At 36.9% G+C, this 117,972-nt stretch overlaps 5 protein-coding genes across 6 annotated transcripts; 2 read left to right on the top strand and 3 right to left on the bottom strand.

Annotated features, from left to right (window-relative positions):
• The first annotated feature begins 1,885 nt into the window (after window positions 1-1,885).
• Window positions 1,886-48,746, top strand: LOC129243882 (cathepsin L). The gene is made up of 5 exons (XM_054881296.1): window positions 1,886-2,147; window positions 6,229-6,334; window positions 43,440-43,654; window positions 47,529-47,638; window positions 47,717-48,746. The coding sequence occupies exons 2-5, from the start codon at window positions 6,242-6,244 to the stop codon at window positions 48,313-48,315; spliced, it is 1,017 nt and encodes a 338-aa protein (XP_054737271.1). The 5' UTR covers window positions 1,886-2,147; window positions 6,229-6,241; the 3' UTR covers window positions 48,316-48,746.
• An 8,695-nt stretch (window positions 48,747-57,441) lies between these two features.
• LOC129245647 (GPI mannosyltransferase 2) lies at window positions 57,442-60,098 on the bottom strand. Of its 2 annotated transcripts, none has more exons than XM_054883950.1 (3): window positions 59,952-60,098; window positions 58,233-59,824; window positions 57,442-58,150 (listed from the first exon to the last, which is right to left on the bottom strand). In XM_054883950.1, exon 2 carries the CDS (start codon window positions 59,680-59,682, stop codon window positions 58,300-58,302), a length of 1,383 nt encoding a protein of 460 aa, XP_054739925.1. In that variant the 5' UTR covers window positions 59,683-59,824; window positions 59,952-60,098; the 3' UTR covers window positions 57,442-58,150; window positions 58,233-58,299. The 2 variants fall into 2 exon arrangements, with proteins under 2 accessions (XP_054739925.1, XP_054739926.1); XM_054883951.1 differs by having other exon boundaries at window positions 58,233-59,821.
• Window positions 60,099-61,784: 1,686 nt separating this feature from the next.
• LOC129245846 (probable phenylalanine--tRNA ligase, mitochondrial) lies at window positions 61,785-63,647 on the bottom strand. The gene is made up of 2 exons (XM_054884268.1): window positions 62,304-63,647; window positions 61,785-62,238 (listed from the first exon to the last, which is right to left on the bottom strand). The coding sequence occupies exons 1-2, from the start codon at window positions 63,564-63,566 to the stop codon at window positions 62,071-62,073; spliced, it is 1,431 nt and encodes a 476-aa protein (XP_054740243.1). The 5' UTR covers window positions 63,567-63,647; the 3' UTR covers window positions 61,785-62,070.
• A 12,485-nt stretch (window positions 63,648-76,132) lies between these two features.
• On the top strand, window positions 76,133-81,476 carry LOC129245318 (serine protease grass-like). Its single transcript, XM_054883402.1, has 6 exons — window positions 76,133-76,311; window positions 76,398-76,531; window positions 76,595-77,013; window positions 79,396-79,574; window positions 80,962-81,060; window positions 81,127-81,476. Exons 1-6 carry the CDS (start codon window positions 76,236-76,238, stop codon window positions 81,459-81,461), a joined length of 1,242 nt encoding a protein of 413 aa, XP_054739377.1. The 5' UTR covers window positions 76,133-76,235; the 3' UTR covers window positions 81,462-81,476.
• A 12,975-nt stretch (window positions 81,477-94,451) lies between these two features.
• Window positions 94,452-96,413, bottom strand: LOC129246067 (zinc finger protein 33A). The gene is made up of 2 exons (XM_054884595.1): window positions 95,803-96,413; window positions 94,452-95,724 (listed from the first exon to the last, which is right to left on the bottom strand). The coding sequence occupies exons 1-2, from the start codon at window positions 96,209-96,211 to the stop codon at window positions 94,829-94,831; spliced, it is 1,305 nt and encodes a 434-aa protein (XP_054740570.1). The 5' UTR covers window positions 96,212-96,413; the 3' UTR covers window positions 94,452-94,828.
• Window positions 96,414-117,972: the final 21,559 nt, after the last annotated feature.

Genomic DNA, 117,972 nt, shown 5'->3' with positions numbered 1-117,972 from the left:
CTATTTGTTTTTGAGTAAATATAAAATATAAATTGAAAATCAGGAATAAAGAAGATTGTTTTTAAATTTCAAATCAACGCATATGAATAACTAAGAAACAATCGTCTTTTTTCCTGATCATCCATGAATTTTTCGTTTCAATTTATATGTTTTATTAAGCATTGGAGCTTTTTTAACCATTATCCATTTTTATTTTTCAAAAAAAAAAAAACGAAAAAATTTTTTTTTTCCACGAACACATAATTTCATTCGGATTTCACATTAAATTCTCAAATTTCGTAAGAAATTATTCACTGTTCCAAAATCCACTCCAAAAAAATTCACAAACAATTTTTACATGTTGCACTTACGTTTTTCCCTTATGGCATCCAAATCAGAAAGAAATATTGACACATTGTAACTCACACTGTCAATTTGACAGTTCAGTTCCGCCCCAAGCGTTAAAAAAGTAAGCGACATTATGGCTGGTTCAAAAGAACGCTGTACCCGTTGCCAGTGCTCCGAATTACAACCAAACTTTACGAAACCCATTTTCAATACTTACTTAACAATGTGCATAAGTTTGGTTTAATTCGGTGCAAAGACACGGCGGGTCCACATTTTGGCATATATTTCCAGACCCTAGTCATCAATAGGTATGAAAATTACCCCGTATTAAAGCACTTATCAACAGCTTTCATTTGATACCCATATTGTACATACACAACCAAAGGTTACTCGGGTCCACGTTTCGATTTATATCTCGAGACCCCAGTCACGGAGCGGCATGAAAAATACTCTGTACTAAAGCATTCACCAACAGCTTCAATTTGATATCCATATTGTACAAACACATTCTAGGGTTCACGTTTTGGTCTCTATCTCGAGACCCTAGTCACGGAGTGGCATGAAAAATACTCTGGACTAAAGCATTCACCAACAGCTTCCATTTGATACCCATATTGTACATACACATCCGAAGGTTACCCGGGTCCACGTTTTAACCTATATCTCGAGCCTTATTTCCAAAATGAAATCTAATCCATGTTACTCGTGGATGATGTAGCTTTCGAATGGTGAAAGAATTTTTAAAATCGGTTCAGTAGTTTTTGTTCCTATTCATTACAACCAAACAAACAAAGTTTTCCTCTTTATAATATTAGTGTAGATAATGCCGCAAATAAACAATCAGCTGTTTATAAGTACGGCGAAAAAACAAATTCCAATTGATCTGAACGGTTACGGCTGTGACTACGACAATATGTGATGTCACGTCTAATTGATTACAGTGTTGCGCATAGGTTTGTTCGATCAGCTTAATTTATGTGGGTATGGTTCTGACCCTTCTACTTGAACCCAAGTAGTATTTATAGAAGGTGGTGTGATTAGAGTAGTTGATTTGCGCTTTTTCCATTCGCCTTTAATTTTGAAATGTCAGTAAAATGGAATAATGGAAATTTGTTGTTGTGATGTGAATGCGAGTCCCCATTTAGTAGACGGCCATAAAGTTGGTGTAGTGTCCACACAAATAATTTCATGCGATTCAAGAAATACCAATAAATTGTCGGCCGACAAAATGTGGAATATCCGGGGATTCTAAAGGCCCGTCTACCTCCAACTTTCGGCGTTCACTTCGCTTTGTTGCAGATTGCATTTCAGTGCAAAAAACATCACTAAATGGAGGGCTCGGCACTAATTAGTTTTTGGCGCTTTAACTAAAAAAAAGCACTAAATAAAGTGCTTAAAGCACGAAGTTGGCAACTATGCACAGAACAAAGAAATAAATATGAGCAAGACGATTCGCCTTCAAAACACCACAACACAACAACAAATCCACGAAAGTGTAATCAAAATGGATGCAGAAAACAGAAAAACGAACTAGCAACGAATATAACAAGCGCAAGTGGGCGAGAAAAATTATTTGCAAATTGCGAACGTAACTGTCTGGTTGTCTCTTAAAGAATATCTGTCAAGGGCTTACATATAATTGTTTAATTATTTCATTTAAAGAAAGTGTAAAGAAAAAGGATAAAATAGTGAATTTGTAAAGCCTACAATAACGGAGTCGCAACGACGAGACAATCGGAGGGCAGCAAATAAGTGCCATAATTCCATTAGTACAGTGCGTTTACAGGCAGCTTCAGGAAATACGCATAAACAAAAAAGAGGTAATTACAAAATATATGTATTAAATATTTATATGCAAATCGTTTAAGCAAGTGGGGCACAGAGAACGGTAAAATTTTCGATTTTAGTTAAACTCACTAAAATTTCGTCATGTGACTGCAGACCAATGAGTTACTTGTTTTTCTGATAGTTTTGGATGCATCGGTTGCGCAAAAAATCTGTTTTGCGCAGTAATCGATTGTTTACTAATCTCAAGCTGCAACTATGATAATAGTTTTGAAATTGTACAAGTCCATAAATATGTGCAAACCGAAATATGTGCCATGAAAACTCGAAACAGCTCACGATCCTGAAAGATTTACTTTTTTTTTTGGTAAACAGAACGACTTTGCTGGTGGAGCTACTTATATATTTATTTTAATTGTTTAACGACATGCGATACCTTTGTTCAATGAATTTCACAATAAGTATAGATGCCTAACTGCTTTAATTTACGTATACAGGGTGGTTAAGACAGCAGCATTCGCATTAAAACTGAAATGAAGTAAAGAAAACTCCATTTATTTCCGCATATTATAAGTTTATAGAGAGACAGACATAATCAAGATGAATTGACTCAATTCCATACTGCAGTTTTACAATGAACCTTCTACTGAACATCTCTGCATACGAACTTCGTTTTTATTTCAGGTGTATGGCAACACCAACTTTTCGCTAAATCAGACAACTTTAACATTAAATTACTTGAAAACTAAGCGAGATATCAACAAATTTTACTTATTCATTTCGTTTTCTTTTGTCGAGTTCTATAAGAATCCGCCATTAAATTGCGGCGCCACGGAAACAGCAGTATTGCCTGGCTTTGAAGTAGCTCAGTTTCCGACCTATTTAACTTATGGCTCGGCCAAAAACCTCAGTTTCCTTCCACAAAACGTCGAGTTATTGGAATCGGCTGTAAGCTAATTATCTTCGACGGAGTTGTGCTATCTCGATCAAACAGCCACTATCTAGTCGTGCACACCGTACGGCGAAAGGGATCGTGAGTACTGTTACTTAGCTAACCAAAAAGATACCTGCTTTTGGACAGCCCTGTATAAGTATGTGATTTTTTTTCTAATGGAGAAACGAGTTGACTTTACTGTGGAGGCATCCATAGAAAATGATCGTCTGAACAGCTACATATGTAATAAACTCAGGGCTAATTGATTTCTGTTTGCTCTCTCCGAACGTTTGTGTGATAGCGCAGAAGTAGTTTTAAATGCAAATTAACACCATGTTTTTTGTTTGTTTGTTGTTTATAAATATTTTAAAAACTAAGTTTTAGAAACTAACTAAAGTTATAATATAGGAAAGTTTCATGAGATTAATTTAATTTTACTTGTGTTTATGTATTTAAAAATATTCATAGAAAGGAATAGTTAAAATGCATTAATAAATATTTTCAACATATTCTCAGTCTCTCAGTGTCTATTTGTTCCCTCGTCTTTGCTGTGCCAAAATGGGGACACAACAAAATGTTTTTTTCTTCTTTTTTTTGCCTGATCTTTGTTTATTATTAGTGCTCGCATTTGGTGTTATCTAGAAATTCAACCTAAAGTTGTTTAAAATCCGACTCATTTGACCCCATTCGTAATTCAATACATTTTTACTTTCATAAACAGAAGAAAGATAACAAAGAATAATAAGAAGAAAAATGGCTAGGAAAGCTTCTCTAGTTTCGATGAGTAATGGCTTATCTGTGAGAACCCTGGTTTAGCCTATCCTCTTACGAGCCACTCACTGCTATAAAGCTTAAATGTATGAATGATAATTTTTCTTCGTGAATCCATTGGGGTTTGCTTTGTATAGACATTTTTTTTATTTATTTATTTATTGTTCTGAATTTACATTTTTTTATGTATTTTTTTTTAATTTTTTTTTATATTTTTAATTTTTTTTATTTTTTTAATTTTTTCTATTTTTTCTTTTATTTTTGAAAGCTTACATGATAATAAAATTATTAGTAAACTCAAGCAAACGCAGCGGTAACAGCAGAGACTTTCGGCTGTGTATAGAAATTATTTACATGGTTCATTGGTTTCGTTTTCGCGTGCTTTTTTTGTCTTTTTTTTTTTTTTGTATAAATAAATTCCATCTTTTCCTCAATACAATTTTTTTTGCATTTGTGTAAATATGTAGGTACATACTCACATATGGCTTTATTTTTCCACAATACAAGTCTTTATTTAAAATAAAACAAAAACAGTTGCTTCTCTCCTCTCTCTCTCTCTCTCTTTCTACTTGAATTTTTACTCTTCTATATTATTTTACTTTTTTTTGCGACACTGACGTGACAAAATTACCTGATAATCAGCTGTTGAGGCCACATATACGCTCGCAAAAGAGCTACACATGTGCATATACATAGTGTTATGTACCCAAATATTCTAATTAAATTGTTTGCATTGCCCTTAACGTTTTCGTGATCTGCATTAGTGTACTTATTTGCAAACATGTAGATTTAAATTTTAATTACGATTTTATCAGCGTTGCTTTTTTCTAGTTTGCCGTTACAGTTCATAATTTTTGTGCAGGACTTAATTGATCTTAATTGTGGCTATTTATTAACATGCAATGTTTTCATTAACATTTATGCAACTATTTTAGGGAGTTTTTCTTATCTAAAAGAAAAATACCAATCGCTTTACACAAATGCATTGTTTTTCCATAAATCTATATTAAATTTTTATTTCTTTTTTCTCTTAAAAAATTTGCTGTAATTTCCATTTAACACTTTATCGACCGGTTGTGGTTGAGGCTGCCACTCATTAAGTACCGGCTAAATTTTCACTATGCATTGTGTTGTGCTTATTCCTTTTTTTTTTAAGTAATGGAATTTTATTGATATTTATACTTCATTTTGTATTTGTTTTATACAATTTATTGCCTGTTTAACTTACATTCATGAAATAAATTCAAGGTAACAGTAATTAAATTTTTTAATATCTATTTAGAATGTGGTAACTCTTGTAACGGTCTCCCTTATGTAAGGGAATATTACAAAATTTACATACGAAACATATTCGACTTCTTATCTTTTTCGATGCACATACTTTACATTGTTTTTGGGGGTTTTTGCATTTACCACTTGTCTCTATTCTTATCCATTTGTGCTTCTTTATGGATGATAATCTTTCTGGGTGATCTGATTTTGGTGCTCTTCTTGTAGGCACTGAAGTATTTTGGTGGTTATTTGAGCATCTAAGCAAAACTCTTCATCTGCACATTCTTTATCCATTAGAAACGGCAAAAAACTATTATAATTGACAAAAAATTGGAGAGGTCGGTACAAAGCTGCAAATAATTAATGACGTTGGCGCTGCGAAGTTATAAAAAGAGCAACCCACTGACAAAAACCGTCGATAACCAAAAGCCGAGTAATAGGCTACCGGTCAATAAGCGCTGGCAATCGAAAAGCCTATAAATAGGCTACCGGTCGATAAAGTGTTAACACGTTCACGCCGGCGCGTACTGGCCTCTGGTGACGGTCCAGCATGCTTGACTGCGCTTTGTGTGTGTTAGTGCAGTCGGGTGTCGTCGTGTCACACATGTTTGTTGTCGGCTTTTGAATGATGAAAATCAAAAATTTTAGATATTAGCGTCAAGCACCCGACACGCACACATATAAGCCTGCTGGACAAGCATGTTGGAGCGTCACCAGAGGCCATACCACCGGTGGCTCGCACAAGATTGCTTCATGGGACGGCGTGTACCACCAATGGTACTTTATTAGACGGTACCTATGAGATGAGCAGCCATAAACGACTACCCTTATGAAAAAATTTCGTTTTATATAACCTGCAATCGCTTCCGATAGAGCGAAAAGATGTAAACGTTGCCGTCTGTGGGCGAAGACCATGAATAACAGCGCCGGCGGGAACGTGTTAAAGTGTTGAATTTAATATTTCAAAGTTAGTCCCGTTTATTCATTATTTCACTATTTTTTTTTGAAATTCTCTGCCCAAATTCGTGTAAAAATTAAATTGGGATATTTTAGGATGCAACTCTTTGTATTTCTTTATTGAGAAATATCTACTTGCACCATTAAATTTGTTAATAATTCATTGTTTGCATTTGTTCCAGATTTAACGCCAAAATGCGCGCAGTATTAATCTTTGTGGCGTTGTTCGCCTACGCCAGTGCGGTCTCGTTCAGCGACCTCGTGAAAGAAGAGTGGTTTGCCTTTAAGGTAAGTTCTTCAATTTCCAACTGTTTTTTTTAATAATTGAATTTAAGTTTCAATACAATTGAATAAGTCTTTTATCTGTGTCACAAGCAAGTTGTCAATTCTGGTCTAAATCCGGCATGTTGCAAGTGGATAAAATCGAAATGAAGCGTCCAGCTGCTTCCATTGTCCGTATTTGCTATATAAAAGATCCTAACAATGGAAAAGTAATAGCTGAATGAAATTATTAGCTTACAAGCCATCTCGCAGCGGAATATGTGAAATCATCTGCTTTGGCTGTGAATAAGGGCGAATGTCATGTCGATTCGAAGATTCGCCGCCGGTACATATTGTTGTAACAACATCAAACATTTTCCATGCATTTTTGCGTAATTTGCTGATGTGAGAGTTATTGGCCATATATAAAGGGTTTTTCAATTGGCGCGGGTCGATTTTGGCGCCCTGTGGCAGCCATTTTGTTTATTACTCAGTTGTTTATGCCAAATCATCATGGCAAGTTACACGATTGAACAGCACGTTCAAATGATAAAACTTTATTATCAAAATGAGTGTTCATTAACGCAAACGTTGCACGCATTGCCCCCATTTTTCGGTAGACGTGGTGGCCCTTCCGATTTCTTATGGCCCATATTGAACCATATGGACCTTGACGGCATGTGGTTACAGCAGGACGGCGCTACGCTCCACACAGCTATTTTATTCCATTTCAACATCTACCTGTCCTTATTGAAAAACCCTTTATTATATATTCGGTTGTTGTTGTAGTAGCAAAAACGTCCCCATACATGTGCGGCGAGTCCTTGGCCGGATATGTGGTAAATCCGGGTTATTCCAGTAATGTAGAACCGACTGTCGGGGAGTCGGTCTGTTAGCTTAGAACCAACTATCGGGAGGCGCCGGTCGTTCCCACGGCAATCGGTTCTTTGCTACCCGAACGACCCGGATTTATATCTGGCCAAGTACTGTCACTCCAGCAGCATTATTTGCCTTATATGTATGGGAAATGCTTATGCTGCTGCAACAACAACGTCAGAGCTGAATTCTAATTTCATTTTAGGCTTCGTTTTGACGAAGTATTAGTTAAATGTTTATTATTCACTCCAGCAGCTTTTTACAAATGTGGAAATATTTTCTGATTTTATCACAGCTAAGCAAAGAGAAGTAAATTGTGGTTTATCCCATTTTCATAATTTATTTGGCGAAGTTAATGTCTTCCTTGTTGAACTTGGGAAAAAGTTTACTTATTATTACCTGTTTCGTTTTCATACAATCAGGCTTCAGCAAAGAGCATAAAAACCTGAAATTTTTTTTTGTTGTTAGTTTAGGATTATTCCAAATTCCCATCACTTAATTTAGGAATGTTATAAAAAGCCATAAACTCTTGGTTTTGATTTATTCTCTGGGGAAAAACGCTCTGTATTCCGGATTATGCACAACTCGATTATTGATTGTTTCGTTTAATTTCTTCAAAGAAATGTCTTTAATTATTGTTAATTTTCACCAATTAGCTAAATAAGTATTATTATTGATATGTATGTGGATATTTTAATACTTAGTAATGATTTTTTTTTTTTATTATTGGCAATATGCACTGACCACTGCTTTTGTGCATTGTTGTTGGCCGGTACTCCGTGCTAAGAATTATTGCGAACTCAGACTGGTGTAACAATGACTGGCACGGCTTGTGTGGAATGACTAATTTGCGGCGTCAATAGAATTGTTGCTTCTGGATTGCACGATTCTTACACGGTTTTATAGCATGCGTTGCCATACAATGTTTCAAAACTATATATATGTATGTATATTATGTACGTGTGCAATATGCACGTGAGTGGACTGTTTACTACTGCGTGTTAATCGTAAATGCAGACGCCAAAAAATGTCGACACCTCAAATGTTGTAAATTGCTAAATTTTCTTTTTATTAGTTTTCATTGAATGCAAAAAAAAGTATGCTTTTGACGACTTTCTTTGTTGAATCATTCAATACAATAAATTAAATGGCGATTCGTTGACAAACAAGTTTACATAATAAATAATTAAATAATTCCTTCTTACACATTGTTGAGAATGTTGAGACGCATTTTTATCTGCGCCTTTCCTGGCGATTTGACAACACACCATCAAGGAAGTGCTCAGAGGAGAGGTTATAGAACTTAAGCTGGCACCACATCGTGAGCTCGCGCCAAAGCAAAGCCTTTATGTGGAGGGTGAAGAAGATTTAAATATTTCAAAAACCTCCATAAGAATAAACTGCGAACGCGGGCAGATATTCTTACAGACTGCAGATGCAGACTGCGAAGTTGTTGCTGTTGTAACATCATCAATCTTTCCCATTACATCAACAGCTCTGACTGGCTGACTGTAGATATCTGCTTGCTGGACGTCTCACAATGGTATCAAGACGGCGCTTTAGTGCTAATTGGGCAGTGCTCGAGTGGTACTTCAACCATTTCAACTACCTTCCTGCCTACCTAACATCGTATACATATATATTTTTTCCCCCGTCGCTCCTAGCTGAAACATAGAGCCTCAATAATCAATTTAAAATTAAATTTATTTAAAGTTAGGAACTTCACGTGCCGCCAAGAGCGGCCCATTTGTAACGCTTCTGCTTCGACTAGTCGCCTCCACGTGTTGGTTGGTCTGCCGCATTTGCGACTTTCTTGTATGTTCCAGTTGTTGTTGTTGTTGTTCTAGCAGCATAAACTTTCCCCGTGCATATACGAGGAATGCTGCTGAAGTGACAGTCCTTGGCCGGATATAAATCCGGGTCGTTCCAGTTACGTAGTACCGACTGTCATGGGCAACACAGACTGCGAAGTCATCTGTAAAGGTTCGGGATATAGACTAATTGTTCCTGTCGGTTCTGTGACTTGCCCCCAGAGGCAAGGATCCGGACGAGGTGTTGCGTATAGTAGAGACTATAATAGATTTTAAGCGTTGTTGTAGTAGAATAAACATTCCCCATACATGACAGTCCTTGACCGGATATAATAGGGCTGTCACAATGGGTATGTTCCGTCTATTGCGGCAACGCATTTGACTGGCGTGATGTGTTAAACGTACCTTGGTGCCACAATGAAAGTATTGCCGCATATAAAAAAATTAAAAACAAACGATGTTCTTGTTGTGAAAGCAAATATAGGGTGTTTTTTTTTAGAGGTTAGGTTTTGAAGATGAAATAAAACGTATATGTATAATTTAATGTTATGACCAAGAATTTAGCTTTATTATAAAGATAAGGGTTTGCCATTATGTTTTAAAAATGATTTCGGGCAAGTGGCCGCCGCGGCTGGCTCGAATAAATTCCAGCCGAGAGGCCCAATTTTCGACCACTTTTTGCAGCAATTGGGGCCGTATGTCAGCAATAACGCGCTGAATATTCTCTTCCAAGGCGTCAATCGTCTCGGGCTTATCTGCGTAGACAAGCGACTTCACATAGCCCCACAAGAAATAGTCCAACGGTGTTATATCGCACGATCTTGGAGGCCACGCCACAGGTCCACGGCGCGAGATAATGCGCTCACCAAAAGTTTCCTTCAATAAATCGATTGTTGCGTTGGCTGTATGGCATATAGCGCCGTCTTGTTGGAACCAAAGGTCGTCCACATCAACATCGTCCAATTCAGGCACGAAAAAGTCATTAATCATGGCTCTATAGCGCTCTCCATTGACTGTAACATTATGGCCGGCTTCATTTTTAAAGAAATATGGACCAATGATTCCCTCTGCCCATAGAGCACACCAAACAGTGACTTTTTGAGGATGTAACGTTATGCTTACTCCAAATGCGACAATTTTGCTTATTGACATACCCATTCAACCAAAAGTGAGCTTCATCGCTGAACAAAATTTTCTTCGATGCGTCGCGCGAACCGAACCATTATTTTCGTAATAAATTTGCACGATTTGCAAACGTTGTTCAGGTGTAAGTCTATTCATTATGAAATGGCAAACCAAACTGAGCATAAATCAAGTGACAGCTGTCAAAAAGACCATCTACGAAAAAAGTAGTGCCAACTTGAAAACCTAACCTCTAAAAAAACACCCTATATTATATTTCGGTTTTTGTTGGTTGTGAAATATACCTATTATAAAATGAATGCTTAGTGAAGCGAAAGAGGGTTTTAAAAGAATTTATGGTAGTGACTGTGTTTGCGACCATAACTTTGAGATCAGAACGCACATTCATCAGGACTACTTGGGTAATCCATTATGTTTCGACTTGACTTTAGCAAAATTAAAAAAAAAAATTTATAATTGTAAAAGTTATCGCTATTTGTGTGGAGCCCGTTTCGCCAGAAGTTCCTTGCGCTGATCATCACAAGTCCTTGGAGATTAATCTAAAATCAATCGGACAAAGAAAATTAGTTTTATTGATAAATAATTTTCTGCCTGATCGAAGTTTTTTCCTTCAAAATTAACAATATGACGGCCTCAGGAAATATTTTTCAGATTTTCGAGAAAAAAAACCGACAATTGTTTAAAAAAGTCGAAATTAAAAAAAAAATCTTCGACCTCACACGAGTTTTTTATGCTTCTCAAAAGCAGTATAAATTTTATTGAAATATACCAAGCGGTTTTTAAGTTACCAGTTCAAAAAACACAGTTTTGAGAAAAACGCATTTAAAAGTTTTGTTATCGATTTATGGAGCGCCCGAGCCCCCGAGCGCCCTTTCACACAATATTTTTAAGAAAATGCATACAAAAAAATCAAGTTTTTTGAAAATTCTGACTACCCCTAAATCCTTAATTTAAATTCAATTTTTTTGTTGCATTTAATTTAATATAATAAAGAACATCACCGATAAAAATTCGCGCGATACAAAATTGTTCTTCAAACAGTTGTCATATTCGCCGCGCTTGCCGTACGGCAAAAGTAGAAAGTTGCCAATTTTTGTGCATTCCGGCAATGGCGTACGGCACGTGTGTGGGGGCTTCAACCCAAACACACATCATTTATTTTGCTGTCAGTCAAATTCGTTGCCGCAACGGTTCAAATCTCCGAAATGAAAAAAGCAGTTATTTCTAATAGCGGTCGCCCCTCGGCAGGCAATGACAAACCTCCCAGTATAGTTCTGCCATAAAAAAGCTCCTTATAAAAAAAATGGAAAAAAATTTCTTTCTCGTATTAATTTATTGAATTCATTGCCCTCAAATGAGATAACAAATGTCTCTGTTTCTATATTCTGTTTCTACAATAAATAGTCATTCAAGCGATTATTTGCTATGTACAAATATAAGCAGATGCAGATATACATACATACATATGTATGTGAATTCTTTCGATAATAATTGTTTTCCAACACTTCTTTGGAACACTACTCACGTTTCTTCAAATTGTTGTTGGATTAAAGAAGCTATATGCCGCTTATTAGCTGCTGCGTAGTTGCAATGCGACAACACGCGCCAGAGAGATCACACGGTCCGGTCACACAGACTGATATGACAGCTGGGATAAGCCTAAATGCATGCATCCATGCAGCGGGTTTTAATCAGCCTTCTTATTTTGCTTGTTTTTACACTACAGTCTAGCATTTTCTTATCACAAAATGTTACGAATACGAAAAAAAAATGGTCGTACTAATCACCAATAATAGTGGAACCAGTTTGGAATAGATCTTTTCGTTAGCACTTGACAGCTTTCATTAAGAATTTTATTTATATTTACAAAGTTTTGCAACTGCGTTGTAGTTCTACTCATTCAAATGGGTCAGCCAATCAGCAGCAAAAACAAAACTAAACAAAAAAATGTCACTTCTGTAATCTATTATTTATTGGTGTCAATTTATATACAAATACGGTGCTTAAAAGTATTTATTTTATCATCTATAAAGTCTATACTCCTTTTTGTGTTGGTACTAAAATTAGCTTATCGGCCACAAGTGCATAGTGGCTCCGAGACTGTGCACAAATAAGAGCAATTGCAGTATTTTAAGGTCGAGTGGAACTGGGCCCAATATACGTTTATAAAAATACTTACGTACCGAGTATTTCATTTTTATCTGACCAGATTTAAAATATTTAAATTATTTAGAATCATCCCTTACGTGGTTTCTAAAACATTATGAAGCACTCGCGCATAAGTTAGGATATGTTTTTGTGGCAGTCGGCTTTGAATAGCCAACTCACTTAGACCATTCAGGTCCGTCAGTGTTTATTCATCATGAAAAAGAAAACATCTTACATTAATATGATCAAAAGAAGGGGGGAAAAGGCTCACAACCACCTAATTTCCTCTTACAAATTTAGCATGCGCATTTTAGGAAATATTTTGAGTATATATGTATGTATTGTTATTAATATCTATTCTATATATATAAAGTTGTATAGGGCGAAAAAATTTTCACGCCAACAACGTCACTGGGATTTAGATTCCATTGAACGTTTTTAGTAAGCCTGAAATGTTGATAATGAATGGTAGGTCCAGATCAAGGTCGCAACAAGCGAATATAATTTTATTTATAAATAAAACTCATTGGTTGATTGTACTTAGTCTTGCCATAAATTCTGTGACAAATTTCACAATGCATACCGCGAGAACAAATTCGCAGAAAAAGTTCCGTTATTTTTGCTTTTGTTCGTATGCATTGTCTACTCATAAATTATACTCAGTTTCGTGGCAAATTTGGAAAAAGCGGAAGTGGGATTTACAAATTGCTGAAAAACCTCAATATTTCAAGAATGTTTGTTTACCGCACCATCAATCGTTTTCCCAAGGCACATCCACTAACTCTTAGAACTCTCTTCTATGGAGAGCGTTGGATCTTCCAACAAAATTCCGCTCCACTCCATAGGGCAAAAATACCCAACAGTGGCTAAAAAACAATATTCCTGGATTCATAGCCGCAGAAGATTGGCCATTTGGTGGAGGTCCAGATCTGAATCCATTTGATTACACAGTTTGTGGTCAGAATTGGCGAACATGGCCTGTCTGTCACAGAAATTTGGAGAGTCTCAAACAATCTTTGGTTCGAGCAGCTGAATGGCCTAATCGTTTGAAGGCTTGAGTAAAAGCAAATGGTGACCATTTGGAATGAATATTTAAATATTTTTTCTTTTCTTTTCATTGAAAAAGTATTATAATTTCATATCTCTAACGGACTTAACTTGTAACAGAACTTATGGCAGGCCTAAGTACAAAGTCTAACTGAAGGCCAATCATTACTTCTTTTATCATTTTATCAAACACTAGCAAACCCGGTCCCCTTCGCTGGGCACACTAAAATAGAATAGATATGGTTTAGAACAGAAAATATATGATTTTCATATTATTTATTTCTTTTTTCTTTATTCAAGCGCTTTGGCATAAACGATATTTTTTGTTTTTCTATTTGTTTGTGAGTATATATAAAATATAAATTGAAAATCAGGAAAAAAGAAGATTGTTTTTAAATTTCAAATCAACGCATATGAATAAACAATCGTCTTTTTTCCTGATCATCCATGAATTTTTCGTTTCAATTTATATGTTTTATTAAGCATTGGAGCTTTTTTAACCATTATCCATTTATATTTAAAAAAAAAAAAAAACGAAAAAAATTGTTTTTTTCACGAACACATAATTTCATTCGGATTTCACATTAAATTCTCAAATTTCGTAAGAAATTATTCACTGTTCCAAAACCCACTCCAAAAAAATTCACAAACAATTTTTACATGTTGCACTTACGTTTTTTCCTTATGGCATCCAAATCAGAAAGAAATATTGACACATTGTAACTCACACTGTCAATTTGACAGTTCAGTTCCGCCCCAAGCGTTAAAAAAGTAAGCGACATTATGGCTGGCTCAAAAGAACGCTGTACCCGTTGGCACTGCTCCGAATTACAACCAAACTTTACGAAACCCATTTTCAATACTTACTTAACAATGTGCGTAAGTTTGGTTTAATTCGGTGCAAAGACACGGCGGGTCCACGTTTTGGCATATATTTCGAGACCCTAGTCATCAATAGGTATGAAAATTACCCCGTATTAAACCACTTATCAACAGTTCCATTTGATACCCATATTGTACAAACACATTCTAGGGTCCACGTTTTGGTCTCTATCTCGAGACCCTAGTCACGGACCGGCATGAAAAATACTCTGGACTAAAGCATTCACCAACAGCTTCCACTTGATACCCATATTGTACATACACATCCGAAGGTTACCCGGGTCCACGTTTTGACCTATATCTCGAACCCTATTTCCAAAATAAAATATAATCCATGTTACTCGTGGATGATGTAGCTTTCGAATGGTGAAAGAATTTTTAAAATCGGTCCAGTAGTTTTTGAGCCTATTCATTACAACCAAACAAACAAACAAACAAAGTTTTCCTCTTTATAATATTAGTATAGATATCTTAGACATTCAGTCATTTCCTTCGTAATTTTGAACATTTAAATTTTGGTGTATTTTTCAATATGCCTTAGCGCCACAGTGCCCTATCCCTTCAAAAATATGCATCGATTCGATTGAGCCGTTGTTTGTGCGAAAAATTAAATCGAGTAAAATCTTAAAATTTGAATTTTTACGTTTTGTTTTTACTACCAGAACAGCAATTTCGCATCAATTTTTAGGGTCCCTTAACCTCGGCCGAAATGGAAAACAAATTTAGTCCCTCAGGTCAATGGGTTAGGTTGGGTTAGTAAGAAGGCATAAGAAGAAGTCTGATAGGAAAGTAAAAAAAAACTCGTATTTTAGCAAATATTTGTTTCAGTTTATGTATATATATTTTTTTTTTTAATTTTTTATTTTTTTTTTAATTTTTAATTTTTTTTTTAGGCCACCTCAAATTTATCGATTCTTATTTTATATGGAATTTTCAGATATTTTGGCAAAAACCATATAAATGCTCCATATTTTTTTGTTTAAATAAATGTTTACAAATTCGTTATCGAAAGTCGAATAACCCTACTTTTCTAGGGTTATGTTTCCTTAAAAGCGCAATTTTTTTCTCATAATTTCATCCAAGTTATTTAGCAATTGAAATATTATATATGTTGGCATGATATATGTATGTAGTGCATCAACACAATTTGAAATCCTCCCAAACACATTTGCTAAAACGCAAGCAAAACAAACTTGTGGCATGGCATGTCAGCGCTAAGATCGACCTTCTGGCTCGCAAGTAAGTTTGGCAACAACTGACTGCTTATTGTCTTTCAACCTGCCAAGCTTATCATTTGGCAGTTTGATATTGTGGCAAACTTGCAAATCCCAAATACGAGTATTTACATACAACCATTTTTTTACATACCCATCGCATAGTCAATTACTTCGTTAATAATTTTCCGCTCATCCACCATCTTCCGCGTTTTGTAGAGCCAAATTCAACACAGCAGCTCTTTTTGTTGTTGTTAAACTACTGCTCTGTTAAACTTTACTACAGTTGAGCATGAAAATAATAAATGCATGTAGCTGCACAATTACTTAGCATACTTTTAGGCGCATGCGGAAATAGAATTGCTTGCAGTAAACAAACTTATCTGTGCGACCCGCATTCACATACATACACATGCACACATATAATGTGCTTTGTTGACGTTGAATCAAGGCGAATATTTTATCTATAACTGTTAAATCGTGAGCAAACGCATCACAGACAATATAAGAGTTAGCTTTTGGAAGTCAGAAATTGCAAATATTCATACTACTTGGGGCTACTATTATTCTTATTATTTTGGGACCATAGTGCACTGCAACTTTTAACCCTCCGTTGGACACCTTTTTTAAAATCTTCGGTTGGACACCTGGGTTTGCCCATTTTTTCGTTCCGTTCGTGGATCCTTTTTAAAAAGTTCTATCCAAAAATCGATAGAAAATTAAATTTTAAGAAGCTACGTGGAAGCTCAAGTCGTTAGCTATCATAGAAATATGTTAAACTCACGTCCAAAGTCGAAAAAGCCAGACCTGGTGCTCAACGGAGAGTTGCACGTTGTCTATTGTAAATGACCGCGCGCTCATTACTGGAGGTTACTAATGAATTTGAGCCCTTGCTTAAGCTTTTTGTTCCATGTCATCAATGGAATTTAGAATCAAACCATCCAGGTGTGCGAGTACGGAAGAGATGCTCTGACGCGTCATCTTCCAGCTTCCTCTTGTTTCCGCTTGTGAAATAACAACGAAGATTACAAAGAGCCGTATAGTAACCGGTGAGTGCTCGTAGGACTTATCTGCCTAGGCTTAGTAGGCTTGCTTTCCCTACCTCTGCCATGCGCTTTCCATCCAGTTTCATATGAATTCCTTGACTTCCGAGTCGTCTATAACGTCCTTTATGTGTTTAGGTGAGCTTTGATGGACCGGCAAAAGGGCTGTCATGACGTTCATGCCCTGGTAGCCAGCCTAGTAAAACGGTGTTCCTTGCTCCCAGGGTGTTGAGAACAATAAGGCATTCCTCAATAAGTTGATAGACTTCATTAGACGTCATCAATTTTGGCTGAAGTCCTGAAAAAGATTCACACTTTAATTCAACTAGTAATTATGCGAGGCCTAAAGCCAAGATGGAATCGGGAGTCGGAGCAGGAGTTTTTCTCTAAATTGGCCAATTTATCTATCTCCTTTAAATTGCCGAATACTGCTAGTGTTTTTCGAGCTGAAGTCTTTGCGATCCTGCAGGCATGCAAAATGCTTAAGGAACGCGGGAACGAGGGAGATATTAACGTTTTCTCCGATAGTCAAGCCGCGATCAATGCTCTGACGACGCCATGGTGCAGAACGAAATTAGTAAACTCCTGTAAAGAGGATCAGATTTCTTAAGTGTACAGGTAATATTTCTTTAATCTGGGTTTCAGGATATAGGAACATAGAGTGAAATGAAATTGCTTATGAGCTTGCTAGGAAGGGGACGAGACCTCCTACCCGGTCATCGGTATCCTGCACAAATTATTTCTCAGGAAAGCGCCGAAAAGGTGAAGCTCCATTTCTTCATGAGCTATTTCGAAAACCTTTGCCCCACTGCAAATACGAAGGACTCAGAAAGTCCTTTGGACTCCTCGCCATTCAATTTCCAAACTCGTAGCGGTCTTTACCGGCCACTGGACGATCGGCACTCACGCGGAAAAGCTAGGGTTACCATTTATCCCCCATTGCAGAACTTGTGAAGACCTTTCAGAGAGAGAGACTGTTGAGCACCTTCTCCGTACATGTACGGGTGTGGCAGCTAGACGATTAAGATCACTGGCTGCTCCTTTCTTCGACAGCCTGGTGCAGTGCGCCAACCTAAATCCCATCAATTTTTATTTATATCAACAGTTCTGGCTGGCTGTAGATATCTGCCTGTTGAAGGTCCCATAATGATATCAAAACCGCGCTTTAGTGATAGACTGGCACTTCAACCATTTCACCTACCTACGCAAAAACTGCATATCAGCTGATTTTTGTTACAATATTCATTGCTCGTGGTTTTATTCGGCTTGTTCTGCCATGTATATTTTCAGAATACTTTCAGTGAGAAAAAAATTGTACACATTCGTCGATTAAGTTCTGCTTAATCTGCTTGACTTCAAAACGATAAAAAGTACTCACTTCTTCCTCTTCTAAGCTAAAAGCCTGCTAATGTTTGTTAAAAGAAAAACGAAATGCACTAACACAACATAGAAAGTAGATTTGGTATCGAAAAATCGTACCTTTCGGTATTTACGGGATCGACATCAATTATCTGTCCCGCACTCATCTATAGACACAATTCTACACATATGAGCCCAACCGCCTGAATGTTCAATGGCAAGTACAATTACGCCTGCTGATGTTGAAGCCTTAACGATGTAACTGAGAAATAAACGAAGAAATAAATAAATACAAAACTCAATTCGTCGCCTATTCATAGACCGCAGCGCCCGAAAAGGCAAGAAAGTTAAATAAATGAGCACTTAAAGTAAATGCTATTAGATGAGTTATTCAAAGTGCTTTCGTACATTGAAGGGGGCATTCCATTGAAAACCGTAAACAAGAAATGGCTCTTCAGGCAATGTCATAGCCGCTGCGAACCGTTTCGAACTTGGACTGATGTGGAGTCACGCTCAACTTCGTTATCTTTAACTTCGCGATATAAGCGTACGTCGGCCTATATTTGCATCCGTATTTGTTCATGATTCGGGTTTCTTCGGTGACGTATTGTGCGAGCTGATAAAGCCATTTTCAGTGCGGAATTCTGGCTTATCGGCTAGTGCGTCTCAGAGAGAATTAACTTGCATGGAAAACGTGTTTTAAGAAGATAAATATTTTACTGATAATCATAGCTTTGGATTCGTTAACTTGCTTCTAGCAAGGCGTATCAGCTGAGTGGTGTCTGTGTCTGATTGTCAAAGTAAGAGTATTTGTTTTTGTTTTCTTTCATCTTCCTTTGGCTGGAATTTGACAATAGGCCACAAAATTGCTGTATTTGTAGAAACGATATCCCTGTCGCTGATTCTAACTCAAATTCATCGCGTGATTAAAAGTAAAGTATAGGGTGATCAATCATGAGGTGCTTTTTTCAATAGTTAAAAAAAAACAAAAATGTAAATTATGTTCAAAACCTTTATTTATCATTTGAAAGGACATTCTTTGACATTTACTTTTTGAATATGACTTCATTCAAATGTTGGCCGCAACTACGCTTAAGGTGGTCCATTCTGAAGGTCCAATTTTCAATCACTCGTTCGAGCATTTCGACTGGTATGTCGTGAATAACACGCGTAATGTTGGCTTCCAGAGCTTCAATCGTAGCTGGTTTATCAGCATAGACCTTGGACTTCACGAATCCCCAAAGAAAAAAGTCCAAATGTGTGATATCACAAGATCTTGGTGGCCAACTCACAGGTCCTAAACGTGAAATCAGCTGCTCTCCGAAATGACTTCTCAATAAAGTCATTGTTTCACGAGCTGTATGGCACAGAACGCTGATTTTCATAATACAGTTGAACAATTTGTAGACGTTGTTGCGGTGTGAGTCTTTCCATGATGAAATGCCAAACGCTGTTCAACAAATCCACGATGACAGTTTGCCACAACTCGCGCGCGATCTGTAAAAAAAACGCAAATGAAAAAAACTCCTCTTAATTGATCACCCTATATAATAATATCATCGGATTTATACCCGCCCAAGGACTGTAACTCCAGCAGCATTTCCCGCGCATGTATGGAGAATGTTCATGCTGCTACAACAACAACAACAACAACCATCAAATGTTCTAATATTATAATAGGACTATGAATAAGTTCGTGCGGTTTTTTTCGAAATTTGAAACTATTGACGTAAAATGGTTACAAATTTAATATTCAAAGTATTGTCCATCGCTTACTACTACTTTTTCCCATCTTTCTGGCAATTCACGGATTCCCTTTGTGAAAAATTCGGTCGGTTTTGCCGCAATCCACGAATCGATCCATTTTTTGACTTCATCGTAATTACGGAAGTGCTGGTCAGCCAGGCCATGTTGCATCGATCGGAAGAGATAGTAATCGGATGGCGCAAGGTCTGGACTATACGGCGGGTGGGGTAGGACATCCCATTTGAGCGTTTCTAAGTATGTTTTGACCACTTGTGCAACATGTGGCCGAGCATTGTCATGTTGCAAAATAACTTTGTCGTGTCTATCGGCGTATTGCGGCCGTTTTTCTCGCAGTGCTCGGCTCAAACGCATCAATTGTCGTCGGTAGACATCCCCCGTAATCGTTTCATTCGGTTTCAGTAGCTCATAATACACAACACCCAGCTGGTCCCACCAGATACACAGCATAACCTTCAGGCCATGAATATTCTGCGCCGACGTCGATGTTGAAGCATGGCCAGGGTATCCATACGTTGCCCGACGTTTTGGATTGTCGTAATGGACCCACTTTTCATCGCCAGTCACAATTTGATGCAAAAAACCCTTTCTTTTGTGCCGTTGAAGCAGTTGTTCGCATGCCATAAAACGGCGTTCAACGTCTCTTGGCTTCAATTCATACGGCACCCAATGGCCTACCTTTCGGATCATTCCCATGGCTTTTAAACGTTTGGAAATGGTTGATTGATCAACTCCCAAAGTTTTTGCAACCTCTTCTTGCGTTTGAGCCGGATCTTGATCGAGCAATTCCTCCAATTCGGTATCCATGAACTTTGGCGGCGCACCCTCGCGTTCTTCGTCTTCCAAGCCAAAATCATCACTTTTAAAGCGTGCAAACCACTTCTGGCACGTTCGCTCAGCTAGAGCATGCTCACCATAAACTTCCACCAAGATACGATGACTTTCGGCTGCTTTTTTCTTCATATTAAAAAATTCCCCGCAAAAACACATTATTTGGCACGAAATTCGACATTTTCAAGTGTGGTAAAAATATTGTTGTTTACGCTTCAAATAAAAAACTTATACTGACGTTTGTGCCTTACGACAGTAGCTCTCCAATGAATGTTTGGAAATGTGGATCGATGGAATAATAATCAAGTTACGCCATCTGTTGTAAAACCGCAAGGAACTTATTCATAGTCCTATTATTTGAAATGTGCATTACTTGTTGTAAGAACTATAGAAGCATCTAAACACTTTCCTCCAAGTCCAAAAAAGATGGGCAGTTTTAAAGTTAAACGTGTAGCAATTCAGGTTAGTGTAGACCTTTTCGTCCCTAGTTATACCAGATGGAGACCGACCTCTATGAATACTGAAAGCAGACATCAGTAGGATGTCAACGTTTTTGGCGAATTTAAGCAGAGCTGGGAGCTCCTATTTTGAGAGGTCTTCTAGACCGTCAAACAGTGGGGCTCCCAGGCATTTTAAACGCATTTTTAATAATGCCGGGCAACATCCTCAACATCCTCTCTGCACTTCCTGCATTTATCCGTGTTAGCAATCCCTATCTTGTACGCATGTGCCGCCAATAGATTATGACCTGTTAGCATACCTATGATAGTTCTGCAGTCTTTTTGGAGAGCGTAAGTACGAATTGAGTTATGTTTGCATGTGGTTAGGTTAGTCGACCTAGTTTCCACTCGCTGTTTCAGTCCATTTTGTTGTATATAGTATTTAGCGGTTTTAGTATATCGTTCTCTTGTTCAAATGGTAGTTTAACAGCACTTTTTGCTATCTCATCTACTTTATCGTTTCCCATAATACCTTTGTGACCAAGTACCCAATAGATATGCAGCTTACTCTTTGCGGCTAGCCTTTCTATGGCCTCCCTGCTCCGTTGAACATTTTTGGACCTAACAAAGGGTGTTTTTTTTTTAGAGGTTAGGTTTTCAAGTTGGCACTACTTTTTTCGTAGATGGTCTTTTTGACAGCTGTCACTTGATTTATGCTCAGTTTGGTTTGCCATTTCATAATGAATAGATTTACACCTGAACAACGTTTGCAAATCGTGCAAATTTATTACGAAAATAATGGTTCGGTTGTTTTTATTGCTGCTTGACTATCCATGTATATATTCATTTTTGAGTTGTTTCTTATTCTTGTGTGGGCTAGCTGCGCGGCTTTCCCCACAGCAAAAACTTCCGCTTGCAAAATACTGCTCTGGTCTGGCACCTTGTTTTGAGCAGTATATGCCCCCCGCTCCCACTCCGTTTAAAGTTTTAGAGCCGTCTGTGTGGGTGTGAAAAGTCCTATGACCAGGCTTCATGCCTTTGTGCCATGCCTCCTCTTCAATTGTAGTACGAAACCTTCTATCCCAATTAAAGTACGGAGTCATTTAGTCTGTCCAACCTGAACTCCTCTTTCCTATTGAGCTATCTCTGAAGGTTCTACAGGAGGGTTTCGCTGCCAGATTTTCCGCCATAAGCTCAATAGCTGGCATGCTGAGTATCATTTCCAGCGCCGCCGTTGGAGTGGTTTTCATCGCTCCTGTTATGCACAGAGCAGCGAGTCGCTGAATTCTCTCCAGTGGCATTAAGTCTGTGAGTTTTCTTGTCGCAGTCTTACATACTAGGGCCCCATACAGCAATATCGGTCTAACTACTGCCGTGTAGCACCAATGCATCAGTGAGGGTGATAGACCCCAAGTAACGCCCAGCAATATTTTACATGCGTACAGCACATTACTGGCCTTTTTCACCAATCCTGAACATTGTGATTCCACACCAATTTACTGTCCAGTATTACTCCGGGGTATCTTGCATGATCTTTGAGAAGTAGTTCGTTGTTGCCTAGCTTGTAACGAATTAAGTTGTTAACAAAATATAAGTAAACATTCTTAAAATAGCTTTTTTGTCTATTACCTCGAAAGTTTTGTAGTCACTATTTCTCAAAAAATGATGCCTATATTGATGACCGAAAATGAATCCCACCAATTCGGCTTCAGAAAAGCATCATAGACTCGTAAATAATATTCACAAAACTTATCTCAAGCCTTCGACCGTGTCTGGCATGACTGACGGTTTAGTTTGTAAAATAAAGGCTACCGTACCCACAAATTATTATATCTTTATCAAATCCTACCTAAAAATTCGGCACTTTTTTTGTAAAACAAAATGAAGAACAATCTCAGCTTCGCAAAAGTTCGGCTGGTGTACCCCAAGGCAGTGTTATGGGTCTCATCTTGTATTTGCTTTACAATCACGATCTAACAAATACTGAGGAAACTTTTGCAGATGACGTTGCTTTACTCGCAATTGACTGCCTCCTCCAAAAAGGGCTTGATGAAATAACTCAATGGCTCAAAGACCGAAAAATGAAATCAAATTAGGCAAAATCTTTACACTTAATGGATTAGGGGTAGTCAGAGGCCTGAAAAAATGATGATTTTCAATAATTTTTTTTTGCTAGTAATAGCATAGCATTAATACGTCATGTTTCGACTTGACTTTACCAAATTTCAAAACAAAAATTAATAATTGTAAAAATTATCGCTGTTTGTGTTGAGCCTGTTTCTTCAGAAGTCCCTTGCGGTGATCATCACAAGTCTTTGGAGATTCATAGATTCATCTATAGTCAATCGGGCAAGGGAAATTAGTTTTGCCAATAGATAATCTTGTGCCTGATCGAAGCTTTTGTTTCCGGCCTCAGGAAATATCTTTCAGATTTTCGAGGAAAAAAAAAACCGGCAATTAATTGTTAAAAAAAATCGATATTTTGAAAACAAAAAAATAAATTTTTGATAAAAAAATCGAAATTTTTTAGAAAAAAAATCCAAATTTTTGAGAAACAAAATCCACATTAAAAAAAAATCGAAATTTAAAAAAAAAAAAATTAAGTTTTGAAAAAAAAAATCCTTCGATCAGCCACGAGTGTTTTATGTTTTTCAAAAGCAGTATAAATTGTATTGAAATTCACCAAGCGGTTTTTAAGTTACAGTGATCACCAGTTCAAAAACATAGTTTTGAGAAAAACATATTTAAAGTTTTGCTATCGGCACTGGAGCGCCCAAGCACCCTTTGTTAATTGTTGAATAACTCGAAAAGTATTTGTCGGATTCACTTCACATTTTCACACAATATTTTTAAGATAGCATACTTTAAAAAAATGCAAAAAATACTATTTTTTGAAAATTTTGACAAGCCCTAACCCCTTAAACGAAACACTTGCCCACCCGTTTAACTCAATAACACAATCATACCCCAAAGTAATGTTACAAAATATCTCGAAATGCATGAATGACTGCAAGCTTAAATGGAGACCCCATTTTTTACTAAACGCAAGGCACTAGGAATCAAACTCCGAAGTTTTTATTTATTGGCTGTCAAATCACAATTCCCATGTATCCCTCGAGAATAAGCGCTCACTGTACTCAACTATCCTAAAACCAGTATGAACTCTGGGGCACCGCAACTAACTCAAACATCGAAATGCTCCAAAGATTCCAAATTAAAACTCTCAGAATGATCATAAATGCCCAAATTCACCGCGATCTCAAAGTTCCCACAATAGCTGAAGTAATCAAAAAGCAGGTCTCATCACACAATATAAGACTTCAATCGCACTAAATCGCATTATTTACAGAAATTATCACCAATCCTTATCCTTTAACAAATTTAAGAGGGCATCAACAATAGATCTCATGTGCTAAAAAGCAAAAATTGAGGAATGGTTGCATCACTGGAAACTTTTCCTAAAACTAACGAAAATATTAATTTAACTAATTTTTCGGCATGTGAAGGTATCCAGTATGACACTAACCACCTCTTGACATGCGCACTTAAGGGGTAACACCACTGTACACGCGTAAAATAAACACGATTTTTAAAGAATTTTTTTGTATAGAAGGAAAGGGGAAACAATCACTCTGATTTGGGAAGTTATTACTTATATACTAAAATACAAAACTACAAAGTTTGATCGAAAAATTTTACAAAATGGCGGCATTGGAGACATTTTTGTAATGTGGTTTCTCTTGAAGGAGCTCCGCGGCACGCAGCACAGAGGGTGCAAATTTTAATCTGGAACAAAGAAACATTTTTTTTCTTAATCTAGATAAGAATAGCTAGAGAAACACGTAGGGGATTTAAAAAATATTTATTTTTGTGGAATTAGGAAGCATTTGAAGGAAAAAACTCTATTTTGGACTAAAAAAACGGCACTTAAATAATTATAACAATCGTTTAAATTAATCTATCGAAAATCCCCTACGTTCTTCTCTTAAGAAGGTTATTATACGGACGTAGTGAAAAACCTGATTAAAAATATTTAAAATTGTTTGAGTTATGCTGCGTGCCCATTTCAGAAAACGTGTTTTGAGAAAAACGCGTTTAAAGTTTGGAAATTTGGAGAAGTCGTTAGGTAGCAGTCACTAACGCTTGGTTAAAAGCTTAAAATATTTATGAAATAGACTTCGGTAACGTATAAAACTTTTTGTTCTGTATTTTAAAAGGTTGAAAGAATTTTTTAAGCTTATAAAAAAAAATCAATTTTTTGAAATTTCTACAGTGGTGTTACCCCTTAAAACCACTCATTTAAAATCCCTTTTTCCATATCCGTCGAAACAGTCCCTTTCCTGGGCCTATCGTTAGTTGGGATAAAAACTGAAAAGAAAAGTTGAGACCCGCATAACTTTGGCTGGCATTCTTCTCTAATGCAGCATTTTTTATTTGAAGTAGAACACTTTTTGAAAGAGCGCAAGCGGCCTTTAACTTCAGCCGAGTAAACAAAGCGAATTGACTTTGTGCATTAACATATCACTGCGCTGGCAAATCAACTGGAAGGCAAATAAGTGGCAATTTCTGCTGTGGAGAGATAAATCCAATATTTGAAAGCCAACAGCAGCTGCCAAATCGCAGCATCGTTGGTCCAAAGTGCAAATTCAACAGCCTTTGCTCCGTTTAGTTGCCGATGTCTGTATGTATGCACCTATGTGGGCACTCCTTCCAACCTGTAGCATAAATTCGCAACCTGTCCAACAACCGAAAATGATTACTCGTATTTGCTGCGCTGGAAATTGCTTGAGTCTGTTCGGGCCAGTCCCCCAGTCCGTGGCGGTAGTGTTTGTGTGCAACTGTGCACTTAATTCGACGGAGCGCCAATTTGGTGCGGAATTTCAGCATAAAAGAAAATCACAACACAAATTCAGATTATTCTGAGAAATAAAGGAAAAAAGTGCCATTTTGTAATAAAAACAGAATAACAACAATAAAGTGTGGATAATTTGACTGTGTGGTATCGCCAGCATGAAGAGCAAAGGTCAAGGGTGGAAAACAACGATAAACACAATTTATTAATGACAAAAAAGCACAGTAAATGAACAAAACAAATATTTAGCATGCGCATTCATACATGCACACACACACACACACGCAAATCCACAAGAACCCCGCAGTAATAACAGGGTGGCGGCAGATCCAGTAGGCGGAAATGGAACAGACATGCCAGTGGGTATTCGTTGCAGAGGCGATTCAACGGCTAAAAGCAGCATGCGATTACTTGCATACATATGTATGTATGCGTACATATGCATGCACATAAATACATTACAAAAAATGTTTGTGCCGCCTGGTGTGATCAGTTTATCAGTTTGCTGTCGAACTACTTTAAAAATTAACCACATTTGATTAGCGTGCGCAGAGAGGCGTTCGTCGTCGCAGCTGCAGAGTGACTGCGAGAGCGGTACGACAACAACAGGGTAGCAGTGGTAGTGAGTAGAAAGGCGTCTGCGTCGTTGGAAGCAGCTCCGGCAGTTTGCTTATTCGTGCGGGTATTTCGACGGCCATAGCACACAACAGTTGCACGCGAATAGTGAGTGTGTAATGAGTGCGGTGATGAGGCCAACGACAGCGGATCTGTGAAATAAGCAAATTTTCTTTTCTGTGTTGACGAAAGCTAATGTGCGGAAAGTGACCACAGCACAAACGTAAAACAACGCAGCATCACATCACCACCGTAGGCAGTGTGGAGCGCACAAAAAGCACGTAGCTCAATTATATAAGGACAAAATAACAGACAGGCAGGATGTCGGATAGTGGAGTCGATGACAATCAGATGTTGCGGGACGTTGTCATACCCGGCATATTCCTGTTGGTCATGTTCGTCGCGAATGCTATTCTCTTCGCCTTTATCATGCACAAACGCAAGAAGGTTGTGTGGGAAGATCCGAGCATATACCAAGCGTGCCTAGATGCAGACACAGCAGCTGAGGCGACGGCCACGGCGACGACGCCGCAAGGTTTTGTCACGCTGGAAATGGAGCAGCTCAAGCAGTAGATGGCTCCAGAACTGAACTCAGAAAAACGTTCAAAGTTATTAAAATAAATAAATTTGTATTAGTTAATCAAATACGCCACTTGTGTTAAGACAAATAATGATTTTCGATTAGTGTGTAAGCGAAACTCCAGGTGCATTACGAGAGCTCAACAACAAACTGTTACAAATGAAATTATTGCGAATGCTGCATGCAATACAACAAATCTAAACTAAAGTGAAGTACACAAATAACTACAAAACAGTCCTAAAAGTAACTAACAAACAATAAAACGGCAAAGGCTGCAACTCAGATGGACACACCAAGCTGCATTTACACCCAACGTTTTCTATTTTTTCATATATTGTACATACTTGGAGATTAAACTAATAGCAAATAAATCAATTTATTTAGGTTATTAAAAAAGAAAATTATTCATAGTAATTTCATTGTGAACGCAAAGGATTGATTAGCATAGCAGTGTGATTGGGTTGGACGACCGGTTGTGATACTTTTGTTTGGCGGAAAATCGATAACGTGTGTACTATGGAATGAATATGTTCATATGTATGCTGTTTTTGTGCCACAAAGCACCGAGGGTTGCTTGCTGCTAGCACATGGGCGCGTGTATGTACATATATTTATACAATTGTTTAAATGTGTGTCAGTAGTGCATAACCGCTCATGTAAAACAACTGTAAGGTTTTTGTTTTTTGAACTTTTAATTCTTATATTTTCTTCGGTTTTTTCTACGGAGAAATATCAAATTGCACGTGTTTTTGGTTAGCCGGAACAAAATTATCGCATGCGCTTGAGTTGACAAGCATACAAAATGACGTTGTATTCTTTGTTTTTATTTATATTTATTTTCTGTTTATTTCAAAAAAGCTCTTTATGTCTCACTTCATAGCGTGAAATGCTTGGCAGCTATTTTGGGACATTCATGTCGCTTTAGCTGTGACGTGGAAGTAAATTTACTGCATAATCTGCGCTCAGTGGAAAGTCTCCATAAGTTGACTAATAGCTGGATAGGAAAATTTGTGTGTAAAAATATTGAGAAAACGTAACGCCAGCAGCGAATATTATATAATGGCAGCAACAAATTTGAATCCGAATTTTGTATAGCTAAAATTAATTGTAAACTCTGGAATTTCATATATTGTCCCCTTAGTATAACAATAGACTATGTGCTCATAGGATATTATTTTTTTATTGAATTTTTGGATTCTCCATCGTCGATATTATATGTGGTCAAAATTTTGTCAAATTCTAGTTCCACAAAGTGGGTCAAAACGTCAGTCAAAAAATAATAAATATTTACAGACATAACGAGATTTGAGTGAGAGCTACTTTCGACAAAAAGTTTGAAATTCATTTTCTCAAAACATCAAAAAATGTATAGGCTATTTTAATACTAAGGGGACGATATTGTTGTTTTGTAGTAGTTTTGGTTGTTATTCTTGCTAGTGTTGTTAGTGTAGATGTTGTTATTGTTAGTATAGATGTTGTTTTTGGTGTTGTTAGTGTAGTGGTTGTTGTTGTTGTTAATGTAGTAATGGTTGTTGTTAATGTAGTAGTTGTTGTTAGTGTAGTAGTAGTTGTTGTTTTCGTTGGTATAGTTGTTGTTTTTATTATTATAGTCGTTGTTGTTTTTGTTAGTACAGTTGTGGTTGTTGTAGGTGGTGATTGTTGTTAGTTGTTGTTGATGTAGGTGGTGCTGTTGTTGTTCTTAGTATAATTGTAGCTGTTAGTGTAGTTGTTGTTAGTGTAGTTATTATTTTTAATGTAATTGTTGCTGTTGTTGTTAGTGTTATTGTTGTTGTTAATGCAGGTGTTGCTGTTGTTATTGTTGTTGCTGTAGCAGTATAAACATTCCCTTACATGTACGGTGAATGCTGCTGGAGTGACCGTCCTTGGCCAGATATTGTGAATTTTCGACAACACACTTTTTTAAGTCCATCGGCACGCGTTACCAATCGAACACTAAAGTTGAAGGCTTCCAATGCAATATTTGAACTATTAGTCATTTGTTGTTGTAAGAACATAAAACATTACACTTCTATTTTTGGAGAATGTGGCCGTATATACATATCTCCAGACTGCCAATGACGTAGAACCGACTGTAGTAGAAAATTATTCTTAGATTTTGCTTAGACTGCGTCCATAGAGGACAGATTTACGAATTATTTGTTTGGCTTGTCCGTGACCTTCACACAGGGATACCTATACTACAGAGCAAGAATACTTAAGGGTATTGGGAAGCATGAGAAACAACTAAGATTTATAAACGAAGAACGAAAACAGAAGGTGCGGTGCGCGAGCACAAGCAATTCTGTAGTCTTCAACTTTCCTTATCGCCCCCGCTCCAATGAGGTTCAAGTTGAAGCAGCAAAGGTTGTCATGCATGAACTGGTTTTTAAGGAGCAATTTTAATAAAATTTAGAAAAACTTCCGACATTTGTTATACGGAAGAAATTCTGTAACACGCACAACAAAAAAAAAAAAATACAAACATGAATTTTGAGCCACTTGAAATTTAACTTGCACAATGTTGTAGCAGAATTTTTCTAAAAATTCTCACTAAAAAGTTTGAAATTTTGTTGTAAATATTTTTAATTTTTGACTTGTATGGTTTCGTTGTAGTATGTGTATGGTTTTTGTTGTAGTATGAACTATATTTTTTTATAAGAAAAACTAAATAAACAAAACTGGGCAATATATCGTGTTTCTATTATTTTGATCGCTACTGTATGTAATTAGAGTGCTTTAGGCTCCATAAAATTTGGTATATTTCTTCATGACTTGCATCAAAATATAATATTTTAACTCAACATTCTCATTAATCCTCAGTGCTGATAATGAGACTGTGCTGATAATCGATTTGTCATGACAACGCAACAACAAAATCTATATATCATATTAGCTAGCATTTTAGGTGTCATAATGCCAGAATATTTGCACTTAATAGTGAATTCTCCTAATATAAAAATATTTATATAATATATTTTTTATGGAAAGCTTGATTTTCGAATGCATTTTGAACGCGGCTCAGCTCTCGAATAATCCTGAGTTGAGAGAAAAAAAATTTTTTTTGATGGAAGTAATGAAATATTTTTTGCGATGCAGTAGGAAAAACGGTTGCTATTTTTGGTGATACGCCTAAATATGATATATATGTACATGTAAAGGGTCTTTCAAAAGATGCGCCTAGATATTTTTTTTTAATAAAACGTACAAATTTAAACTCTTTCAAGTTTCACTAGTTTTATTCAAAACACTGCTCTTAACAAATATATGTGAAAAGCGATATCATTTGAATGACCACCATGAGCACATCTACAGGTAAAATACGCCAAACAATCGATTCATGAATGCCTAATTGTTGATAACGTCGAGATATCGATGTTGAAGGTTGTTCAGCAACACTTTGTGCTACAGCAGCAACAGAAACCCAGTTTTTGGTCTCCCAGTTCTTTTTCTATACTCGACAGAAACAGTTTCTTGTAATCTGTTCACCAGCCTTCGAATTGTCGACTCACCAAAAAATTCCTAAATTTTGCAATATGATTTTCTTAAATATCGACCAATTCTATAATAAGTATCATTAATTTTAATGCGTTGTTAATCGCATGAATTTTTACTTGACAAATGTTAAAGATGGCATAAAAAAGGTATCGTCTAGGAATTATTCGCTACTGACATCTAGGCCTCGCTTTTGAAACACCCTTTTATAGAATATATGTATGTACATACACATATACATACAAAGGCATCACTTAAGATTCATACGAACTTAACTACATACATATGTAAGTTGAAACATCTGTAACATTCATCTCTAAACGAAAAAAAACCACTTGAGACATATTCCTTTTTCAGAGAAGTGTGTTTTTGGGTTTATGAAAAAAAAAATCTAAAATGTTTGGTTTAAGCGACTTAAGTTATGAAGCGTTTAAAAAAAAGGTTCAAAGAAATGGTTCCCCACATTGCAGAACCAATCGACCTTATCGTGAATTTCCATATACAAAAAAAAATTAAAACAGAAAAAGAGTGGGAAATTTTTTTCTTGTATTGTAGTGCAATTTATGGGAATATTTGCTCACATGGAAATTCACGGTAAGTTTGAATTTTTTTTTCGTTCTTTTGCTTAGAGAGTATTGCTCAGTAATATGGCTTCAATAATTTTTCTCTAATAAAAGTGTGAAACGGGTCGCGTATATGTTTCCAGCGTGTGATGCTCTGGAGCCCGTTTTACATTACTCTTTCACACCTATAGGCCGGAACGTTGATATTGTTCCTAAACCCCACTAATATTCATCTACAACCAATGAGTTATAATTCCATAAAAATAAATCCAACAGCTTTAAATCGCATAAATTTGTAGGATGCCATTAGGCCATACCAGACCAGATCCTTTTCTAAAAGATTATACTTTTGCCGAATGTCGATTTTCATAGATCACGCTCAGCTATGTGGAATGTAGTACCATCTTGCTGGTATATAAGGTTGTCAAAAAAGTCTTGCGGTATTTTTATTGAATTTTCAATTGTTCATAAAATTGGTTATAATAATGCGATTTAAGTCAAATATGCGCTGTTTTGTTCGATGGCGAGTTCCCAACGAGATGCCAACTTTATAATGCCCCTCTTATAGAAGCTCGCTTCCCTATTGTCAAAAAACTCGGAGAGCCAATTTTCACAGGACTCTCTTGAGAACAACTTCCAACTACCAAGCTCGTTCGCCATGGACAGAAATAGGTGGTAATCACTTGGTGCGAGATCCGGACTATACGGTGGATGCAAAAGAACCTCCCATCCGTGCTCCCGGATCTTCTGGCGCGTCACCAAAGATGTGTGTGGCCTGGCGTTGTCCTGATGGAAGACAATTCGGCCTCTGTTGATCAAAGATGTCCTCTTCTGCATGAGTGCTGCATTCAAGCGGTCCAGTTGTTGGCAGTACAGGTCCGAATTGAGCGTTTGGCCATAGGGGAGCAGCTCATAGTGGATGATTCCCTGCCAATCCCACCAAACACACAGAAAAAAATTATATATTATTATATATTAAAAAAAAGTAAATAATTGGCGCGTACACTTCTGTTGGATGTTTGGTCGAACTCCTCCTTCTATGGTGCGTCTTGATGTTATTTCACGAATGGAGGCACTTACAGTGTTTAAGCCAACTCCGAACGACAAATGGTTTTTTCATTGCACTCGGCGAGTAGCCGAGGGCGACCGCTATTGAAAAAAAACTTTTTCATGCACGGATATTCGGACCTACGTACTGCCGAATGGAAGTCACTCACCAAGCCATTCGGCTACGGCTGGTACTTATTAGTAATGCTAAATCTATGCATTTCTGGCCAAAAATACTATTAATCGTATCAAAAAATACGGCCCAATCACAGCTGCTAGAAAACATTTTTATCGGCCTCTTGAGACATTGACTGCTGTAACCTTTTATTCAGCTTAGGATCTATTAGTTAAATAAAGTGCTGAAGGCTACAACAGCTTGAGAGCTTAGTGACGAATTCCAGCTTAACCGTTTTAGCTTATTTTTGTTTCTCTTGCCGTTGATTCGTCTTAACTGGGCAGTAATTTTGAATAGTAAATAGGACTCTTCAAGTTTTAGGCAAATAAAATGATCGATGAAACTCATTCTTCTGTGCTGAGGCCAACATACAAAAATGTCGTTTTCAAATCGCAAATCTATGATAGTCAACCTTGCCTACTAATTTTCTATTTACATAATTTCTATTGTAGCTGCAATTCATTTCATCTCAATCATCGTACAAATTATGGGTGTGCCTAACGAATGACAAATGCAAAGCAACAACAAATGCATCATTCAGTCGCAGTTCAATTTCAGCCAAAACTAAAAAAAAATTGGTTTCAGAAAAATAACTGCATACACCTTTTGGAAATGGCTGACTGCTTCTTTAGATTGACGCGCTTGCTAAAATCATTTTCCTTGCAAAGTTTTTGGCTCAAAAAATAATCTTGGTTGTAAAGCTCTGATCTGCTACGACTGCATTAATAATATAGAGAAATTTTTTAAAACTTTTTTTTATCCTTTCATACTTCGAATCACAATCTTGGATTTTTATCTCAGGCATGAAAGCAAATCACCATTTTCGTTCTGAAAACGACAAGAAAACGCTTGAATTCGAGAAAGTTTCTCGCTCTCAAATCATTTTACTCATTTCATTGTTCGAAACCGGCTCTAATTGTGGGTATTTCCACCTGTAACCAATGAATTGATAACTTTATTGGAAAGCTCTAAGGTAAACGTAACGCAACGTAATATACTCGTACATACATATAATTGGCGTTTACACCACTTTTTGGGTGTTTGGCCGAACTCCTCGTCCTACCTGTGACGTGCGTCTTGATGTTGTTCCACAAATAGAGGGACCTACAGTTTTAAGCCGACTCCGAATGGCAGATATTTTTATGAGGAGCTTTTTCATAGCAAAAATCCCTTCGTGTCGTAATGCTGGCTATTATTTGTATTTAATATTTATTGATAAACGACTATTTGTGGAGTTTAAGTAGTAAATCTATGGTTCAGACAATCATGTGAGCCTTTCGTAAGTCGATTCACAGGTGTTGGCTCAAATATTTATTATTCTTTAATCGAATCATTATCAAAGTAGCACAACAGTAGTAGAAGCTGTTAATCTGTTATAAATCAATGTAAACAAACTCGTTAACACCGACTTCCTTATACAGGGTGGTCCATATAGCGTTTCAATTTGAATTATCGATATTTTCCCTTTAACAGCTAAAGTAACAGGAACAAAATTGACTGAATAAAGAATGCTCGGTAATTGTAATTTTTTGTTATTATTATTGTCGTATTATATTTACAATTAAAGCGTTAAGCATTGTTTGTACCAGCTCACTTCTGTATATTTGGTTTCAACGAACTTTATTCCGTAATCTTTTGCCGTTTTGTCTGTTTCAAGAACGTGAAAATGCTGAAAAAGGCTCGTAGATGGAGCGTTCCACATCCTACGCAGTGAACCTAAAAACGGCTGCATAGAATACCCGTATGAAAAAGTATCGAGCAGGCGAGGACCTAGATTTTAGTTGCTATTTTTTCACTCTCCCGCCAGTGATATATTATATAAGTATATACGAGAGTCATTCGAAGCGTATCGTACCTTGAAAGAATATGAAATTAAAAATTTAAAATGTCTTGGTATTCCATGTAAATGTACAGTGTACGACAAAACTAAAGCACAAAACTTCCCACACCACCACAACCAGAAAATAAACTTTCCAACAAATAGTAATGGCAAATCTTTTTATTGTATTTAGAAGAGGGCACATTGGTTGTTGTGTAAAAGAAAAATTATACAATAAACTTCATTCTAAACTTAAATATTAATTCAAACATAAAAGTAGTATTAAATATGCCGCGACAAAACTAAAGCACATTGGTATATACTTGTAAAGAAAAGATGATTCTTCTAATATTTCGTAGCGAAGCCCTTGTTTTTCAATACCGCTGCACATCTTCGTGGCATAGACTCAATCAAATTATTTAAAACATCTATGGAAATGCTTTCCCGAGCTCGTTCTACCTGAACAAACAGGGAGTCCTTGTTTTTGCAGTTTTCGCGTTCTATTTTCCGATCTACAATCTCCCATAGATTCTCTATGGGGTTTAGATCGGGTGATTCTGCAGGCCACTGCAATACCTCAATTTTATTGGCAACAAACCATTCTTTCACACAATTAGCGGTATGCTTCGGATCATTGTCCTGCTGGTATATCCAACTGAGTGGCATTTCCTCCTCAGCGTGGGGCAGCATAATGGTCTGGAGAATGTCTTTGTACACAAATCTGTCCATTATGCCATTAATTCTATGAATTGGACCCACTCAATTGCCGGAAAAACAGCCCCACACCATTACGCTGCCTCCACCATGCCTTACAGTATTTAGAGTAACGTGGGTTTAAACGTTGCCCTTTAGGTCTGCGTACAAGCTTCAGTCCATCAGAATTTTTGATGTTGAACTTGGATTCATCAGAGAAGAGGACGGTCGCCACTTGCTGATGGTCCAGTTAATATGCGCCTTCGCGAATTCGAGTCGTGCTCTCCGATTCTTTACTGAAATGAAAGGTTTTTTACCACTTCTATACGTTGGGAAGCCGCCTTCGACAGTTCTTCGTTGAATGGTTCTAAGGCTAACGGGCAATGATAATTCACTTCTCAGGGATCTCGCCGATATAAAGGGGTCTTTCTGGACCTTTCGGATAATTAATTTATCCTCACGAGTAGTTGTTTTTCGGGGCCTACCACCTGAATGTTTGTTTTCACAGGAGCCGGATGACCGAAAATGACTTATTGTGCGGGAAATTACGCTGTGATGAATCTTGAATTTTCGAGAAATATTGATAACCGATTCACAGCCATTAAATTCATTTATAATTTTTTCACGTAATACCGTATTATACTTGTTTCGGGCAATTTTTAACGTTTTTTTATTTCTTTAGCTCGAAAATGTAGTAAATGCCGCTAAAACCACGCAATAACACTGATAATGCTTTGTTTATGCTTGACCTGTAATATTTTATATCCTAACAGTTCTGATTAATAACTCACTGCCAGCTATGGATAGAAAGAGGGAGTTGTGCTTTAGTTTTGTCGTAGCAAGTTTTTGCACGTGCTTTGTTTTTGCACATGACAGTACTATTTTTCCGATAAGAAACTGGAATATTTTATTTTTTTATCATATATATTTCTTATTATCAGATTAAGAAAAAACAATTGAAGGATATAACCATTTGTTGTCTTTTTTTAACTTAACGAGTTCAAGAGGGACTTTGTGCTTTAGTTTTGTCGTACACTGTATATAACGAAAGTTTCACTAAAATAAATACTTTTTTCTATATTTTAAAAGAAAATTCAGTGTGAAAAATAGATTGGTGCTGATGGGAAGTAAACTGGAAATACTTCCGGGTCATTAAGGGCTCATACAAAACAGAATCATAGTATTTTGGGATAGAAGCTGATACATTAACATCCAGCTATTGCTTACTGTACATTTTAGACGGGTGGCATTGATAATTTATTTTTATATTTTTTTGATTTTTCAGTTGTGTTTATTTTTATTTGTTTCTTTTTCGTTTGTTTAATTTATTTATTTATTGTATTTTTTTTTATTTGTGTTTTTTCATTCGTTTTTTGTTTTTCATTTATTTTTTTTTGTCATTTGTGTTTTATCTTTTTCATATGTGTCTTTCTTCATTTGGTTTTCATTTGTGTTTTTTTATATTTTCATTTTTTTTTGTTTTTCACTTGTTTTTTCATGTGTTTTTGTTTTTATTTGTTTTTTTTTTTATTTATGTTTGTGTTTTTTGTTTTTATTTGTGTTCTTTTTTTATTTGGTTTTTGTTTTTTATTTGTTTTTTGATTTTTTTTATTTGTTTTTTTTTATTTGTTTTTTTATTTGTTTTTTTTTTTTTTTGTTTTTTTTTTTTTGCTTTTTTTGTTTTTTGTTTTTTTTTTTTGCTTTTTTTGTTTTTGTTTTTTGTTTTATTTTGTGTTCATTTGTGTTTCTGTTTTTTTTTGCGTATGGGTTTTGTTTTATTTTTTGCTTGTGTTTTTTGTTTCTTTTATTTGTTTTTTTTTTCATTTGTGTTTTTTGCTTTTATTTGTGTTTTTTTTTTTTTTTATTTGTTTTATTTTTCCATTTGTGTTTTTAATGTGTGTTATAATCTCATTTTGTAATTTTTTGTTTGTAAACTAGTGCGAAACCGTCATTACAGCCTACCGTCTATGGTCCCATACTAACGAACAAAAAAGTTCCCCATCAAACTGACAGTCGATTCTACGTTACCTGAACGCCCCAGATTTATATACAGCCCAGAACTGTTGTTCCAGCAGGATTCCCTTAATATTTATGGGGAATGTTTATGCTGTTACAAAAACAAAAAAAAAAAATTGGTTTCAACAGGTCTGGGCTACAGCCAACCTTACCTTTGATCTTTTGCGTATTGTCTTCGCAAATCGAATAATCAACCGACGTCAATTGGCCGTCTGGAAGTTGCGACTTCAATTTAGAATATTATATTTTGTGTGTGACGCCTTTGAGGATACGTGCTACGCCCACTATAGAAGACAATTTTGAAATCTTGCGAAAATGAATTGAAAAATCATTTAAAACCAGTCTTGGAAGTCATTTGAAATTGCGTTTCATGCTTGATGGCAGGTTTTACTCTTTCCAATAAAAAATAAAGGAAAATAAAAAATGGTCGGGAGGAAAATATGCATGCATCCTTTATATATAATATTACCGAATTAAACTCCAAACGCGCGATGGGCCACCCTGTATTAACCCGTAATCTTTCACTAGTTGTGTTAATCTAATCTCTTGACCATTCAAAAAATGAACAAGCACGATAGTGTCGCGCTTTGTTTTTTTGCCTTAGTAATTTAAAAGACTAGAATTTTTATTACAAAGCTAAGTACAAATAAAACCGTCGCCTACTCAATCTTGATAAGGCTCACTGATAATCATACAGAACAGGTATGCATGTGTGTCTGTATGCAGATTTCACGCGTTACGTACGACACTTTCCACACTTTTACTCGCCATAGCGATCTCGAAAATGCTAATCCTAAGCATATAACCACGTAACTTTGTAAAAAATACTTTGCACTGCACTTTAATCGACTGTCTGCACTCAGCGTTTCGAGTATCCATTGCTGTGAAGTGGAAAAATCACTTCAATCGATTGACTTGTTTGGTGTCACTACTTGCATTAGCAATATTAATCACTCAACTACTTGATAAACTTTGTGTTAAACGCATACACACATACATGCGCAATACACTTACACAAAGACGAACACGAACGCTTTTTTGTGTTCTCGGCACTGAAATAATCAAATTGTTTTAAATTGAATTAAGCGTGGCAGGCTAACAAGGCGAGTCTAGAGTTGGGCAGGAAAGGAATAGCGAAGGAGGAGCGAGGGAGTGATGGGTGTATGCGAGCATTCCGTACTTTACGCTTGCTAGTTTTTTTCGTGTCAAGCGCGCAATGGCGTTGTTGTTGGTCCTTCGTCACACACAAGTCGCTAAATTCATCAGTCGCCTACTAATTAAAGTGCATATCTGCAACAAATGCGCGTTTTATTAACGTAATAACATTTACACGATAAGTCATGCTAGATAATCAGATATAAGTACACAACCTGTAGGAAAAGCTTTTATATGTAGATGATTATTGATTACTTGTTTGTTCGTTTTTCCAAGAATTGGCTTATTTTTTAATTAGTCGTCAATAAATTGCACTACCTGGCATATAAATAACGGGTTTTAAATAAGCACATAACAACTTTGAATTTAGCTACAAACGTATACTTAATTTCTTCTATGCCCAGTCAATGCCAGAATGTAACTACATAGAATTCTAGAATTCCACGATGGAAGAGTATTGCCGAGGCTCTATGCTCCCGAGAGGAGTGAACAAGGAAAACAAAAAAAAAACTGGCGCATATCGAAAGTTTCTGTTTAGTTAGTAGCATCTCTTAGACGACGAACACACACGAAATCTCAACCAGATCGGTCTATCTCTTTGTGCTTGGCCTTCGTTTGCATCGAGGAAGTCGAGTGATTTTCCTTTTCCATCAAGACAACGTATCAGCTCACGCCTTAGTAGTTGTGGTCGCAAAATGAATGGAAATAGGATTCGAAGTTGTTTTACAGACTCGTCTCCCTCGGATACCTCGGACTACTATATATTTGATCCCCAATTTGTAGAAATCTCTGGTGGGGAAAAATTTTTATTTAAACGAGGAGGTGATTGCAGAAATGAGCGGCTATTTTTCAGACTTGAACAAATCCTATTCTTCGAATGGATCAGCAAACTAGAACAGCATTGCAGAAGTGAAAAAATCAGTTAAATGAAGCAATATGTAAATTCTGATAGGTATCAGTTGTAAACCGTGACTATAGGGGCACAATCAGTATGGTGATGCTCTTATGAATATTTATGAATTTTCGTGGAAATGAAAAAATTCAATTTGCATACTTATTTATTCAATGACACAATCACAAGTGTAATAATCCGCGCATTCTCTCTTTGCCTCTTTAACTCGCGTAAACATGAGTAAAAACTTGCAATCTTTTTCTTTTTCAGGAAATGAGAAGCGGGCCATCTGGCGAATTTTTCATAGATAAAGATTTTGTCTTGGGTCCCTACAATATTTAATGAACTGAATAAATAAAGCTTGTTGTAACAACATATAAGTTTCTCATAAGTGTTTTGGGAATGCCGCGGGAGTGCCAGTCTTTGGCCAGATATAAATCCGGGTTGTTCCGCTACAACTTCTCTGATTGGGATCTGCAGAAGTTATCTTAAGTTTATATTTTTTTTATTTATTTATTTTTTTATTATTATTATTTTTTAACGTACATTTCTTTATTGCGATCTGTTTTTTAAACATTATTTTTACTTAAAGCTATTTAATTAATTTAAGAGAAAAAAAGTTATATAAAAATATCTTTTGAAATCCCTTATATTTACACCGCATATCAAGTCGGCCGCCGTAAGCGCATGAGTTGGTGCGTGATTACCATTCGGCAATGCAGAGGTTCGAATCTCCATGCATGAAACAGTAAATTGATATAAAAATGTTAGTCTCTTGCCGTCGCCCCTCGGCAGGCAAATACTTTTTTTTGTTTTAATTCTCTAGACAACAACAAAGTAAAGGTAGACAAAGTTTTGATAATTTGGGGAAATATAAAATTGTTAAAAACAGTCGAATCAGCTGTTGCTGCGCCTTGCCTCGTACATAGCAGTTGAAACACTGGCAATAAGAAATGTTTCTATGTTAAGTTGTCATGAACCAATTTACAACAAGTTGCTTAAGTTCTGGTTATAAAAATCGCCTTTAGAGGAAATCGTCAGGCATCCATTTGCAACTATTTTAAATATTGGTTATAACAAGTGTTTCTAAGGTAGGTTGAAATAAACCAGTTTGCAACTAGTTGTTTTGAAAGTAGTGAGTAAAATTATAAGGCTAGTTTATTCTGATCGCTTCAGAGAACTAAAGATTTTTTCCATAATATTTGCAGAATTGAAAACTATATTTTTTTTTTTTTGCATAAAAAGTGTTTCTGAGGTAGGCTTAAATGGACCAGTTTGCAACTAGTTACTTTGAAAGTAGTTGCTTAGTTAGATTACTCTGTGTCAAATTCATGGTGCATTATGAGTAAAATTATAAAGCTGGATTATTTTGATCGGTTCAGAGGACTAAACATTCTTTCTATAATATTTACAGAATTGAAAACAATTTTTTGTTATATTATATAAAGTGCTTCTAAAGTAGGTTAAAAGAGACCAGTTTGCACTAGTTACTTTAAAAGTAGTCAATAAAATTACAAGATTAGTTTATTTTGATCGCTTCAGAGGACTAAACATTTTTTGCTATAATATTTTCAGAATTGAAAACGATTTTATTTTTTATAAAAAGTGCTTCTAAAGTAGGTTAAGATGGACCAGTTTGCAACTAGTTACTTTAAAAGTAGTGCTTCTAAAGTAGGTTAAAATGGACAAGTTAGCAACTAGTTACTTTAAAAGTAGTTGCTAAGCTAGATTTCTCTTCGTCAAATTCATGATGGATTGTGAGTAAAATCGTAGGGCTGGATTATTTCAATCGCTTCAGAGGACTACAAATTTTTTTCTTAATATTTGCAGAATTGAAAGCTATTTTTTTTCATAAAAAGTGTTTCTAAGCTAGGTTGAAATATACCAGTTTGCAACTAGGTACTTTAAAAGTAGTGCTTCTAAAGTAGGTTAAAATGGACCAGTTTGCAACTAGTTACTTTAGAAGTAGTTGCTAAGCTAGATTTCTCTTCGTCAAATTGATGTTAGATTATGAGTAAAATTATTTTAATCGCTTAAGGTGACTTAACATTTTTTCTTATAATATTTGCAGAATTGAAAACAATTTTGGTTTTTTTTTTTATTAAAAATGGAATTATATTGTACAGTTATGTACTACTTTTGTATATTTATATCTTATAAGTATGTACACTTGAAATTTTTTCCGCAAAACAAAAAATCAACTCAACGATTTGTGTACAGAAATTATAGATACCTTTCGAAAGCGTAGGTTTCACGCTATACGCCTTTGCGTTTGTCGTTGACGCATGCGCACTTTTTTTATTGCAGCTTTAGTCTCGTTATATTATACAATAACCGAGGTGTGTACGCATATAAAAGTGCTCTACTTTTCGACAACATGATTTTCGACTTGTGCAGTTATTGCTTTAATCACAGCACTTATGCGTTCGGTTCGGATTTTTTTATTGAAAATGGTGGCAATAAAGAATTAAAACAAGTCGGAAGTATATTTGCAAACTCAAAATGCTTTGTTGCATACATGAAAATGTGTATCTAAAGCTGTCGAAATATGCTACGAAACTCCAAGTTGGTGGTACCCCTGCCATATGTGCATTTATGGCTGCGAGCAGTTGCGAATTGCCCTACGTACACTCGTGTGCCGTTTAATCTGGATTGATGAAATTCCAACACGCTTTGTCTTCTTTACTGAATTGACGTATTTACGATGCCTATTGGCAGCGAGAGATTAGAATATATGGGTGTACAGAATTCTTGATTCGCTCGAACGTAAAGCTGCATGTGGTCTCTGCTTATCTGCGATGCAAATGAAAAATATAGCAGAAGTGCGGAGTCTATTTATTTTCAGCTAAAAGTAGCAACAACACTTGAAGGTGGTGCCAGTCGATAGCAAACGACTTCGAAATTCTGACCTCTTTTTTGTTTCTCCAAATATTTTATTGATCCTGTGGTAACTTTTACTACTTGTACTTACTTTTTGGATCGAGTGGTGTGTTTGTGTGCGCTTATCATACTGTAGATTAGATATTAGAAAAAACATTTTGTGGGCTCTACCCAATGGTAGCCACACACAAACCCATCCGGCTAAGGCGGTCGAATAATAGGCCAAAAAGATAACTTGTCCCTGTAAATGAAAAAAAAAGTGATTTTTTCCAGCTTCGTTGATTTTATTCAAGGATGGTAGATTACAAGGTTTGTTCCGCAGGGTGGTGCCCTTTCACCTTCCATCAGAGGGAGTCTCCTTGGTTTCCTACGCTGACGATTGTACGATAATGGCGTCGGGCAATGATGGCCTGTGCGCCAAAGTGAACGATTACCTCACCAATCTTTCTCGCTTTTTCACTGCGCGGAATCTATAACTTTCCCGCACAAAGTTCACGGCGTGCCTCTTTACCACCTGGACAAAAGAGGTCAAATTGCAACTCAAGGTCAGGACCAATTCCGACTGTTGACGGTCCCAAAATTTTGGATGTACCCTTTGACAGTTTGCTCTCGTTCTCTGCGCACACAACCGCAATCGCCACTACCGTCCAAAATCGCAACAAGGTCCTCAAATCGCTTGCCGGCAGCACAAAGAAATGTTGCTGGCGACATTTAAAGCAATTGACCGACCGGTTCTAAACTATGCTGCGTCTGTCTGGTCGCCTGGAACTAGTGACACGCAGTGGATGAAGCTACAGACTTGTCAAAACACTGCTATTCGGACAGCGACGGGATGCCTCCAGATATCCCCTCTACAACACCTACACAACGTGGCACAGCTGCTTCCTGTAAAATAGCACAACAAACTCATTAGCAAACAGTTTCTGCTAGGGTGCTACCCTAGGTTTCACCCATGCAGATACCTGCTTAAGTCGGAGGCGCCACCCAAGCACGTCAGGAGGCACCTCTTCAACTACGGGCAAAACGAATCCACAACTACTGGACAGGACAGTGTTTAGACAGACAATAAACGGCATTCATTGGGAGACTCATACCATCTTTTTAAGTTGCCGACGCTCGCTATACGAAGACGACCGGTGATTTACAGTACAATGACAAGAACAGCAATAAAACACGTTTCCGAGATTCGCTATTAGACGATGTCGAAGGCATCACTTAATAAAGACAAACATGAATGGCACTTTATAGAAATAACAATAAGAAGAACAATAGTATGGTGCGTGGCCTACCGTTAGATGAGTTAGACGGTAACGATCGGTGACTACACCGCAGCACCTAGTTAACTGCTACAACAACAACAATAATAATAATAAGGTGCGTTCGCGCGGTAGTAAGCCTAACGCCACAGGAACAACCCGGATTTATTTATAACCGCCAAAGACTGCCACTTCTGGGCCCGTCACCGAAATTTTATAAAAAAGGTCTTATGTTGTTGTAGTCTTAAGAAAAAGAGCAATCACAATAAGGTGCGGAAGCGTCTACTCGAAGTTAATAGCCAAATTATAGGTATGCACAATTTTATTGATTCTCTGCGCGAGAACGTACGAAAAGTGCGTTTATTAAATTTTTGAAGCACATATCCCTATTTATTTTGTTTAATCAACTGGAGTGTTAATTTAATGCATATCTTTTTTAAATTTTACCGAAAAATGTCTAAACAAAAAAAGTCGTATATTCATTTTTGAACTTTATTTTTTAATTGAAGCATTTTTTGTTTTCTTTTGTTCACTTTTAGATGGAGCACAGTAAGCGTTATTCCAATGAAGTGGAGGAGCGTTTCCGTCTTAAAATTTTCAATGAGAACAAATTGAAGATCGCCAAACATAATCAATTGTATGCTGCCGGTAAAGTTCCATTCAAAATGGCAATAAACAAATATTGCGACATGTTGCACACTGAGTTCCGTGAGACCATGAACGGCTTCAACAACACGTTGAGAAAGCAGATGCTGTAAGTACAAAGCAGAAGTGTTAAAATCAAAAGACGATTATGTGCTTAGTAAAATTTTATACAAAAAAAAAAATTGTGTTTAATAAAAATGCTTGAATTAAGTGCAAATGTCCTGGCATCGTGACATTTCCAAATTATGTAGATATACCTTCTACTCAAATATGAACGAGACGGTATCAATAAAACGGTCCGCGGATGACATATGGCAAAAATAAATTTTTTATTTTTTGGTAGGACTGTTATAAGCTTACATGGCAAATTTCAGCGTGATATGTCACATAGTTTGTTTTCTGTGCTACTGTAAACAAGTCAAGCTCGAGTGTGTTCTTCGAATTCTCTTTTATGACTTCAATTGTCTCAAAATGTTTTCCACGGAGCGGCAACTTGAGCTTGGGAAACAGGAAAAAGTCACATGGAGCCATGTCAGGCGAATACGGTGCTTGCGGAACGATATTAACATTATTTTTGTTCAAATAATCGCGAACAAGACGTGATGTGTGAGCTGGTGCATTATCGTGATGCAAGAACCATGACTTGTTGTCCCACAATTCCTTCCTTTTAAGACGAATGTTCTCGCGCAAATGCTTTAAAACTCTAAATAATATTCAGCGTTAACCGATTTCGCGATTTGTGCGATTTTCAAGCACAATTTCCTTTACTTTTCCGATGTTTTCGTCGTTTACTGATGTTGCTGGACGACGTTCATGAGGCAAGTTTTCAACCGATGTACGGCCCTCTTTGAACGATTTGTACCACTGGAAAACACGTGCACGCGATAGAGCAGAGTCCCCTTAGGTTGTCTGCAACATTTTTAAGGCGTCTGAAGCCGCAATTTTGTTGGAATAACAAAATTTCAAACAAATTCTTTGTTCAACTTGAATTTCCATCGTTAAATTCGAAGAACACACTCGAGCTTGACTTGTTTACAGTAGCACAGAAAACAAACTATGTGACATATCACGCTGAAATTTGCCATGTAAGCTTATAACAGTCCTACCAAAAAATAAAAAATTTATTTTTGCCATATGTCATCCGCGGACCGTTTTATTGATACCGTCTCGTTCATATTTGAGTAGAAGGTATGTACGATAATAATGTTTTTTCTTTTTTTATAATTTTCTTTTTTTGTAATTTTTTTCTTCTTTTTTTATACCTTTTTTCTCTTTTTTATAATTTTTGTTTTTTCTATTTTTTATAATTTTTGTTTTTTTTCTTTTTTTATAATTTTTTTTTCTTTTTTTATAATTTTGTTTTTCTTTTTGTTATACATTTTTTTTCATTGCTTATTTTTTCCTGTTTTTTATAATCTTTGTTTTTTTTTCTTTTTTTTCATTTTTTTATAATTTTTATTTATTTTTATTTCTGTTTTTCGTTTTGTTATACATTTTTTCTCTTTTTTTATAATTTTGGTTTCTCTTTTTTTTTTTAATTTTTGTTTTTTTTTTCTTTTTTTATAATTTTGTTTTTCTTTTTATTATACATTTTTTTCTCTTCTTTAAATTTTTTTTTCTTTTTTTTATAATTTTTAGTTTTTTTTGTTTCTTTTTTTTAATTTTTTTTTTCTTTTTTTATAATTTTGTTTTTCTGTTTGTTATACATTTTTTTCTGTTTTCTATAATCTTGGTTTTTTTTCTACTTTTATAATTTTTGTTTCATTTTTTTATAATTTATATTTTTTTTATTTTTGTTTTTCTTTTTGTTATACATTTTTTTCTCTTTTCTTATAATTTTTGTTTTTCTTTTTTTTTAATTTTTTTTCTTTTTTTATAATTTTGCACATTTTTTTCTCTTTTTTAAATTTTTTTCCTTTATTTATAATTTTTAGTTTTTTTTTGTTTCTTTTTTTTTAATTTTGTTTTTCTTTTTGTTGCAAATTTTTTTTCTCTTTTTTATAATTGTTTTCTTTCTTTTTTATAATTTTTTTTTCTTTTTTTATAATTTGTTTTTTCTATTTTTTTCATTTTTTTATATATTTTTTTCTTTTTGTTATACATTTTTTTTAATAGTTTTTGTTTTCTTTTTTTTAATTTTTTTTTTTTAATGTTTTTTTTTTTATATATATTTTTTTTTAACTATAACCATATAGATAAATTAAACTTTCAAGCTGTATACAACATTAGAAAAGTCCAGCAAATTTTCTTCTACGCTGAAAAATTTCGGGTATGCAGTAACAGTAAGGTTAAGGTTAAGTAGTAATATATACTATATCTTTACGCTCCTCCACTTCATTGGAATAACACTTTTAGTAAATATCATTACGCTATGAGTTGCCGTTCCTAACTATTTTCTAAACGCAAATTTTTTGCTATTCTGAAAGTAGCAGAATGGATTATTGAGAGGAGATGGAGCCTTAAACAGATTGGAGTCTTTAGTGGCAGTCAGGCAGGAAACCTCAAAGATTGTTCGAGAATGTAAGAAGAAGCTCAATTCTGTTGCAAGACATAAAGAGCGATGGTCAGGTCCAGAACGCTGCAGAACTGCAAAGTGTTTTGTGACAAGCTCGAAGAGAAAACTGTCGGACTTTCTTCTAAAACTTGGAAGAAAAGACGTTCGGTTGATGGTCGGTATTATTACAGGAAACAATCCATGGAGTCAGCATATGATCACCATTGGAATCATTGAGGAGCCGATTTGCTGCCTATCTTGCTTAGAGGAGGCGGATATGGCGCTGATCATTTTCTCTGTGGATGTCCCGCATTTGCCAGAGCAACTCTTGAATTTTGGATTTCGATGTCATGAGAACGAGTAAATCGTTCTCTCAAACTGGAGGATATTTTTAGATTTACCAAAGCATCTGGAAAATTATCACGGGTGTAACTACCTCTATTTCTCTATTCTATCCTATCTTTTTCCATCTCTCTTTTCCCCTTTGACTATCTACTCTTTTACTTTCCAAATTTATAAATGTTAAGGGCCTGAGTGTTTTAAGAGTTACCAAATTTCTCAGTGCTTCTTGGCTCGACTTTTCAAATTTAAATTTCAAGGTTACTGGGTTTGTATTTGGATGAGGTCCTGGTACGAGTTGAGGGCTCCATGAAGACCATGAGGTCGAAACAGCACGTTTAGAGGGCCTACCGTTAGATGAGTTAGATGATGACGACCGGGGACTACACCGCACTGCCAGGTCCCAGTTAGCTGCTTCAACAACAACATTGCGGCCGAAGAGCAAATCCTATTCTCAGACATTCATTCATTCAACATGGGTCATGAAGTGCATGTTTTAAACCGCTTGTATTTTTGTTGATATTTTTTTCTGACGGATTTGCGCACTTCATTCCATATAAAAATTTATTTCTTGTGGAAGATGAATGCGCAAGCCGTTTGCAAAAAAAATCATTAAGAAGATTCAACTATGAAAAAAAAAACCGCAAGAGCTGTTACCAAAAAAAAAACTTGTTTCAAAATCAACGCAATTCTTTAGCCGCTTAAACTTGCTCTTTTTTATAAAACTGCATACTCGAAATTAAAAAAAAAAATCCGATTAAAAAGTTCAAAATTTAGATAAAATTTTTTTGAATCATTGTAAATTTTTTATAAACTTTGAAAATTTGATTTATATAGGTAATAAATAAAAAAAAAATTATTTATTAAAAAAAATATTTAAAAAAAAATTATTTCGAAAAAAAAAAATTAAATATAAAAAAACATCATCGTGCACTCAGTTTTGCTCGTCACTGTACATACGTATGTGTGTGTTTGTTGTTCTAGTGCTGTGGTAATTCACTGCCATGCCATGATGCCAGGCTGTTTGCGCTTAATTATGAACTGCTCTTATATGTATTTTTTGTTTTTTTATTTCTTTCAAACGTATTTTTTTATAGTTTTTAACTTGACTTGCCTAATATTATTATTTTTTTAAATTTTTTTTTAACAGCGGCATTAGTAAACTCAGCGGCGCCTTTTTCATTTCACCTGCCCACGTCACTGTACCTAAATCTGTAGACTGGCGTGATAACGGGGCTGTTACCGATGTTAAGGATCAAGGTATTGAAAACTATTTGGCTAAACAAATATTTTTGGTTTTTTCGTTAATGCTAACATACGGATTTTTCAATCCATTAGGTCACTGCGGTTCCTGCTGGGCTTTCTCCACCACTGGCGCACTCGAGGGTCAACACTTCCGCAAAACAAATACGCTGATCTCGCTCTCCGAGCAAAATTTGGTCGACTGCTCTAGCAAATATGGTAACAATGGCTGCAATGGTGGTCTGATGGACAACGCTTTCCGCTACATTAAGGACAATGGCGGTATTGATACCGAGAAGTCCTATCCCTATGAGGGCATTGATGACTCCTGCCATTACAATCCATCGACCGTGGGCGCTACCGATCGCGGTTTCGTCGACATACCTGCCGGTGATGAGGAGAAAATGAAGCAAGCTGTTGCCACCATTGGTCCAATTTCGGTAGCCATCGATGCGTCGCATGAGTCATTCCAATTCTATTCGGAAGGTGTTTACGTGGAGCCTCTTTGCGATGCACAGCAGTTGGATCATGGTGTGTTGGTGGTTGGCTATGGCACCGATCCCAGCGGTCTGGACTACTGGCTGGTGAAGAATTCTTGGGGCACCACCTGGGGCGATAAGGGTTACATTAAGATGGCGCGCAACAAGAAAAATCAATGCGGTATTGCTTCCGCTTCTAGCTACCCACTGGTTTAGGTCGTAGGCCCTCTCCCTCTAACATCACAGGAACCAAATTCAAATTAAATTCGAAAATATATACATATACATATATAAGATTTATAGTATGCTAATTACTTTTTTGTATTCAAAAATGAACTTGTCACCTTTTAAGAGTTTTTATTTTTTGTTGCTGTCTTAAATATGTGGAGTATTTTTTTATATTATTTTTTCTTTTATTTGTATCTATAATTGATGCGTGAATTTGAGATTTTTTCGCGTGAACGATTTTCAACTAGAAATATCAAAAAGTTCCGAATGGCATGTAACTTTTATATAACAAAACATCACCACCTTCACCGCCATCAATATAGTATATACGAGTATATATATATACGAGTATATGAATGTATGAATCGTATAATAGTTGTGTAAAAATTTATAAATAAAAAATCCAAAAAAAAAAAATATTCTTGATTCAGTTTGACTCTTCATATTAAATTTTTAAGTTACGTTATTTATGGGTTCAATTCAAAATTAACGCATTCGATACTAACGTTGGCTGAGTGCAATATCGCACGTTTGTAGGCTGACTAGCAGCGGTTGATGAACGGAATAACGTTAGTCATAATGAGGATGGTTACGTCGAAGATTGGACATTGGAAGTGCTTGACGAAGAAGAATTTAATAAACCAGCTGGAGGCCGGCAATCTAAAATGCCACCTAATTCTACTATTGACAACCTTACTATAAATATATTAGCACACGAGCCTGAGGATGACGTCTCCGATCAACAAATAAAATACATAAATTTCCATGAGCTGCACAACATACCGCTGGATAAAGTGGGGGAAATAGGGAAACCTTGCCAACCAAATAAAAAATTCGTCAACTAATCGAACGGCTTTACCGCTCGAATGGACGTCAAATTGAAAGCTCTGCAGAGAATTCGCTCTCAAAAAGAAAAATATCAAAGAAGGTACATGAAAGAAAATCCAGTAACAATGTGCAAATTTTAAGAACAGCTGATTAAATTGTTGGCAGTAAAATCACAAAAATTAAAATTTTTTTCAGTTGAGCTACCTCGTGTTAAGTGAAAAAATTAAGCCAATAAGCAGTCTTTTTTTTTGTAGCTCCATTTTACTATAACGAGTATTGCACACATTTCTCTTATGCTTTCATTCCTCTTTAGGTCTCGTAGAGTATGAACCGTTATAGCTCTAAGAGACAAGACGTTCTGTAGCGTGCCTCAATGACATACGTCATTAGTGGTCGAACGCAAGTTTTATAAACCCTAGGTTAGGTTAGGTTATGGTAGTAGTCGGTCTGCACGACCAACTCACTTCGACCTTAGAGGTCCGTTGTGATACCACTGTGCCTTACAGGAATCCCATTCCAGGACAAAACTGACAGAAATCTACTGGACCAGACAGTGCTTAGACAGTCAAAAAACGACACCATCTTCTTAAGCTCCCGTCCTGTGAATGTCGTAAACGGAGTCCAACCACCACCTATAGCAGATGAAGAGCTCCAACTTCCCCCTGAGACACGTGTAACACTAGCACAATTACGTTCTGGATATTGTAGCAGGTTAAACTCCTACTTATCCAGAATTGTCACCGACATACCAAACATATGTCCGGCATGTGAAGGTAGGTACCCCGCACGACACTAACCACCTTTTCACATGCCCTTTAAAACCGACTCATCTAACACCCCTCTAGACCTAACCCGTCGAAACAGCATGCTCTTCCTTCGTGGAACCATTTTGTGACTCTTATGAAACGTAGAATTGATCCCAGCCCCACGCCAGACAGCTCTGTAAGAGAATTAAAAAAGTACAATATTTACCGAAACAACCTGCTCTGATTTTAGCTAGGGCTGGACAATTGCAAAGGAAGTGCTCAACTGTTTCTTCCTATTCCTCATCTCTGCAACGTGGGTAACGTTAATTCATGGAAAAAAGGCACATTTTTATGATTTTTTTTTTTTGATGACACAGTTAAAATTTATTCGTCAAATCTTTTACTACATGAAACTATAGCATTTGAAGTATATTTTGTGAAATTTTCATCCAAAAATATTTAAAAATACGGCATGGCAGAAATTATTCGGACGCATCTCAAAAAAAGTAGTTTTGCGGTGCCCCTCATAACTCGGTGTTAAATCATCTGAAATCAAAAAACCAAAGTTATTTCGTTAGATAATCGTTTTCTCCGGGTAACGCCGAGAGGGTTTTTTGAAATTAGAAATTTTTCGATTTTTGGGAACACGTTAAAGTCAAAAACACGATTTTCCCGTAAAAAATCGGTGAATTAGTTACCGTAAAAACAAAAGTATCAACAAATTCGAAAAAAAAATCCTCGGCGTTATCTTGTAAAACATCTACAGAAAAAGTGTTCAAAATTTCAAAAGGATATGAGGGGCACCGACTTTGAAAACGTAAGTTGTGGGAAAAACGCTTTAACGCTAACGCTAAACGCGGTTGAGCCAGGTAGGTAGCAACACTTACATAGCTGTATCTTTGTAAGTTTTGCTCCGATTCATCTAAAATTTTCACAGAATATTCTTGAAAGGTTCTTCATTTAAAAAATCAAATAAAAAAAATTTAAAAACGTTAGATATGTAGCCACCTATTTTACAGCAAGAGCTTCTACCTGATAGACGCTGTAGTAGTCTGGTAGTCGAAGGGATAGTTCCAGTCCTAATTCCTTCGAGGAAACTCCATAACCAACCTTATCGTCTAGCTTGGAACCATCTGTATAGAAATGTAATTCCCCCCTTCTCCATACTACACTGTGGTTTAGTATAGGTAGGGCTCCGAACAAGAATGCTAAATCTCTTAATTATGAAAAAAATGAATTTAATTTTGTCATTGATCACTCAACGGTTTTTTTTTTTTGCATTTTTATTCAATTCAGGATTTTGTGAGGGTTTGCGTAAAGGCGAATCTATTGAAGGTGGTAGCAGGAGGGCCGTGGGGGATTTATTAAGGGGTTACATGCAGTAAGAATTTTCAAAAACTCGATTTTTTTTCTTAATGTACATATATTTAAGAATACACACAGAAAATTTAATATCGTTCCGGTGAGTATTATCGAAGTTACACGCAAATTTGAAAAGGCGTTTCAAAGTGCTTGAAAGTACAAGGCAAACTTTAAAAGCTTTTTGTCAAAATGGTGTTTTCAAAGTCGGTGACCAACATTACTCGAAAACGGTTAAACCGATTAGTCTCAAATTTTAACACGAGCTTCTTAAATGTATTTTTTAGTAATTAATCGAAGATTTTTTCTCATCGTTAAAAATATATTTTTTATAAACAATTTAAGGCCGAAATTTTGGTCAAAAATCGATTTTTTTTGTGAGAAACCGCCATTTTGTCAACAAAATTTATTTTGCTTATTCCATCGATTAATTACTAGATTTAACATTACTTTAACGAAATCTGTTTGGTTTTTTAATTTTAGAGAATCCAGTTCAGAGACATAGTGGTCACCGCAAAACGTCTTTTTTGAGAGGAGCTGCCGGAATTCAGCTGTAGTTCCTTTCCAAATAAATATTTTTACTTATACTGAGTCTTAACACTAAACCTACCATGACGGGTCAAATGACCCATTTTAAACTTTTTTTCAGAAAATTTTGGAAATAACATTATTAAGTCGCCGTTTTCTTTCACGACTTTTATTAAAAAATACATCGAATGTATTTTTCAAAATTTACTCCTCTCTTGCTAATTATTTTACCGAGAAATATATGTGATCTGCTCTAACTACCGTAACGGGTCATTTGACCCATGCACAGATTGTGTCTCTTGATTGAGCCGTTTTTCCTATTACGTGATATATGTATTTCGCTCCATTGAGTTATATTTATTGCAGACTGACGGATGAATAGCCAATTTAGTTCTACTACAAGCGAGCGTTACAGTAAAAATTTCAAGTTATAGCGCTATTTTGTGAATCAAAAATTCTTATTTGATAATTTTACATATAATTCTTATCCCAAAAATGTCAAAACATTCAAGATATTTGAAATCATTGGAAGTTATAAATAACATATTGTAGATGAAGAGTGTTCGGAATTCAGTGAGGAGCAACTGTCTGAAAGTAAAGTAGATAACATAGTACAATATAATAATTCATTTGACAGTACAGATGAATGTGAGTCCTCAAGTAAAGAAAGCGAAGACGAGAAAAATACCGTTATCGAGTTCAGAAAGTGAAAAATATGTGGAAGACCGATGTACTGAAATTGCGCCTGATGGTACAATTTGGCAAGAAATAGAACAAAGCTCAAAACCTGGACGTTCTCCAATTTATAACATTTTTAGGGAGGTTGTAGGCCCGACAGCGTATGCCAAACGAAATATAATGATATTATAATATATATAAATATAAAGAAGCCTCTCGAGTATTGGGAGCTCAATGGAATTTTACTCCTGCAAAAGTAAATGTATTTATTGGTCTTCTATGTATATACACGTGGCTTATATTAGGCAAATCTGATGTCAGCACTAAATACATCATAAATGGATTTTCATATTTGGAAAAGGAAGAAAAAAGAGGTGCTTCAACTCCGCTTGCGAAACTCGTTGTTCTCAAACTAATGGAACTGTTCACAGGAGGCGAAAGAAGCGTCACTACAGATAATTTCTTTACAAGCGCTTCACTCGCTACGACACTATTAGAAAAGAGAACCACTCTTTTGGAAACGATTCGCGGAAGCATAAGAGAACTGCCCAAATTAGCCAAGTAGAAGAAAGATGGTGCGCCACGCTTCTCAACAAAACTATATAAATCGAGTCATTATTCACTTACCATTTATTAAAAAAAGACAAACAAAAAAGTGCTTTTACTAAGCGCAAAACATAAATCTGTAAGCATTGAAACATATGGCAAGCGTATACCAGAAACGATAAGATTTTACAATAATACTAAGTACGGTGTAGAGATGACGAATCAGATGGACAGAAAATACTCAGTGAAATCAAAATCGCAAAGATGGCCTGCGCAGATTTTCTTCAATATTCTTGACCTGGCTGGAATCAACTCAAGAGTTTTATATAGAGAAACAATCGGCAAAAACACCTCTAGATAACAATTTTTATTTTAATTAGCTGAAGAGCTTGCCGAAAGAAGATTTTCAACAGGAGCAAAAACAAAGCAAAGAATAAACTATTTTTATGTTTCTTAAATTTAATATATAAACTATTTTGAATCATTAATTGAAAACAATTGTTTCATTCATGTACCAAATTGGCCTAATTGATATATTTTTCGCTAGACTTAGTAATATATATAACATTTTAAAGGCGGGTCATTTGACCCACTTTGGTAGGAATAGGAATACATAGAGTATCGGTAGGTTTAGTGTTAAATACAGTCAAAAGATAACATAATATTTGCACAAATTTTTAGATCAATAAATTTAAAAGTTTTGTCAGAAAAATTTTTGGAAAATTAGTTTTTTTCCGTCCTTCTAACTGTATATAAACCCTTAATAAATAATAATAAATTCGCCTTGAGCAGGGCAGCTGATTTGTTTTTTTTTTTTCTTGCGCCGTCTATATTCGGCTGTCAGCACAAAATTCAAATACGAAACCGATTATTTACATTCAAAGGTGTCATTTGAAAATTGAAATTTTGCAATGAATTTGAATTTAAAGGGCTTTTTATAAATAAATAAAATAATGCAAGAGTGCGCATTTTGTCTTAAAAAAGACGCGGGCTGGAAAGAATAATTTTTTAAGGTTTTAATGGAGGAATCAGAACGGTTGAAGTGGTCCAAATCATGCTGAACACAACGTGCCCACGTCAGTCGGTTCTACGTAATCGGAACGACCCGGATTTATATTCGGCCAATGATTGTTACCTCGGCAGCATTCCGCGTATATGTATGGAGAATGTTTGTGCTGCTACAACAACAACAACATACCGAACACAACTTGAAGGCAATGATTTCATTTACTGTGCCCACTTTTCACGTGCAGATGTGGTATGTTCAGGTACAAAGCCCAAATTACTGACAAAAGCCGTTCCATCGTCGTCTGGTTCCAACTCTAAGTGCATGCCGGCTGTTGAATAGAGTTCGTCCTCTTGTCAAATATTCCCGATGACAAAGGTTTCTATTTTGCCAATACCCGATCCATATAGCACGGTGAAGTTAATTATTATCTCACACACTTTTTGTTCGGACATGGGTCCTTTCGCAAGCATTTGTGGCGAATGGGAAAAGTAAGCCTTCTTTAAATGCGAGAGGTGAAACATAAAGAGAACAGCTCTGCAACGAGCTATTGGTGTATTTGCACCTGAAGAAATAATCGAAAAAATGACGATTGACGAAGATAAATGGAATGCCGTGGCAAATTTCGTGGAGGATATTATCCGAAAAAAGAAGCGCGAAATGGAAACTTATGCTGAAGAGTATTGGGCATAGGTTTCTCACAACAGGCAATCCTGGACACAGGGTTAATAAGTAACTGTCCTTCTTAGGACGCCGTCTTGGCCCTGTACCTCGAAGCTATGCGGAAGCAGTCCCGGGGTGGAGGGAAAAATACAAGAGAAGAGGAGGGACATTTTTAGTGGAGTCACCATACACGACGCACAGTGTGACTTTTTTCACTTTTAGGATGCCAAAATTAATAACAGCCAAACCAATGGAGCAATTCATTTCAAATTTTGCAGTGTGGTTGCAGATACCTAAATCTGATTTGAGAATAAAAATGGGCGTGATACGCCCCATTTTTCTCCTTGCCCACATATAAGGTAAAATTTCGCATAATCATATTTTCTACTTTAAAAGCATTTTCCAGTGCCAATTTAAATACAAATTGTTTAGATTTCTTAACTTTAGCTCAGAGGCTTATGACTAATATTTAAAAGATTTCATTCAGCCCCTGGATACCTTTTTATACTATTGTACATTATACTGCTCAATGAAGGAGATAATCACAATTGTTTCAATGATAAATATGTCACTAATCTTTATTTTATTAATAGTAAGCCAATAAACAGTTTCTAAAGATTAAACATAACAAAACATAAACACTTATTCGAAAGCAATTATTCATAATACTTCTTCCTGGGCCAGCAATGCAATTACATCTGTAGGCAAAGTCCCGCGCTTGGTTTTCGATGGCTTACGTAAGCTGCAAACGTAGGGATCGGATGATATTAGAAGCCTATGCAATAAATCCTCATTGGTTTGAGTTCATGAATTTTTCATTGTATACCATTCGCGATAATTTCTGACATCTTTGTTTCTCGATTCTTGCGCTTCTTCGGAAAGCTGACCAATAGGAACCATGCATAACGATATTATATGTCTTGAATGGAACAGTATTTTATGCAGACTGACTGGCATATTGTACCACTCATATTCCCTCAAATAAAGATCGCGTGTGTCTCTCACGTATACCTCAAAGGCCTCAGCATTTATCTGAAATTCACACCCTAAGCAAGACAATATGGTGAAAAGCCTTTTTAAGAGACATAAGTTAATGCCTGTAATGTCTGCAGTAACTTCTGCATTACTAAAAAAACGTCGTGCTGTGTTTCCGTCATTTGTATTGCCAGATTTCTCTTTTGGCATATTAATTAAAAGCCCAGTTTCGTTTCTTGGTCTGGCGATAAACTTTTGTTGCGCTCTTTCGAAAGTCGAGATTTTTTCAACACAGTACCTCTTGACGCTGAAGATAAACACAGCTCTTTAAATAATATTGCGGAATTTCTCTTACCGTTTGATCTAAGTCCCATTTCTGCCGCCATTAACACTTGTTCGCTATTTCATACTGCTAAAAGACTCTTTGCTTTTCTTTTCTTTGTGCGAAGAGAAGAATCGGAAAACGCCACATGTGGTCTACCTACATTGGATCTAATAGAGGATGAAGTTGATGGCCCAACATCAAGACGGTATTTTCCAAAGTCTTCACTCTTGGAAAACCAACTATAATTACGGGCTAGAACACGGGCCTTAACTCGGCAAGACCCCTCCCACTTTGAAGAAAATTGGTAACACAGTTTTTTTATACGCTCTCCTAGCTTTTTAGTATCCACGTCTCATCCGATCACCGCAAAAATTTTCTCTAACACCGCATCACGACGCGTTTCTTTTGAGTTCGTCAACCAAATTTCAAAAAGTTCTATCCGAGGAATCGCCATGAAAACTTCTTTTAAAGCTGTGGTAGCAAATTGTAGCAAAATTTTATTCCAGTATCTGAAACACAGAATCCTAAAGGTCATTTCGCTGTTAAAGAATGGACGGAACTCGATGGACCAATATAAGTTTTTCTCAGTAAATTATCAAAAATAATATTAAGCTATGGCTGTTTTAGTGATATTTTACTGAGCGGATTTGTATCGATAGTAAAAACTTTATAATCCTCTTACTTACCCCTGAAGTACAAAATTGTTGAAATTTAATCAGCAAATACTCAATTTTATGAAATTGATGATTCGTATTATATCTTTTGACAAACTTCACAGCGATGTTCGGATAATAAATAAAAAATATTCAATTGACGCACTGGCTTGTGTTTGTTAACGGTTATCTTTCTTAAAACTATTGTTTTGATAAATTCTGAGTACACTGTCGTAAAATTTGGTCAATTTTACACAACATACCGAAAGAAAATCATTTTCGCAGAACTTTTTTTTTTAATTTTGGCATCGTAAAACGATAAAAAGTCACAGTGTGCGACGGTTACCATATAGTGCAAAATGTGGATATTTGTAAATTTATTATGAACATTTTAAAATAAATTCAGCACGAGAAATAAATTGGCTCCGGGTTTCTATTTTCCCTTCACAAATAAATCCCTCCTTTTTTCTTCTTTGGCATGGCCTTCTAATCAACAAAGAGTTGTTGTTGACATAGTGTCACCACCTTTAATAAACTCACTTTGGGGGCGTTAAAAATTAAAAGCAGTCGTAATATTGGTGAGACGTATTAGAGTATGCGCCTAGCTTCATTAATTTGTTGCCTGTCGGAAATGATAACCGGGTTGCGCCGAGCGTACGCGCATTTCTTCTAGCCATACCAGGCCGAGATCAATAGCATGGATGGTCTAACTGCAGCAACAAGGTAAATGTGGTAGATATATTTACCACTCATCTACTATGAACAAGTTTATTCCATGTTTTATTTTGTATATTAACAAATGCGTCATTTATACAAATAGATTTCATAAAACTTTCAATTTTATTTTTATTTTTTTAAGAATTTAAATATTCATACATGTACATATACATATTCCAGTAAACTTTTATTAAAAACTACGCGACTAAAACCTCATTTAAATCTAATACAATAGTTTAAGCCAATGGGAATGGGACGATATGTTCTCTGAAACACCATAATAAATGAAAACTTTTCAGACAATTCAATCAAAACCAATTCTATTCGTAAAAAAAGTGACAAAAAAAAATATTACTTGGCCATTTCATATGTGTAGAAAATTCACTATACACTTCAAGGAATCTCAAAAATTTATCTTGCACATCCTCAATTCTAAACTTATTTGCGCTGAAAAGCTCCTTTTTGGCGTTTCATGTACCTTTGTACGCAGTCTTGCTAGTCAAATTTCGTTGGAAACGAATTATTTTTAGATACATACATACATTCACATTATTGTAAGGCCACGCACGTACAATGCAGCTTAAAATATAATAAATTAATTAAGATAAACGTAGAAATAATCGCTAATTTGATTAGTCAATTTGATTGATAGGTAATTTTAGTATCAATTGCATTTTGGTTTAACGCCGCAGCTATGTGTCAAGCGATGTATATATATGTGATTTGTGCCAATGATGAAATGAAGATGTCGAGCGCCGAGGATATCCGCCACTTAAGCCTTCCAACTACAAGGTTCAATCTGCAATATACAAATACAATTATTACAATTATCCCTCATATTGTACATACATACATATTTATGCATGCATTTTCTTACTTACACCCTGTTCACTGGCATCTCATTATTTCCTAGCAGCACGCTTCACTTTTATTTATACACCTGTTATCTTACGTCCACGGCAGGTTATTGCAAAAAAGCGCCGTGCCAATTAAATAGTAACTGGTGAACCAAACTAGTATGGAGCCGGCTTTCGATCGCAGCTTGATCTGATCAAATGTCTTTGGGAACTGATCGGCTGCAAACCAATAGAGACATGGTGTGGCTGAGCATAATAAGCGCGTTGATACTTGTATATGCACGAAAAAAGTGCAAAACAATGTGAGCAGCAGTGCATGCAGGACGAATGGTAGAGATTTATACTCCTTCAGTAGCTGCACAATAGGGTAATGTGGCAGTAGCAAGCGTAGAAAATGTTTCAAGTATTTGAAGCAGTGGTAGAGCAGGAACGCTAGCACCGGCAACGCCAACAAAAAGTTTGGCAATTGCTTAAGTTCGTAGTATCGTAGAAAACCCACATTCCAGTAGTGTGATTGTATGTACGAGTAGGGGAGTGGAAATGTTTTGTCACACCACGGCGAATTCTCCGCCAATCGATGACCAGCCAATACATAATTTTTCTTGCGCGCATAATCCAGCACCGCAGGCATATGAGCCACTGTGCGATCTGGCGTACAGAATTGCTCGAATGCATAGAAGTAGAAGAAGGTGAGTGGCAACAGTGCACCGATTAGACATAACGATAGCTTCAATGTGGCAAAACAGCGATGATATGACCTAAGTATGCTGTGGCGGAGCATGAAGTAAATGGGATAGCCTGCGTTCAACAGACCATTCGAACGGCTAACTATTGAAAGTGCGAGAGCAATAGTTGTGCGCACAAAACGAAACTCGGAAACACATTCCAACATCACATGCAACGATAGCCAACAAAAAAGTGCCTCCGAATAGGCGGCCGTAAAGAATATCGAAGCCGGGTTGAAGCAAAATAGCAATGCCGCATTCCAACTCTTATTCGGATCCTTAAATATACGCTGTGTGAGTGCGTAAAGTGCATTGGCCGCCTTACAGAAACAGAAAACATTGACCAGCACCGCTATCACCAAGCACCAGCTGCGCAACGATACACCCATATTGAGGGCGTAAAGTGCATTTGCACCAGCACGCACTACTAACGGAAAAAGTGGATAAAAGGCGAGCGTATTTTCGTACGAATATGAGTATTCAGCAATGTGTAGGAAATATTCTCCATCCCAGTGACGCATACCACCAAGGCAGAATTGAAACGTGCGATCAAGCCATGAAGTGTTGGTGGCATTAGCTGTGCTAAATTCGTTTGTATCTAGATTTGTTGTATGTTGTAGATTTTGTTGTGCAATCGGTGCACGAAATACATCTGGCTTGTGATCGGGCAGCAGGTGGTTGGCAAGCAGCTGTAGTACTAAAATAATCACACGGCTTGCTAGAGCTAACTTTGTTATTTTCTCAGTCATACTAGCAATGTGGCCTATTGCTATGATAAAGCGATTACTGTGCGATACTGCTGATGACGTTATTACTTTTTCAGTTCTTCGTTACGGTTCATTTAAGGTTATGGTCGTTGCGTTGCACTGAGGCCCAAATATATTGAAGCTGCTGCAAATGCACATAATTCGTAAAAATTTAGTATTACAATGAAAGCCGGTCAGCTGGTCATGCGGTTTTTTTTTGTGGCGATAAGCCGAGAGTACCAGCTTTTGCTAGTGCCGTGTAAAGTACATACCTGGTCACTGGACAATTGCCGTTGAAGAGGGGATCCTTATTTGGATCTAACAAGTCTCCGTCGTATATTTAATTAATAATTTACAAATATCCTTTTTATGGATGGTGCCACAACAAATGTCTCAGCCGGTTTTCAGCAAGTGACGTTTGCGCCTCACCTCATCCACGAAGAGTTTGGCTTTGCCACCTTATTATTTGAAATATTTCAATATTTTTAATATTCCACGGTAATTCCTCTTCTTTTTTGTAAAAATTTTAAATGAAAATGGTTTAAACTATTTAGATATTTAAGGGGGTCTTCTGGTCTCCAGCGAAAAAAAAATCGATTTTTTTTTTTGCATAATTTTGTTGTATGTGTATGCGAGAATACGCCACAGAAAGGATTTTTTGAAAATCGCATTTTTTCACATTTTTCTGGGCACCGAAGTGTACCCTCCTCCGGCCGTTTTATCATAAACTTTATCTTTAAACGCGTTTCCCCGAAAATCGTGTTTTTTAAGCATTTTGGTCACACTTTTCATAGTAGTTATACTCCGATTTCAATGGTTTTGGTCTTAAAAGGTTCGGAAAACTTACCGCTAAGTTTCCCCGTGTACGATTTTTGAAATTTTTTTTCATTCCATTTTTATAACCTTTTAAAGTTCAAAAAATGAGCAAAAAAAATTGCAAATTGTTGCATAACTTTTGAAAAAAATTAAAAAAAAAAAATCTGTCACGGGAAAACTTAACCAGGGCAACTCTGAAGACAACGCATATCTAATTTTTGCTTTCTGATTACCCAGGTGGAAAAACCGTGACCAAAATGGAGACCTGTTTCGTTTGGAGGTGGACGTCTTCAGCGCCATTTCAAGGTCGCGGGTGTTAATTTTTTTCAAAGTCAAAACCATTTTTTAAAAGCCAAGACATGTACCTTTAAAATAAAAAAATTTTTTTTAAAATATTCACAGGATTTGTCACAATCAATCCCCAAAAAAACCCTTCATTTCAGGGCCTCGAGACCAGAAGACCCCCTTAAACAAATATTTAGTTAAGATATTTTTATTTTCTAGGCTCAATTCCGTCCGTATTAACAACAAAGGTGGTCGCCGTAGCCGAATAGGCCAGTGCGTGACTACCATTCGGAATTCACAAAGAGAGCGTCGGTTTAAATCTCGGTGAAACACCAAAATTAAGAAAAACATTTTTCTAATAGCGGTCGCCCCTTGGCAGGCAATGGCAAACCTCCGAGTGCATTTCTGCCATGAAAAAGCTCCTCATAAAAATATCTGCCGTTCGGAGTCGGCTTGAAACTGTAGGTCCCTCCATTTGTGGAACAACATCAAGACGCACACCACAAATAGGAAGAGGAGCTCGGCCAAACACCCAAAATGGGTGTGCGCGCCAATTATATATATATATATATATAAATTATTGCTTTTATGCATATGCCAAGAGTTCCTGAAGACGTTTCCAAATGATGATGAAAAGATGAGAGTCAAATTTCCAGGACCATCATGATGGCACACGATTAAACAGACGACACATGTATTTTTCCTTGGGCATACCCGCGGTCTTGTTACTGCTTCGAAGGTTTAATAATCAGCTAAATACAAGCGTTTCAAGTGAATGAAAACTGTGTGGGGATTCAGACAAAAAAAGTGCCTTCATTAGCTTCTTAAGGCTGAAATGACTTTTAATTCTCTAACTTACAGTTGCTCAGGATTTCATTGACTTTGTCAGTGATTGGTTGGCCAAATACAAACAACTTTTTTTCAAAAATGTTTGGTTTATTGCAGTTCTATGCGTTATTCAATTCTCCAGCCATTTGTTAGGCAACCAATATTAAAAAAAAATATTGCTTTGTAAATTGCTGGAACACCCTTTAACGTGTACCTTTATTAATTTCAGATTTGAAACTAATTCAGTAACTGCAACATGAAAAAAGTAAAAGCTGTATATAGCTTTTTTTTAACAATGTTTAAAAACCGCTTTAACAACGACTATGGGCCATGATAAATCATCAATCATAGCGCCAGCCCCCTTGGTCGCATATCTACAACCAAAACATATTTTCTTAGACCCAATATATTTTTTGCCAACTATTAAGAACATCGTTTTGCAGCATTTTCCATCCATCCATTTTAACGAATCTCCACATGAAACGCCTGCACACAAGCGTCTGCTATCTGTTTATGTATCTTGTTGACCTCTGCTTGCGTCAGAGTGCGCTCCATGTGCCTGTAGACAATGCGGAAGCAAACGCTTGATTTACCTGTTTTATTGTTCTTAAAACGGTCGACTAGGCTGATCTATATAAAATATTTGAATAAATCAATAAAATAAAATAAACTTCAAACTAAATTCCGGCACTCACTTGTTCAACCACATCGCCTGCTACTGAACGCACAAGATCGTAGAAATCGTTGCAAGCGAAACCAGCGTCCACTTCCGTACCCAGTGGCAACCAAAAAGACAGATCATTCGTGCATTGTGGGTACACAGAAATAGGCTTGTACTTAGGCAACTTGCATAGATTTTTTTCGTTGAATTGATTTAAAAAACCACTGTCATTTGACCAAAACAACCTTATATCGGGTATGTCGAAAAGCACCATTGCCAACCGTTCCAATCCCAATCCGAAGGCATAGCCTATATTATTATGTGCGCCTGATCTCTGCAGAATTTCGTGACGCATAATGCCGCAACCAAGCACTTCAAGCCATTTACCATTGTGCAGAACTTCCAACTCCCAAGACGGTTGTGTAAAAGGAAAGTAGGTGTCCACCCAACGATATTCTAATTGTGTGCCGAATAAATCGCGCGCAAGTCCCACCAGTACATCTTTCATTTCGTGCTCCATTAATTTGACCGCTTCAAGAGTATGACACGTTTGTTTCGTTTCATCCAAACACTTTGAGGATGTTAATGGTGCCGCAGAGTTTTTATCTTTCAATTGCCAATCCTTTTCGAAAATATCCAAATCTTGATTAGGCCCGAAAAGCGTGCTTTTCGTTACCAGTCGCACAGCATCCAACTGATGGAATACCGGATAGTGTGTCGAATCAATTTCATCACGACGATACACTTCACCTGCTATCAGAAAGTTATCCAATCCACATGCTATCAACTCCGCTTGATGTGCAGTGGTGTGGGCACGTAGTAGTTGGGTTTGATTGATGTAATAACAATCTGTCTTCGCTCTACTTACGTGATCAGCAGGAAACAGTAGGTTATCAAAATTTTGTTCCACTGTCACAATAGGACTCAGTCGATCGTATACGGAAAATAGCGGATTGCCGTGAGAGTTTCTATAGGTGCTATAGAAATAATTAACAATTCTTTGTCGGATAATAGAAAGCGGATGGTTAGTTTGTAAATGTTTGTTAGCACCCAGGTACGAAAGTATTTTTGGCGTCACATTTGTCCACTTGTCAGTGGGATAAGTTTTGCCGTTAATTTCTATGCCATCTTTAATGTCTGCCGCGCCAATACTGGTGGCTATATGTCGGATGTGATTATGGCGAGGCCGGCATATGTCAACTTTACAGCTGTGTTGAGCTGCCGGCACACAAGAGCGTATGCTGGAAACGGCTGAGACTCCTCCATTCACTTGGCGCCATTGGCGTAAAATTAACATAGCGAAAATTACGTACAACGAATTATTATAAAATAATGAACGCCACCATTCACAAATTCTCTTTTTTGTTTTGCTCTGTGTGTCATCTGTTTGACAAGTCTAATCAGCTGTTGCCTGCGATGTACTCAGATGTGAGGGCATATTGAGGAATTTTTGAGTGCAAATGAGTGGATTTTAGTAGATGCGTAAATGCTTTTGATAATTCATAGGTACACCAACTTTTAATTCATATTCCGTTATTTTTAATTAAAGAATTTGCAATTTGCCAAAATTAAGTGTAATTTAAATAAAAGTAATTATACTTATGTATGCCTTCCTTATTTTATGTTGCGGACTAGAATATCGACATTTATCAGGAAACAATTAAAATTTTCATGAGCTCATAGCGGATATGTTGTCACCGGATAAAGCGCTTAGTAAGAACTTAAAGGATAAAGCGCTTAAGGGGGGGTAGGGTTTAGCGCTAAAAAACACTTTTTTTTTAATTTTTTACAGAAATATGGCTTAAGATACTTTAGTAAAATCAGTTGCATGTTATTGTACATCTTTTCAATAAGTTTTTAAAAAATATTAATAATAAAATATTGACAAATAAGCCCATGACAGAGTTTTTTTGGAGATATGTTTTTCGAGAGGTGCTCTGCGGTGCCAATCGGCATTCGTCGTAGAATCATCTGAAACTAAAAAAGTCGAATTTTTCAGTTAAAGTATGACGTAATGTTCTCCCCTACATTAATAAAATTTTTTTTTTCATTTTTGTAGTAAACAAAAAAAACGAGCATTTTTGGCGAAAAATTTCGCCATATTTGTAAGTGAAAAACAACCTTAAAAAAAAAAATAAAAAAAAAAACAGTGTAGGGGGGAGGTATTTTTGATTTAGAAAACGTGTGCCAAATTTGAAAAGAATCGGTTGAATAGTTTCGGAGTTGTGATTGGCACCGACTTTTAAGAAGTCGTTTCGGGAAAAACGCGTTTGAAAAAATGACTCTGAGAAATTATCGATCGATCCGCATTCGAGGTAGAGTGCCTACAAAGGCTATAACTTTGAGAGTTCTGCTCCGATCCACTTAAAATTTTGACACAACATTCTTGAAATGATTTAAAATGATGAGTGAAGAAAAAAAATATCGATTTTGTCAGTTCAGTTCCGCCCCAAGCGTTAAAAAAGTAAGCGACATTATGGCTGGCTCAAAAGAACGCTGTACCCGTTGCCAGTGCTCCAGGTGCGTAAGTTTGGTTTAATTCGGTGCAAAGACACGGCGGGTCCACGTTTTGGCATATATTTCGAGACCCTAGTCATCAATAGGTATGAAAATTACCCCGTATTAAAGCACTTATCAACAGCTTTCATTTGATACCCATATTGTACATACACAACCAAAGGTTATCCGGGTCCACGTTTTGACCTATATCTCGAGACCCCAGTCACGGAGTGGCATGAAAAATACTCTGTACTAAAGCATTCACCAACAGCTTCAATTTGATATCCATATTGTACATACACATCCGAAGGTTACCCGGGTCCACGTTTTGACCTATATCTCGAGCCCTATTTCCAAAATAAAATATAATCCATGTTACTCGTGGATGATGTAGCTTTCGAATGGTGAAAGAATTTTTAAAATCGGTCCAGTAGTTTTTGAGCCTATTCATTACAACCAAACAAACAAACAAACAAACAAACAAAGTTTTCCTCTTTATAATATTAGTATAGATTGCTTCAAGTGATCGACCTGAGATTAATACGCACACGACGTCTGCGTAGGCTTGGATGTGTCCAATTTCCTGCAGATCATTAAGAAGAGACTCCACAACAAAGCGCCAAAGTAAGGGAGAGAGTGCACCGCCTTGTGGACAACCCTTCTTAACCTCAACCCTGACTATTTCAACGCTTTCTCTATCCATGGTAAGCAGTCTTTTGGATAACATAGAGTGGATCCATCTGACAAGGATTTCTTCTACTCCATAACTTCTGATAGAAGAGTACATAGAGTGAAAGGTAGTATTGTCGAGAGCTCCCTCAATGTCCACAAACATACCAGGAGTGTACCCTCTTGTTTTCAGCCCTTTTTTGATTATGCTAACGCACTCGTGCAGAGCCGATTCACAAGATTACCCACTTTGGTAAGCATGCTGTCTGACGTTGAGAGGGTTTCGACTTAGAACCCTCCTCCTAATGTGCTTCTCCACCATACGTTCCAGATCCTTAAGCATAAACGACGTCAGACTTATAGGTGTGAAACTTTTTGGTAAAGCGTAGCTGTCCTTGCCTGGCCTTGGGACGAATACAACTTTCACCAAACGCCACAATTGTGGAAAATAAGCATGCGCAAGACATGCCGTAAAGATTCTTTTCAAAGCCTTCATTAGTTTTCTTCGCCTCGCTTGAGCATGATTGGGTAAATGCGTTCCGATGGCCTAGGGACTTAAAGTTTTCGAATGACAAAAAGGCGAACCTTATCGTTAACTATCCTGGATGCAATACACCAATTACGTCTGCTGGTAATTATATTGACATGATTAGATTGATCGATAGAGCTTTGACCAACAACATTCTTGGAGCCAGGGAAATGTGTTGAAAAGAGAACATCGTACACTTCCGATTTTGAGTCCGTATAGTACCATCTGGTTTGAGCAGTGAGTCTAGCCTAGCGGTCCGGTCTCTTTGGAGGGCTTTGCATAGTCTCGCTGAACTTTTCCGTTCCTCCAGTTTACTGCAGAAGGTTCTATAAGATTCCAATTTGGATGATCTAACTTTCTTTTTATATTCCTTCCTCAGATTTCGGTAGGCAGTCCAATCTCCTTCTAACTGAGTTTTAAGAGTTCTGTTGAGAAGTTTCCTGGAAGTTTTCCGGAGTTTCGAGAGTTCGGCGTTCCACCAAGGGACTGTCTTACCCTCTCTTCCCCTACGTTCTGGGCACACCTTATTATAACACTCGATCAAAGTTCGTCCCAATGAGTTTATGGCTTCTTCAATCGCAGTAACTGTTCGGAGTTTTCGGAACAAGATTTCCTCTTTAGTGAATCCCCATATCGTATCCAATCCGCTTTTCGCGGATTCCGGCCTGCTGGGGTCGACATTGTCTTGGCCGCAAGCCTGAACTCTATATAACGATGGTCCGACAGGGAATCTTTATCGAGTACTTTCCAACCAGTGATATGATCTGATATTTTATCGTTGGATAATGTCATATCAATCACTTCCTGCCTTCTGCTGGTTACAAAAGTCGGGCTGGTGCCAACGTTCTGTATACCCAAGCGAGATGAGAGAATGAAGTCCATGAGTTTATGCCACCTGAAGTAACATTTTGTGCTACCGCAGAGTGTATTCTGTGAATTTGCGTCACATCCCACAATTAGACCTAATCCCATGGATTCAGCATATCTTACAACTTCCATAAACTCCCTCGTAAGGGGAGGGAGAATGGAGTCGCAAGGAATATAGGCCGGGACGACAATTGTCTCTACTTCTTTCCCCTCTAATCGATGCTTTATTTTGACTGCAACTAAGTGTTGACTTAACAAAGTGCAATCAACTGCTTTCGGCATAATAATACACGTACGCGGACGGACTTCTCCCTCTTTATAAAGGAAAGCCCCCCACTTTATATCTCCCAAGCCCTGTATTTGTCCTTTAGACAACCACGGTTCTTGAATTAATATTATGTGAGGATTTGCGTGCACGTATGCGCCTTCCAAATTGCCTCCCGAACCAGACGCTTTTTTATAGCCGTTAGTGCAATGGTACTTATTGGATTTGCTTCCAAATTAACCACATTACTTCCGTCCGTAGAGAAAAGCGTCAGAGCACTGAGACGTAAATGAGCTAGTGCAGCCTCCCCAGGATCAGCTAAAGGGTTTGCAGGGGTCGCCTGCATCTTTATGGCCCTCGCTGGTTCCACTGAGCCAAGCTCATTTTCACCCAGCAACAGGCTCTCTATAGAGCTACGTATAGAGCCTGATGAGGATGCACCATCCAATAGGTGTACATCCTCAACCAGTAGCTTGCTTCCTCCTGGACCCTGATTTTCAGCACTGGTTGTCTTGGTGGTGAATGAGTTTTGGGCCTGCACATCCGATGCCCAAGCCGCTCGAGAACCAGTGGGAGGATTACCACAAGTGTGGGTACCCCGTGCAGAGAAGTCCTGGTTTGTACTCATTCTCCATTTGTGGAGTGGCCTTAATAATACTCTTCAAGGGAGCCACTGTAGTTCATGTCATCAGTGCCGGCGCGTCAGACTGCCGCCACCAACCATACCTTAACGGTAAGGAGGCGCAACACAACTCCCCCATTGACCCACAACCTTCCTGCTCCAACTTGACAACAGCGCACCACTCGTGAGTGGACACGCGACTACGTTCCCCCCTGTTGCAGAGCTCTGCACCCGCAATCGCTCCCTGTGGCGCGGCCACCCGTCAACATCAGGCCACAACAACTTTTGCGGAACGTACAGCAGACCCAACGCAGACAACACCACACGTCCCTCACGCCCCTCATACCCGCTGGAAGGATCCGGGACATACGTCCGAATTTCCCAGCTGAAGCAACGCCAGGCCGATTCCGGGGATCCTCGGATAAAGGATCTCAATTTGGAGTCGAACCCGACGAAGCACAACGCCAAGGTGGATATAACCTTCAACGGTTGTAATTCGTCGAATCCGAAGAGATGCGCGAGCTACTTTAGCCAGCACTTTATTCTGCATCCTCCGGCGACAGATCCAAACGTAGTGCTACCAGATGGCTGCACAAACTGACATACAACAGTGCGCCACTTGTTTTCTCCAGCGATGAAATTCAAGGGGTCATCAACCATATGAAACCATCTAAAGCCATTGGCCTTGACGGACTAAACATGCTGATGTTGAAAAGGCTGGGTCCATCGGGAGTGAGGCATTCTACCAAGGTATTCCATTTGCCTATGGCCACTCTCACCATTCCTGATAAGTGGAAATTAGGGAGAGTGGTCCCACTACTGAAGCCTGGAAAACCCGCCAACCAAGGGGAATCCTATCGTCCGATAACTCTCCTTTCCCCAGTAGTGAAGACCCTTGAAGCCCTTCTACTCCCACTCTTTACGAAAAACCTGACCCCAGCCTTCCACCAGCATAGCTTTCGAAGAGTGCATAGCACCACCACGGCACTCACCGTCATTAACACCCAGGCAAACCGCAGACTTAACCAAACCCGCCCCTGCGAGAGGACTGTCCTAGTAGCGGTGGATCTAAAAAAGGCTTTCGATGCAATTATTCGAAATTATTTCGACAAAATCTGTTACAATTTGCCTTCGGCAAGAAACCTGGAAAAAATGGAACCTATGAAACGTGAACTTGAACTTGTTGACATATTTCACAAAGTTTTTTTATAAAGGACTGCTACTTAAAATCAAACGTTTTCTCAAATATCTACCAGCAATGAAGTATATGAGATTGCATGCAACCAAAGTGAACTACTATACAACAACAACAACAACAACAACAATGAAGCTTCTCTGATGAATTTATGAATTTAAAGAGACTTTTTGCATTAGTTTCAACAAATTTAGGTTTTATTATTAAGTGCGCAACTAAGTTCTCGCTGTTTTTTTATGAAAATACAACTTTATTCTGAAAAAGCGGTTACAAGTGAATCATTGAAAGTATTGCCCATCGCTGACTACTACTTTTTCCCATCTTTCTGGTGGATCTCGTATACCGTCGCGGTAAAACTGTTCATCTTTTGAGGCTATCCGCGGATCAAGCCATTTTTTGATGTCTTCATATGAATGGAACTGCTGGTCAGGTAGACCATGTGCCATCGATCGGAACTGGTGATAATCGGACGGCGTAATATCTGGAGAATATGGCGGGTGGGGTAGGATTTCCCATTTCTGTGTTTCCAGGTAGGTTTTAACGGATTTGGCAACGTGAGGCCGATGCGGATTGCGGCCGCTTCAATTGAAGTCGATAGCGATTCTCAGTGATGGTTTCGCTTGGTTTTAACAGTTTATAATAAATAACTCCAACTTGGTCCCACCAAATACATAGCATAACCTTCGCAGCGTGAATATTCGGCCGATGCGACGACGTAGAAGCATGACGTACGACTTTCTTTTCTTTGGATTGTTGTAATGAATCCATTTTTCATCACCCGTCACGATGCGATGAAGAAAACCCTTCCTTTTCTGCCGCGGGAGCAATTGTTCACAGGCGAAAAAACTACGTTCAACATCCCTTGGTTTTAACTCATAAGGAACCCAAGTCCCCTGTTTCTGAAACATTCCCAAAGCATGCAATCACTTGGAAATGGATTGGCGGGTTGGTGGGTAACTCCTTATACTGAGACAAGACCTTCTTTCCTTTGACACGGATCCTCAGTGAGCAATGCCTCCAATTCAGTGTCTTCGAAGGTTTTTGGTCTTTCTTCCCGCGGACGGTTGTCAACATTAAAATCACCGTCTTTGAAGCGACGGAACAAATCTCGGCACGTTGTTTCACTTAAAGCAGCATCTCCATAAACTTTTTGTAGCTCTCGATGCGTTTCAACCCCCGTTTTTTTCGAATGAAAGAGGAAAATCAACACTTCCCGCAAATGACGATTATTTGGCACAAAATCAGACATTTTCACATAAGCAAAAGTTTATGATACTAAAACAAAATCACTAATGTGTCGAAGCAGTTTGTTTACCATATGTCTAAGCTTGGTTTCTGGTGTTAAGGTTTTGTTAGAATCGACTAGCACAAACTGCTGGCGGCATCTATTGACAAACAGCGAGAACTTAGTTGCGCACCTAATAAAATAATGGCTTTACTTACAGAGTCTTTTATGGACGTCAAGTGAGTTTACTGATCAAAATTGGATAGAAAATGTAAAGTTATGATCACTTAAGTGGTTATATACAGTTAGAATTCTAAGAATCGATTGTTTTAATTTTTTTTTTCTTAATGTACATATATTTAAGAATACACACAGAAAATTGAATATCATTCCGGTGAATATTTTCGAAGTTACACGCAAATTTGAAAAGGTGTTTCAGAGTTTTTTAAGGCCGAAATTTTGGTCAAAAATCGATTTTTTTTTTTTAAGAAACCGCCATTTTGTCAAAAAAAGTTATTTTGCTTATTCTTTCGATTAATTACTAGATTTAAAATTACTTTAACGAAATCGGTTTGTTTTTTTAATTTCAGAGGATCCAGTTCAGAGACATAGTGGTCACCGCAAAACGTCTTTTTTGAGAGGAGCTGCCGGAGATCAGCTGTAGCTTCTTTCCAAATAAATATTTTTACTAATACTAAGTCTTAAAATACAGTTAAGAGATAACATAATATGTGTAGAAATTTTTAGATCAATTGCTTGGTGAAATAAATAAACTAAAATCAAAAAAAGCGCCTGGGTATGATCTTATTACTGCTGAAATTTTAAAACAACTTCCTCAATGCACGATATCTAGGTTTACTGAAATAATGAACGCCACATTCAAATTGCACCATATCTCAATATATTGGAAAACTGTAATTATGTTTAATAAACCAGGGAAGCCAGCGCATGATGTCACATCTTATCGGCCTATCTCGCTCCTACCAATTATATCAAAACTGATGGAAAAGCTTTTAGCCAAACATCTCAACATAATTATTAAGCAAAGAAATATAATACCAGTGCATCAATTTGGTTTTCGCACAAAACATTCTACCATCGATCAAGTGCACAGAATTACTCGCATCAATGAAAACGCCTTTGAGGAAAAAAAGGTGTGCTCTGCTGTCTTTCTCGACGTGTCTAAAGCCTTTGACAAAGTTTGCCACATTGGGCTCCTCAACAAAATAAATGCGCTTCTACCAACACAATATTTTAATGTTCTAAAATCGTACTTATCCGATCGTTTTTTCCGAATAAAATACGAAGACACATATTCCGAACTTAAGGAAATTAAAGCTGGCGTCCCACAGGGCAGCGTGCTGGGGCCCATTCTTTATATTCTTTTTACGTGTGATCTACCTATTGACATAAATTGCTCCACAGCAACTTTTGCTGACGACACAGCCATCTTATCGGTAGGAGAAACTCAGATTGACTCAATCAAAAACCTTCAAATTTATTTAAATAAAATCTCCGAGTGGACCATTAAATGGCACATAAAACTAAACGAAACAAAATCGGTTCATTTAGACTTCACACAGAAGAAAATCAAATATCTGCCACTACATATAAACGGCGTACAAATCCCGCATCACAACACCGCCAAATACTTAGGTATGACACTAGATACCAAGCTTAGATGGAATGCTCACGTTAAAAAGAAAAGAGAAGAGTTAGAAATATGTATTGGCTTATGGGCAACCAATCAGCCTTATCCCTATACAATAAAATTCTTTTATATAAGCATGTGCTTAAACCAATTTGGACTTATGGGATCCAGCTATGGGGCTGCTCAAGCTCAACCAACATAAAATCCATACAAAGATTCCAAAATAAGGTACTACGATGCGCTGTTAATGCACCTTGGTACGTCCGTAACACCGATATCGAAAGCGACCTTGGCATCGAATCAGTTGCCACTGCGATCAACATCAACGCTAAGTCTCATATGGAAAGACTACGCCACCATGTAAATAGCGAAGCCTCAGCCCTAATTGACCCCGTTAAATGGAAAGAAAGGCTGAAACGAAAAAAACCGCACCAACTCACGCAGTAGCCCATTTACCTGCAAGCCTGATGCAGAGTATTTTTAAATTTAGTTGTATTGTACAAAATTAAATCCAAATTGTTCGTTACTTTATAATTTATTAACTAGTTACAATGTAAATAATAAAAAAAAAAAAAAAAAAAAAAAGATCAATAAATTTAAAAGTTTTCTCAAAACAAATTCTGGAAAGTTCGCTTTTTCGGCCTTCTAACTGTATATATATATATTTCGTTATGATTTATTTATAAAAACAGACAACCAAATGTGTTTTTCACATAGCTATTACAAAAACAAAAATAAAGAAATTTGTCCAAAACACAAGTTCTAACGAATTTAGTCAAATGTCATTGTACAGATCCATTAGTACAAATATTTTAAAGATTTATTAGTCGCAAAAAGTGCCTACAGCTGAGATCACCAATTTTGATTCTAGTAAACTATATTTGCCATGATAACTGTTTGGCCATCCATATTTGTTTTTCTTTGAGCTTTTGCTTAACCCAAACATTTATGCCGAAACATTTTCACTAGGGTTAGCATCAGGCAACTTTCCGGTAAAGTTTATTTCTCAAAACTGCATTCGAATTTTCGGTAAACACAAATAAATGGTCAAATCCCTTTTCGGAGAAGCAGCCAAAAAACATGAACCTTAACTGGATGCTTAACAGTTCATTGTAGTTTTCGATTGTCAGTAGTACACCAGGAAGATTCATCCTTGAATCTTACGTTTCTTCAATTCTGTTCTGAATTTGCCTTAGCTTATGCAAGTCTTTTTTTAATGTGCTTCGAAATTTGCGGTCTTTTGCAAGTAAACGTCCTCGATTCGTGTTTTTGGATGCATTAACGTAACGATAAGTCGGCTTTGTCACAAATGAATCACTGACCTTCTTATCTTACTTTGAAGAGGAAGTTTTTGATGGCCTATTAAAGAATTAATTTATTTACTTTTATATAATATTTTTATATATTTTTTTGTTTTTATTTAATTTTTTTTTTCAGATGTAACCAGAAGTAAATTATTTGTAAACGTAATTAAATTCTTACGCTCGAAATCAAATGCATGACGCCTATCTATTTCGGCGTATTGGGGCTGATAAGCTTTCCCAAAACTGTTCGTATTTTATTTATGAGCGCTACTCCGATTATGCGCGAGATACGCGGTGGGGCAATTAAATTCCGAGAATTTGTTTTTTTTGGGAAAAAATTTAGGTATTGTAAGAAGACCAGGTGTACGGAGGTAAAAATTGTATCTGGAGAAAATCGCTTTCTGGATGCTGCTCATTAGTTTGCAAAATTGATTCAGAGCTACCGAAGGGATTAGGAGAAGTATTTTAATGCTTCAGAGGTTAAATAAATGAGGTTCTGGAATTGATCGATGAGTTTTATAATTTTTCATGGACTAAGCTGTTTTAATTGCAGGCGAAATGATGCACATACAATCCTAAAATGGAAGCAAACTGATGCAAGTGTGGCTTTCCCAGTTCAAATCTGCTTATCTCTATCATTCCATGAGGAGTGCAAGTTATATTTATAGTTATATTTCAACGTAAATTAATACACATTTCCACAACATGAGGTATGCATGCCCATGACGGGTTGAGAAAATGCTTTATCTCTTCTGAGAAAATTCATTTTTATACCGAAACGATTTCATACCTACAAAATTGTTCACATAAACTTTTTAATCGACATAACTGTGTGTAGGCATATACAGGGTGTTAAAACATTTAAGAAAGTAATAGTATAGGAACCGACTGGAGACACACATCTTTCGCTGAGGTAGATGTTATAAAGGCATTGCGCCGTTATCACTCATTACGTCAGAATTACATGTACGAGGAGGGTTCAATAAGTACCCGCGTTAGAAATGAAGACACCATTTTTTTTAAAAAGTTTATTTTTACTTTTTTAACATAGCCCTCTTTTAGAAAGATACACTTCTCCCAAGGCTCCGGCCATTTTTTGAAAGCCTCCAAAAAATAGGATTTGTCAAACTTTTCAAAATATTAATTAAATTTTTTCCCCGTGAGCCATTTCTTCAAGTTGGGGAACAAGAAAAAGTCCCAGAGACCCAGATCGGGTGAATACGGATGGTGCGGCAGCAATTTATAAGGTAATCCCGGGAGTTTGGCGGCGACAACTCCAGATGAATGTGCTGGTGCGTTATCGCCAAATGCGGCCGTGTCTCGTTCAATTTTTTGTGAAAGCGTTCCAATAACTCACTGTAGTATTGTCCAGTGATCGTTCTTCCTTTTTCTAAAAAATCCATGAGGATGACGCCGTTCGCATCCCAAAAAAACCTCGCCATGACCTTTCCGGCCGATGGTGATGTCTTCGTCTTCTGTGGAGCAGATTCACCGGTGACAACTGACGCAAAAATTACTTCGGATCTCGCTTAAATTACTTCAAACACCGCTTCGAAATTAACAGCCGCATCCGCTTGTTGTTGCTTATGAGCAATAGCGGCACCCATCGGGCCAACAATTTTGTTCATCGCCAACTTATCATGCAAAATGCCGCAATCAAGGAGGCAACCGATTGGCTGCTCACATGCGTACTAACAGTTAAGGAAGTAAATATTTACACCTGCAGCCAAGCGACAATAAGGGCCCTCGGGTAAATGACGGTGCATTCGAAACTGGTCAGGGAATGCCTTGCCCTCACTTGCGACTGCGTCCGAATTCTTTGACATAAGCCTCATCTGGGTTTCTGTCACAGCGACATTGCGGCAAACTGTGAGGCGGATGAGCTGGCCAGACAAGGGACATGTGAGGTGATTTCCCGCGAAGGGAGATAATTGGGATCCCCCTGACTGCCAGCGGTCTGCTCCTGGAAATATGGGCTTCGCGCTAACTCGGCAAAACTTTTAAGGTCGCGAAATCCTTCTGGCCACGTGTGGATTGGGGGCACTCGGGTCGTTTTTGCGTCGGATGTATGGAGGATGAGGTGGAATCATCTCAGCACCTTCTCTGTAGCTGCCTTGCTCTGGCGGGGTTAAGATCTAGGCCTCTTGGCTCTTACATCTTTGCTAAGCCTGCTGATATAGCTGGCTTTGACATTAAAAATCTGATGAAGCAACACTAAGCGGTTGACGCAAACGCTGCACAGTCATTGTTCAAAATCTAAGCTCCCTAAACCCATCCTCCTAACCATCTCACCACCACCCCTCCCCGCCTTCTCCTTGCATCGCATCGGTTTTCTCTTTCACCTTACCTCTTTCAAATGGTATCACAAAGGACGAATCCGTTTATCTTCGTCCAAGTCTGCTCATTCCTTGGGAAACCATTCCAACCTAACCTATCATGTAATATGGTATACATATTAATTGCGTTCCGATCGACACGCCTATGCCCTTTGTTATTTCGTGCACTTTCGTTCGTCGATCATGTCGTAGATTTTTTGAATGATCTCCTGGGCGCTCCTCATCAAAAACAGATATTCGCCCATGTTTAAATTCGTTGAACCAATATCTAGCTGTGGTCATAGATGGCGAAACGTCTCCATAGACAGCATCCAACTTTGCTTATATCTCGTCGCATTTATTCCCATCCAAAAACAAAAAGCGAATTACGGAACGATTCTGCTCTTTTTCCATCTTAGCGAAAATCACAAAACATGTTCAGCTCGAGTAGCTGCCAAATCCAAACTACTGGATCTTTTGTCTGAAATTTGTTTTGTCGTCGTGTGATAGATCGCAACACACGATTCTAACTCCAACTTTCCTCAAACACGGGTGCTTATTGAACCGTCCTCGTACTTAAACTAAGTGAGTAACGCCTTAGTTGTGGTATCAGCTTCGTCAATCTTAATCAGTTCCCTGAATGGCATTTCTCTAAAACTTGCGCTGGGTATATAAAGTGCATTCCAGCCGTTTTATGCTCGTTATTTGTATTTTACGCGAATTGTGGATTTTGGCGATCTGCCTTTCAGTGGATTACGTTAGGTGGCTGCTTAAATAGCAAATCAACGCAGTTGCAATTGAGTACTTGAATTAAGCGGCAGTGCAATGGCGGGACTTAATATTTCTTTGTATATATTTTTCGTAGTAATTTGTTGTTGTAATTGGAACAATATAATTGTTGGTAAGTTGTGCGCGGCATAGTAGTGATGCTAGCACACATTTTGAAATTAATAAAACGCGTTAACTGATATAAGAAATACTCTCAAGCTAGCAGGATTCGTTGCAGAACTCCAGCAAGAAAGATCGGCTACTGTGTCTGGCCTGAAAACTGTCCCGCGCTACGAGATACTATGATATATGAGGATTTGCTGAATAACCAGGACTGTGCAAATTCGGGACTTGTAAGAAATTTCCTATTTAAAGTTTAAAAGGACTTAATGACTAACTGATAATTTGTTGCATAGATTGGTGAAGTTGTCTGTTGTCCGCGCAGCAAATTTACTGGAAGTAGACGCCGTACAACTACCGGTAGCACTACAACTACAACTACCACTACAACTACAACTACACCTGCCACAACAACTACAACAACAGCAAAACCAAAAGTAGCTGCGTTACCTTCACGCTTTGGCCAACTCATAGCTGCACCCAATACCCCGAGTTCAGATTTGCTTAATTTGCATCCTGACGGCTTGGCATTGCTGAATAAGCAAAACTGTGGAAGAGTCCTGACCGATCGCGTAGCATTTGGTACAAGTACTTTTCTAGATGAATTTCCATGGGTCGCAATGTTACTCTATGCCAACAAGCAACCTCAATGTGGTGGTTCAGTAATAACGGAACGTTTTGTTTTAACAGCGGCGCATTGCATTAATGATGATCTGTGAGTATTGGCATTAAAGTTATACAACTCAGTACGAAATAGTAGTCCATAAACATTTTGGCTAATTTTGACTATCTTATTTTGTGATTTTTGTGAATATTTATTTTTATATTAAGAGTATGACAAGTTGTCTAAAAAATCCCATATACATTCTGTGAAAAAAATATCGGGAATTATTCATTTAAAAAGTGCGCGTTACACATAAGTCTACATTTTTTGTTTTTTTGCTGGATGTTGGTACAACTGTCCTCTATAGTGTCGCAGAGTTTGAGCCTGATCTGTCAACTAGCTTGTTTTTGGCATTTAATTATATCAGTCAACCGCAGGAGTGCTCTGCGATTTTCACTATGGATATAAATATCGAACAAAGAATTTGTCTTAAATTTTGTGCTTTGAACGGGATTTCGTATGCCGAATCGTTGAAAATGTTGCAGAAAGCCTATGACGAGTGTGCTTTATCAAAAACAAGGGTCTATGAGTGGTATAAGGCTATTACTGAGGGCCGAGAAGTCGTGGAAGATTTGCCCCAATCAGGTCGCCCATCAACGTTTTCAACGGATGAAAACATGGACAAAGTCAAGGAAATGGTGTTGGAAAACCATCACTTAAGTTTGAATGTCTTACGAATCAACTCACAACACGTTACACCACCAATTGCTCATGAGACGCGTGGCTGCTCGACTCGTTCCAAAAGAGGTGAATTTCTTTCAAAAATTCATCAGAAGCAGGTGGCTGAAGACATGCTTGAGCAAGTAAATTCGGACCGAACGTTTATTCAGCGCATCATAACAGGTAATGAGATATGGGTATATGAGTTTGACATGCAAACCAGTCAAGAGGCGGCTGAATGGCGTTATCCACATGAGCCAGCCGCAACACAAAAAACCACGTCAAAGTCGGTTAAAAGTGAAAGTCATCCTACTCGGTTTATTTGATTGTCATGGTATTGTGCCCTCGGAATTCATTCCAAATGGTTCTGCAGTAAATAAAGAATATTACTTGGAAATTACGCGACGTTTGAGAGAGAATATGCGTAGAAAATGGCCCAATTTGTGGAAAGAAAGCTCATGGATCTTGCCCCATGATAACGCACCGTCTCACAAGGCTCATAGTGTGAACACTTTTTTAACCAAAAACTCAACAAAAGTCATCGAACAACCACCGTGTTCACCGGATTTAGCCACCAGTGACTCTTTTCTTTTCCCAAAACTGAAATTGCCACTCCGCGGACGCCGCTTTGCGTCGATAGAGGCCATTAAGGAGAATTCTCTGAAAGAGCTGAAGAAGATCTCTTCAAACGCGTTTAAAAGGTGCTTTGATGACTGAACAATTCCCGGTACTTTTTTGACAGAATGTAGATATGAAATTGTAATACTTTTTTTAATGAAGATAGTTTTATTTAGTTATGTAAATATTAAAAACAAAATTTTAAATTTTCATTCGAAATGGTCGCTATCTGATTTTACACAGGCCTTCAAACGATTAGGCCATTCAGCTGCTCGAACCAAAGACTGTTTGAGACTCTGCAAATTTCTGTGACGTCTTCGACAGACTTTCTCCTCTAATTCTCAAGCTTTCTAAGAGATTATCCTGGAACACATTTTGCCTCGGTCTTAACCTCTTTTTCGCAGCAATGAAGAGATGTAAAGCCTTTATAAGACACTGCCCACCAGACCATTACGCAGACTGGATGGTGGCCACCCTGAACCCTTGGAACAACATTAGTAGCGGCTTTAGAAGTTCTAGCATAGATTTAGTCGTTTTGCTCATTAAAAACTTCTTCAAAAGTGAAAATTTTCTCATCTGTGAAAATCATTCCATGAAAAATATTTTCACAGCCGTTGACCGCGAGTTTAATTTTCTTCACGCGCGTTTTCAAAAGATAATCAGTTGAGCGACGGAAGGTTTTCATATGGAGATCATCTCTAATTAGTCTTGGCATGGATCTGGTCGATACATTCATTTCCCTGGACTAGATTTTCTATTTTCTAATTCTTTCTCGATCGGCGTTTGTGGCTGCAAAGACTAAGTAACTATGAGAACAATCGCTTCCATTCCGTTCGTGTTTGAGTTGGACTTTTTTCACAGATGACTTTTTTCAATTTGTGAACTAATGAAACTGCCCTATTAAAACTGAGAGGTGCTCTATTAAAAATTGAGAATGCCATCAACGGTAAATTTAGATACGTTTGAGAACTAACATTTGAGATTTAAGAAAATGGTTAGTTATCAAATCCTTCTCAACTTGCGATCGGACCAAAATGTTTATAGGGAAATTACTTTCTTACCAACACAAAATATTGTTAGTTACTCAAAAACGCGTTTATTAACGAGATTTCATTTAATTTTATTTATTTATTTTTTATTTATTAAAATATGTAGACAAATCGTGCGCTTGGGAGAACACACAGTGTCCACTGAAAGTGATTGCAAAGCTGGAGTGTGTCTCACATACAAGGAATTTGGCATCGAAAAAGTCTTCAAGCATCCAAACTACAATTTTATGGAAAAGATCAAAGATATCGCTTTGATCAAACTTAATGGAACTGTTACATTTACAAGTAAGTAAATTATAAATATCGTAAAGTATAGAAGACTTGAAAATACTTTTGCACAAATTTTATTTTTGACTATACTAGGTTAGGTCAGGTTGAAGCGGTTGTCCTGTGGCACACACTCAGGCTCATAGCCCGTTGTTATGCCGCGTGGGGAGCTTGTCCCTAACTCTGTTAAAACCAGTGTGTGCTTTTCAAAAAGTTTAGAATATCTCTGATATCTATAGAACGTAGATCTTCCAACTCACTAAAAAATTATTTACCCAGAATAGTAAACCTGCGTCTGGATAGAGCAGGACAGTGGCACAGTCGGTGCGAGATTCTCGCTTCCTCGTCCTCATCTAGACAACTTCTGCAGAAGACATATGTTTGCACAACCATCTTTTGACGTGTATATCTATTAGGCAGCGCCCCGTTATGACTGAGATCAGCAGAGATTCAGAGATGGCTTAGTAGAGATTCTGTGGCATTTGGTGGCTGCCTTGGAGGTTGTCGGCCGCTCTGTGAGGGATTTTGTCGCCACCTGGCTATCAGTGAAAATGTAGATATCATTTACGGATATCGCATCACACTGTATCAGTGTCACAGCTTTCATTATTGCCATCAGTTCAGCCTCACACTACAGTAGACGTGGAGCTGAAAACTGAGGGAGATCCCCAGACCTGCGTGACTACCATTCGGAGTTCACAGAGAGAACGTAGGTTCGAATCTCGGTGAAACACCAACTCCTGCGGTTGCTCCTCGGTAGGCAATGGCAAACCTCCGAGTGTATTTCTGCCATGAAAAAGCTCCTCATAAAAATATCTGGCGTTCGGAGTCGGCTTGAAACTGTAGGTCCTTCCATTTGTGGAACAACATCAAGACGCACACCCAAAATAGGAGGAAGAGCTCAGTCAAACACCCAAAAAGGGTGTACGCGTCAATTATATATATATATATATATATATATACATATAATTCTGATGTATATATATATAATTCTGATATATATATAATTCTGATGAAATTTTAAGTTTGTGCATGTTTTTGATTTCTATTTACAAATTCTTTTTTTTTGTCGGGACAACTAGCAAGTGCAGCACTCAGACATAAATTAAGTCGATTGTACTACACTTAGATTCTCTTTTAATTTTCTTTATATCTACCCGAACTCCGAAGAAATCTGAATAGATCTTGTGGTGCCAGGGAGCCACGATGGTCGCTTCTTAACACATCAGTGCCAAAGACCTCACACCTGATTCGTAGAAGGGACCAACGTAGTGGACCAAAGAAGTTGGCCTCAGAGCCCATCTTAGCTAAGGAGTCAGAGGTCTCGTTAACCACGATACCTACGTGTCTTACTTAGTATCTCTAAACTGTTTTTATATTTTTTGTTTTATTTCCAAAACTACAGTCAACATCAAACCTATTTGCTTGCCAACGCAACCAGGGGCATTTGAAATACCGCCGAATAGTAATTTAACCGTTGCTGGCTGGGGGCTAACAGAAAACAGTAAGTGTTGCTTACAGTAAGTGTTGAATATTTTATTTACAATGCACTTCCATTCCATACATACAGATGAACCAGCTGATATTCTACAGAAGGGTCTACTGAAACTTGAGGAACTGGATGTTTGTAAGGAGATATATATCAGGTACTTGATTGATGATTCAAAAATTTGCACCCGTGCCGGTGTAAACAACTCCGTTTCCTGTCCGGGCGATTCTGGTGGTCCACTGTTTTGGAAAGACCCACAACGCATGATTTGGGGCATGTATATGGAACGTTACACGCAAATTGGTTTAGTTTCCTTTGGTTATAAGAACGGGTGCGGTGCTCTCACTACTGTGCCGTTTATGTATGAAAGTGTTGCAAACTCCATGGCATGGATAACACACACAATTTTGAACTGAAAGGGGGTTTCGAAAAAGTTACCAAAAATGAAAATGTTGAAATTTAAAAGTATTTTAGAAAAATAATTTTATAATTTAATAGTATTTTAATAAAATAATTTTCATCATAGCTGCTTCATATTTCTAAAGAAGATGTAAAGAGAATACAAAAATGTATGAAACGAAAGACTTGGGGTCATATTTACATCGAAAATATTGTTTTCTAAACATATAGACTTTATGATTGCCAATTCTAGATTTATGCTCGGCTTTGTAGTACGGAATTCAGAGGAACTCCTGGATCTTACTACTCTGAAGAATTTGTATTTTTCTCTTGATAGATCAAACCTCGACTATTGCAGCATTATCTCGGATCCATTCTGTAAGTTTCGGGAATTAGCATTTTTACCGAAGTCTTTTATTTAAACAATAAACAATAATTATGTCATAACTTTATCAATTATATATGCGCTGTTGCTGTTAACAACCTCTTCCTACCTCTCGACCAATTTGCTGATGCCGTTCTGGCAGAAATCGCCTGGTCTGGTGTCAAAGAAGTTTTTGATCCAGTTTTTAGTAACTTCATTGTAATCGAAGGTAACGCCCTTCATATGGCTGGACAGGGAGCGGAAAAGATGGTAATCGTCGGTCTAAGGTCCAGAGAATACGGCGGATGCTGAAGGACCTCCCATTTGAGCTCTTAGAGTACAGTTTTGACGTCTTGTGCAATATGGGGCCTGGCGTTGTCGTGAAGGAGTATGGCGAGCAGGTCTTTTCAGTCGAATAGCCTCATTGACGTGGTGTAGCTGAACAGAGCTGTTTGTTGACCGTGACATTCTTTCCGATCATTTCTCAGTGCACCATACCCTCCCAGTCCCATCAAACACATCATGATCTTCGGGTGAAGATCCGGCCAACCACTCCTTTCTTTGCTTCATATTGATGTATTGGCAACTTCTCTCATCTCCCCTGACGATTCGGTACAAAAAACATTGTTTATGACTGCGTGTTGCTCGATGGCGGGCGAGATACTGAGACTTAATTTGAAGGCGACTTTCTTTGTTTTTTCGTTGAGCTCGTGAGGCACCCGGGCCCCCAATTTTTCTGTGAATCCCATTTAATGAAGCTGATTGAAAAATGTTTTATGATAACAGTTCATTTTTTCATTTGGTGACCGTTCACCTTCGAAAGTGATTAGAGACGTTCTTCATCGAATTCAGAAAGCCTTCCGCTGAGGGACGTGTCATCGACGTCAAAGTCGCCATTTTTGAACTTTGCAAACCATTTTCATGCCTTGGACTCGCCTATGACACCTTCTTCCTGCACGTTGAAAATTTCCCGGCCTGCTTTGGCAGCTTTTTGACCTCGATGAAAAGCAAAGAAGTGCAGGTGTCGAAAATGTTAATTTTTGCCTCCTGGGTATTGCATTTCTAAGCCTCAAAACTAATACAAAATTAAATAACTCAAAAATACAATAACATAGATTTGTGGAGCAGAAAGAGTTCTATGGAATGAATACTTACACTTTGCCCAACAGCAAAGAAATCGTTGTAAAATAAAAGAAAATATAAGAACGCTATGAACTTATTTCCCAACCGAATTTATGGATTTATCATTAAGATTTGGGAAGGTTCAGAAACTTTCCATTACATTTGCCATTCATTTCCTTTGTTGGCTTTGTAGTTCGCCTGTATATAAAAGTAGATGTCTTTTATTAGCATTGCCAGAAATGGAAAGAATAATTTTATCGGTAAGAGTCATGCTAGGAATAATATCAAGTGCCACCTCTTACTTGAGCTAATACTTTTTAATTCTCCTAATCGTAACCCTGAACACAACAATACCAATCTTCTTTTCCTTATTTTTTTAATATTTTATTATAATTTTAGTCGTCAAAATTTAGACTTATTCTCTAACTCACGACAGAATTTAAGTCAAAACTTAAGGGGGTAGTATGGTATTTTTTTTTTTTTTATTTTTTTTTTTTAATTATTCTATAACATCTTAAGATTATTGTGTGAAAGTTTGAAGTGCATTAGACTAAAATTGACAAAGACACAAATGATTAAGTATCTACCTCTCCAACCGGATTTCACGCTTCACAAATCTTTAAACGCGTTTTTCTCACACTTGCCTTTTTTACGGTCGGTGTCCACTGTAGATTCATATCTACTGCACCGATTCTTTTCAAATTTGGTTTTTTTGTTTCTTTACTTTATTCACGAGGTAATGACGTCGAGTTTTTTTTTTTTAAATTTTGTCATATTTTAAAACAACAAAGTTTTCAAGTTTTTTTTTATGAAAAATCGGTGTTTTGACTTCAAAGCGCTTTAAAAAATTAAAAAAAAAAAAAAAAAAAAAAATCGACGTTGTTACCTGCGAAACTTTATTAGCTGATGAAATCAATTTGGTTTTTTGATTTTAGTTGATCCAGTAATGAGTTCTGAGGGACACCGCAATAAAACTTTTTTATGAGACGTCCGCGAAGATTCGCTGCCACCAACTCATTTCTTCATAAAAATCAATGAAAATTTCACACAATATTCTTTAAATATGACTTTATAATGAAGTAATTTTAAAATTTTGAATAAATCAACTGTGTCGACAAAAAAAATTTCGAAAAATATGCTTGTTTTACACCGAATTAACCATACTACCCCCTTAATCTAAAGATACACTTTTTGAATTGTGGGCTCACCTTATTGTACCTCACCTTATTGTTTACCATATCTTATATTTAAGGTTTAACATTAGTAATCTATTTGAGTTGTATTTTAATGGATGAATGAATGAAATAAAGATAAATATACTTGTATAAAGTAACTGTGGGCAGGCGCGCAACCAGGATTTCATTTTGCAGTGGTCTTTGTATAAAATTTTTTCAATGTTCTAAAAAAAGTAGAATAAGACAAAAGAAAAACCTTTTTTTTAATGAAACCAAATTAAATCTAGATCGTAATGGAAGAAATAAAGTTATTTATTCGGATGAAAACATGATGGAAAGAATAATGAGATGGCGCATATGGTGGTACCGTTACTTTGCTCTCAGCGAATTTGACGTTTGAGTTACGTGGTTTAGCACCAGTATGGTCAGATTACCATTTTCGCAACTTGATTTAGCTTTTTTTTGTTATTTAGTTTCGCAGCTTTAGTTCTTTCTTCATGACATTTTTCTAGCCTGTTCTAATTAAAAGTAATGTTTATAATTTTGTAAACTATATATTTTTTGAAGTAAAAACTTCTTTAGAATCGTTGGGAGTGATTTGAGAAAAAGTGAAACGAAAAAAGCGACACTCTTGGCTACGAATATTACATATACACGTAGCGACGAACTAAATAACTTTTAGGCCAGCGCCGACAGCATGGCGCGATAGCCGAGCGGCTAGCAATGTGAGCTTCCGATCCAAAATCCTTGGTTCGAATCACAAGAAAAAAAATTTTTTTATACAGTTATTTTATTTTATTTTATGATATGTTTATGAGGAGCTTTTTTCATGGCAGAAATTCACTCGGTGTTTTGCCATTGCCTGCTGAGGGGTGAGCGCTATTAGAAAAATAGTTTTCCTAAATTTGTGTGTTTTCACCGAGATTCGAACTGACGTTCTCTCTGTGAATTCTGAATAGTAGTCACGCACCAACCCATTCGGCTACGGCGTTTGTTTAATTTTACTGATGCAAAAATGAGGAAAAATATATGAATAAAGTTTGCTTACTGTTTACACATTTTCCAAAGGTGACGGAGAACCAAAAAAAAAGTCGATTTTCAAACAAATACGAGTGCATATGTGTAATTGTGTTAGAGTTTCGGTCACGCCCCAGCCAAACCTGCGTGCATATGTGTTTGTAACATTCAAAAAAATGTAATTGTGTTAGAGTTTCGGTCACGCAGGTTTTGCTGGGGACGCTCATAATAGCAACCGCGTGTGTATTTTTATATTCGTAAATATTTTCATTTTTAAATATTAACCGCAATTATGCCGAAAAATAATGCAGAAAAGTGTCGTGAATATCGACAAAAAAAAAAAAATCAATAAATAGCATCACGGAATTCATTCACGAAAATTTAATAAAGTATACACCAGAAGTATCGCGGATACTTAGAAAAGATTACGATAAAGTTCCAATGATTTTAAGTGGCGATTTTAACGTAAATTTTGCATTGGACACAGCGGTTCCTTCAATTGACTTTCTCAATACAACATTCAATTTAAAAATGTGTAACAATCGCACTGAATCGACAACACGATCAAAAACAACCATTGACGCGGTATTTCAAAGACATGTTGACAACATCGAAACCAAAGCATTTGTATCATATTTTAGCTATCATAAGCCTCTCGTATCATTTGTTGAAATTGAGGATGAATAATAATAAAATGAAGAAAATAAAATATGAACTTTATAGCAATATTATAATGAACCTATAATTATACATCTTGCTCCTAATGCTGCTTTCGTCTTATTCTCTCTCAGTTTGTTTTACGGAAGGTTTCACTTCTATCGCGTCTAACCGTTAGACTGGTGTTTTTTAAATTAGTTCAATAATTCACTCAGTTTTATTTAGCTTTACTTTTTTAACATCAGGTCGCATTGCCCGCGATTGCAGTTGTTGTTGGTGTTCTTCTGCTCTCAGCAGTCAAATCTCTCTCTCGCTACTGCAGTGTTGCCCAGCTTTGGAAATAAAAACGCACTAAACTGCCCATTTAAATAAAATAAAACACCAAATTTTTATTGAATTACTTAAACAACTTTGTATGCGTGTCGAATTGTCTTTAAAATGTGCCTTCACTACATATTATAAAACAAAGTCGCTTTTTCTGTCCCTATGCCCCCTTGAATGCTTATATCTTTAAAACTACGCAACGGATTTTGATGCGATTTTTTTTTTAAAGATAGATTGATTGAAGAGGAAGGTTTATATCAATATACTGTGAAGAAATATATACAGGGGGCGTGGCAATCGGTCAAAATGTGGCAAAAAACATAATTTTTTTGTTTTTAACGGCCATAAATCATAAACGAATGAACCAATTAAAATGAAACTTTCTTGAAGTTTAACTTTGAAATATTTACTTTCGTTCTGCATCAAAAAAAATAATTGATTTATTTGTTATTTAACCAAAATTGTTTAAACAAAAGCAGCTCTTTTTCCAAAAAAAGCTGTTTGTGTTTTGTTCGCTGTCAACCGAATGAAGCAACAGGCGTTAAGCGATAATCTCACCACACCTCATTAATGTTGAATTACATCGTATTTACGAATCGCTCGCATTATTTCATTTCGGACGTATGTACATATGTATGTATGTATGTACTGAATTCCATGTAATTATTGTATATGTACATACAATTTTACAGCGAAATAAACCGATATTTTCACGTTCTATATTAGTAAATCGCACATAATTAAAATACAGTTTTTGAATAGTTTTTATTGATTCGGAGCGCGTTAAGTTTGCTATCGATTCCATACAATAACATTTTTTGTCATTTACTTTTTACGACAACTAATAGCTTATTTTCGAAGCGATTTCAACAAATCTATGTACATATATGGCTCTTTACAGCATATAATTGAAAATAATATTTTTCAAGATTTTACATCAGTAATTAGTAATTGAGATCTACCGGAAAAATTGCGTTAGCTGTTGCGTCATCCGGCATTGCCGCTACTCTTTTGGAAGGAGGCCGAGCCGCACACTCTACAATCAAGCTCCCGCTGAAATTCGCCACCGATGATGATAACAGCGTCTGTAGTTTTTCTAAACAGAGCAATACAGGAAAATTGATGCGTGACTGCTCATGAATAGCCTGGGACGAAGCTACCATGTCAAACAAGACGTCTGTGGAAGCACTGGATAGGACAATGCGCGATTTGCGCAACAAAAATTCACCTATGGGTGGATGTACAATTCTGTTCTCAGGAGATTTCCGTCAAATCCTACCAGTTGTGACTCGAGGAATACGTGCTGACGAAATAAATGCTTCGCTAAAAAGATTCCACCTTTGGTCGCATGTCAATAAATTAGAGCTTAAAACTAATATGAGGGTTTCGTCATCTTCACGTGAGAACAGGCTATTTCCAGAGATGCTGCTAAAAGTTGGCAATGGAGAATTAACACAAAGTGAGGGAAGGATTAACCTAGAAAACCTTTGTGTTTTGATAGACAACATCCAAGAGTTAGTCAACAATGCTTGGTTTAAAGAGAGAGCTATTCTGTCACCAACTAACGAACAAGTAGATAAAGTAAATAACTTGATTATTTCAAAGATTGATGCGCCGACAAAAATATACTACTCGGTCGATAATGTGCTCGATTTGGAAGAAGCCGCTCATTTTCCTATAGAATTTATAAATTCTTTGAAACCGTCTGGACTCCCTCCTCACAAAATGGAGCTGAAAATAGGTTGTCCTGTTATTTTATTAAGAAACCTAAATCCACCTAAACTTTGCAATGGCACGCGTTTGCTGGTAAAATCACTGAAAACTTTCATAATAGAGTGCACTATACTCACAGGATGTGGTACCGGAGAAGATGTATTGATTCCCCGAATCCCTCTGATACCATCGGATCTACCATTCCAATTTAAACGCTTACAATTTCCGGTAAAGACATCTTTTGCAATGACCATTGATTAATCTCAGGGTCAAACATTCAACTTTGCAGGCTTAGATTTGAGCGTTGACTGTTTTTCACATGGCCAACTGTATGTCGCTCTTTCAAGAGTAACCTCTAGAGAAAACATGTTTGTATTGTCTAATGACAAGAAAGCTATGAACGTTGTATATAAAGACATTCAGTAATATATTAATTGTTGTAAAAATAAATAAATACATACATATGTAAAAATGCAAAAAGTAAATATGTAAAAGTGTAGGGTATGAATTTAGATATTCCAAAGATAGCAGGAAATCTTCATGCTATAAATAAAGGGGAATTGTTTTACTCCAAATTGAACGCGTGCAGGCCACGGGCAGTAATGAATAAGCCAAAACTACTGGATCGATTTTAATCATTTTTTCTGTGAAAGACATAGGGTATATATTTTATACCCGTGCAAAGCCGGGCGGGTTGCTAGTTTTTTAATAAATGTCTTATGGTTATGTACAATTTAATTGATGAGTTTTTTTGTTAAAAGAAACTCTTTTGTTAAGGGAACGACTTTTTTGCTATATTTGAGGTTATGTAACTAGATAAGGTAACCTTTTTGTAAAATGCCATTATGGTTTCTTTAGTATTTTCTGGTATTTTTTGCTTATTTTTTCTATGAGAGGAGTACTTAATGCCCGATGTCCCACTAAGGATTGATGACCGGAAGAAACGATTACACCTCTATGGTTTTAATTCGCCTTCACTAAATTCAAACGCTTTTTAAAATGTATAAAAAGGTTTTCAATGTTAAGAAGAGTTGAGAGAAAAAGATTTAATACTCTTGCATAACCTTAAATGGAGCCAAAAATTAAATTTGCACTTTCAAAATATCAAATTTTATAAGAATCAACAAATTTTCATTAGCACTAAAATCTTCTCAGAGTGGCCTTTTTTAACCTTCTTTTGTTTAATAATACGGTTTTTTTGACGTGATAACGTCTTATAATTCGATTTAGCCGGCTGCACGCACGAAAAAATTTGTCGTTACCTTGCTCATTTGTCGTTACCTTGCTCATTGCCGTTACCTTGAATGAACTGCAAGCGAAAGCGCGGAACGAACGACAAAGCAAACAAAGCAAACGAACGGCAACGTTCGACATCTTGCTCTCTCCTACTTAAGTGAGCGTATATATGTATGTATATGCGCATATGTACATATATAAATTCACATATTTGTATTTGCATATGCCTTCTTACTGATTATTATTAATTTGATTTACTTGAATAATTTAAAATAAAACCAAGTTTGTTAATAATACCTGTTGTTTTAATGTTATTATTATTAATTTTTTTATTATATATGAAAGAAAAACTGTATGGTATATTATAATAATATTTACCATATACCTTATAAGACATGTTGCATACTAATACATGTATATAAACATGCATACACATATACAATTTCGCGCAATTTTCAAAAAGAACAAATCTATATGTAAAGATGCATACAAGTCATATGGACATATCAAATATACGAATCTATTCCGTACGCAAGCAAATGGAAGCTAATGTGCTTGAACTGCAAGCGAGAGCGCGGAACGAACGACAAAGAGCACAATCGGCCTCCGCGTTCGGCAACGTTCGACATCTGGCTCTGTCCTACTTGAGTGAGCATATATATGTATGTATATGCGCATATGTAGGTATATAAATTCACATACTTGTATTTGCATATGCCTTCTTCCTGTGTGCATGGTAATGAACCATTTCTCTGTTGAGAATAGGACGATGATAGAAAAAGTAGGAAATGAAAGGGACGTTGTCACGTTAAGCTATCGTCAGTAAACCGACTTTACAGACAACCTCTTTTTTTAGTACTCATGGCGTTAAAGCGCTTTGCTGGAATCTCGTCAAAACAACAGGACTTGTTGTTTTTTCGGGCTTTGATAGCCGCCATGAACTCCTGGAAAGTAAGTTCTTCCACCATTTCTGAAGACTTTAACTGTGGTTGTTCGGGTTCAATACCTGTAATGTTTCTGTTAAGAAGTTTATCAAAATATGATGCCCATCTTTCGAGGAATTGGGTTTTTATTTTCGTTAAGAGTGAACCATCTTCATTTTCATTGGGATATTAGTAATGCTCTACTTAAATTGGAATTGTCCTCTGAAACTGATGCTGATGGACTTTCAGCAGTTTTGCTAAAAAATTGTCCGGTCTTGGTCTATCCCCTGAAAATCATGTTCAAAAAATCTTTATCGTCGGGGTGTTTCATTGACGCATGGAAGCTCTCTTCCAATACGCCCTTCTTTAAGAGTGGCAATAAAAATGCCATAAGAAATTATAGGCCTATTTCAAAGCTATCGACTATTTCCAGTAAATTTTTGTGCACGCAGTCAATGCGAAACTGAGTTTTGCGGTTAAATCTTTAATTAGTCCAAATCAGCATGGGTTTGTAGCCAACAGATCTACAGTATCTAATCTGGCTTTGAATAGTGTAGTGATTGGTGAGTACTGCATTGATTCTTTCTCGGCTGGTTTCCAGATCGACTGTATTTACACTGACTTTTTGAAAGCCTTCGACAAAGTTTCTCATAGAATCTTAATTAAAAAATATAGCTTGTTTTGGCTTTTATTCTGCATTTCTGCAATGGATAAACTCTTATTTGAGCAATAGACGTTGTGTTGTAACAATTAATGGTATTTCATCTACTCTCTTTACTGCCATCGCTGGTGTTCCGCAAGGAGGTATCTTGAGACCGCTCTTACTTGTGTTATTTATACAATACTAGCTGTTAGCCGCGGCTTCGCTCGCGTTGAAGCCTTTAAATAAATATCAAAGATCATTACATTTCAATAGGACTGAATCAATGTGATTTAGTATTTAAAAATTACTATTACATTCAATGACTTTCAAAAACTATTTTAAGTTTAATTACAACAACAAATGTTAAAATATATTTCACTGTAAAAAAATAAATAATTTTAAATTCTTATAATTCAAAAAGATATAATGGAGAGTATTAATCTAGGATATTTTTGTAGACTATATTATAAACTTTTCCGTCTTTTGCAAATATGTAATTCCGGGCATTAGACACTCGCGAACATGCTACATATAGTTGACCGTGAGAGAAGCATGGCTTTTCTAAATGCACTCCCGCTACCTGCAATGTCTGCCCTTGTGCTTTGTTTATGGTAACAGCAAAGCTAAGCTTGACGGGAAACTGAACCCTTTTGAATGGAATGGAAGGTCAGTGGGAGTAAAAGTTGGTGAAAATCCGGGCATTCTTATCACTTTTTCAACTCCAAAGGAGTTATACTTTCTTATTTTGCTTAAGAATTGCTTTGACTCATTTGTAACATTTAACAATAATAACAATTCACCAAGTACTGGAAGTGAAACTTTACCACTGGAACAACACATTCCAGCAGTTTCATCTTTCCACTTAAAAGCATCGCAATACTGACATTTTTTATCCATTGTGCCAATAACAATTAATGATTATGATATTCAATTGAAGGATCATATTGAGATCCAGTACCATTAAATACAGACCACTCCTTACTTATAAAATTTCTACGGCGCGTGCTCTGCATTTCTGCATTATGAATTCTTCTCACCTGCGATTGCTCTGGGGTTTCTATTGCTAGCTGCCTGCATCTCAGCTTGTCTTTCTGAGCGAACTTGTGCTTGAAAAGGCGTTTCAGTTGCTCTCAAAATCCTTTGTCGCTGTGATGTTGTTGTTTTCTCAGCTCTACGTGAATCGAAGACTCTTGATTTCGTGCAACTTTTGCCGCACGGAGCCGCGACGAATTTTTGGATACATCAGATTTCCGTTTCCGAGGCATTTTTAAAGAAGAACAGAGTAAGAATTAAAATCAGTGGTAAAATTTAAAATAATCAAGTGACATCTAACCACACAAATGACACCAAACCTCAAAAATGAAAATTTTATATATATATACAATATATATTTTATATAAAAATATAAAAATGACAGAAGAATACCAAATATCAGATCATATCAATCTGTCATCAAGAAAAGGGTAAAATTCCAATTACTAAATTTGACCCAAACAAACAAATAAATAAACTGGGCAAGCTAAATACTCGTAAAATTGTTTAATAAAAAAACAATAAATATAGAAAAATTTCAAACAGCTGAAATTTTGAGATTTTTTGACAAACAATTTTTTTATCATTCAAAAAAAAAAAAATTTAATAAGAAGTATCCTATGTTACTTCTAAGACCTCCAAAAACATGTGTACAAAGTTTCATAATAATCGGTTAAGTAGTTTTGGCGTGAAAGCGTAACAAACAAACTTACATTCACATTTATAATATTAGTAGGGATAGGGATAATGCCATCAAAATTTGTTTTTCATTTGCTAAATTTTTGCCTTATGCTGACGAGCCTAAGATCTTCGCAGCGATCAAGACTCAAGAGCATGCCATTAAGCTTCAAGCCGATATGGATAGGTTTCACTTGTGGTGCCAGAATTCAAGTCTTTCGCTGAAGTTTTCAAATATCTTACTCGAAAAAATCTAACTTATTGTGTACTAAGCACAGTTTCTCGACTTACTATATGTCTTGCAGGGTGTTAGCGAGTTTAAGGATAACAAATTTATCTTTGATAACAAATTTTCTTTTAATAACCATATACAGTTTGTCAAGAATATCTTTGCATAGTGAAGAAAAATTTTAAATTTTAGCTTTGATCGAGAATTTCAACAACAAATAAAAAAGCAAACAAAAAATGTATATATACCTACATTCCATTACTGTACTTGTCTACGACTATTAGGCGCGACAGTTATTAAATAAACACACGCATTACAAAAACAACAACAAAAAAAGATGTTTACTCTATTTAAAAAGTGTCAAAAAAATCTTTGCATAACTGATGAAAACAACAAAAAATGCAGTTATTTTCCGCGAATTTCATTCATTTGGGTTTTTTTGCAAATGGTATGGAATGTGAAAGGGGTAAGAAATTATTTAGTTATAAAGTGATTGTCTTCAGTGCTAAAATTGATCTCATTTTCATCATTTGAATAAAAAAAATGCCGGGAAAACGCGTTTCAAAAAATGATATTACTTCAAAATCTTTCTCGATGTTGGGCTTCGCCAAACGGAACGCCAGTAATTTCTCTGATTCCTATACCATCAAGTTACTTTATACATCATGTGTTAGGTCTCAGTTGGAATATGCTGTTTTTATTTGCATATGGTCCGCAAATAAGTCATGTAGACCACCAATAGAACAGAGCGTGTGCAAAAATTTCTGAAATATGCCCTTCGGTCTCTGAATTTTATTGATCCCTTGCCATCATATTCTGCTCGTCTCATGTTTATAAGTCTCAAGTCGTTAGAAATTCGCAGGTCTATACTGGGTCTGTCTTTTACTCATAATATTATTACTGGAGTCATTGATTGCCCGTATTTGTTGGAAATAATTCGATTTAATGTTTCCCAGCTATCGTGAAGGAATCTCTACCCTTTATATGGGGAAAACTTTAAAACTTAGTATGCCAGTAATGCTCCTATTATGGGGTTACATACGTCCAGAATTTTCAAGAAATCGATTTTTTTCGATATTTCGAAAGTATAGCATCTTAAGAATATACTGTGACATTTTCATGGCCAAATTTCCTAATATTATAGCTTCTACAGCCCATTAACTAGGTAGAGATGGGTCCGCGCGCTCCTTCAAACTTTTTCCGGCACTCTCTGCATGATAACTCATACAGTTTTTAATATTTTTTCATGCGTTTTTTTAATATTCGAAAGTGTTTTCTCTATACTCTGTTGAGCCAGATTTTTTATATATTTATTAAAAAAATTTATAAACATAATTAAAATGTTCCAATTATGACGTAAAACGCACACTTTTTCTTAAAATGCCGTAAATTGCAAAATTTTTCGAAATTCAAAAATCCGGCTCGACCGACTACAACTACAACTATATTTTACAAGAAGTTTTTTACCTTTTTACAGATCCATCAATATTTCAAGGAGAAATGATGCAGACCGTAGAGCAACTTTTTTTCATTGTACTTTGGGTCACGTGATTTTTTATGTACTAATTTTTGTGAAGAAAAATTTAAATAAATTTTTTTATAAAGTTTAAGTACTAATAAACAATGTATAAAATTGTTGTGTATTTATTTCTATTGCTATCCCTTTTAAAAACAGTTTTTCTTTTAGCGCATTTTTGGCGCTGCTGGATGTATGTAACCTCTTAATAATAATGTTAAATAAAGAACTATTATATGTTAAATGTATTTGTAGGGCAAAGTGTTCAAAGTGTTCAAAACTATCAAAACACATCGCTAAATTTTTAATACGTGTTTTTTTAGTACAACTTTTTTGTGGCACTTTCATGAATTTAATTCTGATTTATAGCATTTGCACAGATTTATAAATTCTCAAAAAAATGGAAAATAAATCAAATAAATATGGTTTATGAAACACCAATTTTCCAATTCCTTCAAGTTTTCTGCGTTTAGCAGAAAAAAGAAAAAATTGCATAATACGGAGAGCCTAAAACCTTCAGAGTTTCGAATTCAAACACGTCGTAATGTTGCTCGGTGCAATTAACCAGCCTCGACAAGTACATATACGATTTACCCAAGGAAATACATGCACATCTTCTATAATTAAAAGCATTTCATTTAATACTTCAAAGAAATGACTATTAAGCTATACAAAAAATATAGTAAGTACAATAACCGATTAATTAAAAAAAACATGAATATATTATATGAAATGCGGATAGGATAGAGATATTCCTATAGCTCAGAGTTCTCCGAAGTCGCGCTGCGTCCACGTACCGCGCTCCGTTCAAAATCATGCTGCCGTGCCATATGATTATTCAGATTGCCCACGCATTGGTACGACTTACCACAAGTGGGGCACGCAAATGGCTTCTCGCCGCTATGCACCAGTAGATGAGAATTGAGATGGCCTCGTGTGAAGAACGCCTTTGTGCACTCACCACACTTGAAGGGGCGCTCCTGTACCGTTACATGTGTGCGCATATGAGTGCGTAATACCGATTTGGTGGGCCAACGCTTGCCACACTCAAGACACTCGAAGTTACGCGGTTTCGCTTCACCAGTGTGGATGCGCAGATGTGAAGAGAGTTGCGTACGTAAAACGAAACGACGATCACAATGCGAACACGCAAATGGACGTTCATCCGAGTGCACGGAACGCTGATGATAGCTTAGGCTGTGACGTGACGCGAAAGTCTTGTAACATACGTCGCATTCATACTGCAGACCATCGCCGAGCTTATGCACCGAGATCATGTGCAGTTTGAGTTGGAATTTCCGTGTGAATTTCTTTTCACATTCGGGGCAGGGATGCCGCGATCTGGGTGTATTATCGTGAGCATTCACCACCGACGAGCAATCAGTGTTAGAGGCTGAGCTATCGGTGTGAGTGTGTTGGGGACTAGCTGGTTGGCCTTCTTGGTGTGCGCGATTCTCCACAGTGTTTGTGGATGTCTGCAATCTGTCACCTACAGTTTCTGTATCGTTCAGTAGACGCAGATCCTTAACGGTGCGATGTATGAGTGCTTTACTGCCTTGTTTCTTTGTAGAAATTTCACTATGCGGCACATGTTCAAGACTGTACTCTTCCAATTGCAAGATGTCATCCAACATAGCAAGCTCATTTGGACCTGTGATGGTAGTAGTGAAAATTCACTTTTTATCAGGCTTGCGTATTTTCTATTAAAACAATTCCAGCTTTAGCTTACCCAATTCGCCTGTCAGCTGCAGACCAACCGCACACCCCAAATCATCCGCTACTTGCTGTCCCTTAGTATCGAGCAAATTGACAAGATGTAGTGCTTCTTCGATGGCACGTTCCGTATCTGCATAACGACGTTTCAGCTCTCGTTCACTCTCCTCGCAACGCCGCCTGAATGCTAAGGAGTCACGCACACGCAAAAAACAATGGTCACAAATCACTTCCGGCAGTCCATCACCGGGCGCAAGGTGCAGGTTGGGCGCGCAGGTAAGCAAAGCAGCACACAAACTTTCACCAAATTCGAAGATGTCACAGTCATTGTTATCAACACCCAAAACCGTTATTGTATCGAAAATGGCATAGGTGCTAGCGGGATTCTCCCTCAAACAACATCGACAAACTTGAAAATTCGTCATTACGATCGGATTGTTGATTAAATAATTCACCAAAAGAAAAAGAAAAAACAACTTTAGACGTTCGGCAGCCGCCTTTACAAATTCGCTCTTCCACACTTTTGTTGTAAATTTTTTTGGTTTCACCCAACTACTAGTCCGTCAAGACATTCTATCCGATACTCTCATCTTCGCTGTCACCGCTGCAATGGCGAATGAAAGCGACTAGCCACAGCCGGTACCCGCTGATCGAAAGCGCTAGCATAATCTAAGGTCCCGGAGCAGTGATAACACAGAAGAAGCTGATGAGCTTACATGTACACAAATATAAACATTGTTGTTGCTGCTGGTGTTAAGGTTCGCTTGCATCACGGGCAAAATACTCACAATGTTTAGCAAATGTTTGCGAGCGATAGCCCTTGACCCCTTTGCCCGTTGCTGATGCTACGAAGAATCGATAATACCGGGAGAATCGCAAACTAGTAAAGGCGCATGGGACAGATAAGCCAGTAGGAGAATATTTGATAGTGTTTGGCTTGAAAATGTGTTAATTGATAAAAACAAGTCACTTTTTTTACAATACTTTCTTTACTATATTTTTAATCCTAATTGTTGCACACATTCAGAAATTTTTCAATGTATTTTTGTGTTATATTTTCAGTAATTCATGAATCGAAAAAAGTTCATTCCACTACTACCTTCTGAAATTTTCCTCTCGTTTCATTTTACGACACTAATTAGTTGACTCTTAGTTGATAACTCAAGTCCATCTAGAATATTACTTGTTTACAGTGGTTATTTACACTAATTGATTAGTTGTTGATGATTAATCACTAAGCGCTGAATAAGCGACGCCTGGAAACAACATCGATGATATTTATTTGGTGGATTGCCCTCAGATAAGCTAAACCCAATGCGAAATTAAGCCTTGTAGCGCCAAGTAGTTGTCAGCATGGAATATTTTTCGCAGAAAAAGGAGCACTGGGTGGAATTCGTGATTGCATAACTGGTTGCCTAGGCGCATTTACACCTCGAATTTGTTTATGAGAAGAAACGCTCAGACCCTAGATATCCCACGCTTACTATGCTCAGCTCTTAGATCAACTAGATTTTGGTTCCAAGTGTATAATTCCACTAACCGTTATGAATTCTAGCCCCCACCCAGCGCAGAAAGGATACTTACACGCAAAAATTTCTGAAAAATTTATGCCCTTGTGAGTTGGACTTGACGAAGCTCGACCAGGAGCCAATTACGTTTAAGCTTTTTCAAATTTGGAACGAATTATGTTTGGGTTTCTCAAATAAGCGAAACTGAAAACTGATGAAACAGTTTTTTGGAGTTTCAGCATTCTTTGCAATACTGAGGTGCATAGACCTTAATTAGTTTTTACAAGGATTGTGGCAATACAATTGACTGCTTATAAAGGGCTTTCCAATAACAGGTCTTAGGTGTTAAACAGGAGATATGATTAACGATATATCTCAATTGATCTGGACAACGTTTATTTCCAACAAGACAGCGCTACGTGCCACACAAGCAACGAAACCATTGATCTTTCACGGGGAAAGTTTCCCGACCGTGTTATCTCTCGAAGAGGTGATCACAATTGACTATTTTCATTGGTTGACATGCAGAGATTTATTTCGAATTACTTCCTTCAGGGCGAAGAGTAAGTAAGGACTACGAGAATGGTTTAAAAAGTCTGTGCAAAGTCAAAGAGACGGCACTACTGGCTTATGTTTAGTTCCAGTTTAGATTCTTTATGAGGTTTGCACTTCGACCTCATGGCCTTTTGTGCCCTTATGTTTAGTTAGTAGCATCTTTTGGAGGAACACACACCAAGATTCAGCCAGATCGGTATATCTTTTTGTGTTTTGCATTCGTTTGAATCGTGGAAGTCGAGTAATTTCAAAAAAAACTCCTTTTGCAACACAACAACGCGCCAGCTCACGCTTCAGCAGTTGTGATCACAAAACTAATGGAAATAGAGTCCGAATACGTTTAACATCCGATCCATTGGATTACCATGTGATCCCAATTTGAAGAATCGGCTGGCGGGAAGTAGATTTTATTCTAACGAGTAGGTGATTGCAGATACGAATGGCTATTTTTCAGGCTTGGACAAATCCTATTATTCGGAAGGAATCAACAAACTAGAACAGCGTTGGACGAAGTGTATAAGCCTAAAAGGAGACTACGTCGAAAAGTAAAAGAAGGTTTATCCCAAACAATTAAGTAGCTTTTACTTTTGCACGGGCTTTTCAATCTACCCTCGTACTAAGTATAGGAATACTGGCGACTGAGTTATGGTGTTCATTGCCGGAGCTCGGTATTGTGGAGGACCAACTCATGCTTTCTTCACCGGTTCACACAATTCATTATATCTGGGACTATTTGACTAAAAACCCTAACAGGGCCCGTGTAACTTTTTTATATTCCAAGGAATCGCTAGTTAGAGCTGAAGTTTTGAATTCTTGGAAGTTTGGCTACTAAAAACGTTTTTAAGACGATATAAAACAAAATAAAAAAGAAACTAAAACAACAGAGAAAACCAAGAAAAAAATGGCAGACTACAAAATGTAACTAAAGAAATTAAAGAACTATTGAAACATGAAAAAGACAAAAAACTAAACAATTACCTTAAAAATATTGACGCAGCATAATCTAAAAACTATCCATTATGGAAGGCGACAAAAAATATGGTCGAACCTACAATACACCTCCCATCAATAGGAACCTCAAACGGACAATGAGCTCGCAGATCATCGGAAAAAACGACTTATTTAGCTCAACATTTTAAAAATATATATTTCAGAATGAAAATAACACCGAATTTGATTTGACTCATACAGCGAGCAATAAAGACGAGAAAATCATCAAACTCACTAACAGAGATAAAACCAATAATTTCGACATCATCTTGGGAAAAAATATAAAGCATATGCCGACAGCGCAATAATTTCTCTTATGAACATTTTTAACGTTGCTGTAAAGTTCAAATACTCCCCAAATACATGGAAAATTGCCGAAATCATTACCATCCCCAAGCCTAATAAAGACGCCACTTTTGCATCGTCGTTCCGACCAATAAATAAGTCTGCTGCCGACAATATCAGAAATATTTGAGAAGCTACTCTTTGATCGCATAGAGCCTAATTTAATTCCCCAACATCAGTTCGGATTTAGGTGGAAACATTCGACAATCCAACAAGTGAACAGAGTCACTCACAAAATTAATCAAGACTTCAACAATAAACAAGTATGCGTGGCTATATGGTATATCTCGACGTAGCTAAAGCCTTTGACAAAGTATGGCACCCTGGATTACTGCACAAACTCCAATGTTGGTTGCCATATGACTACTTTCTAATGCTAAAAGGTTACATCCAAGATAGAAAATTGTATGTTAAGTATAACGACGCGCGTTCATACATATATTGAGTGTATTAGGACCACTGACTTACCAGAATCGTCTTCAGCATGATTGCAGATGACACTGTACTGATGGCATCTCAGAGACCCGAACATAGCACAAATAATTTTACAAAACGACCTAAACAAAACTCTGATTGATTGGTTCAAAAAATGGAATATAGAAATTAATGGCGACAAAACAATTCAAATCAATTACACGAACAGAAAGGTAACCAGAGACTCATTAAGGGGGTGGTAGGGTTTAGCGCTAAAAAAAACACTTTTTTTTTGAATTTTTTACAGAAATATGGCTTAAGATACTTTAATAAAATCAGTTGAATGTTATTGTACATCTTTTCAATAAGTTTTTAAAAAATATTAATAATAAAATATTGACAAATAAGCCCATGACAGAGTTTTTTTGGAGATATGTTTTTCGAGAGGTGCTCTGCGGTGCCAAGCGGCATTCGTCGTAGAATCATCTGAAACTAAAAAAGTCGAATTTTTCAGTTAAAGTATGACGCAATGCTCGCCCCCCCCCCCCCCCCCCCATTAATAAAATTATTTTTTTTTCATTTTTGTAGTTTTGGTGGCAAAAAAACGTAAAACGAGCATTTTTGGCGAAAAATTTCGCCATATTTGTAAGTGAAAAACAATCTTAAAAAAAAAAAATTAAAAAAAAACAGTGGGGGGGGGGGGGGGGGAGGTATTTTTGATTTAGAAAACGTGTGCCAAATTTGAAAAGAATCGGTTGAATCAGTGGCGTAGATAGCTTTTTGTGATGGGGGGTGGGGGATATAATTTGACAATATCTTTCTTTTACATTCAATATATAATATTTTTATCGGTTTTCTTTTTCCATAATCATGGGAATCACTTACCATACTCTATATAAACAAAAAAAAATTACGGATAAATTTTTTCACTTGGATGCCCTCAATATGCAAAAAATTCTTGCATCAATTAAAGAAGAAAATCAAGTTTTCGGGATTTTTTCGATAACTCATCTATGACTTCATCAGCTGTGATTGGAATATCATGATGAATAGCTAGAGCAGTCAATCCGTTCAAGCGATCAACGATCCAATGAGTTTCCAGGTTTGATATCGCCTTTACGAATTAAATATCTCTTCCAAACTTTTAATTCGACAAGAACAGCATGTAGCCCCGCAGTGGGAAATTCCTGGTAAAACTAGACTGTTTTGATGAATTTATCAGCTACTTTGTCGATTTCGTTCAAATCATGCTTGAATAGGGCCGAAAATCCTTCTAATATATTTTCATGTTTGGTAAATCTTTCTCCAAGATCCATGATGTAAAAATCTAAAAAAGGATTAAACGCTGTCACACGAAAATAATCTTCCGTGCTTTGAACTTCAGAATTTGCTCGATTTTTTTGTCTGCACGCTATTCTTTTGTGTTTGATCTCAATGTCAAGATTTTCAGCAATTTTTTTCGAAGCTTCGTAAATTGCAGAAAAAGCGTCTTCTTTTGCGCGAATCTTTGTTACTTCCTGGCGCAAATCTTTGGCGAGATCCATGGCTTAGACCAAATCTAAATTAACCTTTTGCAATTCATGACTCAAAGGCAACGAAAGTTGAAAAATTACATTGATAATATGTAAACATATTTAAAATTCGAAATCCATGGCGTTTTTTTCCGAGGTTCTCATTGCATCTAGAGTTTCGTAAACAAACGGGAATAACTCAAAAAAGTCGTTGACGGCCTCATATTTCGAAACCCATCGAGTCAGATTCAATCTTTTCAAAGATTTCGTTCGTGGAGTTTCATCAGATTCTTCAATCGTGTTTTCCAAAATGGCTTTTCTTTTAGGGGTATGCAAGAAAATGTAGACATTTTCGAGGGTACCGAGGCAATCTCTAATGGCTGGTATGTTGCTAGTGATGGATATAGCAAGATTCAAAGAATGTGCGGCACAATGAACGTATATAGCATGAGGCGCATAATTATTACGTATTATTGCCTAAACACCTTTATATTGACCGGACATATTACTTGCCCCGTCAAATCCTTGGCCCATCAAGAAAGAAATATCCAATTCAAAATTTTGAAGATTTTCTACCACTAGCAAGAGCAGCACCTGTAAATTTGAACATCATATAATTAATGACATAAATATATATATAAACCTCCCAAGTAGCATACACTTGGATCTGGCCAAAATCTTTGACTGTATTTTCACTGCCTGACGCTTCACAACGAAGTTTCTTCGCAGTCGTTTCAGCAGATAATTCTGCATTTTCTTCATTTTCGCTATTCTTAGCAAAGGGTGTTCTTGCCACTAAAAATCTTTTCATCATGAGATCATAAACAAATAACAATGCAAACGTGATTATGGAATAGGTTATAAATCCGCAATATTGATCCCCTTGATCCCCCCCCCCCCCCCCCCCCCCTATCTACGCCACTGGGTTGAATAGTTTCGGAGTTGTGATTGGCACCGACTTTTAAGAAGTCGTTTCGGGAAAAACGCGTTTGAAAAAATGACTCTGAAAAATTATCGATGCTCCGCATTCGAGGTAGAGTGCCTACAAAGGCTATAACTTTGAGAGTTCTGCTCCGATCCACTTAAAATTTTGGAACAACATTCTTGAAATGATTTACTATAAGATGAGTGAAGAAAAAAAATTTCGATTTTGTGACCCTACCCCCCCTTAAAGATTGGAAACTCTGACGCGAATACTGATACGAAAGCTATATGCTTAGGCATTACAATTTACTCTAAACTAAACTGGAAGGACCATATAATAAAAATGAAATAAAAAATCGCTCTCGGCAACTGTACTGGCCGCTAGGACCTTAGTCAAAGCTTTCGCTGCAAAATAAAACCTTAATCTACAAAACGACAATTGCACCAATTTGGAAGTAGGGTACAGAAGTTTGTGGCATCCAATTTCCCTATACTGCAACGTACCCAGTCGAAGATACTTAGGACAATAACAAATGCACCATAGCATGGCATATACCAAACGCTTACATTCACCGCGACTTAAACTTCGACACAGTTGACAAAACAATACAAACTGCGAGCAGAAGGCACATAAGCAGACTTCTGACGCACACAAATCCGACGATGAGGAAGCTTCCTGCTGAAGAAAAATTCAATCAGAAGAGACTTAAACGAAAAACACCAACAGGCCTTTTGTAATATAGTAATAAGAATATGCTTATGTACTTATCTAAATTATCATAGTAAATATTTTACAAAGGAACTACGTAGAACCTAAATGATCCTGAAGAGCAATAGCCTTACAGTATCACTTAACTACGAGTATCACAAATATCTTTAAAACAAATTACTTTTTGTTAATATAAACAGGTATAATATTTTTTGAAGGCAACAATAAAAAAAAAAATTGAAGAAAGCGTTGGAATATAGTATGATCGTATACATTGGTTACCATGTAGACTAATTTGAAGGGAATAAATATATACAACAGGCGAAAAAAATCCATAAATGATTTATAACTCCAAACTTTGTATGAAATTCAGAAAAATTCATCAAATTTTCATCCAAATTATCAACTTTTTAATTAGATTTTCTACAAAGTTTTTGAGTGGGCGGTTTTATAGTCTATTCTATATTAGTGAAATAAAGTGAAAGAATGCAGTGCGTCAAAAATCGCATTGATTTTGGAAAATATTTGTTGCTTGCGCTTTTTCCAACCCGCCTGACTCTTAGCTTTTTACTCGCTGCGGTATTGATAAATAGAAATATAGTGCATACCTTTTGAAGTACTGTAGGTAAATAAAATAAAATAAATATATAAGTGTTGTAATTAATGAAATTCAAGAATCAAGTAACTGAAACTTACCTCCGCTTGGCGATCGTTTTCCCTACAAACGAATTTTCACCAACTATAGCCGATGGCCATAGTGGCCAGTGCTTTAGTTTTTTAAGTGGAAAAATTTACTCATAATTATTACTCTTTTATTAGGTAAATAAATGAATTTCCAAAATCTTGCCATATACGCCATATTGGTGAAAATCATCGTGAAAGCGCAACTCTTCTAGAACATCGATATACCGATACCATAAGGAATTTTTCCTAAAATACCCAGAAGTAAAATGAGAGGGTGTTCGCGAACATCTGATTAAGGTCGTGAAGTAGTTACCGCCGGCTTGCCGGGTATATTTACCAAAGGTTCTTCGAAATTAGTCGTTTTATTTTGATTTTCGTTCAGAAATTTCACCAACCGACCTGAGAGATGGCACCAATGTTATGAAGTATGATAACTATAGGAGATTTTTTTAAGAGCTTGTGAACTTAAAGTAATAGTATAAAAGAAAAGTATTTTTACTATATTCTGGTAGCTAAGTCCATGGCATTAATTTGAATGTGATATCCGGCATATGCCCGCCGCGGTTAAGAGTAACATGGCTCAATCCATCAGTACAATTTTTGACTACTTTTTCCAATAAATCTGAATAATAAATCTAAATGAGCCCAATTAGCAATGATGCAACCCAAATGATGGTCGTTTGACCTCAATTCTTGCACGAGCTGTATTTTATAGCCACGTAAGCCAAAATCCTTTGAAGATTTTTTTAACTTTTGCACGTTGATGACGGAGAGTATCGTAGGCGATGGTGCAAGGAGCTGTACGAGTTTTTTGGCGACATAGACATAGCGTTGCGCATTAAGATCTAACCGCTTCGTTGGCTGGGTCATATCGTCCGAATGGATACAAACACTCCGGCTCTGGAAATATTCGATGCGGTACCAACTGGTGGAAGGGAAGGTATAGAGAAGAGGAAGACTTCCTCTTTGTTAAAAGAATCAGGTGTAGAAGGACTTGGCTTCATTTGGTGTGTTCAACTGGCACCGGTTAGTACAAGAAAGAAACGACTGGTGTGCTTTGTTAAATCGCTTAAGCGATTATCGCGCCAGTCAAGAAGAAGACGCCAAAAACTTTACGTTAAACTTTCCATATAGTCGAAGGACAGAGGCCAGCAAGTTAAGAACGATGATGAAGCGATATTTTGTGTCTCAAACTTCGCTCTATGAACTTCGCGTACAGATTTTTTTTTTTTCAAAGTAAATTTTCCCAACTTGGAAACGTCATTTTGGCGTTAAACGATTGCTAACGGCTTGCCAAATATTACTGAAAAGAAATATCAACCAGTGTGCCATTTTCAGTTGTCCAACTATAGTTCTCGAACAAACGGTCTTCTGCAGGTTGATTGCAAAATAAAACAGCTAATATTAAATCTTAAGGTTTCGGGTTTTTACATTCTTCTGGGGCTTTCATTGAGCGTTAAAATATTTTGTATAAAATACAATAAAATGCTATTTTCAAAAAGTTGTGTATTCGCCTTTAAAATAGTTTTAGGTTTTTGGTTATGCGTCATTTGCGGGTACACACATTTTTTTTTTTTTTCAATATATTATTCAATTATATTACAATAATATTACATATAAAACATAGCAATTTCCTACTGTCCATTTTCTTAACTCATTCAAAAAAAAAAAAACAATCTATTTGCACCGAAATGTACGTGCAATAAGTCGTAATCACAAAGTCAAAAGTCGCTGAACTTGCATTTTCTAATCAAATCAATTTTAACTAACAGTAATAAAAATACTTTTTTAATAATTACAACAAAAATGTCATTCATAATTTTGTATATTATCAGCGTTCAAAATGTACGCTGAAATTTCATATAGCGCTTAAAATCTTTATTCTTTCTTCGAAATCAAAGTACGAGTTGTAAAAATGCGAGATAAAATAGAATTGAAGAAAGGCTCGCCTCCCGTCACGTAGAAGTCAGGCCGTTAGAGGAGTTCACACCAACATGTTGATATTTCCCGCTTGCAGTGAGAGCGAAACTAGCGATAGGGAGGTGTGCAATGCAGAAGTAGACAGAGTCAGTTGGTTTGTTCGATAAGAAAACAAGAGGTCGCCAGCCAGCAAAAAAATTAAACAAAGTCAGCAAGAATCATCCCTCAAAAGCAAGAATTTCAAAAAATGTCAACGAACGCAAAATTTGCAATCACTGGGGAAAGCAGATAGAAGAAGACTAATCAGTTGGTTGTGTTTGTTTTTAAGTGCATAAATGCAAATTGGAAGTGCGCCCATGGAAGGAAACCAGTTGTGCGATTCACTAACACATTTTAACGATATTCGCGTTGTTATCTGTCCTAACGCCACATATTTAACGATTTTGCTATTCGGTAACTCATTTCATAACGATAATCGATAAATTAAAGTCAGCTGTTGCGATTGTCGCAAACTAAACGACAACAATTTTGTGGGAATTGGAATTGAGGATCGGTTTACAACGTGTGGTATTGCAGTGCGTTAAGGGGGTATTCTAGTCTAGAAATTTGAAAAAATCGAAAATTTTTGTTTTTCAAAATTCGATAGTCTAGGTATTCAAAAATATCTCCCTAAAAGGATTTTGCAAAATTCGAATTATTTTCGAAATTACAACTATTTTAGTGACGCGACAGCTAGACTGGTTTGAGCGGACGGCGAAATTCAAACGCGTTTTTCTCAAAACTCCTTTTGCTGAGGTGGTTGACACGATATCTGAAGTTCTATCTGACCGATCCCTTTGAAATTTGGTGAGAATCTTTTTCATACATCTCTTTATCACTGGAGCATTGGATTTTGAAAAATTTTAATTTGAAATATTTTTAAAAAATTCGTAAAGGTCAAAAAACAGGGGTAAAAAAAAATTTTTTTTTTCAAGTAGGCGCCATTTTGTGAATTTTTATTTTTTTTTTTCGGCCGAGGCTCAAGATGTAGCGACATCTTTACTAATTAAGAATTTTCTTTGTTTGTTCGATTTAGATCACTACAAGGGTTGGAATCATGTCAACCAGGGAGCACTGTTTGACTAGCAACCCCTACTTCACCGACCTGTCACTGGATGAATTTTTGACTTTTTTTTTTTTTTAATTTTTTTTATATACATCAATAAATATTATATAAAAAAATGGATAGTAAAAATGTTTTTAATTTTTCTTTTATCCTAGTTTGAAAAATACCCAAAAAGTAGGGCTCTAGACCAGAATACCCCCTTAATATAAATTAGGGAACCATTAACCCCAGAATGTGTTAACATTTTTGAGAAGTCTTTAAAAATACAAGGTGGCGCAAAAGTAACCTTGCGATGTTTTTTGGCTGTAATTAAAAAAAAAAAATGAAAAACTTTGATTCTTCCTGTGGATTATTTTTATTTGGTCTTTTAATTTTTTTTACATCAAGTCGAGAATATGATGTCATGTAAATGGTCGCCGCCACAGTTGATTGCCATTTGAGCCCTTTTTATGGCATTTTCCATCTTTTTGGGCAAAACTTCCGGCGATAAGTCCTCACATTCTTGACGGATATTGAATTTAAGAGCTGCAAGAGTCTGAGGCTTGTTGACATAAACCCGCGACTTCAAAAAGCCCCACAAAAAGAAGTCTGGAGCGGTGAAATCAGGCGATCTTGCTGGCCAGTGCAAATCGCCAAAACGGGAGATTAGGCGCCCGGGAAATGCATCCTTCAGCATATCGGTTGTGGCACGTGCAGTGTGTGCCGTTGCACCGTCCTGTTGGAACCACATGTTTTCCAATCCCAATACATCAAGTTGCGGCAAAAACAACTCGTTGATCATTGCTCTGTAGCGCTCACCATTCACAGTAACCGTTTGGCCCGCGACGTCTTCGAAGAAAAAAGGTCCGATGACTCCTCCAGCGAAAACAGCACACCATACAGTGACTTTGAGCGGGTGTAATGACTCTTCGTGGGTTACACGCGGATTTTTAGTGCCCCAGAAGCGTAAATTTTGCTTATTTACGTACCCGATAAGATGGAAATGGGCCTCATCACTCATGATTATTTTTGATGAAAAATCATCTTCCTCTTGGTGGTGATTAAGGATGGCTTGAGCGTATGTTAGACGCGATTGGCGGTCAGCAGCTAACAGCTAACATCTTCAAATCTTGTACCAAAATTCGCTGTAAAGACCGTCGACTGATACCCATTTGCGTGGCCCGTCGTCTGGTCGATGTCGACGGCGCTTCCATGACATCCTCGGCTACAGCAGCAATATTCTCTGCAGAACGGCTACTCCGGGGTCTGCCACGCCTGGCAGCATCTTGTGTTGTGCCAGTCTTTTCGAGGCGAGCGGCTAAACGTCGCAGTGTTTCACCAGTAGGCGTTGGACGGCGAGCAAATCTGCGACGAAATTCACGTTGTGCCAAAGTCACCGACCGATTATTGGTCAAATAAATAGTCAGCAATATTCCGCGTTCTGGAGCAGTGTAGCGTAACATTGTTTATTAACGAGTATTTCGCATGTGTTTACTACACAAATGTCAAAACAGAACTGACATTAGGGGCCAATCGCAAAATTTATAGCATTTTCTGATAGGAGGATTACTTTAGCGCCACCTGTTAGTATACCTCAGCAGGTTTTGCACAATAGACCCCTTTTGGCTGCCGTAGCTTAATAATAATAATAATAATAATACGCTTTCGTGATGGACAATTCTTGCTGGCGAAAATGTTTCCGACACAAAGTAATCCTTGCTCTCGCGTTGAACTGCCACTTTGCTTTCTCAATTTTTGATTACTAGCAAATTTGTTGATGTTAACGAGCTCCTCGCCTATTTATGATAATTTGTAATATTTCATGAGAAAAAAAGATAGATATTATAATATTAGCTGCGCAACTAAGTTCTCGCTGTTTGTCAATAGATGCCGCCAGCAGTGTGTGCTAGTCGATTCTAATAAAACCTAAACATCAGAAACCAAGCTTAGACACATGGTAAATAAACTGCGTCGACACATTAATGATTTTGTTTTGGTATCAAATACTTTTGGTTTTGTGAAAATGTCTGATTTTGTGCCGAATAATCGTCATTTGCGGGAAGTGTTGATTTTCCTCTTTCAATCGAAAAAACGGCAGCTGAAGCGCATCGAGAGCTGCAAAAAGTTTATGGAGATGCTGCTTTAAGTGAAACAACGTGCCGAGATTTGTTCTGTCGCTTCAGAGACGGTGATTTTAATGTTGACAACCGTCCGCGTGAAGAAAGACCAAAAACCTTCGAAGACGCTGAATTGGAGGCTTTGCTCACTGAGGATCCGTGTCAAACGAAAGAAGATCTTGCTTCAGTATTAGGAGTTACCCGCCAATCCATTTCCAAGTGATTGCATGCTTTGGGAATGATTCAGAAACAGGGGACTTGGGTTCCTTATGAGTTAAAACCAGGGGATGTTGAACGTGGTTTTTTCGCCTGGTAACAATTGCTCCCGCAAAAAAGAAAGGGTTTTCTTCATCGCATCGCGACGGGTGATGAAAAATGGATTCATTACAGCAATCCAAAGAAAAGAAAGTCATGGGGACTGCCCGGTCATGCTTCTACATCGGCACCTCGTCGGAATATTCACGTTGCGAAGGTTATGCTATGTATTTGGTGGGACCAAGTTGGAGTTATTTATTATTAACTGTTAAAACCAAGCGAAACCATCACTGAGAATCGGTATCGACTTCAATTGATGCGATTGAGTCGAGCACTGCGCTAGAAGCGGCCGCAATCCGCAATACGCGGAGAGGCATGAAAAAGTTATTTTACAATATGACAACGCTCGGCCCCACGTTGCCAAATCCTACCACGTTGAAACCTACCTGAAAACACTGAAATGGGAAATCCTACTCCACCCGCCATATTCTCCAGATATTGCGCCGTCGGATTATCACCTGTTCCGATCGATGGCACATGGTCTAGCTGACCAGCAGTTCCATTCATATGAAGACATCAAAAAATGGCTTGATCCGTGGACGGTATACGAGATCTACCAGAAAGATGAGAAAAGTAATAGCCAGCGATGTGCAATACTCTCAATGATTCATTTGTAACCATTTCTTCAGAATAAAGTTGTATTAACAAGTTGTCAAAAACAGCGAGAACTTAGTTGCGCACCTAATACAAAAGTTTTACAAATAATTTGTGATATTTTCTAATATTTATTTAATAAAAAAATAATGCTCAAATGTTTCAAATTATGGTTAACGACTAGAATTAGTGCATCCTATATATCTACGCCAGCTGTTACTTGTAATATTGGGTTTGGGAATAATGAACGTGAAAGAAGTAATGGCAGATGAACATTTCTAAATCAACCTAATTTTTCATATACAAAAATTCAATTAAAAGGGCAGCCTTAAATTTATTAATATTGACCTTATGTTTTAAAATTTTTGATTTGCCTCTAATTGTTTTGAATTTATAATATAAATAATTTTGATGTCTTATTTTTATTCACCTCGAGTTATAACCCTCCTATCAATCATTGTATAAAATGCAGGAGGTTTTTATTTATTTATTTTAACTTTTTTTATTATTTACCTTTTAATCTTCACGTAATGCATGCGCATAAAATATTGTTGTTGTGAAATCGTTCGTGCAAAACAGCAATAACATATTTTTATTATTAAAAAAATTAACTCAAAGCAGAAAAATGCTTAATGTTCGCATAAAATAAAAAATTAAGGCCATGAACAGATGGGAATAAAATAAAAAAATGTGTGCATTTAACAGATAAGAATATAAGGAGAAATTAATTTAGTATTCAAGTGTGCAGGATTAAAAGGAACAAAAGAATTTGCAAATTGCAATTAAATAAATAAAGAGCAAACATTACTTCCACGAAATAAATGAAGTAACAAAAGTCAATGAAGGATTTGAACAAAAGTAATAAGTATCTTTAGAAGATTTAAAAGATAAGAAACAATTTAAATTTTGTTAAAAATAAATACGCTCATAGAACACCCTTTTCAGCGATAAGCATTTGTTCCTTTAATCATTAGGTACATTGCACAAGGCAAGTGTCTGAATTATGTTAGTGTATATGTACATAAAGTATTTATTAGGTTGGGGGGCGTCCATAAATTACGTGAGGTGTTTTTTTTAATTTTCTGTACCTCCCCCCCCCCTCCTGGTGAGATGTCGTGAGATTTTATTCAACCCCCTCCCCCATCCCCCAATCTCACGTGAGATTTTTCAAAATGTGGGTTTCTTATGTAAACGCGTTGAATTGTTATTGTAAAAAGAAAAAAAATTTGTTTCGTGCTTTTATTTACGACTAGTTAAGACTAGTAATCAATATTGCTGAGAGTTATAAGTGTAATAAAAAGTTAACAATAGAAGACTTAAATCGTAACTACTGCGATTAAAAAAAGAATATCTACTCTAATTCAGTCCATGGAGAATCATGCGCGGTTTCCAGAGAGACTATTGGGACCAACATGTCCATATGATTTTTAGTAAAATCATCTGCTCCTTCAACTTCGTTCTGATCTAGCCATTCTAAGCCGTTGACGCTTGCGCACAGTAACTCATTAGCTCGTCTTGTGACAATCCGTGAGGGTCGCACTTTGCTGAACATACGCGCTTGTTTAGCTGGTGCAATGTGAGCTGCTCTGCAGCTCTTGTGATAGATGCGAAGTAAATACCGCATGTACTGCAGCATCTTTTCTCTAAATCATCACGTATACTTGGGCAATAGAGATCATAAGGCGTGCTAATGAGGGCATTCAGGGGTTGAATCGGTAGGCGTATTAGAAATGAAGCAAATGACTTTCCGTCATGTTCTTTAAAGTCCGGAATTGTCAAACGTCCATCAACCTGAGTGATAGGGTATGGAGGTGGCAGAAAACGGTCGTGAAGAATCATATGCAGGTCACTCCGGCGTGGGCTCCAGCACTTCTGGTCATCGCATTTCACAAACAACAAATGCCAAATCATAGTAATAAAGTTATCGATACTATAAATAAAGTTACTAAAATAAATGCTGTGAAAACAAAAAAACCATCTTTTGCTGAAATTCTCAAAGAAGATAAGAAGATTGCGATATCAAACAAAATAACAAACAATGACCAGATTCTTGCCCAAATACTTCTCAAATTGAATAATCAAGAAGATTTCAACAAAAGCCTCCATAAACGGTTAAATGATCTTGAAAAACAAATACTGTCCAAAGGTAACAAACACAATGACTGATATGCTGAGAATTATGGCATGGAATGCGAACGGCTTAAAAAATCACAAAAATGAATTACAAATTTTATTAGAATTAGAACATATTGACGTCTGTCTTATTTCTGAAACGCACTTTACCAAACAATCGCACATTGAATTCAAGCATTATAATATCTACCACACTACACACCCAAGCAACTGTCCAAGGGGTGGTAGTGCCGTAATTATTAAGAAAAATATTGAGCAGTACGAAGATTTCAATTTAAGTACAGAAATATTCCAAGCCACAACTGTAACAATCCAAACAAAAAACCAACCACTTTCAATCACTGCCATATATTGTCCACCAAGATACAATATATCTTCAGAAGAATACAAGAAACTCATCAACATGCACAAATTTAAGTTCGTAATTGGTGGAGATTTTAACGCAAAAAATGTTTATTGGGGATCACGTTTAACCACAGTGAAAGGACGTGAGTTGTACAAAGCAGCGCGAGAAACTGGATGTGACTTCATTTCTACGGCGAAACCAACATATTGGCCAACTGATGTCAATAAAACTCCGGACCTGATCGACTTTTTCATTGTAAAAAAACTGTCAACGAATTTTATTCAAATAGCCGAAGGTTCTGATCTCAATTCTGATCATTCACCAATACTCTTAACTATCAGTGAAACCATAATCGAGAAAGAAAGTAAACCGACGCTCAATAATAAAAATACTGACTGGAAATCCTTTGCAAAAATTCTTCAAAACATTCAACAAAATGACTTCTTAGTAACCACCAAAGATCAACTAGAAGAAGAAGTTCAAAGGTTTGTCCAAGAAATCCAGAAAGCTGCCTGGATGAGTACACCCAATTTCAAAAGGGTAACAAATGGAGCTAACTACCCCAAAGAAATTAAGCAGCTCATAATAAACAAAAGAAAATTACGGCGAAAATGGCAACATACTCGTTCCCCTAGTGACAAAACCAAGCTCAACAAAGCATCACAAGAATTAAATAATGAAATAAATTGTATTAAAAATGAATCAATAAATCAATACCTTTCAAGCTTGAGATCTGATAAAAAAGGTGACTACTCACTTTGGAAGTGTACTAAATATTTGAAAAGACCAAATTGTCATGTTCCTCCAATCAAAAGAGATAATAATACATGGGCAAAAAGTGACAAAGACAAGGCAGTAGCTTTTGCAAAACACTTAACAGAAACTTTCCAACCCAACGAAAATCAATCTGACAATTTGTATACTCATACTGTAGATGAAAACACTCCTATTTCATTCATTACTATAAAAGAACTCAAAAGGGAAATAAAACAACTAAAAGATAAAAAAGCGCCCGGATTCGATTTAATTACAGCTGAGGTTTTAAAAAAGTTACCCTACATAAGTTTGGTTAAATTAGTAAAGTTATTTAATCATTCAATTCAGCTTCACTATGTTCCAACCCTGTGGAAAGTTGCGGAAATGATAATGATTCCGAAACCGGGAAAAGATCTACATCTTGTCTCCTCGTACAGACCAATCTCGTTGCTGCCTCAAATTGGTAAGCTATTTGAAAAGCTCATCCTCAATCGGTTGATGCCAATTATCGACTCTAAAGATTTGCTACCTTCGCATCAATTTGGCTTTCGGTGTAAGCACTCAACCATCGATCAGGTGCATAGAATCACAGCCGAAATTGAAAACTCTTTTGAACAGAATAACGTGTGTTCAGCAGTATTCTTGGACGTCGCACAAGCTTTCGACAAGGTTTGGCATGACGGTTTAAATAACAAACTAAATACCTGCCTTCCAAGCAGTTTTTGCGCCCTCCTAAAGTCGTATCTGAGTGAACGCTACTTTCGCGTTAAACAAGGGAATGAATACTCTGACCTTGAAGAAATAAATGCTGGTGTGCCGCAAGGAAGCATTCTTGGTCCGCTCTTATACCTTTTATACACCAGAGACCTGCCGATACCCTCGAATAGCTTGATCGCCACTTTCGCCGACGACACTGCCATCCTAGCAATTGGAAAAAGTGCTGAAGAAGCTGCAACCAAACTTCAAATTGCAACAAACGCTATTGAAGAATGGACGAAGACTTGGCGCATAAAATTGAACAATACCAAGTCAATACATGTAAACTTCACCAACAAAAAAGTGAATCATTATCCAATAATGCTGCTAGGTGCCGCAATACCACATGCAAACACTGCAAAATACCTTGGCATGACGCTTGATGCTAAGCTTCGATGGAAGGAGCATATAAAACTTAAACAGCATGAAATCCATCTGAAGGTAATACAAATTAAATGGCTAATTGGACGAAGATCAAAGCTATCCATATATAACAAAATAGCGATATATAAACAAATTATAAAACCAGTGTGGTCCTATGGCGCGCAATTATGGGGTTGCGCCAGTCAAAGTAATATAAATATACTTCAACGACTCCAGAATAAAATCCTTCGAGATATTCTCAACGCACCTTGGTTCGTTCGCAATAAGGATATTCACCGTGACCTCAATATCCCTACGGTCGCTGAAGAAATTAAAAAACAAGCAGAAGCCCACTCCCATAGGCTTCAAAGGCACGTGAACGAGGAAGCTAGCAATCTGCTCAACACCTCAGGCCTAACTCGACGACTGCATCGAATTAAACCACATGATCTGGCATGATGGCTGTTAATTTAAGGAAGGGACTATGAAAATCTCTTCACAAAATTTTATTTATGTTACCAAAATTGTACTGCTCGTTAGTTTATCTGTAACTAGTTGCAGTGCCAACAAACATTGTTATGTATTTTATATTGTATCTATGTTTGTAATAAAAAAAAAAAAAAAAAAAAAATAAAAAAAAATTTCACAACCTAAAAAAAAAAATTAAAAACAATTTCCCTTTGTAACTCTTAATAAAAATTTGTTGACATTCGCGCTCGTTAAAAAACTAAAAAATTAAATAGGCACGCATAAAAATTTTATATGAATCAACTGCAATGTACCTGGAGTAAATATTGGCTCTCTCTAACGTGCTCAGTGTACCATTCTTCGGCTGGCAGGTCTGGAACGCTGGAAGTGTCATTATTCGGGTCTATATATTTAGCGACTACTTCGTGTCCGTCAATGCACACTGCACACCATATTTCAGCCAAAATATCCCCTGCCTTTTTGAAATTATCCTTTTCCAGACTTGATGAATAACGTCATTGAAACAACAATTTTGAATGGAAAATACTCTGGTGAAGACGTTTTAATACCGCGAATACCAATGATACCATCGGAATTCAAACATCTTCAATTTCCTGTTCGCCTTGCATTTGAGATTACTATTAATAAGTCACAAGGCCAAACTGTATCAATTTGTGGTATTGATTTAGAATACCCATGTTTTTCTCATGGCCAACTTTATGTTTCATGCTCAAGAGTTGGTAAGCCAGCGGTATTGTTCATTTATTCAACAACGCATGGAAAAACGAAGAATATTGTAGGTATACCAAAGAGCATTGCAATAAAAAAGTAATAAAGTAAATCACATCAAACGTTTTTTAATTGCTACTACTATTCAAAACTTCTTTCATTACTATTCATGCGCGAGAATTTTTATAAAAAACACACAGTAATTTTCGGCTTAATTTAATTAGTTAATCTAGATTTTTTAAAGACGACCAGCGTAACGGACGGGTTTTCGCAAGTTTGGTATAAAACAAATATGGTGGTTTGACAGTAGTAATGTGTAACGTCGAAGTATGACTGAAATTATTTTCTTTAGAACGAATTAGTGAATGATCTTAATCATACTACGATTACGCTTAAGATTAAATCTTAAGCATGTACAATCTGGATAATGGACCAAAATAGTATAATTTTTTTTTTCTTTTAATCAGAAAAAAATTGCGTGATATTTGCCGGGACCCCCCCTCTCTCCTCCGTAAGATTAGATGAGATTTGACTCGACCCCCTCCTCCCTTAAACATCTCACGTAATTTATGGACGCCCCCTTGGGGAATAAGAGCGTAGCGTTTTAAGACTTATTTAAACAAGAAAACAATAACTATATGAATAATTTAATCAATTATATATGCGCCGTTGCTTTTTACAACCTCTTCTCACCTCTCGAGCAATTTGTTGATGCCGTTTCGTCAGGAATCATGAACGATTGACATTAACCCTCCATATGGTCGGTGCAAGGTCCGGAGAATACGACTAATGCTGAAGGACTTCTCAATCGAGCTCTTAGACTGCAGTTTTGACGACTTGTGCAAATATGAGGCGTGGCGTTTTCGTGAAGGAATATGATTTCACCATCTCGATCAGATGTTTTCAGTTCACGTGGTGTAGCGGTGTAGCTGGGCAATGTACAGCTCCTTGTTGATTGTGACATTATTTCTGAGAATTTCCCAGTGAATGAAGAACCGGCTTGACGCTCGGCTTTGGCGTATCTCCTGGAGCCACTCAATCCTCTCTTTGCTTCATATTGATGTAAAGGCACCCTTTCCCATCTCCCGTAACGATTCGGTACAAAAAACGCTATTTACGACCATGTGTCAGTGATGGTAAATGATTTTTTGAAAAATCCCTACACAGCCCAAAAAAATTCCCTACTTTTCCCTACGCTTACAAAATATTTTCCCTACACAATTCCCTACATTTTTTATCCTGCGTTTACACTATAATGAGTTTTATTTTTTCAGAATCCGGCATGGTTTCTTTTAAGAGTGGGATTAAATGGTTCACCACTTGTAGCGCGATATTATGCTCAGCGAAGAACATGCTAAGTCGTAATTCGAAATTTTTGGAACCATTTGGTTTACTTCGAAAAAAATCTATTTATTTTGGGTGTCTTTTTTATTACCTTCATATTTTTTTGGTGCATTTCTGATTCGGCGCGCTTCTGAAAATCAGACTTGCCGCAGTTCAAAACTTTGTCGCACGCAGCGCATTTGCATTTGAATGGATCGTTCGCCACAGCTTCCGACCAGCCACTAAAATTGTCATCGTCAAGCCACTTGGTATTGAATTTTTGTTTCTGATACTTGTATTGTTTTTTCTGGTATTCCTCCGAAGAGTCAGTCGAAGAGGGTGAACTCATATATAAATATATATGCATTTTAAATATAAAAAAGCTAAAACTAAATTAATTGCAAACTTACTGCAAAAGTGAAAAGCACCAGAAAACTAACAATTTTCGCGCGAAGAAAAAATCGCGTTAGCGTTAACGAAGGAAAAAACGGCAACGTTGCCATATTAACGCTTTTAAAAGTATTCTGCCATAAAGAAAAAAAGTCTGGCATGAAACCTTACCGCGGATTTTTATTTTAAATGAACTTTTCTAATTTTTCCTGCTATTTTACATTTTTTTCTGTCCTTGAAAATTCCTTACATTTACAGAATTTAACAAAATCTGTCCTTCTTTTCCCTACACCCACATTTTTCGACATAAATCCCTACATGTAGGGAATTTTCCCTACATTTACCATCACTGCCGCTTGTTGCTCGATGGCGGGCGGGATACTGAGACGCAATTTGAAGGCGACTTTCTATGTTTTATTTCGTTGAGCTCGTGAGGCACCCAGGCTGCAAATTTTTCGGTAAATCCCATTGAATTAAGGTGATTGAAAATCGTTTTATGATCGCAGTTTATTTTTTCCACGAATTCACGACTGGTTTGGCGACCGTTATCCCTCAAAAGTGATTAGAGACGTTCTTCATCGAATTCAAAAGGACTTCCGCTGCGTGAGGAGTCATCGACGTTTTTGAAGTTTGCAAACCATTTCCGTGCTTTAAACTCGCCTACGACACCTTCTCCATACACGTCGCAAATGTTCCGGGTCGCTGCTACAACTTTTTGACCTCGTTGAAAAGCAAAGAAGTGCAGATGTCGAAAATGTTGATTTTTGTCTCCTGGGTATTGCGTTTCTAAACCTCAAAACTAATATAATACAAAATTAAATAACTCAAAAATACAATAACATAGATTTGTGGTGCAGAAAGAGTTCTATCGAATTAGTTTTTACACTTTGCCCAATAGCAAATAAATCGTTGTAAAATAAAAGAACATATAAAAACGCTGTGAACTAGCCGCGACCCAATACATTTATTTAAATATTAAATAAACAAGTTCGTATACAAAAATTTCGAGAACCCATTTACAAATGTAGCCAAATCTATAGTAAAGTTTTATTTGAATGTCATTGAATGAATGAAAGTTGGTCTGTTCAACGAAATTTAAAATTTTCACTAGCTAGGTGCTAAATGAGCCTAAATGAGCTTAACTAGACGACAGATGAGATTAGGCTGCAGCGGTTGTCCATTATGAGATACACTCACGCTCATAGCCCATTGTCATACCGCATCGCGAAATTGCCTTTATCTCCGCAAAGCC

The sequence above is a fragment of the Anastrepha obliqua genome, chromosome 4 (genome assembly GCF_027943255.1).
Source record: "Anastrepha obliqua isolate idAnaObli1 chromosome 4, idAnaObli1_1.0, whole genome shotgun sequence".
NCBI classification, from domain to species: domain Eukaryota; kingdom Metazoa; phylum Arthropoda; class Insecta; order Diptera; family Tephritidae; genus Anastrepha; species Anastrepha obliqua.
Note: the sequence above shows the minus strand (reverse complement) of the source record. Positions and strands in the feature narration are given on the sequence as shown.

What these genes read in the sequence shown, in the direction of transcription:
- LOC129245647 (XM_054883950.1), bottom strand. Translation starts at nt 59,682, where the DNA reads ATGACTGAGAAAATAACAAAGTTAGCTCTAGCAAGCCGTGTGATTATT.
- LOC129245318 (XM_054883402.1), top strand. Translation starts at nt 76,236, where the DNA reads ATGGCGGGACTTAATATTTCTTTGTATATATTTTTCGTAGTAATTTGT. An exon ending in ACTGTGCAAATTCGGGACTT is followed by an intron (nt 76,532 to 76,594) that starts GTAAGAAATTTC and finishes TTTGTTGCATAG; the next exon opens with ATTGGTGAAGTTGTCTGTTG. An exon ending in CATTGCATTAATGATGATCT is followed by an intron (nt 77,014 to 79,395) that starts GTGAGTATTGGC and finishes TAAAATATGTAG; the next exon opens with ACAAATCGTGCGCTTGGGAG.
- LOC129246067 (XM_054884595.1), bottom strand. Translation starts at nt 96,211, where the DNA reads ATGACGAATTTTCAAGTTTGTCGATGTTGTTTGAGGGAGAATCCCGCT. An exon ending in GCAGCTGACAGGCGAATTGG is followed by an intron (nt 95,725 to 95,802) that starts GTAAGCTAAAGC and finishes CTACCATCACAG; the next exon opens with GTCCAAATGAGCTTGCTATG.
- LOC129243882 (XM_054881296.1), top strand. Translation starts at nt 6,242, where the DNA reads ATGCGCGCAGTATTAATCTTTGTGGCGTTGTTCGCCTACGCCAGTGCG. An exon ending in AAGAGTGGTTTGCCTTTAAG is followed by an intron (nt 6,335 to 43,439) that starts GTAAGTTCTTCA and finishes GTTCACTTTTAG; the next exon opens with ATGGAGCACAGTAAGCGTTA. An exon ending in ACGTTGAGAAAGCAGATGCT is followed by an intron (nt 43,655 to 47,528) that starts GTAAGTACAAAG and finishes TTTTTTTAACAG; the next exon opens with CGGCATTAGTAAACTCAGCG.
- LOC129245846 (XM_054884268.1), bottom strand. Translation starts at nt 63,566, where the DNA reads ATGTTAATTTTACGCCAATGGCGCCAAGTGAATGGAGGAGTCTCAGCC. An exon ending in CAGGCGATGTGGTTGAACAA is followed by an intron (nt 62,239 to 62,303) that starts GTGAGTGCCGGA and finishes TATTTTATATAG; the next exon opens with ATCAGCCTAGTCGACCGTTT.